Source organism: Salmo trutta, chromosome 36 (genome assembly GCF_901001165.1).
Source record: "Salmo trutta chromosome 36, fSalTru1.1, whole genome shotgun sequence".
NCBI classification, from domain to species: Eukaryota; Metazoa; Chordata; class Actinopteri; order Salmoniformes; family Salmonidae; genus Salmo; species Salmo trutta.
Window position 1 is genome coordinate 40,595,165 of NC_042992.1, and position 135,129 is coordinate 40,730,293.

Genomic DNA, 135,129 nt, shown 5'->3' on the forward strand with positions numbered 1-135,129 from the left:
TAGCGGGATTTCTTATAGGCGTCCGGATTAGTGTCCCGCTCCTTGAAAGTTGCAGCTCTAGCCTTTAGCTCGATGAGGATGTTGCCTGTAGTCCATGGCTTCTGGTTGGGATATGTACGTATGGTCACCGTGGGGAGGATGTCGTCAATGCACTTATTAATGAAGCCGATGACTGAGGTGGTGTACTTCTCAATGCCATTGGATGAATCCCAGAACACATTCCAGTCTGTGCTAGCAAAACAGTCCTGTAGCCTAGCATCTGCGTCATCTGACCACTTCTGTATTGAGCGAGTCACTGGTACTTCCTGCTTTTGTTTTTGCTTGTCAGTAGGAATCGGGAGGATAGAATTATTGTCAGATTTGCCAAATGGAGGGTGGGAGAGAACTTTGTATGCATCTCTGTGTGTTGAGTAAATGTGGTAAAGAGTTTTTTTTTTTCTCCCTCTGGTTGCACATTTAACGTGCTGGTAGAAATGAGGTAAAACGGATGTAAGTTTCCCTGCATTAAAGTCCCCGGCCACTAGGAGCGCTGCCTCTGGATGAGCGTTTTCCTGTTTGCTTATTGCCGCATACAGCTCATTGAGTGCGGTCTTAGTGCCAGCATTGGTTTGTGGTGGTAAATAGACAGCTATGAAGAATATAGGAAAACTCTCTTGGTAAATAGTGTGGTCTACAGGTTATCATGATATAGTCTACCTCAGGCGAGCAAAACCTCAAGACTTCCTTACTATTAGATTTAGTGCACCAGCTGTTGTTTACAAATATACACAGACTGCCACCCCTTGTCTTACCGGAGGCTGCTGTTATGTCTTGCCGATGCAGCATAAAACCCGCCAGCTGTATGTTATTCATATTGTCGTTCAACCACGACTCGGTGAAACGTAGGATATTACAATTTTTAATGTCCCGTTGGTAGGATATACGTGATCGTAGTTCGTCTATTTTGTTATCCAATGACTGTACATTGGCTAATAGGACTGATGGTAAAGGCAGATTACACACTCGCCGTCAGATCCTTACAAGGCACCCCAACCTACGACCCGATATTGCTGTCTCTTTGTCCTGCGAATGACGGGATGAGGGCCTTGTCGGGTGTCTGAAGTAAATCCTTCGCATCCGACTCGTTAAAGAAGAAATCTTCTTCCTGTACGAGGTGAGTAATCGCTGTCCTGATATCTAGAATCTCTTTTCGGTCATAAGAGACGGTGGCAGAAACATTATGTACAAAATAATTTACAAATAACGCAAAAAAGCACATACAATAGCACAATTGGCTAGGAGACCGTAAAACGGCAGCCATCTCCTCCATTGTATTTAGAGTTCTGAAAAGGACGCATTACTTTTTTACATTTACGTCATTTAGCAGATGCTCTTATCCAGAGCGACTTACAAATTGGTGCATTCACCTTATGATATCCAGTGGAACAACCACTTTACAATAGTATATCTATATATTTTTTTGGAGGGGGGGGGGGTTAGAAGGATTACTATATCCTATCCCAGGTATTCCTTAAAGCGGTGGGGTTTCAGTTGTCTACGGAAGGTGGTGATTGACTCCGCTGTCCTGGTGTCTTGAGGGAGCTTGTTCCACCATTGGGGTGCCAGAGCAGCGAACAGTTTTGACTGGGCTGAGCGGGAACTGTGCTTCCGCAGAGGTAGGGGGCCAGCAGGCCAGAGGTGGATGAACGCACTTCCAACATCTGATTCAGTATAAGCAGTCTCCGTTCCTAGAGAGGAGAAGTATTCGTCAGGCAAAGAGGTCATGTTGGCGTCGGTTCTGTGACACCATTGAAAGGGCGACACCTGTGGGAGAAGTGTGGGGGATGAGTTGGGTCAGAAGGGAGTGGGATTATCCAGTGTTGACGAGTGGGAAGGATGTGGCAGTAACAGATGACAGTGTTTGTCCAAGTGCATAGCTCAACAAATTTGTCAGAGGAAGGGCAGAGAGAGGAGAGAGGAGCAACCTGGAGTGCTGGATAGGACAGAGGATGTAAATGATGCGTTGAATGCACCATTTACCATGGCATAGGTGTAAATGGCAATAGGTAAGGCTGGGTTAACTTCACCTGGGGAAGATGAGGTGTGCTATGTTATGTTCGCCCATCTTAGTGATGAGACACTGGATAAGGTATTGGTGTTGTACAACAGTGTTGGAGGAGGGGAAACTACCATGCAGCTGGAAGGAGGGAGTAGTGGTACCAATCTGGAAGCCAGGGAAGGAACCAACAAGGCCAACAAGCTATTGGCCAATAGCTTTAATATCACATGTATGTAAGATTATGGAACGTATGATTACGGAGAGGCAAACTTACTTCCTGGAGAGCAGGGGGCTAGTATCGCCACATCAGAGTGGGTTCAGGAAGGGTAGGGGAACTATGGACCTAGTACTCTGCTTAGAAGCAGAGGTCAGGAAGGTTCAGGTGAACAAGGAGACTGTTGTAGCTGTCTTTTTTGATGTGGCGAAGGTGTATGATATGATGTGGAAGGAGGGGTTGTTAATCAAGCTTGATATTATGAGGGTAGGAGGAAAAACACAACTGAATAGAGGATTTCTTGTTTGGAAGGTCTATCTAGCTGAGAGAGACTTCCACACCCTATCAGGCAGCTACCTGGTGGATAACGGTACACTGCAGGGGAGAGTGATTAGTCCTCCATTGTTCTCAATCATGATATTGGGAGGTCGGTATTTGGGAGGTCCCGTGTGGCTCAGTTGGTAGAGCATGGTGTTTGCAACGCCAGGGTTGTGGGTTCGATTCCCACGGGGGAGCAGTACGGGGAAAAAATGTATGAAATGTATGCATTCACTACTGTAAGTCGCTCTGGATAAGAGCATCTGCTAAATGACTAAAATGTAAATGTATTTGCAGATAATGGGGCCTTATGGAAGAGGGGAAGAAATGTGCCATACATAGTCAGGAAGCTACAGGAAGCAATTGATGAGGTGGGCATTAATGTGGGATTCAGGTTCTCTGTAGAGACAACTGTGTTCTTTACCAGGAGGAAGGTGGGAGATGAGGTTATATGGATGAAACTTGGAGAAGGTGGGGTCCTTCAGGTTCCTTGGGGTATACTTTGACACTAGACTGACCTGGGCAGAACACTTTGAGAGAGTGGTGGAAAAGTGTAAGAAGGTACTAAATGTGATACGCTGTCAAGTACAGAGTAAAATCGGCGAGGGGAGGACGACAGGAAGGGACAGAAGAGAGAAGGCTATTTTTATAAGATTAAGGGTGGGACACAGCTGGTTGAATAAGACCTTCAATGTGATATGAAAGTGTGGTTATTACCAGGAAACAGAGACTGTATTGCTACAGTGTGGGCAGTATCAGAGGGAAAGGGTGAGATCTAGTATGAGGGAGAAGGGGATACAGGACAATAGTTTAAAGAGTATATTGAGTAGAATGTCATTAGATATAGTCTCAAATATTTTATCTTTTTTAAGAGCAATGGGGCTGGCAGGTAGAATTTAGTTTCTCCCTCTCTCTGGCCCACACTCCAGTACAGTAGGTGGCGATAATGCACCTGAAGGTTGGATGCCAACCACCGATAAACCCCACCGAAGAAGATTTGTGCCATTTGCTCCTCTCACTACCAAACAGAAGTCACACAGCACAGCGACAACTTTTAAAAAGTTGAGGAAAAGCGAGACTGGGGACCGTAAGTACACATCTTTGTCAGAATAATATTTGAAACATTTTGTAATCTGTTCAGTTCGCAAACAATTCTTTTGTATTTTTCTCTAGAATGCAGATGCTAGCTAGTTAGCTAGTTAACGTTACAACACAGACAGAAGTGGATAACTGAATATCTTTGGCTAGCTTCAAGGTGGGAAAGCATAGTTTACTGATTTGCCAGCTATGTAACTTTTTGTATGGGTTAACTAGCTAACGTAAACTCACTCACTTTTGTACATTGCCTTGGTCCGTACAATTGACCTTATTTTAGCGCCCAAAAAACGTAATTCTTCCAGATCAACTGTAATGTCAATACCATTGTAAAGCACAATTTCTCACCTTTCCAATAGAATTCATGCTGAGACCTCCACGCTGCCCGTTTTTGCATGATTCAAGAAGTCAATGAGCTCCGTCGGGTCTTTAAAAAAATGGTGGGTGGGGAAGCGAAACTAATGTGTGGTAGTGAGAAGGAGAGGAGATGTGTGGGAAAACTGCTTTTTTTCACTCGATCTGTCCAACTTATCACCTTATCGCCTCTAAAATGTAAATAAAACACTATAAAGAGTTTATATAATGTGTCATTACATACCTATACTAGGCATCCCCCCTTACCCCCGTCACTGTCCATTTCTTGTTTTTAAACGATGAGAGAAATGCTACACCTTGTGGAGAGAGATTGTAAGACAGAAATAGTTGCTTTATGCGTGCTGTGCGTTACGGCATGACACGTCACGATGTAACGGAGGGTCAGTTTTTTTTCAACTTTTCTCCAATACTATAGAGCCATTACCATGTCGATCAACGCTTGAATAGAAACGTAGTTCACACCCCAGATTTTGAAGTCAACACAGTCGCTACAGTCCCATTAGTTTTCTTTGCAGCCTCGTTTGAATGTTGCGGTTGCGCACATTTGTACGGAATGGGGTGGGTTTACGTTATCTAATGAACTATGATAGCTATCATAGTTCATGAAAGAGAGGCATTAATAAGCCACTAAGAAGGGAAGATGAGGACAATGAGTTGGCCAAATCTAGCTAGCTAATGTTAGCTACTGCTGGTGATTAGCTAGTCATTGGTGTGTAGCTAACTAACATTAGATATGTGACTAGCTAGCATGTGACTAGCTAGCAAACATATTTTTTTCTCTTATGTTAGCACCTAACGTTAATGTTAGCTACTCTGGGTAACATTACTAGCAGTCAGATGCAAAGTTACCTAGCTAGTAACCAAGGTGGGAAAGCTTAACCTGTTAGGGATAGGGGGCAGTATTTACACGGCCGGATAAAAAACGTACCCGATTTAATCTGGTTATTACTACTGCCCAGAAACTAGAATATGCATATAATTATTGGCTTTGGATAGAGAACACCCTAAAGTTTCTAAAACTGTTTGAATGGTGTCTGTGAGTATAACAGAACTCATATGGCAGGCAAAAACCTGAGAAGATTCCTTACAGGAAGTGGCCTGTCTGACAATTTCTTGGGCTTCTTGACTCTCTTTATTGAAAACTTAGGATCTCTGCTGTAACGTGACACTTCCTACTGCTCCCATAGGCTCTCAGAAGGCGGGAAAAAGCTGAATGATGTCTTTGCAGCCCCTGGCTGAAAAACATTAGCGCCTTTGGTAAGTGGTCTATCAGAGGACAATGAGACTGAGGCGCGTGCACGAGGCGACCCCATGTTTTTATTTTCTCTCTCTTTGAACGTAAACAGGGTTTCCCGGTCGGAATATTATCGCTTTTTTACGAGAAAAATTGCATAAAAATTGATTTTAAACAGCGGATGACATGCTTCGAAGTACGGTAATGGAATATTTAGAATTTTTTGGTCACGAAACGCGTCGGGTGCATCACCCTTCTTTACCCTTCGGATAGTGTCTTGAACGCACGAACAAAACAGAGGATATTTGAACATAACTATGGATTATTTTGAACTAAACCAACATTTGTTATTGAAGTAGAAGTCCTGGGAGTGCATTCTGACGAAGAACAGCAAAGGTAATCACATTTTCTTATAGTAAATCTGACTTTGGTGAGGGCTAAACTTGGTGGGTGTCTAAATAGCTAGCCCTGTGATGCCGGGCTATCTACTCAGAATATTGCAAAATGTGCTTTTGCCGAAAAGCTATTTTAAAATCGGACATAGCGATTGCATAAAGGAGTTCTGTATCTATAATTCTTAAAATAATTTATGTTTTTTGTGAACGTTTATTGTGAGTAATTTAGTAAATTCACCGGAAGTTTGCGCTGGGTATGCTAGTTCTGAACGTCACATGCTAATGTAAAAAGCTGGTTTTTGATATAAATATGAACTTGATTGAACAAAACATGCATGTTTTGTATAACATAATGTCCTAGGATTGTCATCTGATGAAGATCATCAAAGGTTAGTGCTGCATTTAGCTGTGGTTTGGGTTTATGTGACATTATATGCTAGCTTGAAAAATGGGTGTCTGATTATTTCTGGCTGGGTACTCTGCTGACATAATCTAATGTTTTGCTTTCGTTGTAAAGCCTTTTTGAAATCGGACAGTGTGGTTAGATTAACGAGAGTCTTGTCTTTAAAATGGTGTAAAATAGTCATATGTTTGAGAAATTGAAGTAATAGCATTTCTAAGGTATTTGAATAACGCGCCACGGGATTCCACTGGCTGTGGAGTAGGTGGGACGATTTCATCCCACCTACCCTAGAGAGGATAACTAGCTGGTTCGCTAACTAGCTTGCTGTAGTTATCCAACTATAATAAATCAAATTGTATTTGTTACATGCGCCAAAAACAATAGGTGTAGAGCTTACCATGAAATGCTTACTTACAAGTCCTTAACCAACAATGCCATTTTATGAAAATATTTACTAAATTAACTTTTAACTTCCAAATCAGAGTCAGGCAGGTACAGGACAGCAGGCAGGCACAGGGTCAGGACAGGCAGAAAGATCAGAACTGGGAAGACTAGGAAAAAGCAAAAACTAGAGAACAGGGAACACGCTGGTAGGACTTGACGGGACAAGACGAACTGGCAACAGACAAACAGAAAATACAGGTATAAATACACGAGGTAATGGGAGACACCTGTTGGGGGTTGGAGACAATCACAAGACAGGTGAAATAGATCAGGGTGTGACAGGTCTGCTCGAAACATGTAGGTTTTACAGACTCTTGTCAGTGAGCGGTTGAAATTGTCAGTGAATACACTTGCCAGTTGGTCCACGCATGCCCTGAGTACACGTCCTGGTAATCCGTCTGGCCCTGCGGCCTTGTGAATGTTTTCCTGTTTAAAGGTCTTGCTCACATCGGTCAGAAGTTTATATACACTAAGTTGACTGTGCCTTTAAACAGATTGGAAAATTCCAGAAAATGATGTCATGCTTTAGAAGCTTCTGAAAGGCTAATTGACATAATTTGAGTCAATTGGAGGTGTACCTGTGGATGTATTTCAAGGCCTACCTTCAAACTCAGTGCCTCTTTGCTTGACATCATGGGAAAATCAAAAGAAATCAGCCAAGACCTCAGAAAGAATTGTAGACCTCCACGTCTGGTTTGTCCTTGCAAGCAATTTCCAAATGCCTGAAGATACCACATTCAATGCCACTTTATATAATGTTTACATACCCTACATTAGTATATACTGTACTCTATACCATCTACTGCATCTTGCCTATGCCGTTCGGCCATCACTCATTCATGTATTTTTATGGACATATTCTAATTCATTCCTTTACACTTGTGTGTATAATGTAGTTGTGAAATTGTTAGGTTAGATTACTTGTTAGATATTACTGCATGGTCGGAACTAGAAGCACAAGCATTTCGCTACACTCGCATTAACATCTGCTAACCATGTGTATGTGTCAAATAACATTTGATTCATCTGTACAAACAATAATGCGTAAGTATAAACACCATGGGACCACGCAGCTGTCGTACAGCGCAGGAAGGCGACTCATTCTGTCTCCTAGAGATGAACGTATTTTGGTGCGAAAAGTGCAAATCAATCCCAGAACAACAGCAAAGGACCTTGTGAAGATGCTGGAGGGAACAGTAACAAAAGTATCTATATCCACAGTAAAACAAGTCCTATATCGACATAACCTGAAAGGCTGCTCAGCAAGGAAGAAGCCACTGCTCCAAAACCGCCATTAAAAAAAGCCAGACTACAGTTTGTAACTGCACATGGGGACAAAGATCGTACTTTTTGGAGAAATGTCCTCTGGTCTGATGAAATAAAAATAGAACTGTTTGGCCATAATGCCCATCGTTATGTTTGGAGGAAGAAGGGAGAGGCTTGCAAGCCGAAGAACACCATCCCAACCATGAAGCACGGGGGTGGTAGCATCATGTTGTGGGTGTGCTTTGCTGCACGAGGGACTGGTGCACTTCACAAAATAGATGGCATCATGAGGTAGCAGAATTATGCGGATATATTGAAGCAACATCTCAAGACATCAGTCAGGAAGTTAAAACTTGGTCGCAAATGGGTCTTCCAAATGGACAATGACCCCAAGTATACTTCCAAAGTTGTGGCAAAATGGCTTAAGGACAACAAAGTCAAGGTATTGGAGTGGCCATCACAAAGCTCTGACCTCAATCCTATAGAACATTTGTGGGCAGAACTGAAAAAGCGTGTGCGAGCAAGGAGGCCTACAAACCTGACTCAGTTACACCAGCTCAGCCAGGAGGAATGGGCCAAAATTCACCCAACTTATTGTGGGAAGCTTGTGGAAGGCTACCCGCAACGTTTGACTGAAGTTAAACAATTTAAAGGCAATGCTACCAAATACTAATTGAGTGTATGTAAACTTCTGACCCACTGGGAATGTGATGAAAGAAATAAAAGCTTTAATAAATTATTCTCTCTGCTATTATTCAGACATTTCACGTTCTTAAAAAAAAAGTGGTGATCCTAACTGACCTATGACAGGTAATTTTTACGAGGATTAAATGTCAGGAATTGTGAAAAACTGAGTTTAAATGTATGTAAACTTCCGACTTAAACTGTACTCATCAATGCCATTGGATGAATCACGGAACATATTCCAGTCTGTGCTAGCAAAACTGTCCTGTAGCATATCATCCGAGTCATCTCACCACTTCCGTATTAAGCAGGAATCAGGAGGATCGAATTATCATCAGATTTTCCAAATGGAGGGCCAGGGAGAGCTTAGTACGCATCTCTGTGTGTGGAGTAAAGGTGCTCTAGAGTTTAAAAAAAAAATTTTTTTGCTCTGTTTGCACATGTGACATGCTGGTAGAAATGAGGTAAAACTGATTTAAGTTTGCTTGCAATAAAGTCCCTGGCCACTAGGAGCGCCGCTTCTGGGTGAGCATTTTCTTGTTTGCTTATGGCCTTGTACAGCTCGTTGAGTGTGGTCTTAGTGCCTGCATCGGTTTGTAGTGGTAAATAGATGGCTACGAAAGATATAGATGAAAACTCTCTTGGTAGATAGTGTGGTCTACAGCAAATCATGAGGTACTCTACCTCAGGTGAGCAATACCTCGAGACTACCTTAATATTATACATCGCACACCAGCTGTTATTGGTGGCCCCTCACTTCTCCTCCTGCACACGCTCAGACATGGCGTGGCAGAGGGTGTGCTGAAAGCTGTTGGAGAACATCCCAAAGTGCTGGGTGGAGAGAGTGCTGACTGGGATGGTGCAAGCTGTCAGCAGGTAAGGGAAGGGGAGATAGCTAGAGGTTGGTAGAGCATGGTGTTTGCAACACCAGGGTTGTGGGTTCGATTCCCACGGGGGGCCAGCACAGGAAAAAAAAAGTATGATATGTATGAAATTGTATGAAATGTATGCATTCACTACTGTAAGTCGTTCTGGATAAGAGCGTCTGCTAAATGACTAAAATGTAATGTAAAAAATGTTTCAAATTGTCTATCTTTGTCCCATCTCTTTCTCTCATAAGGTAAGTGTTATTTTTCCTCTAGGCCTGACAGAGGTCCAAGGATCATGGGGAACCTGGTGTTGAAGAACAATAAGGCCTTGTTTGTCACCTATAAACTGCTCCAATACAAGTATGAGGTGAGACGGTGAACTGATGTTGAACTGGGCAGTCAGTCATTCATTCTGTACGATGCATCTATTCAATCTATCATTGTTGGAATTGAGAAGACCTCTGTTATAGCTGAAGTCTTCAACTTAATTCACAGACTCATGTTTTGAGGATTCTTTTGGGTTACCTGGCTCAGGACAGGAAGAGGCCACTACTTATACAGTTGAGTGTACAACGATGTCTTTAGTGTTGTGATGATATGTGTATTTATGACAATGTTGTTTATTTTGTGTGTGTGTGACTGTGCGTGTGTCCAGGTGCTGCGGTCGCTGTGCCTGGCCTGGAGCAGTAGCTCTATGTGAGCCGGGCTCTGCTGCTGTGTGTGGGACTACTGAGTAATGCAGAGTTACAGGTGCTACGCTCAGGTACACCCCCAACACTATGGCACAGTATTGTGTCACACGATCAGAGCTGTTCACACTACTTTCTGACCTGTCTGCCTCCGGGTTGTATTTAATGTACAGTGTACAAATCATGCACAATTTTGACAAGGTGGTAGATACTGAATTTATACTGTTTTTCAAGGTATGTGTTGCTTTTTCACATTTGTTAATTGGTTTTGCAAGAGTTTGTTGGTCGGTTAATTAGTTTTCCAATATGTTGATTCCATTGGTTAAAAAAGTAAGAATAGCATGCGATGTCCAACCAAAAATATAAGCTTGTTTTACTCCATTGTTTGTAAACAATATAATTTGACAAAAAATTATATTTTGGTTGCATAAATAATGATTACCAAATATTACAATGAATGTAAATATGAAATATCAAAACCGAATGGAAACCCCTTTGTTATTGGCAATAATTAACTTAATGGTGAGACATGAATAGTAAAAAAAAGTGTATTTTGTAACGCTGGATGTTTGAAATATGAGTAGGTGATTTGAGTCATGCTTCTTCAGTAGTGGAATACATTAGCACATGAATGTTGTAAATACTGGAGTGATGTATGATTGTTAATAAAACATTTCATAGACCAATTTTTGACACGGTGTCCATATGTATGCAAGTATGTTGAAATTACGTTGTTTTGAAGTCATTGAAACAATAACCTGAAAAAGACCTATTGTCAAACCAAAATCGAACGTAGATGGACATCGGGCATAATCGTCTTTTTAATGTATTTTCAACTACATTTTGCTAGGTGGGATGCCATTGCACAACCATAGGCTTCTACAAGCAAGGTTACTACTGCTGAGGTTAATACATTTTTGAAGATCTGAAGTAATCTATTTAATTTGTCGATTTAGCTAAAATAGGCATATCACCTCTATAAAAAATAAATATTAGGCTAGTTGATTTGCAGCCAGCCACCATTACTGTGTAGATATGCCTATTTCTCAAATCAATATGGACATGGGGGCTTCTTTGTTGGAGGGATCCCTATTCAGAAACAACAGGTAGCCTAGGTCTCTGGTGCCGCGTTCAAAACCACTGGGAACTCGAGAACTCGGGCCTCTTTCTAGAGCTCTGACTTTCTGACCTAAAGATCACTGATGTCATGATCCCAGTTGTCTTAAAAGCACCATAAAACTCATGGTAGGCTATACCCTTCGCCAGCTCATATCTGTGTGAAGCTGGATTCAGTGCTCTCGTCTGCATTAAAAACAAATATCGATCCAGGTGGATGTGACAGCCGAGATAAGGTGCGCACTGTCGACCACGCCCCTTGACTTTGAGAATCTTCAACACGACACGCATCAAGCACACCCATCTCTGAGTGTTTTTCAATTGACTGCCAAAGCCCAAAATAAAAAAGTAAACATTGGCTGTTAATTATGTAATTTATTTACATGGGTGGGGTAGCAATACTTTTCAGATGTCAAACGGGTCGTGGTTCAGAATCGTTTGGGTTTCCTCTTGATTGCTAGAAATAGCATAAATTGTTCGTTCAACAGTACTGACAAACGTATTGATGCGAGTTTTTGTGCGTCTGCCTCACCACACATTGTTTTCACTATATCAACTGCGGCCGGTAATATCAGTCTTTGCAATAGTGTGTGGTTTCATAGCGTAGCGTGCTTAGCCATTCACTGTGACAATGATTCAAGTGCAGGCTTTTCCCATGATCTAAGGGCGCTCATTTAGATTTGGAAGATTAACCATATTAAAATGATTTTGAGATACAAAGACGACACTATATACATTACCGTTCACAAATGCTGATGCTCCAGATACTCAACTAGTCTAAAGAAGGACACTTTTATCTAAGTGACCCCAAACTTTTGAATGGTAGTGTATATATTTTTATATATTGTTTTTATTTTCTTCACGATTTTGGAAATTCTCCCGTGACCCGATTTTCATATCAGGCGACCCCACATGGGTTAGGCCATCAATGCCTTTAGGCTATCCATTTCTGTGGAGAAGTCTTATGGTTGGTTATAAACTGGGATTGAATTGGTCCAGATTATATAAAGCGATCTAGGCTATAACAATGATTAACTCCACGATTATTTCTGCATAGTCTACTAGCCCATCGACGGTCTTGCTCAGCCTCAACATGGATTCTTGGTAGGCCTATAAGCTTATGAAAACATTCACTTTTAAATGTAAAGCATGTGTCATTATCCCACAGAAAATATGGTTGTTTTAAATGCTCCGCAAGTTAGAATATTAGTGGTTGGTTATGCCTACAGCAAAATACTAATAAGATATCATGGGTATAGAAGAGTATGGGTCTATTCATAGACCTAACAGATAAACACTTTTTTTTTCTCAGGAGAGTCACATTGAATCAGGCTATTCATTTCAGTGCAGTTGCGTTCTTACACATTATCTCAAACGGAACCAAAAACATACCAGTCTAATTTCAATCACAGATCATGACAAGGCCTGAAAACTAGCCCACTATCACCTACAGATTTGATACACATGAAGGCCTATATCTAATCTGGATTTTTACAAAGAATCGCCTGACTAGGAATCTTTGACTTCTCCCCACACCATATGTGTTCCCAATTAGGCTACATTTAGTCATATTAATAAGGTTTGACAGTTTTACTATCCATTTGCATAGGCTAATCAATGTGATTAATGATATTTAATAAATGACTAAATGAATGACTATTGTAGTGGAAAAATAAGAGAAGGTGATATACTCGCTACTAATGACTGGCTGGCGTGCGAGGCCCAGCATAACGACTCAATCACGATGTATGACATTGTTTGGATGGCAGACCATCTGTGGGCTATCACAAGGTTCAAACATACCTTATCTGTGGCAATCTCTAGGAAGAGACGTTCCCATGGAGTCCTGGGGTCACTGACGAGAGGTGTGAAAACCGATGAATCAACAAAGTTAATGTTACTGTGTGAATTAAATTGTCATGTTTGGATTGTTTCAAGAGTTCATTAGGAGCTATGAATTTTGATATAAGTTATTGTACTGTAAGTGCTATGGATTTGTTACAGGGAAACTATTGTTTAGTTCATCGGATGATGGATTGTTCAGAGGAAGTGTCTGCTCCTATCATTTACATTTAGTTGATTATATTAGAATCTGGGTATGTTTTCCTGTCTTTTGTTTTAAATAGTAGTTTCTGCTTGAATTTGGTTGAAAAGACAGTGTATTTGTTCATAATTTGAGAACTTGCTACCATGCTCCTGTGTTCCGTGTGGCTCAGTTGGTAAAGCATGGTGCTAGAGTTGTGTGTTCGATTCCCACAGGGGATCAGTACGAAAATGTATGCACTCACTACTGTAGGCTAAGTCGCTCTGTATAAGAGTGTCTGCTGAAATGTAAATGTATCAGACACACACATAGTATTTTGTTTTAGAGATTATTCTGAACTGAAGACACGGTGTAACCAGGTTAAGTATTAACCTATTGGTGATCGTCATTTACTCTGTGTTATTCTGTAATGTATCATTTATTTCCTGTAAATTATTTTATGACTAATAAAACATATTAGTTGAATTGAGTAACCGTATTCCTCGTTTTACGGAGTAATTATTTGATTGATTAAATACGCTTATAATTGCGTAGGTCTATTGGTAATTGTTATTTACACTATACACATAACATTGGGTACCATCTCTGATCTGCTTGCCTCAATAAATGAATGCTATAACATTGGTTGCCAGGATTAGTTATTTGTATCTAATCTCTTAATAATTGGATAACAGTCATTCATCATAGTCTTACTGAGTCGGTGATGCAATGATTCGCTATGTTTTAGATCCTCTAGAGGCGTGTTGGAGAGCACAGGGCCTGTTGCATTTATTCACATGATAGTCAGATTTCTAAATGTAGTTTATTATTATATTCAACATAATTTTTACATAATGGTTGGATAATTACCACCAAACTACATCCTCAGTCGATGGGGACTTCAACCAATCTACACTACTGCTTCACATCTGAACACGTTTTTAGGGTTACGCCTAGGCCTATTCAGTGGCGATTTTAGCATGTAAATGTTGGTGGGGCAAAAAAATATATACATATATGTTTTAGATGCATGCCAGCAAAGCCACAACACTAAACATTAATTGGACTATAACAGTGACAAATGGTGCCCACAAACTGTTAGAGCCTACATAAAGCTGTCCCAACAGCAGAGTCCCAGCAGCAATCCCAACACCTTACCACTGTTACACCTTGTTGTGCTGTGCTCACTTGAACAGGAAGGTGGTGCTGCTGTCCTTCCTGGGAAAATGTTGTCATCAAAATTTGTCATTCTCTGAATTTATGGTGCTTTGAAGACAAATGGGACCTTTGATAAAAACAGGGTCGAATCATGACGTTAGTGATCTTCAGGTTGAAGCTCAAGAAAGAGGCCAGAGTTCCCGACTTGGAATTCCGAGTTGGATGACTGTTCAAAACGTATTTTCCCAGTCGGAGCTCGTTTTTTCCCCCGGATTTTCAGTTATTTTGAATGCGGCCGAAGTTCTGCTGGATTGACAGAACGGCCAATGTTGAATGTTTATCCTTTTAAGCTTGGAAAAGAGACCCTTGAACCCATACTTGGACTACACATCCACCCCACTGAATAGCAGGCTAGTGATTGCTATGCAATGCTTGCAGTTAGCCATTGATTCCTTCCAAACCACTCGTTGTTAAATTTGCGATTTCCAACTTATGGTGTAATGTTTATGTCCAAGGGCTGAGGAGCACCGATACGTTTTATCTATAATTTCTCTTCATAATTTCACTTCATATGACAAGGATTGAAAAGGATTTGCCAGTAGATTGTCGACTTGATTCATGATGATGACCGCTAGCTAAGATTTTGAAAGTTTGATGTTGACATGATCAGTCAAAGCAAAGCTACTGTAGATATAACGTGATTTGACTTTTTATCTGTGGACAATGACCTGGAGCCTTCTTGGATGGGCACTTCCAATGTAACTCTATGGCAGCACCCAAGGATCTTGAATTTTTTTGCTCTCCCTGTAGATTTTGCGGTGACCTAGTGTCCCCTTGAGTGACAGAACATTGAGCCAATCACGGCGCAACTAGAGAACATTACTAACCCCTATGCTCCATATTTTCCTCTGGCTGCCTCACCACCACAGAAAGCACTGAGCAAGGAGCTGCCTTACTCAAGAAATCAAGAGACCATGTTTGTATGCGGCTTTATTAACTCAAAGATTATTATAAAAGAAATGACATTGTTTGCAAACTGATCTGTGACACTTATTAATGCCAAAATGACATGCAAAAAAGGCACAAAAAATATATAAATATAAATATTTGAAATTATATATATTTTTAAGCTAAACTGGTGAAGCTCTAAACCGATTGCCACTTGGGCCTATTCTATGTAAAGATTAGGCTATGTGTATTGAGTGTAATAAAAAAAGATGTGTAGACAAGGAGGGAATGTGTGTGTAGCGAAGCTGCAGTAAAGGCATGTTTCTGTCTCCCGACAAATCGTGTGCATTTATTGTCATTGTGTGAATTGTTTGTCATTGTGTGACTTCTTTAGGCTACCCTTTGTTTGTTAATGTTGATAAATTCCCCTTTATGTACACTAGATGGCCAAAAGTATTTGGCTATTTCAGCCACACCCGTTGCTGATAGGTGTCAAGCACGCAGCCATGCAATCTCAAGTTTTTTAATACTATAGCTCTTGACACATTGATGAAAATAGTCATGCCCTCTAAACCTTCAAGCTGCATACTGGACTCTATTCCAACTAAACTACTGAAAGACCTGCTTCTTGTGCTTGGCCCTCCAATGTAGAACATAACAAGCGGCTCCCTATCCACCGGATGTGTACCAAACTCACTAAAAGTGGCAGTAATAAAGCCTCTCTTGAAAAAGCCAAACAACCCAGGACCATCTATCACCACATTTTTTTGCATTCGGGCAGGTAGGAGAACGCTACCTGCCCGAATGCATAGTGCCAACTGTAAAGTTTGGTTAACGTGGAATAATGGTCTGGGGCTGTTTTTCATAGTTCGGGGTGGCCCCTGAGTTCCAGTGAAGGAAAATCTTAATGCTACAGCATACAATTACATTCTCGACAATTCTGTGCTTCCAACTTTGTGGCAACAGTTTGGGGAAGGCCCTTTCCTGTTTCAGCATGAAAGTGCCAACGTGCACAAAGCGAAGTACATACGGAAATGGTTTGTTGAGATCGGTGTGAAAGAATTTGACTGGCCTGCACAGAGGCCTGACCTCAACCCCATCGAACACCTTTGCGATAAATTGGATCGCCAACGGCGAACCAGGCCTAATCGCTCAACATCACTGCCCGACCTCACTAATGCTCTTGTGACTGAGTGGAAGCAAGTCCCTGCAGAAATGTTCCAACATCTAGAGCAGGGGTGGGCAATTACAGTCCGTGAAGGCCTGATTGGTGTCACTGACTCCAATAATCACCTAATCATGATCTTCAGTTTAGAATGCAATTTGATTAATCAGCTGTGCTTGCTAGGGATGGAGAAAAAGTGTGACACCAATCAGGTTCTCGAGGACTGGAGTTGCCAACCCCTGATCTAGAGTAAAGCCTTCCCAGAAGAGTGGAGGCTTCCCAAAGGGGGGACCAACTCCATATTAATGCCCATGATTTTGGAATGATTTGTTTGACGAAGAAGTATCCACATACTTTTGGCCATGTAGTGTACATCACCACCAGTAAATGTTCACTGTTAATTCCCATCTTTTATAAATCTACAATATTGATGTTACAGTAGTTTCTCTTAATGCAATTCAAAACTGATCCACAAGTTTTGCTTTATTTCATAACATTTATGTTTTTTGTCAATTCATTCATTGTTTTGTCATTTCTTTGTCTTTTGTTTGCATGTGAGCATGTCTTTTTTGTCAGTCCTGTCAATGTTGAGCGTTCACACATGCCTTAGCACGCATAGAAGTAGGCTACTTTGCCTGCTTGCAAATGTGTGCTAAAAGTGGGAATGTTTCACAGTATTTCTGATTATCTTAACTCACCACCACCAATTAAATGTTTTATTTTTTTTAAAGAAAACAATGGAACCACCACTGCAATATAGGCCTATCTAGAACCTAAAATGATTCTTCCGCTGTCCCTATAGAACCCTTTGAAGAACCCTTTTTGGTTCCAGATAGAACCCCTTCGGTGCCTAGGTAGAACCATTTTGGGTTCCATTCCACAGAGGGTTCTTACTGTAACCAAAAATAGTTATACCTAATAACCAAAAAGGGATCTCCTTTGGTGACAGCCAAAGAACCTTGTTGGAACCCCTTTTTCTAAGAGTGTACTCAACAAGTTCAACCTGTTAAGTTTACACCATTTTCATTCTGTACTCAAACATCTGCCTGGTGTTCAAGATAACACGCAATATAGCACCACCAACTTTGAAGGTTTTCATTAACCTCTGCTCAGACTTAAATAGCAGTGTTCCAAGAACCTCCACCAGGGGTGACTGTAGCGCCTTCAAAGGGACAAAAAGGAGACACAAGAGGGCACCCTACACTCATTTTAGATCCCAAGGAGTCTTTATTTTCATACAAACACACTATCACATCACTATCTCCTTTGACATCTTTCATTTATGGCATTTCAACATTGACACAGAGGGGCACATCACACTCATTCATGTCTTTTCTTGGAACTCCACCCCTCCATGCTCCCAGAGATAGCAAAACATTCAGTTTTCATAGAATGAAACATCCTTCCCACTGCCATTTACAATTTTGTTCTTTAATAAGAAAAATTATATTATAGCACATTAAATAGTTATTTTTGTAGACTATAGGCTACTCCTGTATCTACCGTGTACAATACTGTAATCATTGAATAAAGTAGTGTACCCATCAACATTTACAATTTAATTGATCAATTAGATAAATAATACTACCACATACGGTTACATTATTGTAAAATAGGCTACTCCTACATCCACACTGTAATAGGATACCATTATGATTTCATTGGTCTTGTAAGGCATGATTTTAGGCCTTCAATCGAAGTTGTATGTTGTACCTCATTTCCCTCCTTCAGGGAAAATTAGTTAGGCATCCCCCATTCAACTCAGGTGTAGGACTGCTGAGAGTGGAAAAATAAAGTAGAAAAATAAATCCAATAGCTCCAGCACACAATGGCATGTAGGGGTAGTGTATTACAATGTAAAATACGTAGACTATAGATCCTATAGCACCCCGTTTGTATATTTTCATTAGGACTGCTGAGAGTGGAAAAATAAATCCAATAGCTCCAGCACACAATGGCATGTAGGGGTAGTGTATTACAATGTAAAATACGTAGACTATAGATCCTATAGCACCCCGTTTGTATATTTTCATTTACAATAGAATTTATCCATGAAATAAATATTAGAACATCAAATAACTTTATTATTGTACACTAACCTATGCCCCTATTGACACAGTAAATAACATTGCCTACGTGCCTTCGACAATACATTTACCAATTCTGCAAAAAGTGATTATTTTCAAATAAACCAAATGTGCCTCATCAACACAGTAGGCCTAAATTTTCCTAACAATATCACAACTTAAATATACTTACTCCTCAATCGGATCAAGGACATATTGGTAATTATTTTCATCGTCTTTAAGGAAACTATTTGGGCCAGACACTCGAAAATCGCGTCTGCTGCTTGTTGTGTGGTGTACCATTTCTTTGACATAGTTTTTCCTGACCTCTCAAGTATCTGCCCCCTTTTTTAAATTTTTTTGCCTAAAATGACATACCCAAATCTAACTGCCTGAAGCAAGGATATGCATATTCTTGATACCATTTGAAAGGAAACACTTTCAAGTTTGAGGAAATGTGAAATTAATGTAGGAGAATATAACACATTAGATCTGGTAAAAGATAATACTAAGAAACAAACGTGTTTTTTTGTATTTTTTTGTACTATCATCTTTGAAATGCAAGATAAAGGCCATAATGTGTTATTCCAGCCCAGGCACAATTTAGATTTTGGCAACTAGATGGCAGCAGTGTATGTGCAAAGTTTTAGACCATTGTATTTCTCTTCAGAATGTTGTATCAAGACTGCCCAAATGTGCATAATTGGTTTATTAATAACTTTTCAAGTTCATAACTGTGCACTCTCCTCAAACAATAGCATGTTATTCTTTCACTGTAATAGCTACTGTAAATTGGACAGTGCTGTTAGATTAACAATTAATTCAAGCTTTCTGCCAATATCAAATATGTCTATGATCTGGGAAATGTTCTTGTTACTTACAACCTCATGCTAATCGCATTAGCCTACATTAACTCAACCGTCCCACGGGAGGGACACCGATCCCTTAGAGGTTAACCACTAGGCTACCTGCCCACCTGAAAATATTCAGATATAGCGTCATCCCAGATTTGAAACCTGGGGGGCATGGCAGCCATTTTTCAAAATGACCACCAACGGTTGGCCTACCATTATTTTACAGTTCAGGAGAGAGGTACAATTTTAAACAGAGGTCGGTTTATGGACCCTGAGAAGATGTAGATGTGGAGCCCCCCCAGATTTGGCCCTAGGAAATGTCCACAGACATTAATACAATTTACAGTTCAGAAGTCTTATTTTGAGATGAACACACCAATTTTGGCACAGAGGTAAATTTAGGTACCTTGAAGAGATTTAGACAGGGAACCCCCACAGATTTGGACCCTGGGGGCCGTGTCAGTCATTTTACTAAAAGGCTGCAGACTGTACCACTATTTTGCTAACCTTTAACCTACAAAGAGTCATCGCCTTTTAAAAGTCATATATTTCTTGCCTATACTTCTGGCCCTGGATCTCCTGAAAACCAAAATATTTGATAGTAACACACAGGATATTACAATGAGAACAGAGGGAAACACAGCAGCCATTTAGGCTACATTTAAAAAAAAACATTTCTAGGATAAGTGTAACAGAGGTGAGTTAAAGTCCTCTAGTGATGAAGTAGCACTGCCTTTGACTTAAAACCACCCTTGGCCAAAGAGTAAATATTTTGTTTTGTCTAATGGTTAAGACGTGTGGTTCTGGAGTAGGAAACTGGGGTTCACATCCTACCAGTAACGTGAGCATGTAAACAAATGGCTACTAAAGCTACTTTTCAATGCCCATATCAGGAGCAAATTCAAACTAAATACAGTTGTAACTGGGAACATATTGCAGCCATTAGGTTGGAACAGTTAACAATTTCTGTGGACAATTCTCTCAAGCTGTGTTTCAGTCAGAACTGTGCCTGGCACACAATCTTTTACTTTCAACCTCTTTAATGAACAAAGGTGTGACACACTAGTTTTTCTAATTCCAGATGAATATGTTCTGCAAATGGAATAATTTAAAGGCCACGTCACAGTCGATAATCTACTGTTAGTGTTTCCCTGGCTAAATTGGTGAGCTGATTTTGGCCATCAGTTGATTTACAGATTTAGGCCTGTAGAACGATAAACTTTCCTCCATTTATAGTTAGGCTATGTATAATATGCAGAGGTGTGTAGATTATAGAAAATCTGTACTTGAGTTACTTAGATTGTAATTTACTAAATTAAAATTAGCCTTCTTAAGAAACTACTCAAGTAAGAGTAAAAAAGTATCTGGTCAGAAAACTACTTAAGTACTAGTTACACATTTAGTTAGGTCATTTTTTACACCATATGGCAAACTGTGACAGCACAACAAAAGGACAACCACTCAGTGCAATTGATTTGACATTAATTTATTATTAAAGCCTTCCAGCACCATCTTGCAGATGTCTCCCAGCACACGTAGTCTCCAATGAAGATTAACATCAAACAAAGTCCGTAGGCAGTACAGTTTCAATTACGGTCATTCAATGTTGACTGAATATCTATCAATGTGCACAATTTCATAAAAAGGTACATGTACCTTATAACAAAAATGTAGTGGCGTGGATCAGAAAACCAGTCAGTATCTGGTGTGACCACTATTTGCCTCATGCACCGCAACACATCTTTCGCATAGAGTTGATCAGGCTATTGATTGTGGCCTGTGGAATGTTGTCCCACTCCTCTTCAATGGCTGTTGCGAAGTTTCTGGATATTGGCAGGAACTGGAACACGCTGTCATACACGTAGATCCAGAGCATCCCAAAAATGCTCAATGGGTGACATGTCTAGTGAGTATACAGGCCATGGAAGAACTGGGACATTTTCAGCTTTGTGTACAGGTCCTTGCGACATTGGGGCCATGCATTATCATGCTGAAACATGAGGGGATGGCGGCAGATGAATGTCACAACATTGGGCCTCGTCACGGTTTCTCTGTGCATTCAAAATTGTCATCAATAAAATGCAATCGTGTTTGTTGTCCGTAGCTTCTGCCTGCCTGCCCATACCATAACCCCACCGCCACCACGGGGCACTCTGTTCACAATGTTGACATCAGAAAACCGCTCGCTCACACGACACCATACACATGGCTTGCAGTTGTGAGGCCGGTTGGACGGCAGCATCATGTTCTTGTTTTTTTAAATTTACGTATAGCCAGGGGCACACTCCAACACTCAGACATGATTGACAAATTAAGCATTTGTGGGGATGACCAGGGATGCTCTCTTGATAAGTGTGTGAATTGGACCATTTTCCTGTCCTGCTAAGCATTCAAAATGTCGCAAGTACTTTTGGATGTCAGGGAAAATGTATGGAGTAAAAAGTAAATTATTTTCTTTAGGAATGTAGTGGAGTAAAAGTAAAAGATCTGAAAAATCTAAATAGTAAAGTAATGTACAGATACCCCCCAAAAAGTACTTAAGTAGTACAGTAGTGGCCAAAAGTTTTGAGAATGACACAAATATTAATTTTCACAAAGTCTGCTGCCTCAGTTTGTATGATGGCAATTTGCATATACTCCAGAATGTTATGAAGAGTGATCAGATGAATTGCAATTAATTGCAAAGTCCCTATTTACCATGCAAATGAACTGAATCCCCAAAAAACATTCCACTGGTTTCATCCCTGCCACAAAAGGACCAGCTGACATCATGTCAGTGATTCTCTTGTTAACCTCTCTGGGCCAGTGGGATGTTTGCGTCCCACCCTAGTCAACAGCCAGTGGAATCACATGGCGCGAAATACAAATACCTAAAAAATGCTATAACTTCAATTTCTCAAACATATGACTATTTTACACCATTTGAAAGATAAGACTCTCGTTAATCCAACCACGTTGTCCGATTTCAAAAAGGCTTTACAGCGAAAACAAAACATTAGATTATGTCAGGAAAGTACCCTGCCAAAAATAATCACACAGCCATTTTCAAAGCAAGCATATATGTCACAAAAACCAAAACCACAGCTAAATGCAGCACTAACCTTTGACGATCTTCATCCGATGACACTCCTAGGACATTATGTTATACAATACATGCATGTTTTGTTCAATCAAGTTCATATTTATATCAAAAACCAGCTTTTTGCATTAGCATGTGATGTTCAGGACTAGCATACCCACCGAAAACTTCCGGTGAATTTACTAAATTACTCATGATAAACGTTGACAAAATACATAACAATTATTTTAAGAATTATAGATACAGAACTCCTTTAAGCAAACGCTATGTCAGATTTTAAAATAGCTTTTTGGCGAAAGCACATTTTGCAATATTCTGAGTACATAGCTCGGCCATCACAGGCTAGCTAATTTGACACCCACCAAGTTTGGGGCAACCTAAACTCAGAATTACTATTAGAAAAATTGGATTATCTTTGTTGTTCTTCGTCAGAATGCACTCCCAGGACTTCTACTTCAACAACAAATGTTGTTTTGGTTCCAAATAATCCATAGTTATATCCAAATACCTCCATTTTGTTTGTGCGTTCAGGTTACTATCCGAAGGGTTACCGTACTTAGAAGCATGTCAAACGCTGTTTAAAATACATTTTTATGCTATTTTTCTCGTAAAATAGCGATAATATTCCAACCGGACAACGTTGTACTCATTCAAAGACTGAAAGAAAAAAATGGAGAAGTCTCGTGAACGCGCATCTCAGTCTCACTGTCCCCAGGCAGGCCACTTACAAACTCTGCTGCTGTACTTTGCCCAGAGACAGGAGACACGTCATTCCGCTTTCTGAATGCTTTAGAGGGCCAATGGAAGCCTTAGAAAGTGTCACGTAACAGCACAGATGCTGTGATGTCGATAGAGATGCAACAGAAGGACAACAAATTGTCAGACAGGGCACTTCCTGCATGGAATCTTCTCAGGTTTTGGCCTGCCATATGAGTTCTGTTATACTCACAGACACCATTCAAACAGTTTTAGAAACTTTAGAGTGTTTTCTATCCAAATCTACTAATTATATGCATATTCTCGTTTCTGGGCAAGAGTAGTAATCAGTTTAAATCGGGTACGTTTTTTATCCGGCCGTGAAAATACTGCCCTCTAGCCCCAACAGGTTTTAACACAGGTGTGAGTGTTGACGAGGACAAGGCGTTCGAATAACAGACTGGAAGCTTCAAAAGGAGGGTGGTGCTTGGAATCATTGTTCTTCCTCTGTCAATCATGGTTACCTGCAAGGAAACACGTGCCGTCATCATTGCTTTGCACAAAAAGGGCTTCACAGGCAAAGATATTGCTGCCAGTAAGATTGCACCTAAATCAACCATTTATCGGATCATCAAGAACTTCAAGGAGAGCGGTTCAATTGTTGTGAAGAAGGCTTCAGGGCGCCCAAGAAAGTCCAGCAAGCGCCAGGACCGTCTCCTAAAGTTGATTCAGCTGCGGGATCGGGGCACCACCAGTACAGAGCTTGCTCAGGAATGGCAGCAGGCAGGTGTGAATGCATCTGCATGCACAGTGAGGCGAAGACTTTTGGAGGATGGCCTGGTGTCAAGAAGGGCAGCAAAGAAGCCACTTCTCTCCAGGAAAACATCAGGGACAGACTGATATTCTGCAAAAGGTACAGGGATTGGACTGCTGTGGACTGGGGTAAAGTCATTTTCTCTGATGAATGCCCTTTCCGATTGTTTGGGGCATCCGGAAAAAAGCTTGTCCGGAGAAGACAAGGTGAGCGCTACCATCAGTCCTGTGTCATGCCAACAGTAAAGCATCCTGAGACCATTCATGTGTGGGGTTGCTTCTCAGCCAAGGGAGTGGGCTCACTCACAATTTTGCCTAAGAACACAGCCATGAATAAAGAATGGTACCAACACATCCTCCGAGAGCAACTTCTCCCAACCATCCAGGAAAAGTTTGGTGATAAACAATGCCTTTTCCAGCATGATGGAGCACCTTGGCATAAGGCAAAAGTGATAACTAAGTGGCTCGGGGAACAAAACATTGATATTTTGGGTGCATGGCCAGTAATCTCCCCAGACCTTAATCCCATTGAGAACGTGTGGTCAATCCTCAAGAGGCGGGTGGACAACCCACAAAACCCACAAATTCTGACAAACTCCAAGCATTGATTATGCAAGAACGGGCTGCAATCAGTCAGGATGTGGCCCAGAAGTTCATTGACAGCATCCCAGGCCGGTTGCAGAGGTCTTGAAAAAGAAGGGTCAACACTGCAAATATTAACTCTTTGCATCAACTTCATGTAATTGTCAATAAAAGGCTTTGACACTTGTGAAATGCTTGTAATTATACTTCAGTATTCAATAGTAACATCTGACAAAATATCAAAAGACACTGAAGCAGCAAACTTTGTGGAAATTCATATTTGTGTCATTCTCAACATTTTTGGCCACGACTGTACTTGAAAGTATTTTTACTTAAGTACTTTAAACCACTGACAGACGTAAAGGGGAAACAACAGTATCAGCCTTCACAACATTTGGTTCGGAGGTTTTCTTCCGACAACGACGATATAATAATATAAATCTATGTAACTAAACCCCACCTCTTTAAGGAATACCTGGGATAGGACTATGTAATCCTTCTAACCCCCCCCCACCCTCCCCCCCAAAAAAGATATAGATGTACTATTGTAAAGTGGTTGTTCCACTGGATATCATAAGGTGAATGCACCAATTTGTAAGTCGCTCTGGATAAGAGCGTCTGCTAAATGACGTAAATGTAAATGTGTACTTATTCCATAAATTCAAAGGGCATTAGCGGACCAGATTCAAACACATGCTTTCTCTAGCAAATGTGTGCCTGGACTACACCGTTAATTTATTTAGCCTATTGCTTGCTTTCAACATATAATAAAACAATGAATAAATAAAATTATATATTTTCCCTAGCGAAAAATACATCTACCCCTACAAATATTGTCAATTTAGAGAAGAATTCGCACAAAACGCGCTCTAGCCTGCACGTAGCTGGCTGAACTGAAGGAGTGTGCCCCCATACTCACTTAAAAGACCTTCACTTGAAAAATGAGAAAAAGGCTGCAATAGGACTGTTTGTCCATTTTGAGACGCAGTAGCCAGTATACACTTCCTAAAAATTATCAGAATTAATCTAAGATAATTCAAGAAGTATGTCATTAATTTCCAAAACAAACAAAAACGTCACAAAATGTTGTCACAATATATGCACAAACTGTTCCGAACTGCTTCTGCTGGGACACATGGACACCTTAAGTGCATTACTTCACCAGTAGTTAATTATTTAGCCACATTAGCTGACACTGGGTAAGATGCTGGATAAGAGTGTCTGCTAAATAAATAAAAACATGTTCCTGCAACCTACTACACATTGTTAAATGTTAAAACAAACAACACAAACAAGAGCTTATGTTGATGCAACTTGATAATGCAGACGGAACATGAGATGACTGCGTCTGCTGCTGTTATACAAGCAATGTCTTTCCTCCCTACTATGTTATACCACAAACAATGGTGGATCAATGGAGGATAAAGGATACATTTTCCCTCACCCTGAACAGTTGTTACCAGCAGGAGGGAGGAATGCTATTTGTGTTGGCTTTTCCAAGACTGGGCATAGACAGTCTACCTTTCTTCTCTGTTTGGTCATAACAGTGAAGACTTTACAGTGCAGTCGGAAAAAATTTACAACACCCAAAACAAGCACTCTTGGCATTTAGACTAATGTACAGTCACTTCGCCAATTTTTGGCAGCCTTGAAAAAGATCAGCAAAAAGGACTCTATAACATAAAGAATATAAATAGCGAACCTCCCCCCCACGATTCATATAAAATCAAACAAAATGCAATCTGCATTAACATTCTACTTTAAAAAAAGTGAATCTCAGCTGTATTGAGTCTCAACTGTATTGTGGGCTTTCATGTATAAAAAAGTATTCAAAAATAAGAATAAGAATAAAATCCATTTGTCATCCATCACCATGGGGAAAAGCAAGGACTTTCATGAATCAGGCCATGGGTACAAAAAACAACATAAAACCCAAATATACAATTTACCATTATTAGGGCAACAATTAAGAAGTTTAAAACCACTGCAACAGTGGTAAACTTACCTGGTAGAGGACCCAAGTGTATCTTGTCCCCAAGTACAGTGAGGAAGATGTTTCAAGAGGCAAAGAAATGTCTAAGGGCCCCAGTTGGAGAATTACAGAACTTGGTCACATTTTGGGGTCACCAAGCCTCCAAATCTACAATTAGACAACACCTGCATGCCAAAAGGCTACTAGGGTTGCCATAAAAAAGCCTTTATTGAGAGCAACCAACAAATGTAAACGCCTGGAGTTTGCTAAACAGCATTGGATTAGAACTGGGTTTTATGGTCAGATGAAACGAAAATAAAGCTCTTTGGCTTCGAAAAAAGGATGCATATGCAGAAAATAACCTTATACCTAGTGTAAAATATGGGGGTGGATCTTTGATGTTATGGAACTGTTTTGCTTCCGCTGGTCCTGGGGTCCTTGTTAAAGTCAATGGCATAATGAATTCCACCAAGTCGTAAGAGATTTTTGCAAAAAACCTGGTTGCCTCTGCCAGGAGGCTGAAACTTGGCCGCAAGTGGATCTTCCAGCAAGACAATGACCCCAAGCACACGTCACAATCCACAAGGAAATTGTTAATTGCCCACAAAATCAACATTTTGCAATGGCCATCTCAGTCTCCGGACTTGAACCCTATTGAAAACCTGTGGTTTGAATTGAAAAAGACAGTCTATAATTGCAGACCGAAGGATATCAAGGATCTGGAAATATTCTATGTGGAGGAATGGTCTAAGATCCCTCCCAATGTGTTCTTTACTCTCATAAAACCCAATACTGTAGATTAAGTGCTGTTATCCTTGCAAGGGGGTGAACAAAGTATTGAAAACAGAGGTGCCAATCATTTTTGACACCAATCTTTTTAAAATATTTTTTAAATTACTTTTATAACAAAATCTTTTTTATAGTATTAGTTTAAAATAATATGTTTTTTTTTGCACACAATATATTTCAGTATTTGTATTGTTTATTTTATACAGTCTTTATCAAAGGTGCCAATAATTTTGGACTGTATATGTTACTTATGAAAGCATAGTTTAGAGTTTCATCCATTCTGTATAGGACATGTGTAGACAAGCTAAGCAGATTTAATTGGCATAATTTGGGGCTTATATTGACGGACCTCTAAAAAGCCACTTTGTCTCCAGGGACAAAGGAATGAGGAATATACCAATAGATCTCTTTAATCTGAGTCTTTGAGGACAGAAACCTTGTATTTAGTCATAGGGGAGAGTCACATTTTCCTCATGGTTTGTTGCTCTGTTAGTAATGACTCGACAGTGTCTTTTGTCAGACACTTCAAAGGTTTGCTTACAGTAGAGATTGACTGGGAGGCGTCATGCCCATATGGGTTAAGGAGCACGTGGCCCCTCAGATTTTCCTGTTTAAAATAATAATAAAACATTTTTTGTTGTTTCTCTGTAATACTACTAGCCACCTAGCAATTTTATGAAGTTGGCTTTAGCTAGCCCAAATATATTCCCAATCTCACTAGCTACCAAGAAGCTATTTCAGGCTGTCAATCCAGATAGAGTAGCTAGCTTGTCTAACCAGGGACCGCCAGAAAACATGTGATAGCAGCACCACCTCACTTTTAATTTAGCTTAATAAAATATATTGACGCTAACTATTAGAAAGAGGAGCAAAGTGCTGCTTTTTAGACGGATTTGTCTCATGAATTGTCAACTCGCTGTCACGTATACTCCCGCTCCGGCCTCTAGGTCATCAGGCTGATGGCTGATGTCATCAGGCACACCTGTCACCATCGTCTCGCGCACCTGCGCCTCATGACACTCACCTGGACTCCATCACCTCCGTGGTTATCATTCCTATATCTGCCACTCCCCTTGGTTCTTTCCTCAGGTGTTATTGACTCTGTTTTCATGTTGGTGCGTTGTTTGTGTTTCGTGTTCATTGTGTCTTTTTATTTATTAAAACACTCTCTCCCTGAACTTGCTTCCCGCCTCTCAGCGCATTCGTTACATTCGCTCACAATTTCTCTGTCCGGCTCTTTGCATGTTAGATTCAGGGAAATCGTAGGTTGTGTGAGCAGGGCACAAAGCTCAAGGCGTGCATGATAACACATCACTCCTGATGGAGACAAGCAAAAACTCTTACCTAAATGTAGCAGCCTATGACATTAGTGATCTGACATGTTGTATTGCATGGAAACAGCAGCTGCATAGTCTATCTACCCTACTATGCACCCTGTCCTTCTGGCCAGAGTAAAGGAAGCTGTAACGTTGTGTATTTATATCCCATTTGTTTATGAGAGAATGTGAATGGGATAACATTTGGTTTATATTTAAACTTGGGCTGACTAGGGCCTCCCGAGTGGCGCAGTGATCTAAGGCACCACGTCGCAGTAATAGCTGTGCCACTAGAGATCCTGGTTTGAGTCCAGGCTCTGTCCCAGCTCGCTGCGACTGGGAGACCCATGGGGCGGCACACCTTCACCTCTCTCAAGTCCGTACGGGAGTTGCAGCAATGGGACAAGACTGTAACTACCAATTGGATACCATGAAATTTTTTTATAAATAAAATAAAAAAATTACCTAGATTTGTTCAATCCAAAATAATTAACTGGAATTAATCATTAAACACAATAGCTGACATAGACTGTGAGCAAATGTTTTATTAGGCCTACAGTTGCATAGGGTAGGACTACACGATGCAAACCTGCATAAAGCAAGCTCAGCCCTGTTTGAGTTGTCTGAGTTTTATTGTCCAATCATGTTAATTCTCTGTGTCTGTGTATAGGAAACCCCCCTAGTCCTTGTTTAAAATATAATTAATATGAACAAGTACAAGGTTGCTGCGGTTTGACAATGGTTTCATCCTCCCAAAGGCCAGGAGTTTTTCCAGGAGTTTTTTTTCAACCATATGACCTGATTAGAAAAACTCAACAGATGAATCGTGTCATACTGTATAAGGTCCAGAGTTTTACCTGGTTAAGTTACCAGATCAGGAAAAACTACAGGCCCCAGATTTGTTTTCTTCACACCCCTCTGGGACATGTGGTGCCACCTCTGTGTCTAACTATCTTAGCTGGTATGCCTGCTGGCAAGGTTGGTAGACTTTAGAAAAGCAAGCAATTACTAAATGTTCTGAATAATACTCACATTCCTCTTAATCTTTTACCCAGATTTTAGCAGATGCATTTTGTTTCTTTAAAAAAATAACCACCAGTCAGGAGGATACAGACAGCTCAAGAGGTATGCTTAGATATGCATGAAAATCTACATTTTTGACTTAGACTTAACATAATGGTTATGGCTCTATATTGCAGGAAGAATAATGTTCAAAATTCTCCAACTTACGGAGAAGTCCACGATCATCTCCCCTCCAGACCACCCCTCAGCCATCCTCACTTACTTTGCGCTACCTCAGATTTTGGGGGTGCATGACACCCCTGGATGCAATCGGAAAAGGTTTTCACCTCTCTCCAACCTGTTCCCAACCTCTCTATTGTCTCCACGTCATTGCATACAGTACATTCCGATGGCGAAGCAGGACTGAGAATCAATACATGCTGATCTCTATAAGCATTTTAAGATGCCGTCAGTTATCCACCTTATGCACCCTAACTCTGCTTAGTGCTTGTCTGATCCAGTTTCTGTCACCCGCACCAAAACCTCTGCTACTCACCTTGACATTGGATGTCAGAGCCACAGACTCATCTGACCACTATAGCCTTGCATTCAGCAACCACTCGATCCTTAGTCACTTTTGACAGAAGACCCACAGTCTCTAAAACACAAGCCAGTATAGCATAGGCACCCTCATACACACAAACTGAAAACAGAGTTGTTGTGCAAGCAGCTCAGTCCATGCTGGTGTCCTTGAAAAAGTACTCATGCCGGCGTGAACTTCACCTAACAAGTTCTGACTTGTGAGGTTCATGCCACCTGTAAATGTCTACAAGAAAAGCTTGATGTGATGTAGTTAGATTAATTAGTTGAATTAGAATGTAAAGTTCCAGAATCCCTTCCAAGTAACCCTTTAAACTCATTGACTTACATCTGAGTGCTTTTAGTGTGCTTGATGTTGCCAGTCTACTAACCACTGGCCCTGGCAATCATCAAATCAAAATCAAATTTTATTGGTCACATACACGTGATTAGCAGATGTTATTGAGGGTGTAGCGAAATGCTTGTGCTTCTAGCTCCGACAGTGCAGTAATATCTAACAAGTAATATCTAACAAATTACACAACATATACCCAATACACACAAATCTAAGTAGGAATGAATAATGACTATATACACATATGGATGAGCGATATCACAGCGGAACGGACTAAGATACTAAGTAGAATAGTATAGAATACAGTATATACATCTAAGATGAGTAATGCAAGATATGTAAACATTATTAAGTGACTAAGATACTGTTGAATAGTATAGAAAACAGTATATACATATGAGATGAGTAATGCCAGATATGTAAACATTATTAAAGTGACTAGTGTTCCATTCCTTAAAGTGGCCAGTGATTTCTAGTCTATGCCTATAGAATGCAGCATCTAATGTGCTAGTGATGGCTGTTTAACAGTCTGATGGCCTTGAGATTGAAAAACAGCTTCTGTCTCTCTGTCCCAGCTTTGATGCACCTGTACTGACCTCGCCTTCTGGATGATAGCGGGGAGAACAGGCAGTGGCTCGGGTGGTTGATGTCCTTGATGATCTTTTTGGCCTTCCTGTGACATCGGGTGCTGTAGGTGTCCTGGAGGGCAGGTAGTTTGCCCCCGGTAATGCGTTGGATAGACCACACCACCCTCTGGAGAGCCTTGCGGGTGCGGGCGGTGCAGTTGCTGTGCCAGACAGTGATACAGCCCGACAGGATGCTTTCAAATGTGCATCTGTAAAAGTTTGTGAGGGTTTTAGGTGAAATTTCTTTAGCCTCCTGAGGTTGAAGAGGCTCTGTTGCGCCTTCTTCAGCACACTGTCTGTGTGGGTGGGCCATTTCAGTTTGTCAGTGATGTGTACACCAAGGAACTTGAAGCTTTCCACCTTCTCCACTGCGGTCCTGTTGATGTAGATAGGGGGGTGCACCCTCTGCTGTTTCCTGAAGTCCACTATCATCTTCTTTGTCTTGTTGACGTTGAGTGAAAGGTTGTTTTCCAGGCACCACACTCCCAGAGCCCTCATCTCCTCCCTATAGGCTGTCTCATCATCGTTGGTAATCAAGCCTACTACTGTTGTATTGTCTGTAATCTTGATGATTGAGTTGGAGGTGTCTTTGGCCACGCAGTCATGGGTGAACAGGGAGTACAGGAGGGGGCTGAGCATGCGGCCCAGTGTTGAGGATCAGCGGAGTGGAGGTGATGTTTCCTACCTTCACCACCTGGGAGCAGCCCGCCAGGAAGTCCAGGACCCAGTTGCACAGGGCGGGGTTCAGACCCAGGACCTCGAGATTAATGATGAGCCTGGAGGGTACTATGGTGTTGAATGCTGAGCTATAGTCAATAAACAGCATTCTTACATAGTTATTCCTCTTGTCCAGATGGGATAGGGCAGTGTGCAGAGTTACACACACCTGCTCCCCATCAGTACACACACCTGGACCTCATCATCACCTTGATTACTTTCCCTTTATTTAGCCCAAGTCATAAGGCAGTATTGGTTTGTTTTCACATTCAGAACGCGTCACCTATTTTGTTTGTCTGCCTTTTTCTTATCATTAAATTACTCCCCTTCTGCACCTGCTTCCTGCCTCCCAGCGTCATCATTACAGAATACTGCCTCGAAAATATGGAAGCAGCAGAAAATGAAAACATCTCTCAGACAGTCGACGAACGGGGACACCTAATCTGCCAACACCACGATCAGCTGGCACAACTGGGAACGGCTATGGATGAGGTCCTCTGCGTTCTCCACCGCCTCGACATCACCCGAGACGATTCACCTCCAATTAGCGGAGGGCCTCCTACCACGAGTCGTCCCCGAGCCAGCCCCCAGCCTACGCAGCAGTCCGCCCAGGTTAACGATGCCCAACTGTTACTCCCGGACAAGTATGACGGGTCTCCATCCAAATGCGTGGCTTCCTACTTCAGGGCTCCCTCTATTTCGCCCATCAGACAGGAGCTCACTCCACCGAGAGGTCCAAGGTTGCCACGGTTGTTTTCCTACTGACTGGGCCGGCGTTGAAGCCCAGACCGCTGCGGAGTACACCCTCATCTTCCAGTACACCCTCATCTTCCACTCTCGTCCTTCTCCTTTGGTCGTCCTGAGACAAAGCCTGAACCCATGGAGGTAGGGGCCACACACCACTCCACGGCAGAGTATGCTTCATCGGAGACAGCTGGGGTTCCTGTTATGGCCAGGAGGGGCACCTGCTTCTGCGGTGTCTGGTGTGGCCTAAACCGGGGTCCACGGGGAGAGAGGGGCAGCCCCGTGATAATCCGTCTCCCAGGGTTTGGCGTGAATATTCCATCATCATGGCTTTCCGCCAAACCGTTCCTGGTTTCGATTTCACTGGCTAGCTGTCCCTCATGTACTGTTTCTACAACTTTAGTGCAGCAGGGAATTTTATCGACCAGCCCTCGCCTCCTCCCTAAACATCCCCTCGTACCCGCTCTCCTCTCCTTTTCCGGTCCAAGCCCTGGATAATCAACCATTGGTGTTCCGGCACTATCACGCGCATCACAGCACCATGCACCAAGATAGCCTTCCCTTCCTCATCACCTACGCACCCGTACACAAAGTAATTGTCGGCCTCCCGTGGCTCTAACGTCATGACCCCAACATCACCTGGTCAAGGATGAAAATCACTGTCTGGACACCCGGAAGACCTGCTTTCCCTTACCCTGTGGTTCCAAGTCGGTTGAGAGTCCTGTGGTTGCCGTCCAGCCTGACATCCCGGACATTTACCAGGATCTCCAGGAGGTTTTCCCCAAGATCCACGCCACCTGTGTCCCTCCTTATCGTCCCTGGGACTGTGCCATCAACCTGCTTGCAGGCTCTGCGCTGCCGCACAGCCGCGTCTACGCTCTGTCCGTGGCTGAAACCGAGGCCATGGAGGTGTACATCCAGGAGGCTTTCCAACAGGGTTTGATCTCCACATCCACCTCCCCTGCACCGGCAGTCTTCTTCTTTGTGGCCAAGAAGGACAGAGGTCTACGTCCGTGCATCGACTACAGGGGCTTCAATTCCATCACCACCAAGTACCGCTACCCTCACCCGTGTGGTGCCGGCCGTGGTCCCACGGCCTGTTTTTTTTTTACTAAACTGGACCTGCGGAGTGCCTACAATCTGATCCGGAAGGGGGATGAATGGAAAATGGCCTTCAGCACAATGTCTGGGTACTACGAGTACTTGGTGATGTCTTATGGATTAGCCAATGCTCCGTCGGTGTTCCAGGCATTCGTGAATGAGGTGTTCCGGGACATGCTCGGGTGCCAGGTGGTTGTGTATATCGACGACATCCTGGTGTACTCGACCACCTTGGAGGAGCACATCACCCACGTCCGGGTAGACCTGGGACGCCTCCTGGAAAACCACCTGTATGTCAAAGCACAGAAGTGCCAGTTCCATCAGGTCGCTGTCTCCTTGGGATACCGGATCAGCCCGTAAGGAGTCGTGATGGATGAGAGAAAGATTGAGGCAGTCAGGTCATGGCCAGTCCCAACCACTGTAAAGGGACTACAATGTTTTTTGGGGTTTGCCAACTTCTACGGCCACTTCAGTAAAAACTTCAGCTCCATCACCTCTCCTTTCAAGGGCAGTCCCAGTAAGTTGTGTGTAGTCCTGCATCCGATGAGGCCTTCTGTCTACTGAAGGGGCGTTTCACCACTGCACACCACTGGATGAATTTTGCCCTTTCTCTGTCAATACCTTGAAGAGAGGCTTGGTTGAGGAAACCCACAACAGCGGTGTCATCTGCATTTAAAAAAATGTCTGGGCTGCGTCAGAGGCTTGACAATCGTTTGTGTACAGTGTCGGTGAAAGTACGCAACCTTGAGGGGCTCCCGTATTCACCATTCTAGATGTAGAGATGGTGGAGTTAAACTTCACTTGTTGAGTACGGCTAACAAGGAAACTATTAATCCACTTGATCAGTAGAGAGTTGACACCCAAATTCACCAGCTTATTCACCAGTAGGTGGGGTTGGACGGTGTTAAATGCGCTACTGAAGTCAATGATTACAATTTTCACTAGGCTATTTGCCTTTTCTAAATGTTACTAGATAGTGTTCAGCATGACCAGTAACGCATCATCATCACCCCTGGAGACACAGTAGGTAAGTTCAGTAAGCTTCTCCTATTTTGTTTATCTGCCTTTTTCTTATCATTAAATTACTCACCTTCTGCACCTGCTTCCTGTCTCCCAGCATCATCATTACATAGTGCCAGTAGATAATGCAATTGTGCAGAAATCCGTTTTTTTTAAATTTAGGTCAGAAGACCTCTTTTACAAGGGAGACCTGGACCTTCTCTCATTTGAGAAAAAATCTGTCCCCCACCCTCAATCAAGAAACCGATAAGTGGTTGAGGAGATATCAATTCGTTAACAGGCGAACATAAGGGTGTCCTCCCCTCCTTGATAGAGGGCGTCGGAGGTGCTTTGAGAGTTATTTAAGATACTCTTCAAAGAGGTAGGGTTTCAGACATTTTCGAAAGATGGGCAGGGACTCCGTTGTCCTGACTTTAGGGGGAAGCTTGTTCCACCATTGGGGTGCCAGGACAGAGAGGAGCTTTGACTGGGCTGAGCGGGAGCTGCCTTCACATAGGGGTGGGAGGGCCAAGAGACCAGAGGTGGTGGAACGAAGTGCTCAGGTTATGATGTAGGGTTTGACCATAGCCTTTGCACTCTGGGACTGAGACACAGTGAAGTTGTCAAACGTGATGGAGATGTCTGGGAGCAGGCAGTCCTTTCCCAGAAGTAAGACCAGCTCAGTTTTGTCGAGGTTGAGCTTGAGGTGGACCAACAATAAGCTGAGATGGGGGAAAGAAAAGAGTAGTTGAGTGTCATCAGCATAGCAATGATAGGAGAGACCATGTAAGGATATAACAAAGCCAAGTGACTTTGTGTAAAGAGAAAAGAGGAGAGGGCCTAGAACCAAGCCCTGGGGGAAACCAATAGTGAGAGCACTTGATGCAGACACAGATCCTCTCCACACCACCTGGTAGGAGCGACCTGCTAGGTAGGATGCAATCTAGGAGTGTGTAGAGCCTGAGACGCCCAACCCTGAGAGGGTGGAGAGGAGGATATGATGGTTCACAGTGTCGAAGGCTGTTTCTTGAAGAGGAGAGCAACTCTGGCCATCTTGAAGTCAGAGGGGACGCAGCCAGTGGTCATGGATGAGTTGATAAGGGAAGTGAGGAATGGGAGAAGATCTCCAGAGATGTTGCGGAGAAGGGAGGAGGGGTACAAGTGGGCAGGTTGTCGGGCGACCAGACATCATTAGTCACAGGATTTCATCTGGAGAGAGATGGAGAAAGAGGTCAAGGCATATGGCAATTCTGTGTGAGTGGGACCATTGGACTCAGCAGGCTGAGTGAAAGATGAACAGATGTAGTCAACCATTTTATAAAAAGTGGTTGACAAAGTCATCAGGCAGAGAGGGAAGGAAGGAGGTGGAGGACTAAGGAGGGAGGAGAAAGTGGAGAAGAGTTTCCCAGGAAGCTTGACATTTAGAGTGATAGACAGTGGCTGTAGCCGCGGATATAGAGGAAGAGAAGGTAGAGAGGAGGGAGTGGAAGGGTGACAGGTCCTCTGGAAGTTTCGTTTTTATCCTGCTCAGTTGCCCAAAGCCCTGTTCTGTTAGCACGCAGTGAGTCAGTCAGCCACGGAGCGGGAAGGGAAGATCGTAAAACAAAGTAGTGATCAGAAACATGGGGTTGTTGCAGTGAGATTAGTAGGCGGACAGTCTCTTGTGAAGATGAGGTCAAGCGTATTGCCTGCTTTGTGAGTGGGAGGTGACTGGGATAGGGTGAGGTCAAAAGAGAAAAGAAGTGGAAAGAAATTAATTGAAGACATGCGTCGGGAGGTTAAAGCCACCCAGTACAAGCCATCGTCAGGAAATTAACTTGGTGTCAATCTCATTGAGCAACTCACCAAGGGCACCTGGTGAGCGATAGATGACAACAATGTTAAGACTGTGAGAGAACACATAGTCAGATGATGAGAGAGCAGCTGGAGTAGCAGTGTTCTTTGGGGAAATCCATGTCTCCATCAGGGCCAAAAAGTGTAGGGACTGAAGTGTGAACTCAGCCTTATTGACCGCATATCAGCAGTTCAAAACGCTGCCGGACACCAGGAACTCCACATGGGTTGTGCTTGCAGGGTACACTAAATTAGAAGGGTTGCAGCCACTGGAGCTTCTGTAAAACCTACAGGCAGAGGAGCAAACTGGGATGGGAAACACGGACATACTTGCAAAAGCTACAAAAGAGCAAAATGAGATCATCAGAAAATAACTAAGTAAGATACTCAAGTGAGAGTGCTGTGGAGCCTTTCTCTCTTTCCTTCTTCAAATAACTCGGTAGGACAACTCTGTTGAACGTCTTTTTTTTTTCAGTGTCAGTCTTCATTTTGGTAACAACACTACCGCTTGACAATGCTGCCAATGAAAAAACAGTGGATGCAGTACTAGCACTACCTCCCAGCACTGATTGCTGATTGCCTGGCAGAAGTGAAAAAACTCCCTACAATACAACACGCCCACAATTTAGCAAGACTAGCAAGGCCTGAAACTAATCTAATTCCAACACGACAGTCACAAGTACTGAGCAATCAGACAGTTCAAACAGCAATGATTAACTTGGATACTAGGTAAAAGAAAGCACCTAAATTCAATTGCCCTAGCAAGACAACACCAATAGATACTTATTAAATAAAAAAATATACTTGCTGCTCTTGTAAGAGTTGATCCCCTTCCAAATGATGAATGACAAACTAAGACTGGGGCCAAGTAAGGCTCCTTAAACAGTCAGGGAAGACAGGTAAAGCCACTCCCTCTTAAAACACCCAACAGTTACCAAGGCCTATTACACAAATTGGCCTGAAACTAATCTAAGTCCATAACGACAGTCACAAGTACTGAGCAATCAGACAGCTCAAACAGCAATGATTGACTAGGCTACTAGGTAAAAGAAAATACTTGTCATTTTATCTTTGAACTGTCTTGCACAATTAACTTGATTGGGATCCACAACACGTCATTTGCCTGATGATGGGCAAGTGAAGAAGGAGAGTCTCGTTTCATACAAGCGGATTTTCGTCCACGTTCCCTCTCCCTGCCGCCTCCTCGATTACCTTTTAACTTTTTAAAAGGAGGCGAGAGAGGACAAATTGAGAAAAGGCCCTGGATTCAGACAGGCAAAGCTTCTCATGTAAGCTAACATAAAAATACTTACTGTTAGTTATCTAACAGGAGGAAAACAGTTTAGGAAATATAAATATAATTACCTGTCATGAACTGGTAATCTGGGAAATTAAATCATTTGAATTACATTTATCAGCTACATGAAGTGTACATGAAGTGTCCTTCCTATAACCTAATTATATAACGTTCCTTCTTGATTAGAGAATTAATTGTTAATTGTTGGGAACAAGGTGATGTGCCACGACCATTGAAAATAAGAGGCGTTAAGACCTTTTGAATTGAAACCAAGGTGGACAGTGATAAGTCATATGCGGAAGCGGACTTTGTCAGGTGCTCTCGGAAATGTTTATAATTGTCGGTCCAAACTAAGGTTCACCTTCAAGCCTCTCTTATAAACACAGACCCATAGTGGCAATGGAGGCTCAACACTGCCACTGTTATGGCAGTTGTTGGTTATGGGTAGAAGAGGGTGGGTATATCTTTCTTGTGAGGGGGACAAATTAATCAAACTCTGATTGGTTTTACGGTAGTGCGTAGTCACTCCCGATCCAACTACACCCACCTCTCTTGATCAGGGGGTCACACTAAAAGGAATGAATCCCCTGGGTCCATAAAAAAAAAATTGGGATCAGAATGATCCGGATTCTGTAATCTTCTTTTTGGCAATGTGGATTTTCAATGCTTTGAACAGGGCCTAGTTTCCCAGAGCCTTCGTAGTGTTAAGATCACCATTAGAACCATTTTATGATGTATCTTTAGTAGCCAAGGTGTTTCCCAGAGCCTTCGTTAGTAAGATGGCTCTAAAAAACCTTTGCACATCTACGAGTGAATTAGATCACTTGTAGAGCAGCCAAAGTGTATCATTATGTTTTACCCTTCTATTTTACCATTATGCATCACTTTATTCACAGATGATCTCCGCTAAACATAGAATCAAGATATTTAGGCTGTCTAACTTCTGAACGAAGGTGACTACAAATACAAAGTTGCCAAAGTATTTGTAAATGTTACAAATGAGCGAAGTATAAAATTATGCTTTAAATGAAAACCGAGTTGACTTAAGAGATAAACATGGGCCTATATGGGCTATTTCAATCATATAGAAATCAATTGAAATCCAGTTTTATTTGTCACATGTTTTGTAAACAACAGGTCTAGACTAACATTGAAATGCTTACTTATGGGCCCTTCCCAACAATGCAAAGAGAGAAAAATAAAATAGGGAATAAATACACAATGAGTAACGCTAACTTGTCTATATACACAGGCTACCAGTACTGAGTCAATGTGCAGGGGTACGAGGTAATTGAGGTACATATGTACACGTACAGTGCCTTCCGAAAGTATTCATTCCCCTTGACTTATTCCACATTTTGTAATGCCTCAATTCAAAATGGAATACATTTATTTTTTTCTCTCTCACCCATCTACACACACCATACCCCATAATGACAAAGTGAAAACATGTTTTTAGAAATGTATTGAGAAGTAAATACAGAAATATCTCATTTACATAAGCATTCACACAGCTGAGTCAAAACCCAACTACCCAGTTGCAATGCTTGCGGTTAGCCACTGTCACTGATTCCTTCCAAACAACTCATTGTGAATTTGCGATTTCAAGCAAAAAAAGAAACGTCCTCTCTCTGTCAACTGCGTTATTTTCAGAAAACTTAACGTGTGTAAATATTTGTATGAACATAACAAGATTCAACAACTGAGACATAAACTGAACAAGTTCCACAGACATGTGACTAACAGAAATGGAATAATGTGTCCCTGAACAAAGGGGGGGTCAAAATCAAAAGTAACAGCCAGTATCTGGTGTAGCCACCAGCTGCATTAAGTACAGCAGTGCATCTCCTCCTCATGGACTGCACCAGATTTGCCAGTTCTTGCTGTGAGATGTTACCCCACTCTTCCACAAAGGAACCTGCAAGTTCCTGGACATTTCTGGGGGTAATGGCCCTCACCCTCACCCTCCGATCCAACAGGTCCCAGATGTGCTCAATGGGATTGAAATCTGGGCTCTTCGCTGGCCATGGCAGAACACTGACATTCCTGTCTTGCAGGAAATCACGCACAGAACAAGTAGAATGGCTGGTGGCATTGTCATGCTGGAGGGTCATGTCAGGATGAGCTTGCAGGAAGGGTACCACACGAGGGAGGAGGATGTCTTCCCTGTAACGCACAGCATTGAGATTGCCTGCAATGACAACAAGCTCAGTCCGATGATGCTGTGACACACCACCCCAGACCATGGCAGACCCTCCACCTCCAAATCGATCCCGCTCCAGAGTACAGGCCTTGGTGTAACGCTCATTCCTTCGACGATAAACACGAATCCAACCATCAACCCTGTTGAGAAAAAAATGCGACTCGTCAGTGAAGAGCACTTTTTACGAGTCCTGTCTGGTCCTGCGACGGTGGATTTGTGCCCATAGGCGACGTTGTTGCCAGTGATGTCTGGTGAGGACCTGCCTTACAACAGGCCCACAAGCCCTCAGTCTCTCTCAGCCTATTGCGGACAGTCTGAGCACTGATGGAGGGATTGTGCGTTCCTGGTGTAACTCGGGCAGTTGTTGTTGCCATCCTGTACCTGTCCAGTAGGTGTAATGTTCGGATGTACCGATCCTGTGCAGGTGTTGTTACACGTGGTCTGCCACTGCGAGGATGATCAGCTGTCCGTCCTGTCTCCCGGTAGCATGTCTTAGGCGTCTCACAGTACTGACATTGCAATTCCTTTCCCTGGCCACATCTGCAGGCCTCATGCCTCCTTGCAGCATGCAAGGAGACACCATTTTAACCTCTCTAGGGTAGGGGGCAGTATTTGCACGGCCAGATAAAAAACATACCCGATTTAATCTGCCCAGAAACTAGAATATGCATATAATTGTTGATTTTGATTTGGATAGAAAACACCCTAAAGTTTCTAAAACTGTTTGAATGGTGTCTGTGAGTATAACAGAACTCATATGGCAGGCAAAAACCTGAGAAGATTCCAAACAGGAAGCGCCCTCTCTGACCATTTCTTGGCCTTCTACACTCTCTTTATTGAAAACTGAGGATCTCTGCTGTAACGTGACACTTCCTACGGCTCCCATAGGCTCTCAGAAGGCGGCAGAACGTTGAATGATGACTTTGCAGACCATGGCTGAAAAACAGTAGCGCATTTGGTAAGTGGTCGATCTGAGAACAATGAGACGGGGACACGCATGCATGTGAAGAGTCCATTTTAGATTTTTAGTCTTTGAACGAAAACAGGGTTTCCCGGTTGGAATATTATCACTTTTTTACGAGGAAAATCGCATAAAATTTGATTTTATACAGCGTTTGACATGCTTCGAAGTACGGTAATGGAATATTTAGAATTTTTTTGTCACGATATGCGCCGGCGCGTCACCCTTCGTTACCCTTCGGATAGTGTCTTGAACGCACAAACAAAAAAGAGGATATTTGAACATAACTATGGATTATTTGGAACCAAAACAACATCTGTTGTTGAAGTAGAAGTCCTGGGTGTGCATTCTGACGAAGAACAGCAAAGGTAATCCAATTTTTCTTATAGTAAATCTGAGTTTGGTGAGGGCCAAACTTGGTGGTTGTCAAAATAGCTAGCCCTGTGATGGCGAGCTATCTACTCAGAATATTGCAAAATGTGCTTTTGCCGAAAAGCTATTTTAAAATCGGACATAGCGATTGCATAAAGGAGTTCTGTATCTATAATTCTTAAAGTAATTGTTATGTTTTTTGTGAACGTTTATCGTGAGTAATTTAGTAAATTCACCGGAAGTTTGCGGTGGGTATGCTAGTTCTGAACGTCACATGCTAATGTAAAAAGCTGGTTTTTGATATAAATATGAACTTGATTGAACAAAACATGCATGTATTGTATAACATAATGTCCTAGGAGTGTCATCTGATGAAGATCATCAAAGGTTAGTGCTGCATTTAGCTGTGGTTTGGGTTTATGTGACATTATATGCTAGCTTGAAAAATGGGTGTCTGATTATTTCTGGCTGGGTACTCTGCTGACATAATCTAATGTTTTGCTTTCGTTGTAAAGCCTTTTTGAAATCGGACAGTGTGGTTAGATTAACGAGCGTCTTGTCTTTAAAATGGTGTAAAATAGTCATATGTTTGAGAAATTGAAGTAATAGCATTTCTAAGGTATTTGAATATCATGCCACGGGATTCCACTGGCTGTTGAGTAGGTGGGACGATTTCGTCCCACATACCCTAGAGAGGTTAAAGATAAACTTCTCCTTGATGTAACCACGTTGTCCGATTTCAAAAAGGCGAAAGCAAAACATTAGATTATGTTAGGAGAGTACATAGACAAAAATGTTCACACAGCCATTTTCCAAGCAAGGACATGTATCAATAAAACCCAAAACACAGCTAAATGAAGCACAAACCTTTGACGATCTTCATCAGATGACACTCCTAGGACATTATGTTACACAATACATGTATGTTTTGTTCGATAAAGTTCATATTTATATCCAAAAACAGCATTTTATATTGGCGCATGATGTTCAGAAAATGTATTCCCACCAAAACCTCCGGTGAATGTGCACATCAATTTACAAAAATACTCATCATAAACATTGACAAAATATATAACAATTATTGTAAGAATTATAGATAGACTACTCCTGGATGCAACCGCTGTGTCAGATTTTAAAATAGCTTTATGGAGAAAGCACATTTTTCAATATTCTGAGTACATCGCTCGCCATCACAGAGAGCTATACAGACACCCGCCAAGTTCGGGGCAACCTAAACTCAGAATTAGTATTACAATTATTCTCTCACCTTTGCTGATCTTCGTCAGAATGCACTCCCAGGACTGCTACTTCCACAAGAAATTTTGTTTTTGTTCGAAATACTCCATATTTATGTCCAAATACCTCAATTTTGTTCGTGCGTTCAAAGCACTATCCAAAGGCATAACACGCGAGTGCGGTACCAGAGACGAAAAGTCAAAATGTTCCATTACTGTTCTTAGAAGCATGTCAAACGCTGTTTAAAATCAATCTTTATGGTATTTTTAACGTAACATTGCGATAATATTCCAACCGAACAATAGCGTATTCATTCAAGGAGAAAAAGAAGGAGGGGCGCGCTCGCGGGATCGAGCATTTTTTGGTTTATATAGTAAGTGTTCATTCCAATCCCTTTGTTGCCAGGCAGTCCACTCAGTAACTGAGCTCCTATTATCTGCCCAGTGACAGGAGAATGCTCAAACCACTTTCTGAAGGCTTTTGACAGCCAATGGAAGCCTTAGGAAGTGCAACATAACCCCACAGATACTGTAGTTTCGAAAGGGACTAGAAAGAAGAACTACAATTTTCAGATCCTCCACTTCCTGGTTGACTTTTTCTCAGGTTTATGCCTGCCATATGAGTTCTGTTATACTCACAGACACCATTCAAACAGTTTTAGAAACTTCAGAGTGTTTTCTATCCAAATCTACTAATTATATGCATATTCTAGTTTCTGGGCCAGAGTAGTAACCTGTTTAAATTGGGTACGTTTTTCATCCGGACGTGAAAATACTGCCCCCTAGCACAGACAGGTTAATTGCCTACCGTCTGTAAGCTGTTAGTGTCTTAAAACCTCTCTAGGCTCCTGACCAACATCCAGTGAAAGTGCAGGGCGCCAAATTCAAACTACAGAATTGTAAATATTTAACATTTGTAACGGCCATCGTCAAAATGAGACCAATGTGCAGCGGTTACAAAACCAGCAACAGTTCTGTCAGGTTACAAAACTAAACAGAAAACATTCACCCACAAAACCCGAAGGAAAAACAGGCTGCCTAAGTATGACTCCCAATCAGCAACAACCATGTACAGCTGTTCCTGATTGGGAGTCATACCTGGCCGAAACAAAGCAATCCCAAACATAGAAAAACCAACATAGAATGCCCACCCAAATCACACCCTGACCAAACCTAAATAGAGACAAAAATTATCTCTCAGGTCAGGGCGTGACAACATTCTTGAAAATACACATGCAATATGTCAAAATAAAGCTTAACTTCTTGTTAATCCAGCCGCGGTGTCAGATTTCAAAAAGGCTTTATGGCGAAAGCAAACCAAGCAATTATCTGAGGACTGCACCCCCCCATACAAATGCATAATCATTTTCAACCAGGCAGGTGGCGACACAAAAGTCAGAAATAACGATATAATTCATGCCTTACCTTTGAAGATCTTCTTCTGTTGGTACTTCAATATGTCCCAGAAACATCACAAATGGTCCTTTTGTTCGATAAACTCCTTTTTTATATCCCCAAAATGTCTACAAATTATCTATTAAATTACCTATAAACTTTATCCAAACATTTCAAACAACTTTCCTAATCCATCCTTAGGTATCCTAAAATGTAAATAATCGATCAAATTTAAGACGGAATATACTGTGTTCAATAGCGGATAACATCAAAGTGGAGCGAGCTACAGGTCGAGCACCCCAAACAAAAGAGTCCACTTGGCTTGACACTCATTCTGAATAGCCATACTTCTTCATTTCTCAAAGGAAAAACATCAACCAATTTCTAAAGACTGTTGACATCTAGTGGAAGCCATAGGAACTGCAACCAGGTGCCTCATAAATCTAGTTTACCATAGAAAACTAATTGAAAACACAGTGAACAAAAAAAAAAAAATCCTGGATGGTTTGTCCTCGGGGTTTCGCCTGCCAAATAAGTTCTGTTATACCCACAGACATAAACGTTAGAGTGTTTTCTATCCAAATCTACCAATTATATGCATATCCTAGCTTCTGGGCCTGAGTAGCAGGCAGTTTACTTTGGGCATTCTTTTCATCCGGAAGTCAAAATACCGCACCTATCCCAAAGATGTTAACAACTGTTCCACAGGTGCCTGTTAATTAATTGTTTATGGTTCATTGAACAAGCATGGGAAATAGTGTTAAAACCCTTTACAATGAAGATCTGTGAAGTTATTTTGATTTTTCCGAATTATCTTTGAAAGACAGGGTCCTGAAAAAGGGACGTTTCTTTTTTTTGTTTAGTTTAAAATCACCTATGGCAGTGATTACAGCTGTGAGTCTTTCTGGGTAAGTCTTGAAGAGCTTTGCACACCTGGATTGTACAATATAAAAATTATTCAAACTCTGTGAAGTTGTTCACCATTGCTAGACAGCCATTTTCAAGTCTTACCATAAATCAAGATGATTTAAGTCAAAACTGTAACTAGGCCACTCAGGAACATTCAATGTAGTCTTGGTAAGCAATTCCAGTGTATATTTGGCCTTGGGTTTTAGGTTATTGTCCTGCTGAAAGGTGGAAAGGTAAAAAACTCCCTAGTAATTGCCGATGACATTATACAGCCACCACCATGCTTGAAAATATGAAGAGTGGTACTCAGTGGTGTTGGACTTGCCCCAAACATGATGCTTTATTATTTAGACATACAGATAATTTCTTTAATACATTTTTTGCAATTATACTTGGAATTAGGAAGGATATCTTTGTAGTGACTGGGTGTATTGATACACCATCCAAAGTGTAATTAATAACTTCACCATGCTCAAAGGTATATTCAGTGTCTGCTTTTTTATCAAATTTTTGCCCATCTACCAATGGGTGCCCTTTGCGAGACATTGAAAACCTCCCTGGCCTTTGGGGTTGAATCTGTGTTGGAAATTCACTGCTCAACTGAGGGACCTTGTATGTGTGGGGTACAGAGATGAGGTAGTCATTTAAAAATATTATGATAAAAACTATTATTGCAAGATATTAGGTTACTTGTTAAGCAAATTTTTACTCCAGAACTTAAACGAAACGGTTGAATACTTATTGACTCAAGATATTTCAGCTTTAAATGTTTTATTAATTTGTAAAAAATTCTAAAAACAGGATTCCACTTTCACATTATGGGGTATTGTGTGTAGGCCAGTGACACAAAATCTCAATTGAATACATTTTCAATTCATGCTGTAACACAACAAAATGTGGAAAAAGTCAAGGGGTGTGAACACTTTCACACAGTAGCAGCAATGTATGTGATGAGTCAAAAGAGTTAGTGCAAAAAGGGCCAATGCAGATAGTCCGGGTAGCTATTTGGTTAACTATTTATCGGTCTTATGTCTTGGGCGTAGAAGCTGTTCATTGTCCTGTTGGTTCCAGACTTGGTGCATTGGTACCGCTTGCCATGCGGTAGCAGAGAGAACAGTCTATGTGGCTGGAATATTTGACAATTTTTAGGGCCTTCCTCTGACACTGCCTGGTATAGAGGTCCTGGATGGCAGGGAGCTCAGACCAAGTGATGTACAAGGCCGTACACACTATCCTCTGTAGTGTGATGATGCAGCCAAGATGCTCTCAATGGTGCACCTGTAGAACTTTTTGAGGATCTGAGTGCCCATGCCAAATCTTTTCAGCCTCCTGGGGGGGATGTGGCATTGCCGTGTCTTCTTCAATACTGTTGGTGTGTGTGGTCTATGTTAATTCCTTAGTGATGTGGACACCGAGGAACTTGAAGCTCTCAACCCGATCCACTACAGCCCTGTCGATGTGGATGGGGTGTGCTCAGCCCTCCGTTTCCTGTAGTCCACGATCAGCTCCTTTGTCTTGCTGAAGTTGAGGGAGAGGTTGTTGTCCTGGCACCACACTGCCGGGTCTCTGACCTCTTCCCTATAGGCTGTCTCATCGTTGTCGGTGTTCAGTCCTACCACCGTGATGTCATCAGCAAACGACCACAAAGTCGTGGATGTTTTATTTATTACACTCATATAGCAGTCAATACGAACTGAAAACCATGAGTTAATGGATAAGAGCAACAAAATAAAAAAAATAAGAGGTTTATTTATCCATAATATCCTCCAGTATTAAAGTGACTCATTAATCAATAACAGAAATATGGGATTGGTGACCTCATGTACCATTCAGTTCTAGACTTTGGTATAGTCAGTTGGTTTTGGCTGTGGGTGTTCCTGGCTGTCATTGTGATTCATTCAGGGGGTAGCCAGTCTCTGAATTTATGTTTTAGGAGGCTGACAGAGAAGTCATGCAGAGTTGTGTCTGTCTTTCTTGAAGCCGGGGTAGGGACAGGGTCTGAAGTGCCTCAGTATAACTGGAGTATCCTCCTAGAATGGTGGCATCCTCTCTTCTGAATAGACTGGAATAGACTGGACCTGGGTCAGTGAGCTGTTCCAAGCGGTAGCAGCATACTCCAGGGTAGGGAATATGTAGCCGGTGTAAATACTCACCAGTTCTTCCTGTGGCCCATGGAACCTTTTAAGGCGGCAAAGGAGAAAAAGTTTTCTGTTGCTCTTGGTTGCAACCTGCTCTTCACATTGTAAGTCCTTCTGTACCATTACCCCTAAAATCTTCACACTAATTGATTGATCAAATTTCATAGACCATTTAAAAAAAAATACATACGTAAGGGTGCTCCAGCAGGTGACGCATCCACATACAATTTAAGAAAATCTTCGAGGATAACACAAAAAAGCTTAAAAGCTTATTTCCATGGTGGTCCTTTTGGGCCACACACTTTGAGATCCTGGCCCTCGATCTGGAGAGGGCATGAGACAGGTTGATTTATTGTGACGGTCACAGACATGGACCATGCACTTGGCAGGGTTCAGTGACATTCTGCTTGCATGAACGTGTCGAAGTCATGTCGAAGTCGTTCAGGGCCTGCTGTGGTGTACTGATGTTTCTTGTTGTACACGTGTGGACCAGATTTAGATCGTCAACATATTTCCCCCTATTGTCGACATCCTGGGCTGCACTGTCTATGACCGCAAGGAAGATTAGAGGAACCAGAAGAGTTCATTTAGCCACCACTCCCGTCTGCTCCTGCCAGTCTGAGAAGCCGTCTTGGTAGCGTACCTATTGTTTGCGGCCGGTCACAAAAGTGCAGAGCCATGCTGTGAGGGCAGGTGTGACACCCAGTTGTATTAGGTGTTCAATGGCAATGGTGTAGTCAATTTTGTCAAAGGCCTTGTAGAAGTCAGTGGTGATTAGGATGGTTATGGTGGAGAGGATGTCTGATTGCTTGTATAAACAGTCCAGGAGGCTAACAAGTGTGGGGGTATATGATCTTTCTGGTCTGCTTCCAAACTGTCTGCGGTCTATGTTGCGTGTAATGTCTTCCTTCATCCAGGTGGCAGTGAAGCTCTCAGCAACTTTTGATAGTTGTGGTGTCAGGGATATTGGCCGTAGCTGGTCGATTTACGGAGGGTGGGTCTTGGGGATGGGCACGATGGTGGCTTCTTTCCACTGGGAGGGGAATTCACCTTGCTGGAATTAAGTATTGAGGATGTCACATGGGTTGACTCAACTTGCAGGCAAATTCTCGTAGGATCCGCTGTGGCACACCGCGGGCTTTGATCACATGCAGCTTGTCAAACACCTCCCAGGGTTCGAGGCTGGGAGGATTGTTGTGTCCAGTGATTGGCTGACCTGAGAAAACCGGTTGTTAATTTCAGTTGCTATTCCTATAATAACTTTATTGTTCTGATCATAGCTAGGAATATAGATTTCAGAGGGGCCTTTTTCATTCCAGACATGGTTTGCACCTGTTTGGGCCACAGTTTTGGTTTTTCTTTTTTAAGATGAGCAATCTGGTTAGAATAAAATTCTGTTTTGTGCTCTGTTTTGCATGACGGATGGCTTTCTGAACTTTGTTCCTGTAGAATCTTTCCAAGCCCATATTCCTTTTGACAACGAGTGATCAGGTTCTTGATATCAGCTGTCATCCAAAGTTTGTCAGTAGGGTACATTTTCACAGCTAGGACAGAGAAAGTGATAGTTACACACAGAGGTCAATGTGCTATAGAAGGCAGCAGTCTTGGATGTTGCATCAGGGATGTTGTGTACTGCTTGGTTGTGATCCACTTTCCAAAACTGTTCAGGTTCGATTGTCTGATTGGGCAATGCTCTCGCTTCTGTTTTTTTTTGGCTCTTGTTTATGAGACCATAGGACTGCCTGGTGATCACTGAGGACAATGGGTGGTAGGATGGTTGGTTTATGGTACAATTGTGTCATGTTTGTAATGATTAGGTCCAGTATTGCCTCACCTCTGGTACCATCTTGCACAACTTGGGTTAGCCCATTTCCTTGATAGACAGTGTTTGTGTAAAATCTATTAAAAGTCTCCTAGTGTGACAATAGCATAGTTAGGATACTTAATAGGTCTGATGATGTTATAAGATGGTCTCTTAACGCATTTTGGTAAGGAGACTGAGGGGGGATGTAAACAGTACATATGGCAATAGAGAGGGGGCGAGGCCGGTGGCAAGGTCTCACCCAAAACCACAGGCACTCCAAATATTCTGGGACAGGGATATATGACAGCTTGCGGGATGAGATGCTATCTCTAATGTACTTAGACATGCCTCCTCCACTGCGATTGGTTCGACACTTAGAATAGTGCGAGTAGCCATCTACTCCGAGCGCTTCCTCTGGATGATGCGGGGAAAACCAGGATTCAGAAATTGTAGCGATGTCAGCTTTGTTAAGGGACAAGGTTGCTTCTAGCCCCCCCCACACAGCTTTTTTTGCCCTCCGAACAGCCTCAATTTGTCAGGGCATGGACTCTACAAGATGTCGAAAGCGTTCCACAGGGATGCTGGCCCATGCTTCCAATGCTTCCCACAGTTGTGACAAGTTGGCTGGATGTCCTTTGGGTGGTGGACCATTCCTGATACACACAGGAAACTGTTGAGCATGAAAAACCCAGCAGTGTTGCAGTTCTTGACACAAACTGGGATCTTGCTGGTTTACAATGGTCTGGATGTCAATTAAGTTTTGCGCGTTTGTCTGATGCGGGAGTGCATTATTTAAAGTTTGGGAACACTCGGAGCGTCTATTTCCAACAATAGTTTGAATGTACCGGGAGTTACAACTTGCTCTCTTCCCTCTCCGGCATCCTCTCTGGCGAAGTATACTGTGAGCTTTGAAGAAATCCTTGATGTCGAAAGTATCTTTTGAAAACTTCTTAAGAATGTCAGTGAGTAGCTCTGGGATGCTGAGCAGTTTGATGAAGAAGTTTGTTTAATCATCCAGTTTAGCATTTTCCTTATAGGATTTCAAGATATTTACTATGTAGACTTGATAAACTACCATAAAATTAAAGTTTAAGTAAAATGTGTACATAGAAAACAATTAAACAATTAAAGATTAAATTAGCAGGAGTAAACAACCAAGGCTGCCATATGGCACCATGGAATCCACGGAACCTGGGTGAACAGGGAGTGCAGGAGGGGACTAAGCACGCACCCCTGAGGGGCTCCCATGTTGAGGGTCAGCGTGGTGGATATGATATGCCTATGCTCACCACTTGAGGACGGCCCGCCAGGAAGTCCAGGATCCAGTTGCAGAGGGAGGTGTTCAGTTGAGCTTGGAGGGCACTATGGTGTTGAACGCTGAGCTATAGTTGATGAACAGCATTCTCACATACACTGTAGGTGTTCCTCCTGTCCAGGTGGGAGTGAGCAGTATGGAGTGCAATAGAGATTGCGTCAGCTGTGTATCTGATGGGGCGGTATGCGAATTGGAATGTGTCCAGGGTGTCTGGGATGATGATGTTGATGTGAGCCATGACCAGCCTTTCAAAGCATTTCATGGCTATAGATGTGAGTGCTATGGGGCGATAGTCATTTAGACAGGCTACCTTCACGTTCTTGGGAAACGGGACTATGCTGGTCTGCTTGAAATATGTAGATATTACAGACGGTATCAGGGAGAGGTTACAAATGTCAGTGAAGGCACTTGCCAGTTGGTCAGTGCATGTGCAAAGTACGGGTCCTGGTAATCTGTCTGGCCCCGCGGCCTTGTGATTGTTAACCTGCTTAAAGGTCTTACTAACATCGGCTATGGAGAGCAAGCTAACACAGTCATCCGGAACAGTTGGTGCTCTCATGGATGATTCAGTGTTGCTTGCCTTGAAGCGAGCATAGAAGGCATTTAGCTCGTCTGGTAAGCTTGTGTCACTGGGCAGTTCGCAGCCTGGTTTTCCTTTGTAATCCATTATAGTTTGCAAGCCCTGGTTCATTTGACGAGCATCAGAACCGGCGTAGTAGGGTTCGATCTTAGACCTGTATTGAAGGTTTGCCTGTTTGATGGCTCATCGGAGGTTGTAGCAGGATATCTTATAAGTGTCCGGGTTAGCGTCCCGCTCCTTGAAACCGGCAGCTCCAGCTGTTGCTTGTAATCCATGGCTTCTGGTTGGGATATGTACGCATGGTCACTGTGGGGGCTACGTTGATGCACTTGGTAATGAAGCCGGTGACTGATGTGGTAAACTCCTCATTGTTATCGGATGAATCCCAGAACATATTCCAGTGCTAGTGAAACAGTCCTGTAACTTAGCAACCGCTTCATCGGACCACTTTCGTAATTGTTTCTTCCTGTTTGAGAAAGCAGAAATCAGGAGGATAGAGTTATGGTCAGATTTGCCAAAGGGATGGCGAGGGAGAGCCTTGCATGTGCTTCTGTTTGTGAAGTAAAGGTGATATAAATGTTGTTGCTTCTAGTTGCACAGGGTGACATGCTGTAAAAAAATTGGGTGAAATGGATTTTAGTTTCTCTGCATTAAAATCACCGGCCACAACAAGCATGACTCAGGGTGCACATTTTCTTGCTTGCCTATGGCCCTATACAGCTCATTGAGTGCGGCCTTAGCGCCAGCATCTATGAAAATTATAGATGAAAACTCCCTTGGTAAATAGTATGGTCTGCAGCTTATCATGAGTTATTCTAACTCAAGTGAGCAAAAACTTGAGACCTCCTTAACATTAGAAATCGTACACCAGCTGTTGTTAACAAAGACACACCCCTCCCCCCTCATCTTAACCAAGGCTGCCAACCGGTCTTGACGATGCATGGAAAAGCCAGCAAGATGTATATTATCCATATCCTTGTTCAGCCACGACTCCGTGAAACTTGGAATATTACAGTTCTTCAGGTCCTGTTGATAAGATAGTTTTGAACAGAGTTCGTACAGTTTGTTCTCTAGTGGCTGTATGTTCGCAAACAGAACGGAGGGTAGAGGCGGTTTATTTGCACACCATTGAGGTTTAGTCAGGATGCCTGCTCTTTTGCCTCTGCGCCGTCACTTCCTTTTTTGAGTCCCGGGGATTAGGGCCTAGTCCGTGCCGACTAGTTGAAGTAGAAATTGTCATCCAAGTCGTGGTTAGTGATCTCTGTTCTGATCTCGAGAAGCTGGTTTTGGCCATAGGAAATGATAGTGGAGACATTATGTAAAAAAAAAGAATTAATCAGCATAAAAAAACTAAATAAAACATCTGCTATCCCCTGCAATGCCTACTTTGATCAATTGAGTTTGATTTTACCACGAAGCTACTGTCTGTTTGCCTGTTTAATGATGTGTGACTACATGTGCGCAATGATGTGTCCAATATGTGATTTAGTGCATTATTACTGGGTAAGCATAATAAGCCACCTCAATTGCCTATTTTCAGCCATAGGTGGGTTTCTAAACATTGTCATCTTAGTTACATTGATATGTCTTAGTTGTAGTGACATTCTAAATCCACCCTTCCAGTGGGATCAAGATAATCCAATCGGCATCAAAAAATGACATTTAATTATTATTAAAGGTCAGATTGGATTACCAAATCTGAATCCCTATCCAGAGGATCAGAATCAGTTCGCCACTAAGTGTGTTGTTGACGAAACCTGTTCTACTAGCCTGAGTTATTATACTCGACACTGCCATAAATGTTTCAAATCGTTAATTCTAATTATTTGTGTGATTGGTGTAGCCTTACCTTGGCCATTTTTTGGTAGCCGTGTGGTTCTCTCTTGGACAAGTTGTGGGTTACCTGTCAAGAGGAGACACACGGACGCCCGGCTGGCTTAGCTAGCCTAGCTAGCCTGGAGCCTCAAATGGAGGATGCTATCAAACATTTTCAACGCTGCAGGAGCTGTGTTAATTTTGCTTGATTCCGGGACAATATGGACCGCCCGGACTTTCAATATAACAACTGTTTGCTTGCAGAGGACTACAGGGGCGAAGTGGCAAACAAGTAGCGAACCTGGACAAGCTACTGGGGAATCCACGGGCGGCTACTTTCTCTTTCATTTCTACCCCAGTAGCGGGACGCCGCTCTGGTCTGGTGGAAGTGTCACCGCTGTGTCGGCTCTCCACAGCCGACTGGCTGATACTCTGCAGGGATCCCTCCCGAATGGGTCTCCCCCTTCCCTAGCTCCTGGATGACTTGGTAGATGTTCCTGTTCTCGATCCTACCAACCAGCCATGGAGATATGTCACTTGACGTGGAAGTCAAAAACAGCGTCCTCTGGCAACGGCGCCTCCTTGGAGATGTTAAGCTTGGACTGGACACAGACCAGAAACATTCCATTGATCAGGGACTGGGAGACTATTCAGGATCGAGGCAAAGATGAACGGAGCAAAGTATTCAGTTAGTGCTAAATACGGCTGCTAGAATCCTGACTAGAACCAAAAAATGTGATCATATTCCTCCAGTGCTAGCCTCCCTACACTGGCTTCCTGTTAAGGCAAGGGCTGATTTCAAGGTTTTACTGCTAACCTACAAAGCATTACATGGGCTTGCTCCTACCTATCTTTCCGATTTGGTCCTGCCGTACATACCTACACGTACGCTACGGTCACAAGACGCAGGCCTCCTAATTGTCCCTAGAATTTCTAAGCAAACGGCTGGAGGTAGGGCTTTCTCCTATAGAGCTCCATTTTTATGGAATGGTCTGCCTACTGTCATGACGTTGGCCTGTGGGTAAGGTTTATGACCCCCCCATAAATACCTTTCTCCCTTCCCCTCTCTCTCTGACCCTACTGAAGGACTTGAATAGCCTGTGTTAAATATAGAGAGTCTGGGAACATCAAACAAATGGGGAAAAGGAACCATCTTTTGATAATAAAACCAGTTGGAAATATGCTTGATAACGTAATGAGTATGTATGTCAGTTCATTGTTATCTGAGACATTATGATTGATGACAGGACGACATAAACTGTACCTGAGAAAGTATACACCCTCTAGTTATCAGAGTCACATGGAATTGTTATGCAATTGAAATGTTTGATATTGAAATTGTTTGTTAGGAGATTAAATGTAATTTTAGCTTCCAAATGAGAGAATTGGGTTTTCATAAGGAAAGTGCCCTGCCCGATCAGTGGCCAACCCTGTGAAGAGACATGGGGTTATAAACGATGGGGCGCCTCCTTCCCCCCTCTCCACTATATAAGCCTTTGACGAGGGGATGGCCAGTATGTTCCAGTACGGGAGGTCTGCAGCCTCTGCGTCAGAAGGACACACATGTTAACTAAACCATATCAAGGACAGAACTAAGCCAACCTCGGCGTGAGCTTTGATGGCGAATGGTATGAACTTTGAGCTTATTCACTACAGAAGTGATACTTCCTAGCTGTTGAGTTAGCCGCTGCTAACGTGGGCTAGGAAAGGATGGACGACGGATCTAACAACCAGTCTAACAACCAGACGAAGATACCACCACGTACCCAATTTACCACCATTGACATTCTTCCACTACAGGAAGATCTGTTGGCCAACCCGGCCAGCATCTACGACCAATCTACCGAAGCACAGCTCAGAGTAAATATTTATTGCATTTTCCTTTTCCAAATGGGCGGTAATTTAGAATGCATAAGATAATGTATTTACGATAGCATAGCTGCTGTTTCTTTGTTCCTAAGTCTTCCCGCCCTTTCATTCAGGCCCAACCCCCCTTTCCTTTGTGTAACCAGCTTTCATACAGGTTCCGTTCACCAGGGGTGAATTCTGTATGACATTGTATTCTGTGTATTTGTAATTCTGTGTGATTAGTTAGGTATTTAGTAAATAAATAATTAAACCCAATTTTGTATTGCTGATTCAACTTGCTAGCCAGGGTTCGTGAAGATAACCAAGAATTTACAACTTTCATTATGAGACTGAAAATAAGATAAGGGTTAATATTGACTGCTATCGATGTAAAATATTACTAAGTATTTTAAGAGTTTATTCGGAAGATAACAGCTCTATAAACGTTCTTCTGTGGTGCCCCGACTTTCTAGTTAATTACATTTACATGATTAGCTTAATCAGGTAATATTAATTACAGAGAAATAATTTTATAAGTTAGCATGTCATATCAATTAATCCGGCATAGCCAAAGACACGACACTACCCATGTGAGAGACGCAGACTCAGTCTCAACCTTTAAGTCTTTACTGAAGACATCTCTTCAGTAGGTCCTATGATTAAGTATAGTCTGGCCCAGGAGTGTGAAGGTGAACGGAAAGGCTGGAGCAACGAACCGCCCTTGCTGTCTCTGCCTTGCCGGTTCCCCTCTTTCCACTGGGATTCTCTGCCTCTAACCCTATTACAGGGGCTGAGTCACTGACTTACTGGTGTTCTTCCATGCCGTCCATGGGAGGGGTGCGTCACTTGAGTGGGTTGAGTCACTGACGTGGTCTTCTTGTCTGGGTTGGCGCCCCCCCCTTGGGTTGTGCCGTGGCGGAGATCTTTGTGGGCTATACTCGGCCTTGTCTTCGGACGGTATGTTGGTGGTTGTAGACATCCCTCTAGTGGTGTGGGGGCTGTACTTTGGCAAAGTGGGTGGGGTTATATCCTGCCTGTTTGGCCCTGTCCGGGGGTATCATCGGATGGGGCCACAGTGTCTTCTGATCCCTCCTGTCTCAGCCTCCAGTATTTATGCTGCAGTAGTTTATGTGTCGGGGGGCTAGGGTCAGTCTGTTCATCTGGAGTATTCTCTTGTCTTATCCGGTGTCCTGTGTGAATTTAAATATGCTCTCTCTAATTCTCTCTTTCTCTCTTTCTTTCTTTCTCTCGGAGGACCTGAGCCCTAGGACCATGCCTCAGGACTACCTGGCATGATGACTCCTTGCTGTCCCCAGTCCACCTGGCCATGCTGCTGCTCCAGTTTCAACTGTTCTGCCTGCGGCTGCGGAACCCTGACCTGTTCACCGGACGTGCTTGTTGCACCCTCGACAACTACTATGATTATTATTATTTGACCATGCTGGTCATTTATGAACATTTTAACATCTTGACCATGTTCTGTTATAATATCCACCCGGCACAGCCAGAAGAGGACTGGCCACCCCTCATAGCCTGGTTTCTCTCTAGGTTTCTTCCTAGGTTTTTGGCCTTTCTAGGGAGTTTTTCCTAGGGAGTTTTTCCTAGCCACCGTGCTTCTTTCACATGCATTGCTTGCTGTTTGGGGTTTTAGGCTGGGTTTCTGTACAGCACTTTGAGATTTCAGCTGATGTACGAAGGGCTATATAAATAAATTTGATTTGATTTTGATTTGATATAGAGAGATCCTTGATGAAAACCTGCTCCAGAGTGCTCAGGACCTCAGACTGGGGCGAAGTTTCACCTTCCAACAGGACAACTAGCCTGAGCACACAGCCAAGACAGGAGTGGCTTCCGGAAAAGTCTCTGAGTGGCCCAGTCAGAGCCCGGACTTGAACCAGATCGAACATCTCTGGAGAGACCTGGAAATAGCTGTGCAGCAACGCTCCCCATCCAACATGACAGAGCTTGAGACGATCTACTGAGAAGAATGGGAGATACTCCCCATATACAGGTGTGCCAAGCTTGTAGTCATACCCAAGAAGACTTGAGGCTGTAATCACTGCCAAAGGTGCTGCAACAAATTACTGAGTAAAGGGTCTGAATATTTATGTAAATGTGATATTTCAGTTTTTATTTGTAATAAATTAAGAAACATTTCTAAAAACCTGTTTTTGCTTTGTCAACATGAGGTATTGTGAGTAGATTGATGAGAAAAACCCCAGAATTAATCAATTTTAGAATAAGGCTGTAACTTAATAAAATGTGGAAAAAGTCAAGGGGTCTGAATACTTTCCAAATGCACTATAATACAAGTAGTATCAGGAATTCCACAGGACAGCTGTCTAGGCCTTTTACTTTTTTAATCTTTACTAATGACATGCCACTAACTTTAAGTAAAACCAGTGTGTCTATGTATGTGGATGACTCAACACTATATACATCAGCTACTACAGCGACTGAAATTAGTTTCAGAGTGGGTGGCAAGGAATAAGTTAGTCCTACATATTTCAAAAACTTAAATAATTATATTTGGGACAAATCATTCACTAAACCCTAAACCTCAACTAAATATTTTAATGAATAATGTGGAAATTGAGCAAGTTGAGGTGACTAAACTGCTTGGAGTAACCCTGGATTGTAAAACTGTCATGGTCAAAACATGTTGATACAACAGTAGCTAAGATTGGGAGAAGTCTGTCCATAATAAAGCTCTGCTCTGCCTTCTTAACATCACTATCAACAAGGCATATCCTACAGGCCCTAGTTTTGTCACACTTGGACTGCTGTTCAGTTGTGTGGTCTGGTGCCACAAAGAGGGACTTAGGAAAATTACAATTGGCTCAGAACAGGGCAGCACGGCTTGCCCTTAAATGTACATGGAGAGCTAACATGAATAATATGCATGTCAATCTCTCATGGCTCAAAGTGGAGGAGAGATTGACTTCATCACTACTTGTTTTTGTAAGAAGTATTGACATGCTGAATGCACCGAGGTGTCTGTTTAAACTACTAGCACACAGCGCAGACACTCCATGCATACCCTACAAGACATGCCACCAGAGGTGTCTTCACATTCCCTAAGTCCAGAACAGACTATGGGAGAGGCACAGTACTACATAGAGCCATGACTACATGGAACTCTATTCCACATCAGGTAACTGATGCAAGCAGTAGAATCAGATTTAAAAAACAGATAAAAATACACCTTATGGAAGAGCGGGGACTGTGAAGACACACACACACACAGGTACAGACACAGGCATATACACACACATGCTAGCACACGCACTCTACACACACGTACATTGAATTATTGTTGTATGGTGGTATTATACATTTTGTATTGTAGATATGTAGTGGTGTAATGTTATATGATGTACTGTTTTATCTTTTGTTTTATGTGTGATATAAGTGCCATAATGTGTTTGGACTCCAGGAAGAGTAGCTCCTGCCTTAGCAGCAGCTAATGGGAATCCCTAATAAATACAAATAGTAAATCAAACTTCATAAAAGTGCTAGGTGGATAGTAGTGTTACAGAGAAACAACAACAAAACAAACCAAAAAATGTAATACGTTTTTCTTATTATATATATATATATATATTTTTTTTAAACAGGACAAATCTGAAGGGGCACGTACCCGTCTGACCCCTATGGGGATGACGCCTCTGGTGTCCTGAGCCAATGAATAATAACAGGGTGGTAAGGTTGGGCAGAACTGCACCCTGGTATTGAAGAAGTGGCCCAACTAGCCTGTCTGGCTAAAGAGTGGGAGGGACTTTCACCTGTAGTGAAAAGGTGTAGTCTAACCTGAGCAAGGACAGAGAGGAGCAAACATACTAAGGGCCAGCAGTGACAATCCAGATAGTCAGTGACAGAGGACAGAGAGGGAGAGAGGCAGACAACAACATTGATCAAAGCTCAAGATTTGAAAAGCATCCAGCTGCAAGATGCCAGCTCTGTGGCGCTCCACTTTCGTCCTGGTGATGATACTGCTTGCCATTAGTAGGCCCAGCCTGGCATCTCAGGCAGGGAAAAAAGAATCTCAGGCCACAGGAAATGGAACAGAACATACTATCACCACCCTGCCCATCGTTATCTGGAAGTGGGAGGAAATTCACTTCCCATATCTGGTGGCACTCTGGATCCTGGTCAGCTGGCTCTGCAAACTCGGTGAGTTCCATACATGTACATCAGTGGAAGTTGGTAACTTGAAAAATTGAGGATGGGAGACTCACGGTATATGCTCAGAACACAAGGAGATGACAAATGAGGGTATGAGGCATGAGTTGGGGTGTTCAGAGGCTTGACGTCAGTGCAGGACAGGGGTTGAGGTGTTCAGAGGCTTCAGTGCAGGACAGGCTCATCATGGATGGATGGTGTTGGAAAAGAGCTCCACTCTTCCGTGGGGGGAGGGAAGGATTTGACAGGGAAGACAAAAAACAATAACACAATACACTACACAGTTACACAAAATATCTGAGAATGAGTTAGTCCAAGCAAGTAAAATCATTGATGTGTAATAATGTGATTGTGTTTGTGATTGACTCTACATACAGTAATGAGAGAAAATTGATAGGGGTACTCACAGTTCTTGGAGAGGAAACATTCAATGTGCCAGTAGATGAGCAGGCACATGAGAAGTGACATCAGTTCATGTTAGGAGAGAGTTGACAATGGTAGTGGAGAGGAGTGGTCATCACCTCTTAATCAGGGAACAGGAGGGGACTTAGCTGTAAACACAAATAGCAGATACATTCCATTACAGCTGCGCCATCGTAGTTTTGGGCAACGAGTTTCTCCATGAAGTTAAACTCAGACATATCAGAATTCACAAAGTCAGACACAGACTGCACATCTCGCCCACTTGACACATCAAAGTAGCCAAAGAAACATTCCTGAATAAAGCCCTGATCATCCACATACCTGACAATAACTGACAACTGCAAGCAGACTAGTTGCACCATAGGTCCCAGCCTATGAAAGGACCCGTTTTTCCTAATCAGGTGACATGGTTTAAAGAAAACTCCTGAAAAAAACTCCTGGCCCTGGGGGGATGAAAATCCTGCCAAACTGCAATAACCTTAAACTTGTTTATATGAATTATATTTAGACTAGATTAAGAGGGGGATTTCCTCTACCCAGACGCAGAGATAACAACTAACTGATAGCGAATAAAACTCACAGGGCTGAGCTTGCTTCATGCATGTTTGCATCATGCAGGCCTATGCAACTGTAGACCCGTCATCGCTATTATGTTGATTGATTAATTCCAGTTAATTATTTTGGATTGAAAACGTATAGGCAGCCTAGCCAAGTTGGAATATAAACCAAATTTGATGACATTCACATTTTCTCCTCACACAAATGGACTATAAATACAGAACTTTACCAATGTGTTTACCCTGAGCAGATGGACAGGGTGCATAGGCTGTATGCAGCTGCTATTATAAGTAGCCTACAGTTGATCAGACTGAAAAATCGTCTCGTTTTCATCCCATACAGTATGTCAGATCTCTAATGCAGGGGATCTTAAACATTTTCAGCCTGGGACCCAAATGAGAAATTCTGTGTTTTCCTGGGACCCAAGCTTAGGAAAATATGCAACTATACATAAATATCGGTACATTTCATTCCCCTTATGCCTAAAACAAATGCAATATAGACAAAAACAAATAACAATTAAATAGTCATATAAATAACTATTCATGTTTATTTTCCCCCATCAAAAACACTCTTACATATCTGTAGCTAGGTTGTAACTGTTGCTGTTAAAATACAATACATCATTTTCATTCTGAACTGGAATAAACCGATTGATCACATCACACAGATGTATAACAGAAAACACACAGGCTTTTTGATAGTGCAACCCTAACTAACAGTACAGATGAGAAATGATCAGGCCTACTGTACATCTTACTGTAGAAATTATTTTTGAAAGAAAGTCTAGGTTGGAACTGCTGCTGTTGAAATACAATACATATTTTTTATTCTGAACTGGAATTAACTGATTGGTCACATCACACAGATGTAGACCATAAAACACACACACAGTGAGAGCATGTCTATTCTGGGTTCCATTTTTGACAGTGCAACACAGGTCATGCTCAGCCTTGAAACTGTTTCTGTACTTGTTTTGTAAGTATGTCAGAGTTGAGAACCCCGACTCGCATAGGTATGTGGTGCCAAACTGGACCAGAACATCTACTGCTTTCTCAGTCAGACAGGAGACCGCTTCCTGCTGTAGATGAGTAACCCAGAACTGTGCGAGTATGTTTGCCTCAAAAAGCATCTTGTTTCAATCAGTTTATTCCAGTTAAGAATACAATGTTTTATTGCATTTTAACAGCAACAGTTCCAACCTAGACTAGTTTTCAACAATAATTTCTACAGTAAGATGTACAGTAGGCCTGATAATTTGTCATCTTCATCTGTACTGTTACTAGGGTTGCACTATCAGTAGCTAGCTGGCTTTGACGAATGTTAGCTATGTACAAGGCCAAGGGATTGTTTGAAAGAGAAACACATCTAATGTTACTACTATGAGAGTTAGTTAGTAACGTTACTCCCTTGTTTCTGCTGATCATCACCTGTTATGAAATGACAACAATGTCTTGCTAGCTGACTTACTTTTCCACTGTCGAAGCACTGTTTCCTGAAGCATCCTGCCATGTTCTGAAATAACTCCCTGGGTTTAACATCATGCTGTGGATGTTTGGTCAGGACGTGTCATTTTATTCATTTGTTCGTTATGAGAGACTCATTACTAAGCACTTCCCCGCACAAAACACATTGTGGGCGCTCCTCGTTATACGTTTGTAATGAAAGAGAGTGAAACTCATCGCTGTATATGCGTTTCATGACAATTAAACTCAGTCAGAACTTGTGGCTAGCATGAGTCCATTTCATGACAGCAGTGAGTGATGGCGAGTAGGAATAACAAGTTTGTGGCTTGAACAACAGCGCTGCATCGTGTGTGTCGCAAAGTAATCTTCAAGAAGCACACTGCTCCCTCTCGCACTGAACAGTTTGCGCAGATGCACTTGGCTAAATCAATTCCAGTAATTAATGAAATAATTACACATTTACTCTGACACGTCGTGACCCACAATTAACAGGTCCGCGACCCACACTTTAAGAAAGGTTGCTCTAATGTTTAGGTGTAGCCTAGGCTGCTGCAACATTTATGTAATGTTTTAGGTGTAGCCTAGGCTGCTGCAACATTTATGTAGTGTTTTCTTGTGTCTGTCCGGAGTGATTGTGTTATCACCTTTGCTAAATAAATACAAAATAAAAGTGGAAAGCCCACTTGAGCGGCACAAAAAAGGGCTGCGTCAACCTCTCTCTTTAATCTCACTTTTAATGGATGATGTGATGGAAGCTATAAAATCATTCTCACTTGATTTCGGCATCCCAGAAAAGACAGTCGAAAGTTCCATATGTTCAGCAAGTAAAGCATCGTAACGTGCAATTACCTCTGCAAGCTCCATGTAGTTTCCATCCTTGTAGTTGCCCTTGCATGCCCCAAAATGAAATGGTGTAGACAAGGTGCTTGTTTCTTCTTACTTTCTCATTGTGTTGGTCAGTTTGAATACGCAGACCTTCGTCCATTACATGATCGATGCCGCTTTTTCCGAGAATCTTGAATCTGATGTGGGCATTTATATGCTCTCTTCTTTTGTTATGCTGTTTACCTGAATGATCGATGTTCTTCAGGTCACTGTACCCCCTTTCACCCAAGGCTTTCCAAAAAGCAGGCAAGGCCAGCAATACAGGCAGCTTGATGGAAGGCTCCCTCTTAGCCAGCCATACTTTTGATACCAATTGGTATTGAATTCCCTCACCTTTTCATCCTTCTTAATCAAACTGATCTCAGGCAGAGGTCGACCCTCGGTTTCCATGTACACCTGAGAATGAAAGGGGTTCTTCAACAAAAAGTCCACAGCATTTTCGGTAACATTTGCCATTCTGCCAACCTGGCGGCAAAAACTGCATGCTCGCACTGGTAGCTAGCTACTGCTACTTGATACTGAAGTTAGCAAGGCAAATGGATTAACAATTCACTATCTGGACACAATAAAGTAAAAAAAAAAAAAAGAAAACATTTAATTATATACCTCCTCTGTCTCCTGTAATTTGAAGAAACTAATTTGAATTGAATAATATAAAAAAGAATGCTCAACTATCACTTTTCACTCTCAATCTCTAACCAATAATGTCAACAACTCACCAAGCCTCTCAACACATAGAACCCCCCATAATTGTTATGGGTGTAAGATGGCACAGTGATGCCATCTGTTGGTAAATGTTAATTACTGCAACTCCAGTGTTTTACCGGTGTGCTTGAAATACCCGGATGTATTGCAATATACTGAACAAGACTGGTTACTCGCATCCATGCCTCTGTCTCGTCATTTAACATTCAAACAATAATGCTCTGCGGCACAACCCCAATACAACACACTAGGTTCATTCTCTGATCCTAATCTAATGATTGGATGGACAACATGTCAGTTCATACTGCAAAAGCTTTGATTGGTTGGAAGTCGTCCTCCGGAAGTGGTCATAATTACCATGTAGGTCTATGGAAGGGGGTGAGGCCTACGAGCCTCCTAGGTTTTGTATTGAAGTTAATGTAGCCAGAGGAAAATGGAAGCCAGCTGTCAACCGGCTACACCATGATGCTACCCCAGAGAGTGCTGTTGAAGTTACTATAGACCTTAATTGAAAAACAGTGTGTTTAAATCAATTATTTGGTGAAATATTAATATATTTAGTATAGTTTTATCTATAAAGGATAACTTTTGTTTCACTATTTTTATTTTTATGAAATTTCATTGAGGAGGACAGTCCTCTCCTTCCTCCTCTGAGGAGCCTCCACTGATGTACATCCCCTTCCCCAGGCTACTCATCTTTATAGTACTTCATTGTTCCATAGATTGCCACCTTCTATTCACGCTCTGAGAGTTTGTTTGCTTACGCTTTACTTTACCCTGAGTCATAAGAACCAACATTAAACTGTCATAATCAATACATAACAGATGTTATAAACCAAGCTGGTGTCAGCTTAAGACAATGACTTTACACTGTCATGACACAGCAAATTAACTGTGTGTTAGTGTAAAATTGTTCTTTGCAGATTTGGACATCAGGTGACCGTTTAATTTATGCAGGACTTATTTATGTGTTTCAACAGAAAAGCTGAGAACTTTGATTGAGTCTGGCAAGCAATAATGTAATTTGTGCTAATGTATATGCGTATGTACAGATATGAGTTATGGAGTGTCATCTTTTGAACGTTAATTGTTAAAGGTAATGGAGCATCTACCGTGTTGTGTTATGTTTAGGTCTTGTTTGTTGTGGTGACATGGTGGTCAATAGCAATGTGAGTGTACACAATAGACACAATTGAGATGTGACATTGATTAACCTTTTTGTGTGTTTGCGTAATATAGTGCATACACTGTGCATAGATAGTTACAGTGCCTTCACAAAGTATTCACACCCCTTGAATTTTTACACATTTTGTTATTACAAAGTGGGATTAAAATGGATTTAATTGTATTTTTTTCCAATGATCTACACAAAATACAACAAAAAGTGGAAGAAAAGTCTAACATTTGTAAAAAAATAAATATATACAGTATATATAAAAAATACACTAATATACTGTATCCTGATAAGTATTCAACTCCCTGAGTCAATACATGTTGGAATCACCTTTGGCAGCGATTAAAGCTGTGAGTCTTTCTGGGTAAGTCTCTAAGAGCTTTGCAAACCTGTATTGTACAATATTTGCACATTATTCTTAAAAAAAATCTTCAAACTCAGTCAATATGGTTCTTGATCATTGCTAGACAGCCATTTTCAAGTCTTGCCATAGATTTTCAAGCCGATTTATGTCAAAACTAGAGGTGTGCCGAGTACTCGTATTTTTTGTAATTATCCGTGATGGGAAACATTATTTTCAGCAGCCAGCACGCGTCTCTCTTTCACTCAAATAGTGTGAAGCGCTGTGTGCTCTAAACAATGATTGGCTAGTTCTTCTGTCTGTAAAGAAATGGGCAGGGTATTGTTGTAGCCTGCTGCAACGATTGGTTTAGAACAAGTCACTCTCCCTCTGCACTCATTTCCCCAGAGAGAAATTCACTCACTCATCTCAGGGCACAAGTCTCCCCTTTTCCAAACATTGTGTATTAATCAGAATCCGTATCTAGTCATTGTTGTTCAATCTACTTATTTCTTGTCGACTTTGCTGAGGCCATATGGTTGTTTTTGTCTGTCTACTTGGTATTGTTTAGTAGGCCTACTAAACTGTCATTCTAATTATTCCATTGCTGACAACGTCTGTGTTATGTCGCAATCCAAGCCCTTGCTTGCTTGCTATTATTTATTTGCATACTGTTACGGCTTGGTAGTCGTGGAGGAGGAATGAGGCGCAGGAAGCAGCGAACACAGGGTAGTGGTGTTTTTAATATACACTCACACAAAAAACAAATGTTCCCACACACACAGGGGAGAAAGTACATACGGCGTCAAAACAACGTCGACACGAACATAAGCCGTCTGTCAAAGAAACAATCATTAATCCCGCACGAACAGGAGCGGGCCAGCTAAACTAAATAGCCCCTCTAATGGCTAATTGACCACAGGTGTCACAAAATAAAAAAAGGGAAAAGCAAAAGGGAATCGGTGGCAGCTAATAGGCCGGTGACGACGACCGCCGAGCGCCACCCGAGCAGGAGGGGGCGCCACCGTCGGTGGGAATCGTGACACATACGCACAGGCATGTTCACCGAGCGACATATCATTAGAAAATAAAATGGCAAATGTATATGGTTCATTTTTATTCCACATTTTTAAAGGGGTAGATTGTTTATTTTTATAATACAAAAGTTTTGCTCCTCTCAAATGTGAAACAATATATGGGGCAAACAAATTAGCCTACCTTCATCTAAATCTGCGTCTGGAATAAATGCAGGAAGTAGTAGCTAGCCATGCATTAGGCTATTTATGTACATTTTTATCTGTCGCGGTCTTTTAACAATGTGTGTGAATAAGTGAAAGAACAACGATGCGCTCTGAGATGCACTCTTGAGTGATAGCGCAGTAATGCACACTTGAGGTATAGGCTTTACCGGAATTTAAAGCTTTTGGGTTTTCCAATCACATAGTAAATCTGATGACTATCAAGTGTGATAAAATGGATATGATTATGAATACGAGTATGACGAATCAGTACACCCTTAGTCAAAACTGTAACTACGACATTCAGTAACATTCAATGTTGTCTTGGTAAGCAACTCCAGTGTATATTTGGCCTTGTGTTTTAGGTTATTGTCCTACTGAAAGGTGAATGTGTCTCCCAGTGGCTGTTGGAAAGCAGACTGAGCCATGTTTTCCTCTAGGAATATGCCTGTGCTTAGCTCTATTCTGTTTCTTTTCATCATAAAAACTCCCTAGTCATTGCCAATGACAAGCATACCCATAACATGATGCAGCCATCACCATGCTTGAAAATAAATATGAAGCGTGGTACTCAGTGATTGTTGTGTTGGATTTGCACCAAACATAACACTTCGTATTCAGGACATAAAGTACATTTCTTGCCACATTTTTTGCAGTTTTACTTAATACCTTATTGCAAACAGGATACATGTTTTGGAATGTATTTATTCTGTACAGGCTTCCTTCTTTTCACTCTGTCTATTAGGTTAGTATTGTGGAGTAACAATGTTGTTGCTCCATCCTCAGTTTTCTCCTATCACAGCCATTAAAATCTGTAACTGTTTTAAAGTCACCATTGGCCTCATGGTGAAATCTCTGAGTGGTTTCCTTCCTCTCCGGCAACTTAGCTAGGAAGGACTCCTGTATCTTTGTAGTGACTAGGTGTATTGATACACCACTCAAAGTGTAATTAATAACTTCACCATGCTCAAAGGGATATTCAATGTCTGCTTCTTCTTTGAGAGGCATTGGGAAACCTCCCTGGTCTTTCTGGTTAAATCTGTGTTTGAAATTCACAGCTCGACTGAGGGACCTTAAAATTGTTGTATGTTTGGGGTACAGAGAAGAGATAGTCATTCAAAAATTATGTTAAACACTATTATTGCACACAGAGTGTGACTTGTTTTGACGTATGTGACTTGTTAAGCAAATTTTTACTCCTGAACTTATTTAGGCTTGCCATAACAAAGGGGTTGAATACTTATTTACTCAAGACGTTTTAGCTTTTAATTTGTGATTAATTTGTAAACATTTCGATAAAAACATAATTCCACTTTGGCATTATGGGGTATTGTGTGTAGGCCAGTAGCCAAAAAAATCTCAATTTAATAAATTTTAAATTCAGGCTGTAACACACAAAATGTGGAAAAGGTAAAGAGGTGTGAATAGTTTCTGAAGACGCTGTACATAAACATACAGTACATGTGGGGAGGGTGTTTGCCATGCATATGATGGAGGAAATGCACAGCATTGATGAGTATTGCATGCAGATATAGACTACCATATAGATTTACATATGGGCTCTCCTTGCAGATTACCTCAAATTATGCTGGTCATTATTGTCACGGGTGTCGTAGGGTTTAGACCAAAACGCAGCGGGAAAATGTATACTCATCTTCTTTTATTAAAAGGATAAAGAAGGAAAACCAAAACAAACACGTATACAAACAAACACACGACGACAAAGAACAGGCCGGTAAGGCACAAAGCTATACACAGCAACAATCTCCCACAAAATCCCATGACAAACACATTCCTAAATATAGGACCTTCAATCAGAGGCAATGATAGACAGCTGCCTCCAATTGAAGGCCCCAATCCCCATTACCAAAACATAGAAATACAAACACCTAGACAGAACATAGAAATAAACTAACATAGAACGATAACCCAAAAACCCCGGAATACATAAATCAAATACCCCTCTACATAAACAACCACCCCGAACCATATAAACCAAATACCCCCTCTACATGAACACATACACAAACACACCCAGAACCACATAAAACAAATACCCCCTGCCACGTCCTGACCAAACTATAAGAACAAATAACCCCTTTACTGGTCAGGACGTGACAATTATTCCCTTCATTTTATCCTATGCTGACGTCTATGAAAAAGCCCCTCAAAACGTAACCACAGTATTTACACTGGTGACTCTGAGGAACACTTATCAAACAGCTTCAAGAATATAACACAAGCTAGTACTTATTTGATGCCATTAACATTAGCATTGTTTTACAGAACTAATAGAAAAATGTAACTACATATGCACAGTTGAGTATAACACCATGAAGGTTATGAAATCAGTACCTTGCATGTCCGCGGTTATAAAGGAATACACAGAATGCATTATGCTCCATACATAAATATGGTGTGTTACAGTAGAAATGACATAACACGATATACAGAAACATTATTATAATAACATAATAAGGCACTTACTTTGATAGAAATGCACACAGTAATTATTAGTAAGGAAAACAACAATGAAGGCAATGCAGGCATCAGCCGGAAATGCGCCGGGGCTAAAAGTTCTGTCAGGTTCTGTTTTGACTGGAAATGCGCAAATGTCTGCATAGTTGACCTGAGGAAACAATGGTAGACTGCTTGGGCTTCATCGAAGAGAGAAGTTTGTCCGACTCATCTAGCTAATCCTTGCCTGACATTAGCATAGAATTACTCCGCCACAGTGAAATGGGCTACTTCTATGTGAATTAATGAGGAGGTGGAACACACCTCACTGTTACAAAATCATGTAAAATTGACAAGTTGAAACATTTTCTATAGATAATTAGCAGGCAGCGTGCCTTGGTTTGAGGGCAGCTATGGTTAAATATTCTTTATTTGTCAAAAAGCAGTCAAACATCGATCATCAAGTGACCAGAATCAGACCCTCAATATTTATTTGAAAGGAGCTTCAAGATCACTGTGCACTTTCACCACCCTGTGAAGTACATCATAAGTTATTTCATCTGTAGCCTAATAAACTGCATGGTTTCCCGAGTCTAAGTGGGAGGACCACACATCATATCATCGAGTGACTCCAAGTTTACTTCGACATGATGGTTTTTATATCAATATATTTGCACATAAATGCATTTCCACCGCCATTTCTAGCATAATTAATTTTTCCAGCACATAAAGATCCCACCATGTTGAAGGAACCAATTATCTGTCAGCATTTATAAAGCTCTTGAAAATGTTCTTAAGTTTCTTCTCATGTTTCTTCTTGAAAATAAAGTTATTGTATATCTTAATGTTGTTAAGATAGCTTATTCTCATGGACGTGAGAAAATAAACTAATGAAAGAAATTGAACATGTTTAATTGAAAAAAATCAGTATTGATTGTTTGAAATCCCCCCCCAAAAAAGAAATTGACCAGTATCATCAATAAGAAATATGCTAGTTAGTAGGCTAACTCGGTTGCATAGCAACAATCATCTTAAGATAGTTAAGAAGTTTGTAAGAAAACATTGAGAAGGTTTAAGACAATCATAAATTCTTAAGAAATGTTTGAGGAATTGCACCTAAACTTTCTTATGAACTTTTTTTTTTTTTTAAAGAAGCTTCTTAGGTTTTTGCGTTAGAAGTGTTTTGTGAATCTGGGCCCAGGGCCTGGTTTTGTGCCCTTCCGCTTTTGCGCCCTTCCGCGTCACTTTATACTCAGAAGATTTCCGCTAAACATAAAATCAAGATATTTATCTGTCTTTCTGTGACCACAGATAACTTCAGAACAAATGTGACTACACTTACAAAGTTACCAATTTCTTTGCATTGTTACTAACAAACGAAAAATAAAAATATGATTAAATGAAAACCGAGATGACTGTATTAGAAATATAAATACAGTGTAGGCTACATACTGTAGATCTATTATTTCAATGACATTACAATCCATTTCATGTTTTCAGTTGAGTTTAATTTAACTATTTGTATGTTACTGTCTGTAATTTTTGCTTCAATATATTTCAGTATGTTTAACATGTGCACAATATGATTTTGTGCATTATTATAGGGTAAGCATTATGTCACGTCCTGACCATAGAAAGCTTTTATTTTTCTATGGTAGAGTAGGTCAGGGCGTGACAGAGGGTTTTGTCTAGTTTATTAATGTCTATGTTGGTTCTAGTTTATTTTTTCTATGTTGGGGGTTTGGTCTAGTTTATGTATTTCTATGTGGGTTTTTTTTTAATGAAATGTATGCATTCACTACTGTAAGTTGCTCTGGATAAGAGCTTCTGCTAAATGACTAAAATGTAAATGTACATTTCTATGTTTTTTTGGGGGGATGATCTCCAATTAGAGGCAGCTGGTCATCGTTGTCTCTAATTGGGGATCATATTTAAGTGGTTGTTTTTCCACTTGGGTTTGTGGGCGATTATTTTGAGTAAGTGTATGTTGCACCTCTTCGTCATGGTTTGTTTTGTTTATGAGTTTATTTGTATGTCTTGCATAGTTTCACAGTTTAAATAAAACGTGGAACGAAACACGCCTTGGTCCCATTCTTCAGACAGCCGTGACACATTATAATAAGCCGTCTCAATATTTGTAGCCATAGGTGATAATATGTCTCTATGATCTGATCCCTTGTCAGTATTGTGGATGAATTATAATGTTAGGTAAGATATGAAAAGTAGAATGCTGATCAGTGAAAAGTAGAATGCTGAGCAGTGCTGCCTTTCTTTCAATCCACGACGCACTTAGCGAATGTTTTCTCTGCATGAAGTTTTGGGAAATGCGTGTTACATCTTCGGCCATTGTAGGAAAGATGCTTCATTAAAACATTCGTAAGCCTAAGTACAATCGCTATGGGGAAACCTGGCTCAGGTCTGTTTGACTTGGCTCCACCTGAATCTACCAAAATATTAACTTTTTGTCTTTCATTCACTCTGCATATCTCTGAATTTGTCTCTTTTGTCTTTGTCTTGCTCTGTTCACCAACAGTATTCCAGCTGAACCCCTGCCTGACCAGAGTGATCCCGGAGAGCGGCCTCCTCATTTGCATCGGTTGGGTCCTGGGCGGCATCATCTATGGGGCAGACAAGGTGCAGACCTTCAGGCTGCAGCCCTTCACCTTCTTCTTCTACCTGCTGCCACAGATCGTCCTGGACGCGGGCTACTCCATGCCCAACAAGCTGTTCTTCGGCAACTTGGGCGCCATCCTGGTTTATGCTGTTATTGGCACCTGCTGGAACGCTGCCACTTTGGGACTCGCGCTTTGGGGGTGCTGGTTGGGCGGGGCCATGGGTAAGGCAGGCAACTTATACGTCCCAAATAGCACCCAATTTCCTATGCTAGTGCACTATTTTTGACCAGATGACCCTGGTCAATAGCAGTGCACTATATAGGGAATAGGGTGCCATTTGGGACAGGCCCAACCAAAGCCCGAACTGACCACCATAGAACAGATCAATATAAAGGACAGGTTCTTCTATAGTTTTCCAATGACTGAAACTGGCATTTGTGAGGTCCTCAGAGTTAATGTGTAAGGTAGATCAAAGATCTGAGATCATAACACCTTTTACCCTGGGCCTCTGTAGGTAATATCGACACTGGTCTCCTGCAGTTGTTGTTGTTTGGGAGTCTGATTGCTGCTGTGGACCCCGTGGCTGTGATTGCCGTGTTTGATGAGGTCCATGTCAACGAGGTCCTGTACATCCTGGTATTTGGGGAGTCCCTTCTCAACGACGGCGTCACAGTGGTCAGTCTCACAAACTTGATCATCCTCATTCATCATTATTAGGTTGCGTCCCAAATTGCACACCTTTCATTATATCAGCCATACTCAATAGGCGGTGTCAATACGGACCGTGAGCCTCAAGCTGCACTGTCGTTATTTGGCAGGGCATCAGCAGTTTTACTTTTTTATTGTCAGTCATTGCTTACCTTAGTGAGCTATTTATTACAGTTAATCAACTAGCCCATGTCAGCAAACATTTTTAGCTAGGTTTTTCAGCCTATTGATTTTGTTGTAATGTTCGAGTTGCTCAGATATCACATGAACACACATAAGAAAACATGGAAAAATCTATTTAATTTTAGGATATTAGCTTTAAAACTGCACAAATGTTTTTTTTACTACGCCCATTATGACAATCCGATAATGACAATATCCATCTGGACCTTTCCCATCCTAGGAAATTTGCGAGGTTTTACCTTTCTGAAATAGTATTTCAATACCCCTGTCCTATATAGTGCACTACTTTTGATCAGTGCCTATATGCCATTTTGATTAGCCTCCTTTCAGATTTTCGTATCATTCAATTTTCTTCCTCTGAAAACGCTTTCACGTCCGTGTCGTTGTTGCTGAGGATCATTAGCCATAGTTGATCATACTTCATGTAAGAAAATTGACATGTAGGCTAATAAAATCATTATGGAGAGCAGACCAAGCTGTAACAGTTTGAACCTGACGCATGGCACAATAGTTGGGCCTGTCATCCCACTGGGCACACCACGTCATTTCAACGTGGACATTTAGGTAATATTTGCTTGAGATGTTGATCAATGAGATTTCAACTGTTATTCACCCACTCAAAAAGGCAGACAGAGTTTGTTGAATTCCCAACGCTTCTTTGAACCATCTAAAAGCACAAGCACATAATAATAGAAAAACAATGTCTGATTTTTGGTTCAGTTGTCGTCTAAATGTGTTTCAAACATTTAAATGCACAGAAAAGTTGAAGTGTCTTTATTTTTACCACAACTTAATGTGTTATCACTGTGCTTCATCTAGAAACACAATCGAATGACCTGAATTGCAGTTGAGATTACATTAAACGTAGTAATCAATGCTGTTTGAGATTCTGCGCAGATTATTATAGCAATTGTGAAGAGCTCTAAAAAAAAGACCTGCATCCTTTTCATGCTACAGTGTCTTAAAGTATTCATACCCCTTGACTTATTCAACATTTTTTTGTGTTACTGTCACGGTTGTCGTCGGTTAAGGAGGACCAAAATGCAGCAGGTATGTGTATGCTCATCTTGATTTTTTAATAAATACAAAATGAACACCAAAATAACAAAGAATGAACGATCAACAAAAACAGTCTGGTAAGGCACAAGGCTAAACACAGAACAATCACCCACAAATAACAAACACAAACACACCCTACTATATGGGACTCTCAATCAAAGGCAGATAGACAACACCTGCCTTCAACTGAGAGTCCCAACCCCAATTAACCAAACATAGACATACACTCACTAGACTCCACATAGAAATACCTAAACATAAACCAAAACCCGGAATTACTAAATCAAACACCCTTTTAACAAAACACACCACCCTGAACCACATAAAACAAATACCCTCTGCCACGTCCTGACCAAACTACAAAACAATTAACCTTATACTGGCCAGGACGTGACAGTTACAGTCTGAATTCAAAATTGATTAAATATACACTACTGTTCAAAAGTTTGGGGTCACTCAGAAATGGCCTTGTTTTTGAAAGAAAAGCAAATTATTTTATCCATTAAAATAACATAACATTGATCAGAAATACAGTGTAGACATTGTTAATGTTGTAAATGACTATTGTAGCTGGAAACAGCAGTTTTTAATGGAATATTTACATAGGCGTACAGAGGCCCAATTTCAGCAACTCTCACTCCTGTGTTCCAATGGCACGTTGTGTATAGCTAATCCAAGTTTATCATTTTAAAAGGCTAATTGATCATTAGAAAATCGTTTTGCAATTATGTTAGCACAGCTGAAAACTGTTGTCCAGATTAAAGAAGCAATAAAACTGGCCTTCTTTAGATTATCTGGAGCATCAGCATTTGTGGGTTTGATTACAGGCTCAAAATGGCCAGAAACAAAGACCTTTCTTCTGAAACTCGTCAGTCTATTCTTGTTCGGAGAAATGAAGGCTATTCCGTGCGAGAAATTGCCAAGAATCTGAAGATCTCGTACAACGCTGTGTACTACTCCCTTCACAGAACAGCGCAAACTGGCTCAAACTAGAATAGAAAGAGGAGTGGGAGGACCCGGTGCAAAACTGAGCAAGAGGACAAGTACATTAGCGTGTCTAGTTTGAGAAACAGACGCCTCACAAGTCTTCAACTGGCAGCTTCATTAAATAGTACCCGCAAAACACCAGTCTCAACTTCAACAGTAAAGAGGCGACTCCGGGATGCTGACCTTTAAGGAGAGCTCCTCTGTCCTGTGTCTGTGTTATTTTGCCCATCTTAATCTTTTATTTTTATTGGCCAGTCTGAGATAAGGCTTTTTCTTTGCATCTCTGCCTAGAAGGACAACCATCTCTATAGCACTCCACCAATCAGGCCTTTTTGGTGGAGTGCCCAGATGGAAGCCACTTCTCAGTAAAAGGCACATGACAGCCCACTTGGAATTTGCCAAAAGGCAGCTAAAGGACTCTCAGACCATGAGATTCTCTGGTCTGACAAAACCAAGATTGAACTCTTTGGCCTGAATGCCAAGCGTCACGTCTGGAGGAAACCTGGCACCATGGTGAAGCATGGTGGAGGCAGCATCATACTATGGGGATTACTTTCAGCGTCAGGGACATGGAGACTAGTCAGGATCGAGGGAAAGATGAAGGAGAAAAGTACAGAGAGATCCATGATGAAAACCTGCTCAGGACCTCAGACTGGGGTGAAGGTTCACCTTCTTACAGGACAGCGACCCTAAGCACACAGCCAAGACAATGCAGGAGAGACTTTGGGACAAGTCACTGAATGTTGTTGAGTGGCCTAGCCAGAGCCAGGACTTGACCCAGATCGAACATCTCTGGAGAGACCTGAAAATATCTGTGCAGTGACGCTCCCCATCCAATTTGACAGAGCTTGAGAGGATCTGCAGAGAAGAATGGGAGAAACTCTCCAAATACAGGTGTGCCAAGCTTTTAGTCATACCCAAGAAGACTCGAGGCTGTAATCGCTGCCAAAGCTGCTTTAACCTGTTTGGGATAGGGGGCAGTATTTTCACGGCCGGATAAAAAAACATACCTGATTTTAATCTGGTTACTACTCCTGCCCAGAAACTAGAATATGCATATAATTAGTAGATTTGGATAGAAAACACTCTAAAGTTTCTAAAACTGTTTGAATGGTGTCTGTGAGTATAACAGAACTCATATGGCAGGCAAAAACCTGAGAAGATTCCATACAGGAAGTGCCCGGTCTGACAATTTATTGTCCTTCTGTAGCCTCTGTATCGAAAATACAGCATCTGTGCTGTAACGTGACATTTTCTAAGGCTTCCATTGGCTCTCAGAAGGCGCCAGAAAGTGGAATGAGCTAAGTACTCTGGGCTAAGTACAGCAGCTCTGTTTGTTACTGGCCTGCCTGGGGACAGTGACACTGGAGATGTGCGTCCACGAGACTACTCCATTTTGTTCTTTCAGTCTTTGAATGAATACAACGTCGCCCGGTTGGAATATTATCGCTATTTTATGAGAAAAATTGCATAAAAATTGATTTTAAACAGCGTTTGACATGCTTCGAAGTACGGTAATGGAATATTTTGAATTTTTTTGTCACGAAATGCGCCCGCGCATTACCCTTCAGATAGTGACATCAACGCACGAACAAAACGGAGCTATTTCAATATAACTATGGATTATTTGGAACCAAAACAACATTTGTTGTTGAAGTAGAAGTCCTGGGAGTGCATTCTGACGAAGAACAGCAAAGGTAATCCAATTTTTCTTATAGTAATTCTGAGTTTAGTGAGCACCAAACTTGGTGGGTGTCAAATTAGCTAGCCTGTGATGGCTGAGCTATCTACTCAGAATATTGCAAAATGTGCTTTTGCCGAAAAGCTATTTTAAAATCTGACACCGCGATTGCATAAAGGAGCTCTGTATCTATAATTCTTAAAATAATTGTTATTTTTTTTGTAAACGTTTATCGTGAGTAATTTACTAAATTCACCGGAAGTTTGCGGTGGGTATGCTAGTTCTGAACATCACATGCTAATGTAAAAAGCTGTTTTTTGATATAAATATAAACTTGATTGAACAAAACATGCATGTATTGTATAACATAATGTCCTAGGAGTGTCATCTGATGAAGATCATCAAAGGTTAGTGCTGCATTTAGCTGTGGTTTTGGTTTTTGTGACATATATGCTTGCTTTGAAAATGGCTGTGTGATTATTTTTGGAAGGGTACTCTCCTGACATAATCTAATATTTTGCTTTCGCTGTAAAGCCTTTTTGAAATCGGACAATGTGGTTAGATTAATGAGAGTCTTGTCTTTAAAATGGTGTAAAATAGTTGATTGTTTGAGAAAATTGAATTGTGGTATTTTAGTTGGTTTTGTATTTCGCGCCGTGCGATGCCATTGGCTGTTGGCTAGGGGTTCCGCAGGCGGAACGGCATTCCGCTAGCGGAACGTCTGTCCTTAACAGGTTAACAAAGTACTGAGTAAAGGGTCTGACAACTTATGTAAATATTATATTTCAGTTTTGTAGTAAATGTGCAAACATTTCTAAAAACCTGTTTTTCCTACGTCGTTATGGGGTATTGTGTGTAGATTGATGAGGATTTTTTAAATCAATTTAAAATAAGGCTGTAAAGTAACAGAAATGTGGAAAAAGTCAAGTGGTCTGAATGCTTACCAAATGCATTGTATAATTATCCAAGCAGAACATTCATCTCCTTCAAATCTTGATATTTGCTTGCGTTGACAAACAAAAACAACTTAATATCCATTTTGTCTTCAATTTAATAAATTATATGTGGGATTCATGTATCCATCTCAACCAAAAATCAAAAGTCAAATCAAACTTTAAATATACTTAACTTAGATTTTTAGGGGGATTGAGATGAAGACGTTTATAAAACATATTAAAACATACACTACATGACCAAAAGTTTGTGGACACCTGCTCATCGAACATCTCATTCCAAAATCATGGGCGTTAATATGGAGTTGTTCCCTCCTTTGCTGCTATAAACAGCCTCCAGTGTACTGGGAAGTCTTTCCACTAGATTTTGGAACATTGCTGGGGGACTTGCTTCTATTCAGCCACAAGAGCATTCGTGAGGTCAGGCGTTAATGTTGGGCGATTGATTAATGATTAACTTGTAGCCTAAACTTGAAATCAATCAAAGCTTGAAACCCTTATATATGTATTGTTTATTTTTAGTTGGGTCCTGGGTTGAAACACACTATATATACAAAAGTATGTGGACACCCCTACAAATTCTGGATTCTGCTGTTTCAGCAATACCCGTTGCTGACAGGTGTATAACATCGAGCACACAGCCATGCAATCTCCAGTAGACAAACATTGGCAGTAGAAAAGCCTTACTGAAGAGCTCAGTGACTTTCAACGTGGTACCGTCATAGGACGCCACCTTTCCAAATAGTCAGTTAATCCAATTTCTGCCCTACTAGAGCTGCCCCTGTCAACTGGAAGTGATGTTATTGTGATGTGGAAACTTAAATTATATTTAAAAAATGTACATATGAACACACTAGTAATAGATCATTTATTGTATTGCTGAGAAAAGGGGACACAGTCTTCCAGGAAATCATCCACTGCTCTACACACATGAACTGAAATTAGGCTAACTATTAGAAGTTTAGCAAACATAGCTGTAGATAGATCAACTTTCCAGTAGGAGGTGCTGCCTGGCATATACTTTTTTCTGATAGTGGATATAATGTTGTTTCAGGTACAAATTCAGGTACAAATTTTATACAAGGTTTATCTATGTTGTCACGCCCTGACCATAGAGAGCCCTTGTTTCTCTATGGTGTAGTAGGTCAGGGCGGTACTAGGGGGTATTCTAGTTTAAAATGTCTATGTTGTGTTCTAGTTTTATTTTCTATGTTGGTGTTTTGTATGGTTCCCAATTCGAGGCAGCTGGTAATTGTTGTCTCTAATTGGGGATCATATTTAAGTAGCTATTTTTCCCACCTGTGTTTTGTGGGATATTGTTTTGTTTGTGCATGTGCACCACGTAGTCACGTTTTGTTGGTTGTTTATTGATTTATTGTTTTTAATAAATATTTGGAACTCAACATCCGCTGCGCTTTGGTCCCGTTCTTACGACAAACGTGACAGAATAACCCACCAAACCAGGACCAAGCAGCGTGTTCACCAGGTAAAGGAGTTTGGACATGGGAAGAAGTGATGGGTGGATGCGAAACCCTTCCTTGGCGGCAGACGGAAGGTAATAATGGAGGACAGCGACGATGCCAGGGTTCGCTGCCACAGAAAGCCCAAGGACCACCCCTTGTGCCCCCCACCCCCCCACAAAAAAACTTGGGGTTGCCGGTCGAGCCAAGGAGAGTGCCAGAGCCCGAATGGCAAACTCTGGAGGAGCGTGTCAGGGAGGCAATGGAGAAGTTGGGAGAGAGATGAGAGATGTTGTGCAAGTGTGTTCTGCTCAACATTCGACCAGAAGATCCGGTTAGCAGTCTGGTGAAACCTGTGTCGGCTCCACGCACCTGGCCTCCAGTGCGCCTCCCCAGTCCAGTACGTCCTGTGCCTGCTCCTCACACTCACCCTGAAGAGTGTGTCACCAGTCCGGTGCAACCTGTGCCGGCCCCACGCATCAGGCCTCCAGTGCGCCTCCTCAGTCCGGGTACGTCCTGTGCCTGCTCCTCTCACTCGCCCTGAAGTGCGTGTCCCCAGTCCGGTACGTCCTGTGCCTGCTCCTCGCACTCGCCCTGAAGTGCGTGTCACCAGTCCTGTGCCACCTGTACCGGCTCCACGCACTAGGCCTCCAGTGTGCATTCACAGTCTAGAGCTTCCGGTGACTTTTTTCACGGTCCGGAACCTCCTGCGACGGTCCACGGTCCGGAACCTCTTGCGACGGTCCACGGTCCGGAACCTCCTGCGACGGTCCACGGTCCGGAACCTCCTGCGACGGTCCACGGTCCGGAACCTCCAGCGATGGTCATAGGTCCGGAGCTTCCAGTCAAGGCGTCCTGTCCAGCTCCAAAATCGGAGCCTTCTTCTGCGCCAGTGCCCAGTCCAGGCACGGCGTCCAGTCCAGCTCCAGGGCGGGAGCCTTCCTCTGCGCCGGTGCCCAGTCCAGGCACGGCGTCCAGTCCTGCTTCATGGCAGGAGCCTCCCTCTGCGCCGGTGCCCAGTCCAGGCACGGCGTCCAGTCCCGCTCCAGGGCCGGAGCTTTCCTTTGCGCCGGTGCCCAGTCCAGGCACGGCGTCCAACCCGGCTCCATGGCCGGAGCCCTCCTTTGTGCCGATGTCCAGGCACGGCGTTCAGCCCGGTGCGATGGCCGGATCCGGGGTCTGGGCGGGGGCTACAACCTACACCGGAGCCGCCACCGACACTAATCACCCCCCCTACCCTCCCCATTTGGTTTCAGGTTTTGCGGCCGGAGTCCGCACCTTTGGGGGGATACTGTCATGCCCTGACCATAGAGAGCCCTTGTTTCTCTATGGTGTAGTTGGTCAGGGCATGACTAGGGGGTATTCTAGTTTATAATTTCTATGTTGTGTTCTAGTTTTATTTTCTATGTTGGTGTTTTGTATGGTTCCCAATTAGAGGCAGCTGGTAATTGTTGTCTCTAATTGGGGATCATATTCAACTAGCTATTTTTCCCACCTGTGTTTGTGGGATATTGTTTTGTTTGTGCATGTGCACCACGTAGTCACGTTTTGTTGGTTGTTTATTGATATATTTTGTTTTGTTAAGTTTCACTTTGGAATAAAGATGTGGAACTCTACACACGCTGCACATTGGTCCCGTTCTTACGACAAATGTGACATATGTTGAAAATGGGTTACCATGATGACATAATCCTGGGGTAGAAATGTCACCCTCAAAACAACAGTTGCTGACTTTTTACAAATCCAATGTATTTTCCACGTAGATTCCACATCACAATTTGTTGACAAATTACATTGAACATTAATTCAACATTTTTGTGCCCAGTGGGATTGTATTGAAGTAAAAGTTTTACCCTCAATTCAATCTTTGCAACACTGGTTGAAATTAGATCAACCAGTACTGTTTTCATAACTTTTGCAAATCTAAATGTGTTTTATGCTCATATTCCATGTCACAATACGTTGATAAATTATATTGAAACAATGTTGATTCAACCTTTTTTTTTGTGTGTAAGGCGCTCTAACCGTATTTGTCCCATGATGCAAAAAATAATATAGATATATTTAACTCGAAGTGTTTTTAAATATACGCATGGGTTTTGAAACAGAGATAAATATGCAGATGTATCGTTCATTTATCTCCATTCTGAACACCTTCTCCATAAACTACATACTAATGTTGTGCCAAACAAATTCTGCATTTAAAGGGATTGCCTTAGATAAATGAACCGAAAAACTCCTTGATCAAATTGGTAGGCCACCCAGTGGGTGTGTTTTCTGGCATTTAATTAAATCTATTCAGTGCGCACAAGGTGCCACACACACAAACCTCGTTACACACGTGCATAGGGTAAGTCTGAATACGCCCCTTGGTAAGGAATAGGGTGCCATTTTGGACACACTTAATGTGTATATTAGTTTTTTGCAAAACACATTTACTTAACTTTTTGTAATGTGCTAAATAAGAAGTATGTGGACATCCGAGTGTAATGACATTCATCATTGGAAACCTAAACCCGACAAATGAAGTACAAAGGCAATACACAAGACAAGTCATGTTGACTGAACTGCACCGGTCAGTCACACTCTTTACTTCAGAGAATGCTGTCTGTTTGTTGGCCTACATAACATCAATCATATACAAATAGTCCAAGAATACCATTTTAATCTAATGGATTATTTTACACAATTGATTCAATTAATTGTAACACACTAAATAATGTAACGTTCAATTTATTTGGTTGCTTAAGCTCCTCAACTCCTCAGTGACCAGTCATCTTTATTTCCATGTTCCCTCAGGTGCTGTTCAATGTGTTTAATGCATTTGTGTCGCTTGGAGGGCCACAAATCGACATTGTAGAGATCATCAAAGGCATAAGTACGTAAGAGCGCCACACCTTGGCTACGTCCAAAATTGCACCCTATTCCTTATATATTGCAATTATTTTACATTTGACATTTTAGTCATTTAGCAGACACTCTTATCCAGAGCAATTTACGAGTGCATACATTTTTTCCAACTTCCTTATATAGTGCACTTACCTGCGCTATGTAGGGAATAAGGTGCCAGTGTTTCATTCTCAGACCAACAAATAGAGCCCTGTCAGATAGTCAATAGGTACAGCTTATTGTGCCGACTTTAAGCAAACTGTAAGGGTAATGCAACAAGCAATAGAGTATGTAATCTGTCTAACCCAGGGGTAGGCAACCCTGGTCCTGGAGAGCGTTTTTTTATTTAACCGACCTGGAAGACCAGGTATGTTCAATTTAGGCAATCACTGAACTGATAAATTAGCTCAGTTGGTCAGGTAGGGTATCTAGTTGGGAAAAAGTCCTGCATTACCTGCGGCTCTCCAGGAACAGGGTTGCATGCCCCTGGTCTAACCAACATTTTATATATTCATTAAATAATGACTTACTTGTTTGCCTCTATGTCCTTCTGACTCTCTTCTTCTTCCTCCTCCTTCTCTCTCTTTTATCACCTTCCCCTCTTCCTCCTCTGCTCTGTGTAGTCTCATTCTTCGTGGTGGCGGTTGGAGGCTCCCTGGTTGGTGTCGCCTTTGCTCTGCTGATCTCGCTCCTGACCAGATGCACCAAGAACATCCAGATTATCGAGCCAGGCTTCATCTTCGTCCTGGGCTACCTCTCTTACCTCACAGCCGAGATGCTCTCCCTATCCGCTATCCTGTCGTAAGTCTTTCTGACTGTTATGTTGATTTATTATGCTATTTACTGTATACCCTTTCTGTTAGGTTTTCAGTGGAACACCCCTTAACATGATATTTCCACTTACCTTGGCTTAGTTTTTAGATATGTATTTCAGTTACTTAGTACACTCTTAGAAAAAAATGAGCTATTGTAGGGAAGTCGGCTGACTAAAGACCAGGCCAATTCCAAATGCCTGGTAGTTGGCAGACCATACCCAATACACATCTACAACGGTAGAGATGAAAAGACGTGACACTACCCAGTCAATCTTTTCCTCCATTGCCAATGCACTCTGGATTAAGGCGTCTGCATGCTTCCCAGACGAAACAGTTTGGAAGAGTTTGTGCATATATTATGATGACATTTTGTGATGTTATTGTTTGTTTTGGACTTTTTGGCTATTCGGCCACACCAATTTTTGGCCGAAGTCGGTAGCCAGAGTCTATGCACCTTCGTTGGTGATTGGTCAACAGTGATTGGTCAACTTCAATAAAGTCTTTGTTGTCATTCAACGAGAGATGACTCGTTTTCATGCACATTTTTTCATTGAGAAATACTGCACCAAACATCTTAGGTGTAAAATTGCGCGACTAAGGTCTCCTTGGCAAAAAGGTCACAATTAATGACAGATTTCTTGAGTTATCTTAGATTAATTCAGACTATTTTGGGGGTGGTTATGGCATCTCAAAATGGACAAACAGTGCTATTGTCGCTTTTTTCTCGTTTTTCAAGCGAAGGTCTTTTAAGGGAGTATGCGAGCTCATGGTTCGTGTGAAGCTGACTGAAGTATGCTGATGCCTTGACAAGATAACACTCCAGAGGGCCATTACATGGCAAAACATCCACTTCACACGTTTTATCCAAGACAGGGTGACACAGTAATAGCAGGGGCCCGCCAAATGGTTTGCCCTGCTCTAAAAGGACAGAATCCAGACCATTCAAATGGAATCAGGAAAACATTATTGTTAACACCAAAAACCTTGCTTTTTGGGAGAAATCATTACATAAGGATCCAGGCTGGGAGGCAAGAAGTGTACTGATGCATGTTATGATCATTGTGTGCTGTAGAAATGCTAAATTATATTGTGTATTCTAAACTTTGTGAATAACTTCTATTTCAAAGAGAGCATGTCATGTTTTGTATCATTATGTAGGTAAAATTATGCCCTGAACAATGACCCACCTTTCCCGGTTGTAAAAAGGATTTATCCATCAATAATGGAACAATATTAAATTCCCTAATGAAAAGAATTCTGCTCCCTGGGGCTGGGTGCACCACGGAATGTTTCAGCCAATCAGGCAAGGAGCCTCAGCACCTAGCCTCGCCCTCACTGTCCATTCGACCTGAACAATAAAAGCGTGGCTCGAATAATAGCCACAGCTGACCAAAATCCTTCTGCTGCCAGGACATCAGCATAGTTGGTAACTGGAAAGAGCCCCTTGCTTATTGATCCCCTCGATCTCAATGAGTGGAGGCCAAACACCAATATTGGATTTTTAATGTCACAATGGCTCTCACAATAAAGATTGCAGATTACGCACCTGTTTTTAGGTTAATGTAATATACTTTTGACTCAAATCCAATTGCCTTTTACTTCCCTTGAGGCGCCTTTGTAATGTAAAATATGAGGATGACTCACCAGTATGTGGAATAGTAAGAAATGAAAGTTCCGGCCTTATAAACAAACTATTTCATGCAGAAAGCACACTAATCAATATTAATAAACACAACTTCAAACACTTCTTAATGCTATTCATTAAACTCTAACATCCAGTAATGTCTCCATTATCAAAATAATATATTATGCCCACATCTAGAGATGAACAACAATGCAAGAAGTTGTAACAGCCCATAGAATTTACAGAGGGGAGGAAAGTCATGCGTGGCGGCCTGACTTTGAAAAAAAAAATGTAAGAAGCAGCTCGTTAAAATGTTCTTGTTAACAAAAACATCACTGTACTCTGAGAAATGAACCACACATTAGCATCCTCACACGGGCATCACCATAATGTAGCGGAGTGGCCTAACATTATTATAATGTCTAATTAATTGGGTAATTAATTATGGAATATAAAATATGTATTGAATAAAAATAGGATTTGAATGGATTGCCAAGATTGTACAAAGCTGTCATCAAGGCAAAGGGTGGCTACTTTGAAGAATCTCAAATATAAAATATATTTTGATTTGTTTAACACTTTTTGAGTTACTGGGTCAAAGACATAAAAGGTTTTCAAATTAGCAAAAAAATAAAACAGCAATTACAATTCCCTAAAATAGTTTTTTTATGTTAATTGGTGTGTCACCTATGCCCTTATTTTAGTTATATTCAACAATAAAGCCAATAATTAACTTTTATTGTGATTCATTTCAATGTACCCTAGTAAAATGTCATTCAGTATCACACTAATCACAATACCATGCTTAGACTGGCAGAAATATAACTACCCAGAAAGAAATGACATTTTATTTGGAATACCACATATTTGATGTGTCACGGGTACAACTCCATTTTTTTTACAAAAACTTCCTGCCTTACTGAAAGAAAATCTAAAATATATGAAAATATCTTTCACTTCATCCTTTGAGATTTGTTTTTGTCTCTTGAGTCAACAAAACAAAGTCCTTGTATTTTAATATAAATACTGGTGTTATACTGTATGACAATATTTCGTTACCCTGAATGACACATATCACTACAGCCCACAAATATTGATTAAATGGGATTCCTTCAGAAATAACAATAATGATCCTGTGGACTATTATTAGTAGCAGCAATAGTATTTTTCAAGGACTCAGATGGTTTCTCCAACTCTGGAGGTGCAGGTTCATGTTGTACTTGTACAAGTTGTTCAGGGGGCTGCTCAAAAGAGTTTCCTTCAGTGGATACTGTAGTTAAGTTCATCACCACATTCATTTGTTTGATTTTTTTGACGGCGCCTCCTCTGATTTAATCTCCATTTTTCCCTCTCTTTTTTCAGCATCAGATTGTGTCATTGTATGGATCGGTGGATGATCAGGATTGACATGCTTCTTTCTTCTCTGATAGCTAAATTTTTTTTAATAGTTTTGGCACTGGCACAGAATAGGATTCACATCCATTAAATGTTATTAGTAGTCTATTAATAGTAGGCTATACAATGATAACACTTAATCAATGTTTAAAAGTTAAATCAACTCCCTCTCCCTTTCTCCCTCAAACATGTTTTGTTACTATTTCATTGCTAATGCTAATAATAATCACTTTACTATAATTTGAGCCTGCGGCAACACTTTACATTGCATTAAGTTGCATTACTACACGATTATTACATGATAGTTAATGTAATTATACATTATTACACCTTAACTTGTTATGGATAGGGGGCAGTATTTTCACCGCCGGACAAAAAACGTACCCGATTTAATCTGGTTATTACTACTGCCCAGAAACTAGAATATGCATATAATTATTGGCTTTGGATAGAAAATACCCTAAAGTTTCTAAAACTGTTTGAATGGTGTCTGTGAGTATAACAGAACTGATATGGCAAGCAAAAACCTGAGAAGATTCCTTACAGGAAGTGCCCTCTCTGACCATTTCTTGGGCTTCTACACTCTCTTTATTGAAAACTGACGATCTCTGCTGTAACGTGACACTTCCTACGGCTCCCATAGGCTCTCAGAAGGCGGCAAAACGCTGAATGATGCCTTTGGAGCCCCTGGCTGAAAAACAGTAGCGCATTTGGATAGTGGTCGATCAGAGAACAATGAGACTGGAGGCGCGTGGACGAGGCGACACCATGTTTTTATTTTTTCGTCTTTGAACAAAAACAGGGTTTCCCGGTCGGAATATTATCGCTTTTTTACTAGAAAAATCGCATAAAAATTGGTTTTAAACAGCGGTTGACATGCTTCGAAGTACGGTAATGGAATATTTAGAATTTTTTTGTCACGAAACGCGTCGGGCGCGTCACCCTTCGTCACCCTTCGGATAGTGTCTTGAAAGCACGAACAAAACAGAGGATATTTGAACATAACTATGGATTATTTTGAACCAAACCAACATTTGTTATTGAAGTAGAAGTCCTGGGAGTGTATTCTGACGAAGAACAGCAAAGGTAATCAAATTTTTCTAATAGTAAATCGGAGTTTGGTGAGGGCCAAACTTGGTGGGTGTCAAAATAGCTAGCCGTGATGGCTGGGCTATCTACTCAGAATATTGCAAAATGTGCTTCCAGCTATTTTAAAATCGGACATAGCGATTGCATAAAGGAGTTCTGTATCTATAATTCTTAAAATAATTGTTATGTTTTTTGTGAACGTTTATCGTGAGTAATTTAGTAAATTCACCGGAAGTTTGCAGTGGGTATGCTAGTTCTGAACGTCACATGCTAATGTAAAAAGCTGCATGTATGTATTGTATAACATAATGTCCTAGGAGTGTCATCTGATGAAGATCATCAAAGGTTAGTGCTGTATTTAGCTGTGGTTTGGGTTTATGTGACATTATATGCTAGCTTGAAAAATGGGTGTCTGATTATTTCTGGCTGGGTACTCTGCTGACATAATCTAATGTTTTGCTTTCGTTGTAAAGCCTTTTTGAAATCGGACAGTGTGGTTAGATTAACGAGAGTCTTGTCTTTTAAAATGGTGTAAAATAGTCATATATTTGAGAAATTGAAGTAATAGCATTTCTAAGGTATTTGAATAACGCGCTACGGGATTCCACTGGCTGTTGAGTAGGTGGGACGATTTCGTCCCACATACCCTAGAGAGGATAAACAAGCCTTTAATCTTGAAATATTTTGTTGTTTGGTACATGGCCTCGCATGCGAATCCTTAAAGAGCTGAGTTGGGCTAAAGCTTAAGAGGGGGTGAACGAACGATGCAGAATGGGTGTAGGCAAAGAAGAGCTCTCCAGTAGGTGTACCAATACGTTCAAGGGACCTCTGCGTTCATTCACCTCTGGTCTGCTCGCCTCGGATAGGATAAAGTAATCCTTCTAACCCCCCCCCAAAAAAGATATAGATGTACTATTGTAAAGTGGTTGTTCCACTGGATATCATAAGGTGAATGCACCAATTTGTAAGTCGCTCTGGATAAGAGCGTCTGCTAAATTACGTAAATGTAAATGATTTTCTCAAAAGTGAGGTACAAGTTTATCAACCTTCAAATAACTACTTTCAAAGCAGTTCTTCAACTGTAGTGTATGATAAAAAAATTCTAGCTCGAGTCTACTTTTATCCAATGTAAAAACCATTTCAAATGTTGCTACATAAGACCAAATTGAGCTGGTCGGTCACATATATGAATGTTATCTGATGTTAGCAATTTATTGATTTCATGAACCTTATTTCTAAGGCTACATATATTAATATGGGCTAGTTCAGCCCTTCCTGAGTAGCTTAATGTGACATAATGTGGTAAAGAGCAAACAAAGCAAAAAAAAATATAGAAATGTCCTTGTTTTTGAAAGAAAAGTACATTTGTCCATTAAAATACCATCAAATTGATCAGAAATACAGTGTAGACATTGTTAACGTTGTAAATGACTATTGTAGCTAGAAACGTCATATTTTTTTTATAGGATATCTACATAGCTGTTCAGAGGCCCATTGTCAGCAACCATCACTCCTGTGTTCCAATGGCACGTTGTGTTAGCTAATCCAAGTTTATAATTTTAAAAGGCTAATTGATCATTAGAAAACCGTTTTGCAATTATGTTAGCACAGCTGAAAACTGTTGTTCTGATTAAAGAAGGAATACAACTGGCCGTCTTTAGACTAGTTGAGTATCTGGAGCATCAGCATTTGTGGGTTCGATTACAGGCTCAAAATGGCCAGAAACAAAGCCCTTTCTTCTGAAGCTCGTCAGTCTATACTTGTTCTGAGAAATGAAGGCTATTCCATGAAAGAAATTGACAAGTAACTGAAGATCTCGTACAACTCTGTACTGGTACAACACTGTGTACTACTCCATTCACAGAACAGTGCAAATTGGCTCTAACCAGAATAGAAAGAGGAGTGGGAGGCCCCGGTGCACAACTGAGCAAGAGCACAAGTACATTGGAGTGTCTAGTTTGAGAAACAGATGCCTCACAAGTCCTCAACTGGCAGCTTCATTAAATAATACCTGCAAAACACCAGTTTCAACGTCAACAGTGAAGAGGCGACTCCAGGATGCTGGCCTTCTAGGTAAAGTTGCAAAGAAAAAGCCATATCTCAGACTGACCAATAAAAAGAAAAGATTAAGATGTGAAAAAGAACACAGACACTGGACAGAGGAACTCTGCAATCCACAACAATGTTGCTCTGTCTTGATTGTCCCTCGAGACAATCTGATTCTTCTGTCGTTGTTGTCATGGATTCACATACAGAGCTGATGTCCTCTCTCAATGACTTACAGATTGCTGTCATCTTGCCATTCTCATGTTTAAACTCATCGAGCTGACCCTGGGAGAACTGCAAACTGTTCTTCACATCCTGGACCTCTATGGTCAGGTTGTCTATTATTTTATTTGTTGACTACACCAATATTTGGACATAAAACTTAAAGATATTATCTTGTTGTTGTAACAATTGCTTTTAGAACTCTTTTTGTTAGTTTAAAATATCCTTTACCTGTGATAGAGAGATGTCGCGACTTGACCTCGTGTCGTATCATAATTCTGAACAGTTGTAACCTTGCATCTGCAAAAACCCGAACCTTACTTATGATTCAGTACCACACAAATTGGTTTAATTATTTATTTACTAGCTATCTAAATAGTAACACAGGTTAACTCCAGACGAAAAGTCAAAAAAGTTATACTACAGTTTGTAGAATCATGTCAAACGATGTATAGAATCAATCTTTAGGTTGTTTTTAACATAAATCTTCAATAAAATTCCAACCGGACGATTCCCTTCTCTTTAGAAACGAAGATGGAGTAGGCTCGCTCCCAAGGCTGAGAGTGTGACTGAACTCGTGCCTTATTCTGGGACACCTATTTCCAGAAGCTCTTGTTGGCTTCCTACTCACAGTAAAAGCCTGAAACAACGTTCTAAAGACTGTTGACATCTAGTGGAAGCCTTAGGAAGTGCAACATTAACACTGCAAATTGAATAGGGATTCACTTAAAAAAACTACAAGCCTCAGATTTCCCACTTCCTGGTTGGATTTTTCTCAGGTTTTTGCCTGCCATATGAGTTCTGTTATACTCACTGATATCATTCAAACAGTTTTAGAAACTTCAGAGTGTTTTCCATCCAAATCCACTAATAATATGCATATCCTACCTTCTAAGTCTGAGAACCAGGCAGTTTAATTTGGGCACGTTTTTCATCCGGATGTGAAAATACTGCCCCCTATCCCTAAGAAGTTTTTAACAGAGATAAATCCATCATGCCACACCTCATTGGCGAGGTCTCTTAGCTCATGGGGTGACATCGTATCGTCATACGCTTTGCGTATGATCACAAATGATCTGAGGGACCTCTGCATGTTGTCTAGGAATAAGGTTTTTCAATTATCCTCTTCCTATGCACTGGGTGTATACGCCCTTGGAAAGAGGGCCCATTTAATCCTGTCATAGTAAGTTCTAGGGTCCTCGTGGTATCCTGGTTTTACCTGAATGGCTTTCAAGAAAGATTCTGTGAAGTCATATTTAAAACTTCTTCAGGATTGGTGGGTCCCCTGCGGGACTGTTGAGCTAACGTAGGCTAATGCGATTAGCATGAGGTTGTAAGTAACAAGAACATTTCCCAGGACATAGACATATCTGATATTGGCAGAAAGCTTAAATTCTTGTTAATCTAACTGCACTGTCTAATTTACAGTAGCTATTACAGTGAAAGAATACCATGCTATTGTTAGAGGAGAGTGCACAGTTTTGAACATGAAAAGTTATTAATAAACAAATAAGGCTCATTTGGGCAGTCTTGATACAACATTTTGAACAGAAAAGCAATGATTCATTGGATCAGACTAAAACTTTGCACATACACTGCTGCCATTATGGCCTTTCTCTTGCATTTCAAAGATGATGGTACAAGGAATAGTTGTTTTTTCGTTTTATTATCTTTTACCAGATCTAATGTGTTGTATTCTCCTACATTCCTTACACATTTCCACAAACTTCAGTGTTTCCTTTCAAATGGTACCAAGAAAATGCATATCCTTTAGGGCCTGAGCTAGAGGCAGTTAGTTTTGGGTATGTCATTTTAGGTGAAAATTGAAAAACGGGGGCCGATCCTTACCCGTAATATATTCATGTTAAGTTCCACACCCGTCCTATGGTTTATTACCTAGAGAGTAATCCTGATCTGTATCTGACCCCAAATCTAATCATGTGTCCCGGTAAACCCTTCATCCGAGATCATGCAGATTGTCTGTGCGGCCTAGAGCCGTTTTCTGAGGATGAACGATGTCAAGCTGCGGTGTCCGCTAAGGATGACGTAACAGCCACGCAGGTTGAGATAGCTGGCAATTCGTGGCTCGTCAGTACCCCGGCCAGCCCCCCTCCCAAATCCAACTAGAAGGAAATATAGTACACCTAGGTGATGTTGCGTTGTACTACTTAGACTCAGATAGACATGATAAAGTGCGAGGGAGAGGAGGGAGAGAGGTGTTTACCTTTTACCTTTTTTGCAATGCACTTTCTGAACTGTTAAAGGCAGCAATACGCAACAAAATGTTTAGTCTACTGGAAAACCACATGAAGAAGAAGAAAAAGGAGAGCGAGTTGCCACTCATAGGCTGGACAATAGAATGAGTCAAAATTCACCCAAGGCTGAAAATGGCAAAAGAACGTTGGCTAAGCTGGAACACTTGCGCGAGCCCATAGCAAATGAATGGAATGGAATGTTCGCAGAGGCTGTTTTGACTGGAGTGATGCTTAGAATTCCATTTCGCCTAAATGGCATCAAAAATGTAGCCCTTTTTATTTTACCACTACAATCTGTTCTTAGGACAAAACTGAAAAATAACAACTTGTGTAAAAAGTTAACATCCGCACCTTGATGGTGCCAAGTGTGCTTATGTTTGCATAACGAGGAAGTAGGAAAGAAATGGCAACTTCTGACTATTTCTGGTCTAGCGTTTGATGACATCGAGATACACTGCCCAGCCTTACATAATTCAAGAGAGGAGATTCTCATTATTAAAATGGTGTCCAAATTGAAAAAATCTAAATATACACATTCAAGATATTTGGCGAAATATACCAACATGCTTCTCCATAGGAAAACAATGGGGGGAGCTCAGCGTTCCAAGGGCAAAAGGTATTTCGGGTCTACGGTTTGATGACAACGAGATACTCTGCCCAGCCTTACATTATTAGAAAGAGGAGATTCTCATGATTAAAATGGTGTCCAATTTAAAAAATCTAAATATACACATTGAGAGATATTTGGGGAAATAGACAGACATACCTATATTTCCCAATAGTGAACAATGGGACGACCTCAGAGTAATTTTTTGTTGTTTACATTTGAACTATAAACAATGTGAGCAGGTCTCCATTGCCAACAATAGCAAAGCAGGAATTGTGACAGTACAATAAACTTGGATTAGAACGTTCGGAAGGCGAGTTGGTGCCACAGTGTTCAATAGAACTAATAGGAGCTGGCAGGGTGAAAAATGCCCTAAAATAAGGCCTGTTTTTTTTGTGATTACTTCAAAACTACGACAGGCAGCTGGGATATATGGTAATATTATGAAACTGGGCTCCACCGCGGATGCAATGAACTAGTTTTTATTAGAAAAAAGCATTGTTAAAAATGTAATGTGTCCAGCCGACCACTCAGCAGGCAGGGGAGGGGCTGTGCTTATGCCGTGAACGAGTAACACAGGGAGCAGGGAGGGAGGAGGGCGGGAGAGACGATGAACAGCAACCAACCAAGCCGACTCACGCTATATTTGAATAATAGCTGCCGTAGGTAGGTTTTTTATCATCCAATAGGAGCATGTAGTACCTGTCTTGACTGCATCAAATTGGGAGATGCTAGTTAAGCTAGCTAGATAGGAAGGCTAATTGAAGCTGCATGTGCTTTCTTGTCCTACAGTTACAAATAACAACAACTCCATTCAGAATATTACATAGCAGCCTACATGTTGGCTCTTGGTCGTTGTAGCCTATCCTTCTCCTTTAACTTTTAATTCTGTCATTTTAATTCAATATTCTATTGATTAGATATCTCCTAACTTTTGCCACACACTGAGGCTCCATGACTAGCCTATTGCCACTTTGATGACTTGTGATTGGCCAACAAAAAGCTACACGCGCCACTCTCGTGAAAAGACAGGTGGGAATAGTCAATTATTATGAACCAGTCCACTTGTTTCTAATATGAGTTGGATTATATTAATATTGATATGAAATATATGTATATGTATGGAAATAAGTTATTGATCTATTATATATGGATTCATGATGTATGATTTTTGTCAACAATTTGCCCTCATTTACCTGGGTACAGAGGCCAGGCAAAAACCCCTCCCTCCCCATTTCCCTTGCAACTTTGAAGCTTCCCGCAGATGAACCAGTCCACTATGCTGTTCCAACCTGCTGATGCAAGACAGAATGAGAAGCTGAGCAGTCCACGACAGCGGGTCGTTAGGGGGGGACCTCGAGGGTCCTCAAAAGGATAATAAAAAATATTACTATTATTATTATTTTTTAATTATTCCCAGCTCACGAGGCCCCTTGATGATATGAGGCCTGAGGCAATTGTAACTCCACCAGTAACAGCACCGTAACAGCAGGGGCCCGCCAAATGGTTTGCCCTGCTTTTAATGGACAGAATCCAGACCGTTCATATGGAATCAGGAGAACATCCTTGCTTTTTTACATAAGGATCTAGGCTGGGAGGCAAGAAGGAAACTGATACTCTGAACAATGACTCACCTTTCCTGGTGGGCAAAGGATGTATCCATCCAATAATGAAACAATATTCAATTCCCTAAGGAATTCCCTAAGGGATTCTTCACCCTGGGGCTGGGTGCACCTCCTGCTACCACGTAACATGCTACCAAAGAACATTTCAGCCAATCAAGCAAGGAGCCTCAGCACTTAGACCCGACCTCACTTACCTCACTGTCCATTCAAACTAAACTATCAAAGCGTGGTGTGAATAATAGCCATGGCCGACTGAAATCCTTCTGCTGCTCAGACGTCAGCGTAGTTGGTAACTGGAAAGTGGCCCTTGCTTATTGATCTCCCCCCAATCTCAATGAGTGGGGGCCAAACACCAATATTGGAATTTGAACGATTGTCCTCTGCTCTCGCTTCCATCTCAGTTGGACGAAGACACCAACCTGGAACTGTTTGAACAGGGACCTTTCGCACTGAAAGGATGTTTGTGAATCCGAGAGATTGAGCTATTACTGAATTACACGTTAGCACATTCAATGCAGCCCTTTCTCACTCCTATTGGTGTAACTTTCTTTCACTTAAATTCCCTGCTTTGTCTCGTTTAGAATCATCGTGATTATAGTTTTTCTATCCTTGTGAGTTAAAAGAAACCATCCTCCTATCCCTACCTGCTAAGAAAGTTTCCTCAGGACTTAAATGATAGGTGGTGCCCCGTTTACTGTAGAATATGGATACATTCATATTTTATATTCCATAATTATTTACCCAATTAATTAGACATTATCGTAAGAACCTAAAAAGGTTATTCGGTTGTCCCTATAGGATAACCCTTTGATGAACACTTTTTGGTCCCAGGTAGAACCCTTTTTGTTCCAGGTAGAACCATTTTGGGTTCCATGTAGGACCTTTCCACAGAGGGTTCTACATGGAACCCAAAAGGGTTCTACATGGAACCAAAAAGGGTTCTCCTATGGGGACAGCCGAAGAACTCCTTTGGAACCCTTTTTTTTCTGAGAGTGTATGTATGAGCCATTTATGACCCTTGAGGTCAACTATGTCATAGCTCTCTATTTACCATCATATACAGTACCTACTGCATTTTAGTATATGTTCTAAGTGACATGACCCTTTTCTTGCTGTGCCATAGGTGTACATTCTGTGGGGTCTGCTGTCAGAAGTATATCAATGCCAACATGGACGAGAAGTCGGTCAGCACGGTACGATACACAATGAAGGTGTTCGCAAATGGCTCAGAGACCATCATCTTTGTCTTCCTCGGCATCTCGGCCATAGATCCGTCTATATGGGTGTGGAACACAGCCTTTATCCTCCTCACACTCCTCTTCATCTTTGTGTTCAGGTTCATAGGTGAGTTTGGGTCAATCTTTAGTATGATTTTGTGAGAGGGGGAATCAATGGAGATTCTATTCCGCTCAATCTCTATAGGATGAACAATATTGTAGTTTGGAAGTTTAGGCAATTGCCAACTTGCAATCCCTGTGTGTGTAGTTCAATATTATACACAAGGATTCTCATTGAAGGCTTCACATTACCAGCACTGACACGATGTGTGTGTATGCAGAGATTGGAAAAAGATGCATCTAAAAATAGCTTGTTTCAAATACGAAATACCCGACAGGCCAATGTATCAAAATAAAATAAAAGGATACTTTTGTATAGTATTGTATCTAGACTAAATACAGGAATTTTAATATATATATATATATATATATATATATATATATATATACACTGCTCAAAAAAATAAAGGGAACACTTAAACAACACAATGTAACTCCAAGTCAATCACACTTCTGTGAAATCAAACTGTCCACTTAGGAAGCAACACTGATTGGCAATAAATTTCACATGCTGTTGTGCAAATGGAATAGACAACAGGTGGAAATTATAGGCAATTAGCAAGACACCCCCAATAAAGGAGTGGTTCTGCAGGTGGTAACCACAGACCACTTCTCAGTTCCTATGCTTCCTGGCTGATGTTTTGGTCACTTTTGAATGCTGGCGGTGCTTTCACTCTAGTGGTAGCATGAGATGGAGTCTACAACCCACACAAGTGGCTCAGGTAGTGCAGCTCATCCAGGATGGCACATCAATGCGAGCTGTGGCAAGAAGGTTTGCTGTGTCTGTCAGCGTAGTGTCCAGAGCATGGAGGCGCTACCAGGAGACAGGCCAGTACATCAGGAGACGTGGAGGAGGCCGTAGGAGGGCAACAACCCAGCAGCAGGACCGCTACCTCTGCCTTTGTGCAAGGAGGAGCAGGAGAAGCACTGCCAGAGCCCTGCAAAATGACCTCCAGCAGGCCACAAATGTGCATGTGTCTGCTCAAACGGTCAGAAACAGACTCCATGGGGGTGGTATGAGGGCCCGACATCCACAGGTGGGGGTTGTGCTTACAGCCCAACACCGTGCAGGACGTTTGGCATTTGCCAGAGAACACCAAGATTGGCAAATTCGCCACTGGCGCCCTGTGCTCTTCACAAATGAAAGCAGGTTCACACTGAGCACGTGACAGACATGACAGAGTCTGGAGACGCCGTGGAGAACGTTCTGCTGCCTGCAACATCCTCCAGCATGACCGGTTTGGCGGTGGGTCAGTCATGGTGTGGGGTGGCATTTCTTTGGGGGGCCGCACAGCCCTCCATGTGCTCGCCAGAGGTAGCCTGACTGCCATTAGGTACCGAGATGAGATCCTCAGACCCCTTGTGAGACCATATGCTGGTGCGGTTGGCCCTGGGTTTCTCCTAATGCAAGACAATGCTAGACCTCATGTGGCTGGAGTGTGTCAGCAGTTCCTGCAAGAGGAAGGCATTGATGCTATGGACTGGCCCGCCCGTTCCCCAGACCTGAATCCAATTGAGCACATCTGGGACATCTTGTCTCGCTCCATCCACCAATGCCACATTGCACCACAGACTGTCCAGGAGTTGGCGGATGCTTTAGTCCAGGTCTGGGAGGAGATCCCTCAGGAGACCATCCGCCACCTCATCAGGAGCATGCCCAGGCGTTGTAGGGAGGTCATACAGGCATGTGGAGGCCACACACACTACTGAGCCTCATTTTGACTTGTTTTAAGGACATTACATCAAAGTTGGATCAGCTTGTAGTGTGGTTTTCCACTTTAATTTTGAGTGTGAATCCAAATCCAGACCTCCATGGGTTGATAAATTGGATTTCCATTGATTATTTTTGTGTGATTTTGTTTTCAGCACATTCAACTATGTAAAGAAAAAAGTATTTAATAAGATTATTTATTTCATTCAGATCTAGGATGTGTTGTTTAAGTGTTCCCTTTATTTTTTTGAGCAGTATATATTTTCTCCCCAATTTCAATCTTGTCTCATCACCGCAACTCCCCAACTGACTCGGGAGAGGCGAAGTCATATATTCTCCGAAACATGACCCTCCTAACCGCACTCCTTATCACCCGCCAGCTTAACCTGGAAGTCATCTGCAACAATGTGTCAGAGGAAACACAGGTTCAACTGGCGACCGGGGTCAGCCTGCAGGCACACGACCTGCCACAAGGAATCACTAGATCGTGATGAGCCAAGTAAAGCCTCCCCAGCCAAACCCTCTCATAACCCGGGCCGGCGCTGGGCCATTTGTGTGCCATCCTATGGGACAACCGGCCATGGCCGGTTGCAGCACAGCCTGGGAATGAATCCGGGTCTTTAGTAACGCCTCTAGCACTGCAATGCAGTGCCTTAGACCACTGCGTCATTCGGGAGGCCACAAATACAGTCATTAAGGTATTTTTGTATTTTCAAAATACAAAATAAAACTACAACAATTTTCTCAGTAACGATAATCGTTTTACTGGCTATGACTTTGATGTGTAGTTTTTTTACAACTTTATTTGATGAAGACTGTTAGTTTCGATGGATAAGAGAGTCTGCTAAATGACCAAAAATATACATAAAAACATTTACAATAGCAAAGCACACTGGATATTATTATTGGTCTCATTTTGGGGCTGGAGCTATTTACAATAATAACGAGCATGCTTTGCGAGTGTTCATTTGAACATTTACAGTACATGTACATTTTGGTAATTTAGCTGACGCTCTCATCACACCAGTGCCATTAGACTTCTAATACCAATGCACGGTAAAGGGGACCACAAAATTGTGAAGGGGACCACAAAATTGTGAATTGCAATAAAAAATGGTATGGAAAAGTATTTCGAATTTTGAAAATGAAAATTACAGCTCTCGAAAGTATCTTGTTACAAAGTTATTCAAAATTAATAGAATACCTATTTGAAATACTGTCGCTAGTGAAAGTCTACACACCCCACATGAAATTACTATACTATACTATTATTCACTGTAGTGTTTTCACATTATTCTACAGTATAATAAAAAACTCTATAGTAAGTACTACACTTGAGCAAGGGATACTACATTGTGGAGTATAGTATTCTACAGTATACTACATGATTCTATAGTAAGCACTATACAATCGAGGGATAATACGGTGTGTAATATAGTATTCTACAGTATACTACACCACTCTATAGTAAGTACTGCACTTGATAATGGGATACTACAGTGTGGAGTATAGTATTCTACAGTATACTATATGATTCTATAGTAAGCACTACACAATCGAGGGATACTACAGTGTAGAGTATAGTCGTCTAAAGTATATTACAGTTAGTACAGAATTCTATAGTAAGTACTATAATATTCTGTAGTAAACTGTAGTATTCTCCTTTAACTTTGCTCCTTTCATATTTATTTTGATCCTGACAAACTCCCAAGTCCCTGCCAGTGTCAATCATGTCCATAACATGATGCTGCCATCACAATATTTGAAGATGATCAACAACATTACATTCACTCCACATTACTTGCCTGTGTAAAAAAGTCCACCCCAAATCATCCATTCTGTTTGCAACAAGGTTGTTAAGTAATGCCGCAAGATAACACAGCAAAGAACATTTATAGGAACTTTTTATTAAAAACAGAATTAAAAACTGCGGGTTTGGGTCTAATACAACACATGGAGAAAGGTGGAATACCTAGTCAGTTGTACAACTGAATGCATTCAACTGAAATGTGTCTGCTGCATTTAACCCAACCCCTCTGAATCAGAGAGGTGCGAGGGGCTGCCTTAATCGACATCCACATCCCCATGACAAAGTTTTACCTTGTCAGCTTGGGGATTTTGTTTCGGAATTCCCATAACTTGAAGAACCAAATCACAAATGTATGGTGGAGACAGACCGGCAGAACAGAAAAAAAGTGTGTGCCTTCACCCTGCATAAAAGAGCTCTCCCACTCACTCATCATTTTCAAAAGGTGCAGTGAAATACTTAATTGAAAACATCCAAAAACCAGGATTATGTAAATAACCTTGAGTTCTATATTTCAAATACTCGTTCCGTATTTCACAATGCGATATAGTGAACTCCTGTATCGCAACATGCTCTCCAAAAGCCAAGAGGTCCCAGCACAGATGACCCTCAGATCTCCCAGAGGAAACACGTCCAGTTCTCTGTAGGAGAGGGCCGTAGCAGGCCGCCTCTGAAGGCCAACATCCAACTATTAGAATAAATCCAACTATTAGAATAAATCCTAATAGCCCCCTCTATCCCAGCAGGATAGTGTAGGAGAAGAGAAAGGTATCCACCTTCTGTTGAAGGCAGGTACCAATGAGAGCATAACAGCATAGTATGAGGGTTTCGTCCACTCCAGCAAAGGTACAGACCCCACTCTGGAACAAAAGGAGATGCTCTTCTGGGAAAGGCAGCAGACAGGAAGTCAGAAAGAATCCCAAGAGCCGACCATGAATAAACTATTCGACTTGAGCCACAGAGAGAGGTTAAGCAGACTACATGTAGGTAACCCAACGAAAACAGACCCCGGGGCAAACAGTGTGTTAGCAGGCGACCAAAGGAAAACGGTCCACATGCCGGTCGTGCGCAGGGCATGTAGCCAACTGGCGACCGGGGCAGACACACGGGTCAAAGGGTTCCATATGCAAGGCTGCCGTACGAGACCCTGCAAAAGCCAACCATACCAGGACTGGTCATAAGGAGGTAGAGAACCGCCTGACTGGAATGTCCCTTGTTATCGAGATGAGCTCGTAGGGCGAGGTGGAAGCCTAAATCCCCCATTATGTGACACGGAGAGGGTATGAAATGGAAGTAGAAAATCTATGGTGTCCCATGGGTGAAAATCTATGGGTAGAGATTCTGCGGGGGCTGTGAAAAATAGATGGGTAGATGAAAAATGGATCTCGAAGGTAATGTTTGAGCCTTTTCGAGAGTGAGCCCATAGTGCATGGTGGCAGGGAGATTAACCATGTCAACCCACGGGGCTATTGTGAGTGAGAGAGCAATTGCGTCACACCTTCCATACGGAGCCTCTGCACCATATAGCCAGATCAAGCATAAATCGGCTTTTAGGAGGGCTGCAAAACCCGGATTCCTCCATGTTGTGCTTGTCCAAGCTCGAGGTGCCTTAACCAGCACTTTGTCAGTAAGGGACTTATAGTATCCCACAAGCACTTAAATTCCCGTAGGCAAGCTGGAACTGCAGGTAGCAGTTGTTTTATTAGGGCTGAGCTAGTGGAAACCTTTCTCCCATTGTACCGATCCCTTTCTTGGTTTCTGTTCCCCAGCGGAGCCGGCCACTCGATCTCCAGCCTGGTCGTGGCTCGGCTACAGACATCAAAGAACCCAAATTCCAGTGGAGCAATGGCGTCTTCTCTGTCTTTGGGGCTGTCCCGCCTAAGAGACTGAGAGGGTGGGACCTGGTCGACCTCAATGTCAGTTGTCGCCTAAAACAGACTGGCAAAGTTAATCTCGCCATTATCCTCATCGTCCCTTAATTTGCCTTTCCCCAAGACTGATAGAGGGCAGAATCAAGGCTATCCATGATCTCGTTCCAGCTATGCTTGGTCGGGATTTGAACCGGGCTACCGAGAGAGAGGCCCGTTTGAGCCTCTTCTTCAGATATGCCTCGGTTAGCGACTTCCAGCAATCGTAGAAGTCAAAGTCCTTGAGCGCCATCTTGGCATGTTTCTGTCCCAAGCACATGATGCACAGAACATGGGGATTTGAGTGCTGAGCAAGCTCGTTTTGGGTAGGGATGGTGGTAGCCATTGTGGAGAAAGAAGCCATGACAGCTAGCAGTGATTAGCACAAAGAGGTTTTTACATGAGCAATACTACTGTGTTGCAGGTAGAATAACATGGTTAGCTTGCCTTGCAGCATGCTAGCCAAGTTAGCATGAGCCATGCAGCCTCGGATAACTGAGCCCCAATAGCTAATGATCAGGCTAGCTAGAAAAAGTAGAAAAGTGAATTTCTACAAGAAATACGGTAACTACTCAGCCTCACGACTGGGTCCGAAGTCACACTTTTGTCAGCAATAAGCCTTGCGGGTCGCCTGTGAACTTTTAAGAGGAAAAACAAACCAGTCGTGCTAAAGGAGAGCAAGAGTTATGGAAGAGAAACAAAAATTGTCAGTGAGGAGGAGAGTGTCCTTTTTATGCAGGTTTAGGGCTTGATAAGCTTGCTAATAACATTGCTAATAATAAAGTTAGCTAGCTTGCATAAAGGCATGCTCCCAAACTTTGGCAACCAATAAGTATTTCTTAAACCTTCCGCTTTGAGCTGGATTTGTCAATGTGTAGTTCACACATGCATAATCTATGAGCAGAATTACTCTTACCTCAATTAGCCTTGAAATTCCTAGTTTGAAAGCTACAGTTTTTCTGGAAGCTTTGCTGCGCCATTTTCCTTCGATTTTCCCGTGGGGGGGAGTTCAAGTTCAACCAATGAGCTTTAGCCCTTCACCAGTGACTCTTGCTAGCTGTTACTGAGTGACAGAGCGAGTGAAAGAGAAATTATGTGGTGCAGATATCTGGACATATGTGACGTAGTATGCGATTTTTGGGGATAACTTTTGGCTCGTGAGTGCTACTTTCAGAACTACTGGCTGAAAAGTAAACAAAAGTACCAGAGAATTTCTTTAACATTGACAATATGGTCAGAGTAGCTACATTATCCCTATTGATAAGGTTGTCATTGTCAAAAAACGGATGTTATCTTTTGGTTGAAAAGGTCCAACATCACAACTCTGTAAATCTGGTAACAACATTTTCTATTGAGTTTACCACTTGTAATTCCAATTTGGAGGGTCATTCATTTCCCACTGGGAACTAGGAGCTTCCGATAACTTTGATAGCATGTGAACGTGGCATAACTCTGAGGTGTGAAGACATAAGCAATCAAGACGTCTTCATTTTTTATTTTTTATTTAATTAATTAGGAAAAATACGTATCATTTTATTTCACTTTGAAAATGTGAAGTAGGTTGTATAGATCTGTATGGAAAAACTCTTAATTTAATCCCTTTTTAGATGTCATTTTATGGCAGCAAAATGTGAAGAATCTGCAAAGGGGGTCTAGACTTTCACTAGGCACTGTACATGTAACAGAAATACTGCCTATCTCTGTGTGTATTTATATCACAGGGGTCTTTTTACTGACCTGGATTCTGAACCAGTACCGACTGGTTCCCTTGGACTTTATTGATCAACTAGTGATGGGCTACGGTGGCCTACGAGGGGCCGTAGCCTATGGCCTTGTGCTCCTGCTGGACGAGAATAAGTACAAGGAGAAGAAACTGATGATCAGCACCACCCTCATAGTGGTGTACTTCACTGTCATGTTGCAGGTAAAATAGCTAATTTAAATGTCAAACTTCAGTCCATACATATTTCACCATTTGTAGTTTTCTTTCATACACTATATGTCTTGACTTTAACAAATAAATGTGTTAATTTGCTACCGGTTTACTATATTTTCTCCTTATTTGTTGCAGGGGATAACCATGAAACCACTGGTCACCTGGCTGAAAGTGAAGAGAGCAGCAGTGACAGAACGCACACTAGCTGAAAAAATACAGAATAGGGTAACTATCTGATAAGTCTTTGTTGTTCATCAATTCCAAAGAATCAGACAACAAACCTTATATCTCTCTAATAAATCCCCAAAGAAATGTGTCTACTTTTTGTAAACTGTACTACACACTTTTTCAATCACAGGTCTGTCAAATAAATGACATAAACAGAGTTCCAAAGTTCCAAGGTTTATTAAGAGGAGAACACAAATAAATTAGTAGCAGGGCAATATTAATGTGGACTTTAAATAAAACACGCTCGTGATGAAACAGTGTGAGAGCGCACTCGTGGTATAATACTCTTATAGGATAACAAACTGGTGGTAATTGGCATGAGAATGCATACTGTGCTTTTGAATCAAATAGCTCCCTCCAAAGAACAGCTAGCCCAGGAGGTCTCTAGGAAAGAGTGGTGACACAACAAACACCAAACATATATATATAAACAAAGAAAATGTAATTAGTCCAACCTTCTAATGCAACCCCAAGTATTTTACCTGGATACCAGCTCATTTGCGTCAGGGTCCTGACACAAAGTCTGCTTCAGGCTGTCTGTTGGTCCATCCCCACTCAAAGAGAGTATTGACTGCCATTTGGATATCAGAAAAAACTACTTTGTCTGGCTTTGTCATGACGCCTGCCTGGTTGACTCTGCTTCCGAGGAAGGTAACCTCTATCTGCATGAAAATGCACTCAGCCCAGCTCTTTTGATTCAGCCCAGAACTTCCTTAACATTTTCCAACGCGGTTTCGAAACCTTGTCCCACGCACCAGTAGGTCATTGAAATACACCAAACAGTGTTCCGGGCACACCTTTGAGAACCTACTCCATAAACAATGTCTTTGGTTTGTCTTCGGGTGCCAGAGGTACCTGCCAGTATCCACTCCGTAAATCCAGGGAGGAGAACCAAGCTGAGCCATCGACATAACCAAGGCATCTGTCTCTCCGAGACAGTGGATAGGTGTCTTTTACCGTCTTGTTGCTAAGTTGCCGATAGTCAGCAGAGAACCTATAGGTTCCATCCTTTTTGGGGACCATGACTATGAGGAGGCTTATCAAGGTTTGTTGGTGTCAGTAGATGCTATTTGTTCTATGAGCTCATCCGCTGTGACTTCACAGGCATAGGACATCCATCTGGCGCATTGGCAGATGGGGTGTGTGTTGCCTGTGTCAATGGTGTGCTGCACCAAGTGGGTTCAATCTACAACATTAGGGGTGACAGCAAAGCTGTGCCGGAATGTGTAAAGTAGGTCCCAGACTTGTTGTCGCTCCCACATGGCTTTGACAGTGGCGACTGCTGCTGATTCTGCGTCTGTGGTGACACTTGCCGTCTGTAGAACTGTTGTAGGCGGGGACTGTAGTTGCTCATGGGGCTCCATGGTGGTGGCAATCATTGGATAGGGGAAACATGCACTCTGCAAAGGGGGCTTCCCACTGAAGGCTAGGGCTTGTCGGTTGGCATGGTTGGTTTGCTCGTACTGGGGAAGGCAGACTCACTGAAAAGGGGGATGGGTTTATAATGTTGGAACATAATGGTATTTGTCTGGAAGTCAAGCTTTGCCTCAGCCTCAGTCACCCACCTGTATCAAGACTTCACAGCGTCCCAGTATAGGAGCTCTTTCTCCAGTTACCGTGATCAAGGTTAAGCCCCAGTTGGTTAAGGGTCACTGTGGAACCTGTGTCCAGTAATGCACATGTCAAAAATAACTTGACAGCAGTTAGTGGCAAGGGGGATAGGTGTACAGAGGCGGAGGGTTCTGGAAGATGAAGGGTGTTTATCAAGGGCTGAATGTCAGTAGCTAAACCCTTCTTTTATAAAGCATCAACCAGTTCATCTAAAAGTGTTGAAATTGGTCAATTGAAATATAATCTTTACAAAATAAATATTTTTTCAGACCTTTGACCACATGCTTGTCGCCATAGAGGACATTTCTGGACAAATAGGAGATAACTACATGAGAGCCAAGTATGTGGACACTAACATCATATTATCAACTTCAATAAGTTATTATTATCATATAAGTATTATTTAAATAAATGTATTACATACCATACCTTCAAAGACTAAAGTTAGCACTAAATTGTTTTTTTACTCTCTTCTCATATCCTTCTAAGGTGGAATAAGTTTGAGGAGAAGTGGTTGTACTGGTTCTTGATGACGTCCTCTGCCAGGAAGTCTTGTGACCCCATATTCAACATTTTCCACAAGCTCAACATCAAGGATGCCACAAGCTATGTGAAAGAGGTAAGAACGACTCACAAGGTCAGGGAAAGCCATGACAATTTAATACTGTAGTTACAATGCTACACAACAGATTAACCTCCAGGATCACTGATTTACTGTAACATTTCAACAAATAGAAAAATTGGATGGCAGACCATGAAAGATGTGTATAGCAGATGTTGCAGCGGGTGCAGTGAAATCGTTGTGTTATTAGAACTGTTAGGAGCTAATAACACAAGCAATTCACTGCATGCGCTGCTACATCTGCTGTACTGTGTACGTGACCAATAAACTTTGATTTGATGAAGAATTTGTATCCCATTATCATAGGGAGAACGCAGAGGCTCATTGGCGTTCGTACGTAATGAAAGCAAGGCCGATGTGGATTTCAATAAGAAGTTTGGTGCCGATTTCTCAGAGATGATGCCTTACATCATGACAGAAAATATGGGACCAGATCATGTTCCAGTCTCCTCCATCTTGTAAGCAACATTGCCTAACTTAGTCTGCATCCCAATAGCACAATATTCCATAGTGCTGAGGTCAAAAGTAATGCACTATAGGGAATAGGGTGCTATTTGGGATGCAACCTTATGCATGTCTAAAACACATGCATCATGAACTTGGGATGGTGAAAATGTAAACTTAAACCCTGTAGGGGGATTCCACTCCAGCAAAAAATATTTTTGTTATCTCAGAGTGTTCTGGCAATTATAACATAGAAAGTATATTGGATGGAAAGACGTTTCACATGGCCAACAGCTCTAAAGAGAGGCTAGCAAGCATTGCTACCTTTAGGCACAAACACGGGTTTAGTTTAAAGCAACCTTGGACAACCCTGGGGCAAAGTACAGGCACTGAAACTGATAGTGTGCGCAGCTTACTCACCCGTTTTGCAGATGTAATGGCTAAGTAAACCAGAGAACTAATTTCCATGCTTTCCAATGGCGCAAACTATCTGCTTGGTTACTGGTTGTAGGTGATGTACGCCCACCTGCGGCTAAATAACTGCTATACGTGATACCAGAAAGACTGGCAGGGCTGGGAACAGGACCATAGGAATGGAGATTCAGGCGTGTATAACGCAATCCCTCCTTAGAACAACCTTTCATAGCGGAGGGTGCTTGGTGTCATTGTCCATTTGGAAGACCCATTTGCGACCAAGCTTTAACTTCCTGACTGATGACTTGAGATGTTGCTTCAATATATCCACATCATTTTCCTTGCTCATGATTCCATCTATTTTTTGAAGTGCACCAGTCCCTCCTGCTGCAAAGCACCCCCACAACATGATGCTGCCACCCCAGTGCGCAAGACTCCCCCTTTTACCTCCAAACATAACAATGGTCATTATGGCCAAACAGTCCTATTTTTGTTTCATCAGACCAGAGAACATTTCTCCAAAAAGTACGATCTTTCTCCCCATGTGCAGTTGCAAACCGTAGTCTGGCTTTTATATGTCGGTTTTGGAGCAGCGTCTTCTTCCTTGCGCGGCATTTCAGGTTATGTCGATGTAGGACTCGTTTTACTGTGGATATAGACACTTTTGTACCTATTTCCTCTAGCATCTTCACAAGGTCCTTTGCTGTTGTTCTGGGATTGATTTGCACTTTTGGCACCAAAGTACGTTAATCTCTAGGAGACAGAACGCATCTCCTTCCTGAGTGGTTTGACGGCTGCGTGGTCCCATGGTGTTTATGCTTGCGTATTATTGTTTGTACAGATGAACGTGGTACCTTCAGGCGTTTGGAAATTGCTCCCAAGGATGAACCCGACTTGTGGAGGTCGACAACTTTTTTTCTGAGATGTTGGAGATGAGATGTTGGAGATGTTGAGATTCATCCACAGGTACACCTCCAGTTGACTCAAATGATGTCAATTAGCCAATCAGAAGCTTCTAAAGCCATGACATAATTTTCTGGAATTTTCCAAGGTGTTTAAAGGCACAGTCAAGTATGTAAACCTCTGACCCACTGGAATTGTGATACAGTGAATTATAAGTGAAATAATCTGTCTGTAAACAATTGTTGGAAAAAATACTTTTGTCATGCATAAAGTAGATGTCCTAAGTGACTTGCCAAAACTGTAGTTTTTTAACAAGAAATGTGTGGAGTGGTTGAAAAACGAGTTTTAATGACTCCAACCTAAGTGTATGTAAACTTCCGAATTCAACTGTAGGAATTCCTCTTGTCCAGATGGGATATGGCAGTGTGCATTGCGGTGGCGATTGCATCGTCTGTGGATCTATTTGGTGCGGTAAGCAAATTGAAGTGGGTCTAGGGTGTCAGGTAAGGTAGAAGTGATATGATCCTTAACTAGTCTCTCAAATCACTTCATGATGACAGAAGTAAGTATTACGGGACAATAGTTATTTAGTTCAGTTACCTTTGCTTTCTTGGGTACAGGATCTATGGTGGACATCTTAAAGCATGTGGTGACAGTAGACTGGGATGGGGAGAGTTTGAATATGTTCGTAAACACTCCAGCCAGCTGGTCTGCGCATGCTCTGAGGACGCGGCTAGGGATGCCGTCTGGGCTGGCAGCCTTGCGAGGGTTAACACGTTTAAATGTCTTACTCCCGTCAGCCACGGAGAAGGAGAGCCCAGAGTCCTTGGTAGCGGCCACGTCGGTGGCACTGTGTTATTCTCAAAGTGGGTGAAGAAGGTGTTTAGCTTGTCTGGATGCAAGATGACAGTGTCCGCGACGTGGCTGGTTTTCCCTTTGTAGTCCGTGATTGTCTGTAGAGCCTGCCACATACGTCTCGTGCCTGAGCAGTTGAATTGCAACTCCACTTTGTCTCTATACTGACGTTTTGCCTGTTTGATTGCCTTACGGAGGGAATAACTACACTGCTTGTATTCATCCATATTCCCAGTCACCTTGCCATGGTTAAATGTGATGGTACGTACTTTCAGTTTTGCGCAAATGCTTCCATCTATCTACGGTTTATGGTTTGGGTAGGTTTTAATAGCCACTCACACATCCTGATAAACTCAGTCACCGTATCAGTATACGCGTCGATGTTATTCTCGGAGGCTACCTGGAACATATCCCAGTTCGCGTGATCAAAACAATCTTGAAGCCTGGATTCCGATTGGTCAGACCAGCATTGAATAGTCCTTAACATGGGTACTTCCTGTTTGAGTTTCTACCTATAGGAAGGGAGGAGCAAAATTGAGGTTTGATCAGATTTGCCAAAAGGAGGGCGGGGTAGGGACTTGTAGGCATCCCGGAAGTTGGACTAGCAGTGGTCGAGTGTTTTAGCAGCGCGAGTTCTACAGTCAATGTGTTGATAGAATTTCGGCATTCTTTTCCTCAAATTTGCTTTGTTAAAATCCCCAGCTACGATAAATGAAGCCTCAGGATATGTGGTTTCCAGTTTGCATAAAGTCCAGTGAAGCTCTTTGAGGGCTGTCGAAGTATCGGCTTGATGAGGGAAATATACACGGCTGTGACTATAACTGAAGAGAATTCTCTTGGGAGGTAATATGGTCCGCATTTGATTGTGAGGTATTCTATGTCGGGTGAGCAAAAGGACTTGAGTTCCTGTATGTTATCACAATCATACCATGAGTCGTTAATCATGAAACATACACCCCCACCCTTCTCCTTCCTGGAGAGATATGTATTCCTGTCTGCGCGATGAACTGAGAACCCAACTGGCTGGACAGACACAGACAGTATATCCCGAGAGAGCCATGTTTTCGTGAAACAGAGTATGTTACAATCCCTGATGTCTCTTTGGAAAGAGATCCTTGCCCTGAGCTCATCAACTTTATTATCCAGAGATTGAACATTAGTGAGTAATATACTCAGAAGCAGTGGGTGGTGTGCGCGCATCCTAAGTCGGACTAGAAGACCACTCTGAGTACCTCTCCATTGTTTTGATTCGGTCTCTGGAATCAGTTCAATTGCCCTGGGGGGTACGAATAAAGGATCCGTTTCGGGAAAGTCGTATTCCTGGTCGTAATGCTGGTAGTGCTTGTGAGTAACCGCCGCTCTGATATCCAATAGTTCTTCCCGGCTGCATATAATAACACAGAAAATGTCTGGGCTAATAATATAAGAAATAACACATAAAAAACGAAATACTGAAACGTTTCCTAAGAGCTAGGAAGTTCCTCCCAGAACTATGTGATGAGAAAGATACCTGATTAACCCAGGTTTTATTGAGCTTGAGATGCTCACTATCTGGCAGGTGCATCTCTTGTAATAAAGTTCCATATAAGGGCATATCGTTAATATAGCAGGGTTTCCCCCGAGGGCGCTCATGTGCAGTTGGTACCCATCTCCGCTGCTATGGCAGTTGGCTTAATAAAATAATAGCAAAAAATGTAGGTGGAAAAGTACACATTTCCTGACTCAAAACCGATAGTACTTTTGACAAGAATAACTAATTCAGCCGTACACTTTCAATAAAACAATGAATTTGTCCACAGTTCGTGGATTTGTGAATCATTCACTGACAACAGAGCAGAGTGAGGCTTGCATCCAGCAATGTCATGTGATCCGTTTTTGCAGCTGTCTCAGTTCTGCACTCCAGTGAGAGAGAGGGGGAGAGGGCAAACTCCACTGAACTAGTTTCAATGTATGGAATTACTTGGGAGTTTCTGGATTTTGGGTAAACTTTTTTAAATTAAGACACCGTGGAGCCAGCATGAGATCTGGCTCAGAAAATGTACCTCAATGCAGGGATGAGAAATGCGTTGTCCTCCGAATTGTCCCATTATCCCACAGTGGCATATCCCATCCCTGCATTGAGGTACGTTTTCCGACCCATATCTTGTGCCGGCACCACAGTGTTTTAAATGTAACCATGATTGCATTCCGACCCCAGTGCAGGTCAGGGTGAACAAGTGTAACGGTAGGGTCTGTATTTTCTGGCAAAACCTGAATGGTAGCTCAGCGGGTAGGGTCTGGGATTTGGGATCAGACATCACATAGGCACATCGAATCCTTGCTATAGTTGAAAAAAATATATTTGAGACCACACTATTGTCCCATTGTTGTTAAAAAATATTTTTATCTAGTGTATTCTATGATAATCTTTTGTCTTCAGCATCCTAAATAATACCACGGATGCACAGTTTTTGTAATATTGAACCTAGAGGCAAAAAGGGTAAGTGCGAATCACACATTCTAACTAAATGAAGTTTACCTAATCACTAATCTGCATTGTGTTAAAAACTCTGAGTAGTAAGCAGTTTTAAGGCACAATTTGGTGAAATCCTCAAAGGACTCAGAAAGCCTTGGTTTCCCATTACTATACACAGGTATGGACAATGAGTGTACACCCTCCCTTGTCATCCGTGGTAGAACCAAGTTCGCTAGTCAAGAGTTCCGTCTCGCTTATTTTATCCCCAAAACTCACCAGCCATTAGGTGCCTGCCACTGGTTACAATAGAAACAAAAGTATATGGTAGCAAAAGCACGGTTAATACAGATGCCCAATCCCAAATCGACCCCTAAATGCACTTGTGGAGAACTGAGAGGATTTGAATGGTATAAGCAACTTGGTGAATCATACACCCAGCCTTTCAGAGGGCAAGGTGGTGTGATTACAATTTTGCTTACACAGTTGGAAAAATCGACTCAGATCTCCACAAGTGCATCGGGCATAGGGTTTAGGGCTCGATTTGGGATTGTGTGAGATCATTCTCATTGCTCTTTAATGTAACACTTACAATATGTAGGTCAGGGCCCGGTTTCCCAGTATCGATGGAATTTAGGCTTAGGAGTGTTTTAACTTTCCTACAACGGCCGAAGATGTAACATACATTTCCCAAAACACCACACAGACAAAACATTCCCTAAGTATGTCATGAGGCATGTGTCCATATTGATAGGATCGAAAGAAAAGCATCGCTGCTCTTGGATCAGATTTATCCATTAAAATCTTACCTTAACATTAGAAATATTCCACAATACTGATGACGGATCAGCTCCTAGAAAGATATAATCACTCAATGACTGCAAATATTGAGGTGGCTTATTCTAATGCTTACCCTATAATAATGTACTAAATCAAGATTTGCCACATCATTACACACATGTTGTTACACATAATGGAATAAATTGAGGCAAATATTACCGACAGTAGCCTATTTTAGTTAAATACAACTCAATTGAATGAACAATTTATTTAAATATTGAATTACAGTATATAGACCTATGTAACCTATACTATAGGCTATTTACAGTGATGGAAAAAAGTATTTGATCCCCTGCTGATTTTGTACGTTTGCCCACTGACGAAGAAATGATCAGTCTATAATTTTAATGGTAGGTTTATTTGAACAGTGAGAGACAGAATAACAACAAAAAAATCCAGAAAAACGCATGTCAAAAATGTTATAAAATGATTTGCATTTTAATGAGGGAAATAAGGATTTGACCCCTCTGCAAAGCATGACTTAGTACTTGGTGGCAAAACCCTTGTTGGCAATCACAGAGGTCAGACGATTCTTGTAGTTGGCCACCAGGTTTGCACACATCTCAGGAGGGATTTTGTCCCACTCCTCTTTGCAGATCTTATCCAGGTCATTAAGGTTTCGAGGCTGACGTTTGGCAACTTGAACCTTCAGCTCCCTTGTGGTGGCTAATTTCCGCATTACCAAATGAGGATTTACAAACACACCAGTCCGAGTTAAAACTACATCTTTAATACTTAAGATACTTTTGCAAAAGTTCTTGACCCCCAATAATGCATTCTCTCGAATGAATCATTTAATGAGGTGATTACAGAATTGCTACAGGGATCTTTTATAGCAACGATACCCCCTTCAACGTACATTGACAAACCACAGATACTTAGTAACAGTTCACAAAGGTTAAGTTTTGTATGACAGATATCAATAAAACACATCAGACAGTAACTGCTATGTCAACAGGGTTCATTATACAGACCAGTATCTGGTCTCCTTAGAACCGTCCCTCCCTGGTACGGTATTGAACAGAACTATTTCATCCAATGATATATATCAATTGTCAACTCTAGATACTCCCATCTCAAGCAAACCCCCTCTTGACCCCACTCCTGGACAGGCTCACTGGGGTGAGTGAGCCTCTAGGCCATATATTATCACAGGATAAGTGTGAGATCTAAGAGAGGACATACAAGGGTCCATTTACTGCCATAATCCTCCCCACAATAAAGAAAAGGAGGGAGTGACTTGCTCACAGACATTGTGGAGACAAGTCATTGGTTCCCCATTAATCAGCGCATCCCTTCACATGGTTTAAGAAATAGGTAAAGACACATTCCCATGACGAAAAGTCTGACCTCTCCCCTCTCTGGGCCCCAAGTGTCTGAGCCCCAGCTAAGGTAGACGTGCAACTGAAAAGACACCAGAGTCCAATGGACACTTTCTAATGACAAGTACCTCAAATAAGCATATTATACTAATAAAACATCTTAATTTCCTATGTTACCCAACTAATTCTGATTCGTCCACGACACCCTCCACATATTTTCTATGGGATTAAGGTCTGGAGACTGGCTAGGCCACTCCAGGACCTTAATCTGCTTCTTCTTGATCCACTCCTTTGTTGCCTTGGCTGTGTGTTTTGGGTCATTGTCATGCTGGAATACCCATCCACGACCCATTTTCAATGCCCTGGTTGAGGGAAGGAGGTTCTCACCCAAGATTTGACGGTACATGGCTCCGTCCATCGTCCCTTTGATACGGTGAAGTTGTCCTGTCCCCTTAGCAGAAAAACACCCCCAAAGCATAATGTTTCCACCTCCATGTTTGACGGTGGGGATGGTGTTATTGGGGTCATAGGCAGCATTCCTCCTCCTCCAAACACGGCGAGTTGAGTTGATGCCAAAGAGCTCCATTTTGGTCTCATCTGACCACAACACTTTCACCCAGTTGTCCTCTGAATCATTCAGATGTTCATTGGCAAACTTCAGACGGACATGTATATGTGCTTTCTTGAGCAGGGGGACCTTGCGGGCGCTGCATGATTTCAGTCCTTCACGGCGTAGTGTGTTACCAATTGTTTTCTTGGTGACTATGGTCCCAGCTGCCTTGAGATCATTGACAAGATCCTGGGCTGATTCCTTACCATTCTCATGATCATTGCAACTCCACGAGGTGAGATCTTTTATGGAGCCCCAGGCCGAGGGAGATTGACAGTTCTTTGTGTTTCTTCCATTTGCGAATAATCGCACCAACTGTTGTCACCTTCTCACCAAGCTGCTTGGCGATGGTCTTGTAGCCCATTCCAGCCTTGTGTAGGTCTACAATCTTGTCCCTGACATCCTTGGAGAGCTCTTTGGTCTTGGCCAAGTGGAGTGTTTGGAATCTGATTGATTGATTGCTTCTGTGGACAGGTGTCTTTTTTACAGGTAAAAAACTGAGATTAGGAGCACTCCCTTTAATAAAAAATAAAATAAATAAAATTGCACGCTTGCTATTTACCAATAACTTCACAACAAAGTTGACTACAAATGCAAAGTTTCCAATGTCTTTGCAATTGTTACGAACAAGCAAAGGATGAAAAGATGCTTCAAATAAAAAATGAAATGACTGCATTAAAAGATACAGTGAGGGAAAAAAGTATTTGATCCCCTGCTGATTTTGTACGTTTGCCCACTGACAAAGAAATTATCAGTCTATCATTTTAATGGTAGGTTTATTTGAACAGTGAGAGACAGAATAACAACCAAAAAATCCAGAAAAACACATGTCAAAAATGTTATGAATTGATTTGCATTTTAATGAGGGAAATAAGTATTTGACCCCCTCTCAATCAGAAAGATTTCTGGCTCCCAGGTGTTTTTTATACAGGTAACGAGCTGAGATTAGGAGCACACTCTTAACCCCTTCACCACCCTCTTCGGAGGACAAATATATTTTCTTTTTTTTTTTTACAGCATTTTTGCTACATATACATGCATTGTACATATACATTTTACATACACATTTTACATACATGGTAATTTTACATACATGGTACTTTTATATATAACAGTCACATAACAATAATACATTACCAAACATAAGCTCTTTAATCCCACTCTCAGCCCATCCCACCGTTCACCATAGACCACCCTTGTTTGGTTTCCGCATCCACAGATTGTGAGCTAGAGATGAAAACCTTTCCTATGAGTATTATTATATTATTTATTGACTGACTATGGTTTTCCAAATCACCCAACACTGCTATTTGTAAGGTTATATTGAAGTGCTTGTTGTGATTTTTTTAACCATTCCTGAACCTGTGACCAGAATAAAGCTACATAGGGGCAATACCAAAATAAATTATCTATTGATTCTGTCTCTTCGCAGCAAAATCTACAGAGCTGAGATTGTTGTATGCCCCATATATATAGCATTCTGTTGGTTGCAAGAATTGTATATCATAAATGAAATTGAAAAACTCTAAGTGTTGAATAAAGTGTCGTTTTTTGTACCAGTTCATAAACCATATGCCATGGAATTGGTACATCGAACATCTCTTCCCATTTATTTTGCAACCTGTATGGTGCAGCTGTCAACATTTTTGTCCTCAAATGAAACAGAAATATTTTTCTATTTATGCCAGCTCCTTTCAGCGAATTTGTATCTTTAATATATGGCAGGCAAACAAGTTCCCTACCTTTTCCCTTTTCCACTTTCCTCCTCCATTTGTGTGGTAGTGATGCAATCAGTCTGTTGTAAATTTGGATTGAGCAGATATTCACATATATTTTTGATGTCTTTTTTACAGGTAACAAGCTGAGATTAGGAGTACTCCCTTTAAGAGTGTGCTCCTAATCTCAGCTCGTTACCTGTATAAAAGACACCTGGGAGCCAGAAATCTTTCTGATTGAGAGGGGGTCAAATACTTATTTCCCTCATTAAAATGCAAATCAATTCATAACATTTTTGACATGCGGTTTTCTGGATATTTTTGTCTCTCACTGTTCAAATAAACCAGCCATTAAAATTATAGACTGATCCTTTCTTTATCAGTTGGCAAACGTACAAAATCAGCAGGGGATCAAATACTACTTGTCTACTTCACCATCGCCCATTTTATTGGTAAACTACAAAGTAGTGTAAACACTGTATTTTGTAACGATCCAATATGTAATATGGTAGACTGTCGGAATAAGGTTTTAATCCAGAGAGCCTAGAAAAGTGATCAAGATCTTCAATGAAACTGTGCAGGGATATTGAAAAACTAGTGTCATTGGCATACATTGACACTTTTGTTTTTATTCCCTGGATTTCTAACCAGTTGATGTTCTTGTTGGATCTAATTTTAATAGCCAGCATTTCAATGGCCATAATAAATAGATATGGAGACAACAGACAGCATTGTTTTACTCCTCTTAAACGCTCAATACTTTCTGAGAAGTAACCATTGTTTACTATTTTACATCTGGGTTGCTGTACATAACTTTAACCCATTGTATAAGAGATTCACCAAAATGAAAGTAATCCAGGCATTTATATGTAGATTCTAGTCGTACTTTATCAAACGCCTTTTCAAAATCTGCTATGAAGTCCAGGCCTGGTATCTTCAGTGTTTCATAATGTTCAATTGTTTCAAGTAATTGTCATATATTATCTCCAATAAAGTGCAACTTTATTAAACAATGCTTTTTGGAAACAGCTTGGAGATTTAACCATGCTCCTACGAGGGTTCTAATGATGAACTTAGACTTAAGATGCTTTTGGTAAACCGGGCCCTCGTACTTTTTCAAGTCTGCCCTCCAGTGGCCAGCAAATTACCAACAGTGAATATGTATGTTTCTTCCCTTCCAGACGGGACAGTGTGCCCTCTGTTTGCCTGGACATGCATGAGCAGGACCTGAAGATGAGGGAGTCAGAGGACTTTGACGCACACCATCTACTGCAGCAGCACTTGTACAAAGGCAGGAAACAGGTATTGCTTAGTCAAAGACAATTAGATCCTCAAAAATCTCAGGTGCGCTAAAAAACACACTCTTTTTTACCCTCTTCTCTTGCTCTCATTCCATCACCTAACAGCACAGACACAGGTACAGTCGGAAGCACCTTGAAGACAACGAGGACGAGCATGAGGTGCAGGAGATCTTCCAGAGAACCATGAGGAGCCGTCTAGAGTCCTTCAAGTCAGCCAAAATGGGTGTCGCTCCACCCAAGAAGATAAGCAAGCATTTAAAGAAAGACCAGCCACAAAAGGTCAGGGAAGACCACTTTTTCCTCCTTCCCCCTTGTCTTCATAACCATCCTCTTGGAGGCAATGTGATAATATGTATGTTGTGTATTTGACTTTGTCATTTTTAGATGCCAAATGGAAAATCCATGGATAACAGTAAAAGCAATGCTTATGGGGATGAAGGTACTTCTTTGCTCTTTTCTGTTCACTTCTCTTTTGCATTATATGAGAAGGTTGAGGTCAAGGGTCGTTCTTAAACTACGGTGGTGTTTTTGTAGATTTTTTGGGGGTACCTATTCTAATAAACTAATACGGCAGCTTAATGCTTTTAATAATTTGTACCATTATGATATAATTTTGCCACCAGTAGGAGTAGTAACACCAATGACATGTTTTAGGTATTTGAGGGTTTTCATAAATGGATGGCACATATTCTCAAGTAATAATTTACTAAAATGAAATGATTTACCATTTTGCATACAATGTAATTTCCCTTATTTTAAATTGAGTAACACCAATGACACTTTGTATTTATGTAAAATTATTGCTTCCGTCCCTCTCTTGCCCCAACCTGGCCTCGAGCCAAGCAAGGGAAACAACTACTTTGTCTCGAGTGACGCCACCAATTGAAACGCCACTAGCTAACTAGCTAGACATTTCAAAATGGTTAAATATATCAATGGAATCCTACATTTTATAACATATTAAATGGGTGTGATTAGCTAATACTTTTCTTTAATATAAGCCCCTCCCCTGATAACAGTTTGCCACTGGAGGGAATGCTCAAGGTCCTTGTATACAGTATCTTTGGAGTGATTTTCAAGCCAGTAACACCAATGACATAAAAAATTTGTGACACATAGGAAGAGGACAAGGCTGCTTACATTTGCTTTCTGCCATTTTGGTTTAGATACCTGTGAATAAGTAAACAACATCATTTAATTGTTTTCTGTATCACTGTTTCTATCTGCCTCCAGATTTAGAGTTTTCTGAAGGAGACAGTGCCTCTGGTTGCGAGGCTGCTGGCGGTTCATTCCCCATGACAGCCTATAGAGGAGGTAAGAGAGTCTTCTTCACATCAACTCAAAATGAATTAAATCAACCAAGTTAAACATGTCTAAATCAGACACTAAAACACTTCAGTCACTAAACAACAATGAGCTCACCTCTTAAGAGACCTTTCAAATCGATGAAATCATTTACAATTATTTTAAATCTCTCTCCTGGTCAAGCTGGAATCGTCAACCCAGCTTTCATGGCGGAGATGGACACCATGGACCCCATGCCACCAATGCAGCAGATTCCTTCATGGCTGGCTGAAGCCGGGGTGGACAGCAGCACCGTGGTCCCTTCTCAGAGGGCTCAGCTGAAACTGCCCTGGACACCGAGCAACCTCCGCCGCCTGGCTCCGCTGCGCCTCAGTACCCATTCCAATGACTCCTTCCTGCTGGCTGACTCCCCTGCCACACAGGAGGGCATCTCTGAGCTCCCACCACCACCTCCCCCACAAGACGGACAGGGTCGGGGTACCCACAAGTAGCCCTTCCACAAACTGACCTCTTTTGACCCCTAACCCTGGGTCCAGGTTCTGACCCCAGTTGCCAAAGATCAAACTGCAGACATCAGACTTGTTTTTTGTTCTGTTCAGTTGTTTAATCATAGTCCTGTATACCCAAACAAAACAATCCAGGTCGTCACCCTTGTGCTCTCCAAATAAGGCTTTGGGAATTGCACAATTTACTGAATTCTTCCGTATGTGTTTAATTGTAGGTTAGGTTTTATAAAGGGGACTGCACTGTATGCAACTCCATCTTAAAACATGGAGATCATCATGAGACCAATACCAAATACGAATAATTGGACATGTGACCTTGTCGTCCAAATCCATGGACTCAGTTTACCTGACAAAACCAATCCCTTAAACAACTCACTTAGATCCAATGTTGACCGATAGTAACAGACAGTTTAACCACACTCACTGTATTTAAGTCCATTGAATGATACCAAACAAGCAAGTTTATGCATAGATTCAGACTGTCCTTTTTGTGACCACACCACCTCAGCCCTTAATGTGAGAAAATAATCTAAATTTATATTGCAGATTTAGAAATGTTAGGCCTATTGCAATTATATTGATTGAAATGATGTCTTAATCGCTTTGTGTGTGTTTTTTTCAGTTTGTTTGAGAGACTTGTAGCCACTATTTATTCACTAATAAAGTGTATTGGCCACCTGTATCTTGTATCAGTTTGTTCGCCTTTTGTATTACACTAATCTAAGCAGAATAATGTTCAGGTGAGACATATTCACAGATGGTGAGGGGCTGCAACAATCATTCACTTACAATGGTGTCATTCATAATAGCCAGGTGTTCCACAATGACTAGCTTTGTGTCTCTGTTATGGTAAATATATTTTTTTCGTAAGGGTGTAGATTTATTTTTGAATAATATCAACAGTGGGGCATTTCCATGTGAAAAGCCCCATGAACACTAATGTGAAGTTCAAAGGCTCAAATTAGGTGTTAAATAAATCTAAGAGTCTATATTTTGGAAAGATTAAGACATACATCGCATTCGGAGAGTATTCAGACCCCTTCACTTTTTCCACATTTTGTTTCGTTACAGCCTTAATCTAAAATGGATTAAATAGTGTTTAACCCTCATCAATCTACACACAGTATCCTATAATGACAAAGCAAAAACAGATTTTTAGAAATGTTAGAACATTTATCAAAAATAAAAACAAATCACATTTACGTAAGTATTCAGACCCTTTAGTCAGTACTTTGTTGAAGCTACAATATGATGCTACAAGCTTGGCACACCTGTATTTGGGGAGTTTCTCCCATTTTCCTCTGCATATCCTCTCAAGCTCTGTCAGGTTGGGGAGCGTCGCCACACAGCTATTTTCAGGTCTCTCCAGATGTTCGATCGAATTCAAGTCCGGACTCTGGCTGGGCCACTCAAGGACATTCAGAGACTTGTCCCGAAAGCAATCCTGCGTTGTCTTGGCTATGTGCTTGACATCGTTGACCTGTTGGAAGGTGAACCTTTGCCCCAGTCTGAGGTCCTGAGTGCTCTGGAACAGGTTTTCATCAAGAATTTATCCCTCGATCCTGACTAGTCTCCCAGTCCCTGACGCTGAAAAACATCCCCACAGCATGATGCTGCCACCTACATGCTTTACCGTCGTGATGGTATTGGCCAGATGATGAGCTGAGCCTGGTTTCTTCCAGACGTGACGGTTGGCATTCAGGCAAAATAGTTCAATCTGGGTTTCATCAGACCAAAAAATATTTTTCTCATGGTCAGCGTCCTTTAGGTGCCTTTTGGCAAACTCCAAGCGGGCTGTCATGTGCCTTTTACTGAGGAGTGGCTTCCGTCTGGCCACTCTACCATAAAGGCCTGATTGGTGGAGTGCTGCAGAGATGGTTGTCCTTCTGGAAGGTTCTCCCATCTCAACAGAGCAACTCTGGAGCTCTGTCAGAGCTCCCTGACCAAGGCCCTTCTCCTCCGATTACTCATTTTGGCCGGGCGCCCAGCTCTAGGACGGTCTTGGTGGCTCCAAACTTCTTCCATTTAAGAATTATGGAGGGGAGACCTTCAATGCTGCAGCAATGTTTTGGTACATATCCCCAGATCTGACCCTGTCTCAGAGCTCTACAGACAATTCCTTCGACCTCATTGTTTGGTTTTTGCACTGACATGCACTGTCAACTGTGGGACCTTATATAGACAGGTGTGTGCCTTTCTAAACCATGTCCAATCAGTTGAATTTACCACAGGTGGACTTCAATGAAGTTGTAGAAAGATCTCAAGGATGATCAATGGAAACAGAATATACCTGAGCTAAATGTTTTGTCCCATAGCAAAGGATCTGAATACTTACACCTACTCATTCCAGGATTTTTCTATATTTTTACTATTTTCTACATTGTAGAATAATAGTGAAGACATCAAAACTATGAAATAACACATATGGAATCATGTAGTAAACCAGAAAGTGTCCAACAAATCAAAATATATTTAATATTTGAGATTCTTCAAAGTAGCCACCCTTTGCCATGATGACAGCTTTGCACACTCTTGGCACTCTTGGTTACTTCACTGACATTTTCAACATGTCCCAGATTGAGTCTATAATACTAACATGTTTCAAGCAGACCACCATAGTCCCTGTGCCCAAGAACACAAAGGCAACCTGCCTAAATGACTATAGACCCGTAGCACTCACGTCTGTAGCTATGAAGTGCTTTGAAAGGTTGGTAATGGCTCACATCAACACCATTATCCCAGAAACCCTACACCCACTGAATTTGCATACTGCCCACAGATCCACAGATGATGCAATCTCTATTGCACTCCACACTGCCCTTTCCCACCTGGACAAAAGAAACACTTACGTGAGAATGCTATTCATTGACTACAGCTCAGCGTTCAACACCATAGCACCCTCAAAGCTCATCATTAAGCTAAGGATCCTGGGACTAAACACCTCCTTCTGCAACTGGATCCTGGACTTCCTGACGGGCCGCCCCCGGTGGTGAGGGTAGATAGCAACACATCTGCCACGTTGATCCTCAACACTGGAGCTCCCCAGGGGTGCGTGCTCAGTCCCCACCTGTACTCCCTGTTCACCCACGACTGCATGGCCAGGCACAACTCCACCCCCATCATTAAGTTTGCAGATGACACAACAGTAGTAGGCCTGATCACCGACAACGACGAGACAGCCTATAGGGAGGAAGTCAGAGACCTGGCCGGTTGGTGCCAGAATAACAACCTATCCCTCAACGTAACCAAGACTAGGGAGATTATTCTGGACTACAGGAAAAGGAGGACCGAGCACACCCCCATTTTCATCGACGGGCTGTAGTGGAGCAGGTTGAGAGCTTCAAGTTCCTTGGTGTCCACATCAACAACAAACTAGAATGGTCCAAACACACCAAGACAGTCGTGAAGAGGGCACGACAAAGCCTATTCCCCCTCAGGAAACTAAAAAGAATTGTCATGGGTCCTGAGATCCTCAAAAGGTTCTACAGCTGCAACATCGAGAGCATCCTGACAGGTTGCATCACTGCCTGGTACGGCAACTGCTCGGCCTCTGACCGCAAGGCACTACAGAGGGTAGTGCGTACTGCCCAGTACATCACTGGGGCTAAGCTGCCTGCCATCCAGGACCTCTACACCAGGCGGTGTCAGAGGAAGGCCCTACATATTGTCAAAGACCCCAGCCACCCCAGTCATAGACTGTTCTCTCTACATACTGCATGGCAAGCGGTACCGGAGTGCCAAGTCTAGGACAAAAATGCTTCTCAACAGTTTTTACCCCCAAGCCATAAGACTCCTGATCAGGTAATCAAATGGCTTCCCGGACTATTTGCATTGTGTGCCCCCCCAACCCCTCTTTTTACGCTGCTGCTACTCTCTGCTTATCAGATATGCATAGTCACTTTAACTATACATTCCTGTACATACTACCTCAATTGGGCGACCAACCAGTTCTCCCGCATAGTTAGTAACCGGGCTATCTGCATTGTGTCCCACCCACCACCCGCCAACCCCTCTTTTACACTACTGCTACTCTCTGTTCACTTTAACCATATCTACATATACATACTACCTCAATCAGCCTGACTAACCGGTGTCTGTATGTAGCCTCGCTACTTTTATAGCCTCGCTACTGTATATAGCCTGTCTTTTTACTGTTGTTTTATTTCTTTACCCACCTATTGTTCACCTAATACCTTTTTTGCACTATTGGTTAGAGTCTGTAAGGTCTACACCTGTTGTATTCAGCGCACGTGACAAATAAACTTTGATTTGATTTGAATTCCCAGATAGCCTATTCAGGTATGATGAATCCTTATCATTGATTAATTCAATTTGCTTTTGCAAATTCATTCACGTCCAACTCCCACAGTACTGGTACAGTGCTGATGGTTCATTAACGTCTATAAATAGATTAAAATCGTCTTTGCAGCTCCCAACATATTCCAAAACCAAACTTTGGAAAATTAGGAAAAACATTTTCCTTTCAAATGTTCTAATAATGTTCAAGCTATCAGAGAGTGTAGTCCCTACTCGCCCACTAATTAGTGAACCTCGACCCATAAATGGATTGATCTCGGACCTCAACAGCGATACCAACCCTAATTATGCCATTAGCGGAAAAACAGCAGACAACAACGCTTTCAAAAAGTCAACAATCGGGCACAGGCCTCGTAAAGGTTCTCTCCAGTCTAGCCCTGATGTCTTGCCATCCAAGATTGGCATCGGTCCAATACCGCAGTGCACAATTGAAGCACGAGCAGGTAACGGTAGACATAAAGAGACAGGTGGAGAGAACCGGGAAACCAATGATAAATGCAGGAAAGGGGAAAATTCTGCTAGCTATGGAACTGCGTTTGAAAACGGAACAATTAAATGTAATTGCAAAAATGTATGACGATGAACAACCACAAACTCTTCAACAAAATCGCCTTCTACAGGAACTAAATTGCCTTCTACAGGAACAACTCGATCTAGCCAAAACTAAATACGATGATGTCCATGCCAAACTAGATAAGTCTGACGAGTTATCTACAAACAGGAGCACTCAACTTGATAACATGCATGCAGTTTTGTTGAACGTTACTCAAAGTAACACAGCTCTACTCAAAACGTTGCTGACCAAAGACGATCAGTTAATGAACACGATGACTAAGTTGGATGACAAATCAGCAGAACTTATTGAAATCGCTGACCAAATGAATGATGAGAGAACTCAGTTGATGAAGATGGAAATATTGATTTCTAAGCAAGCGGAGGACATCTCATCACTGAATCTATCGCTCCGTACTCAAGACCTCTATCTGCAAACCATGACAGATAAGTTTGAGACCGAAAGGTGCAAGTGCGACACTCACGTGTCCAAAATCAGTACTCTAAGTGCTCAAGTGGACTCTGCAATGCAGCAGAATACCACCCTTAGGTACCATCTGGAGGAAGTCCAGAATTGTCACGCTCTACAGCATGACTACCAATCCAAGCAGCCCTGTACTCACAGGAGTAAAGACGATAGGTTTCAGACTTTGCGTCCTTCATGTGTCCCTCAGTCTTCTCCTCTTGGCCATTCAGCACTGATTAATATGGCTCCTCTTGGCCAACAACAACAAGGCTTGGCTTCTCCTCTTGGCCTTTCAGCCCCAATCTCCCCACAGGATGAAGCCAACCCTATCCGCCCGCTTGGCGCAGAATACCTTGACAAACTCATCAATAATTTCCCCACCTTTGACCCTGTTCCAGGTCAGCCAAACGATACTGAGACGTTCCTAACTGACATAGAGGACGCGTTGGATGGCTACCCGAACGCCACGGGTTCTGACAGGGTTTACCTGTTGAAGCGAACGTTGAATAGACACGTGACGAGGTCCATTTGTCTACAACAGCAACACGTGCTAAATGACTACGCTAAACTTGCCACAGCTTTGAAATTAGAATTCAGTGGTTCTGCGACTCGCAAACACGATAGCTTACTGGCTAACACGTCAAACAAGCTTGGAAGCTTACCATCATAGGCTTCGTTCAGCTTACTTTGGCCTACTCACTGAAACAGGAATGGAAGAGCTGTTACCATTCAAACAAATGTTTCTGTCGAACATGTATCCCACCTTCATTACTTACTTGGGCCCTGCCGCCCACATTGGCTTGCCTATCTTACAACCCAGAGAGCTTGCAAGCACAGCTTTTGAGCCATCAAAAGTTCACAATGCTAAGAACCCTGATCACTCGGTTTTGAAGTTTGACCAGGAGCACTCACTCCAGTTAGAGGGTGCATTATCAGGTATTGGAGCGTTGAGAGATGATGCACAACAACGGTTTCTACCACGAAACCATGATTCCAATAACCTCCGTGGTCAAAATAACTGTAAAGTACGTCACCATCAAAATGACTATTGCTACAATCGACCTGTTCGCTACGTTCCTGCACCCAACCCACAAAAAGTGTCAGAGCACAAGGGTAACAAAGGCTTGAAGGACGATCAAAACGTAGACCAATGTTCTCCAGAAGTTCCCCTACGGGAAGAACTAAAGCGAGAACAATTTGAGAAAAGGGTAAAATCACAAAGACTAGACGGGGAATTACCGACACCAGGTCCGCAGGAATTAACACCCATAGCAAGGACGTTAAAGTTCAAATTTCTCCCGCTCTCATTCGAAACCCTATCCAGGGCCCGCTTGATCAAGAAACAAGCCCACAGGCTTTGTCTATAGACTCTGATACAAAGATTGCGAAGAAAAAGGTCAAACGCTTCGTTAACGCCAAGACCACTCAAAATCTGAAAAGTCGATCAGCTTCCACCTTGAACAGAAATGACCTCGTTGCAAAACGACCACTCCACTTTGTGTGGAATATGTAATCTATACGCGAATCTAAACGGCCAAACCTTGAAAGTCCTGGAGGCCTGCTTAACTTGTCATGCACTAATTGATTCGGGCGCGACAATATCCCTCTTCTCTCAAACATTGTTCGATGATCTCAAAAGGGCTTTGAAGCCAACTAAACGTTGGTTAACTTCTTTGGGATAGGGAGCGGTATTTCGACGTCCGGATGAAAAGCGTGCCCAAAGTAAACTGCCTGCTACTCAGACCCAGAAGCTAGGATATTCATATAATTGATATAAAACACGAAAGTTTCTAAAACTGTTAAAATAATGTCTGTGAGTATAACAGAACTGAAATGGCAGGCGAATCCCCGAGGACAAACCATCCCTCCCCCACAAAAAAATGTATCCTATGGCTGGCACTTTTATAATAGGGCAAAATTGTGCCCGATTGCAGTTCCTAGGGCTTCCACTAGATGTCAACAGTCTTTAGAAACAGTTTCAGGCTGGTTTTTGGAAAAATGAGCCAGAAATTGTAGTTTTTCTAGGTGGCTCCCATTTTGGCTGTAGTGTTTCCAAGCGAGTGAATGAGAGCGCGTTCTTTGGTATTTTTCTCCGGTAAAGACAATAACGATTCTCCGTCTTAAAATGTTTTGTTTATTTGCGTATTAGGGTACCTATTGTTTGATTATAAACGTTGATTGACTTGTTTGGATAAGTTTATTGGTAACGTTTGGGAATAATTTTGTATGCATTTTGAAGGAGGGAAACCATGTGGATTATTGACTGAAGCGCGCCAGCTAAACTGAGTTTTTATGGATATAAAGAAGGACTTTATCGAACAAAAGGACAATTTGTAATGTAACTGGGACCTTTTTGGAGTGCCAACAGAAGAAGATCTTCAAAGGTAAGGCATATATTATCTCACTATTTCTGACTTTTGTGTCGCAACTCCCTGGTTGAAAATTACTTGTTATGCATTTGTGTGCTGGGCGCTGTCCTCAGATAATCGCATGGTTTGCTTTCGCCGTAAAGCCTTTTTGAAATCTGATATAGCGGCTGGATTAACAACAAGTTAAGCTTTATTTTGATGTATTGCACTTGTGATTTCATGAAAGTGTAATATTTATAGTAATTTAATTTGAATTTGGCACTCTGCAATTTCACCGGAAATTGTCGAAATGGGACGGTAGCGTCCCACTAATCCGCAAGAAGTTAAAAGTGGAACGATGCAACACTACACTTCGAGGGGTCACTCAGACTACCTCACCTCTCACATTGAGAGTCATGCTGAAACTACACTTCCAGGACGTATCGCTCGTTCACCCTGTGTATATTACCAGCCTCGAAACTGTACCCCTGCTACTTGGAGCAGACTTGATGGATCGGTTACTCCCATTGATGGTTTGGAAAACCAACCAGGTATGGTCACAGGCCACAGTGCCTTCTCCACTGTCCACTCTCCACTCTCCACACTGTCTTCCCCTAACGCTAGCTGCAACGTAGTCATTCACAAGGGGTTTCTGTCGAAAGCACCCCTTGGGACAAAGACGTTTAGAAACCTCATGGTGCAGAATCCGATCCAAGGAGATATTATGATATCGCGACACATTCCATCAGCCAACCTGATTTGACCATTATTTTCATGATTTCAAGCCAGCTGTCTCTGTGAATAAGCAACTTCCCTCCTCCTTGCAGTCGTGCAATACGGTAGTTGAGATGAACTTCTCTTGCCCTTCGGACACTTCCGCAAGCACTGCGGTCATCTAGCAAGAAAAAAAAAATCGATGCGCAGAGTATACTCTGCTTCCGATGATACACCTTCCGCTTTGTGGGGGACTGTCACCCCTTACAATGACACTAATGGCGTCAGTCCAGCAACTGACCTGATGACTCCCACTGGTGAAACACTTTGCGATATCAAATCAAAATCAAATCAAATCAAATGCATTTATATAGCCCTTCTTACATCAGCTGATATCTCAAAGTGCTGTACAGAAACCCAGCCTAAAAGCCCAAACAGCAAGCAATGCAGGTGTAGAAGCACGGTGGCTAGGAAAAACTCCCTAGAAAGGCCAAAACCTAGGAAGAAACCTAGAGAGCAACCAGGCTATGAGGGGTGGCCAGTCCTCTTCTGGCTGTGCCGGGTGGAGATTATAACAGCACATGGCCAAGATGTTCAAATGTTCATAAATGACCAGCATGGTCAAATAATAATAATAATCATAGTAGTTGTCGAGGGTGAAACAAGTCAGTAACACAAGAGTAAGTGTCAGTTGGCTTTTTCATAGCCGATCTTTGAGAGTATCTCTACCGCTCCTGCTGTCTCTAGAGAGTTGAAAACAGCAGGTCTGGGACAGGTAGCACATCCGGTGAACAGGTCAGGGTTCCATAGCTGCAGGTAGAACAGTTGGAACTGGAGCAGCAGCATGGCCAGGTGAACTGGGGACAGCAAGGAGTCATCAAGCCAGGTAGTCCTGAGGCATGGTCCTAGGGCTCAGGTATTCCGAGAGAGAGAGAGAGAGAAAGAAAGAAAGAAAGAAAGAAAGAAAGAAAGAAAGAAAGAAAGAAAGAAAGAAAGAAAGAAAGAAAGAAAGAAAGAAAGAAAGAAAGAAAGAAAGAAAGAAAGAAAGAAAGAGAAAGAAAGAAAGAAAGAAAGAAAGAAAGAAAGAAAGAAAGAAAGAAGAAAGAAAGAAAGAAAGAGAGAAAGAAAGAAAGAGAGAAAGAAAGAGAGAAAGAAAGAGAGAATTAGAGAGAGCATATTTAAATTCACACAGGACACCGGAAAAGACACGAGGAATACCCCAGATGTGACAGACTGACCCTAGCCCCCCGACACATAAACTACTGCAGCATAAATACTGGAGGCTGAGACAGGAGGGGTCAGGAGACACTGTGGCCCCATCCGATGAAACCCCTGGACAGGGCCAAACAGGTAGGATATAACCCCACCCACTTTGCCAAAGCACAGCCCCCACACCACTGGAGGGATGTCTCCAACCACCAACATACCATCCCGGGACAGGGCTGAGTATAGCCCACAAAGATCTCCGCCACGGCACAACCCAAGGGGGGGCACCAACCCAGACAGGAAGACCACATCAGTGACTCAACCCACTCAAGTGACGCACCCCTCCCAGGGACGGCATGGAAGAACACCAGTAAGCCAGTGGTAGAGGCAGAGAATCCCAGTAGAAAGAGGGGAAACCGGCCAGGCAGAGACAGCAAGGGCGGTTCGTTGCTCCAGACTTTCCATTCACCTTCACACCCCTGGGCCAGACTACACTTAATCATAGGACCTACTGAAGAGATGTGTCTTCAGTAAAGACTTAAAGGTTGAGACTGAGTCTGCGTCTCTCACATGGGTAGGCAGACTATTCCAAAAAAATTGAGCTCTATAGGAGAAAGCCCTGCCTCCAGCTGTTTGCTTAGAAATTCTAGTAACAATTAGGAGGCCCGCGTCTTGTGACCGTAGCGTACATGTAGGTATGTACGGCAGGACCAAATCGGAAAGATAGGTAGGAGCAAGCCCATGTAATGCTTTGTAGGTTAGCAGTAAAACCTTGAAATCAGCCCTTGCCTTAACAGGAAGCCAGTGTAGGGAGGCTAGCACTGGAGTAATATGATCACGTTTTTTGGTTCTAGTGAGGATTCTAGCAGCCGTATTTAGCACTAACTGAAGTTTATTTAGTGCTTTATCCGGGTAGCCGGAAAGTAGAGCATTGCAGTAGTCCAACCTAGAAGTAACAAAGGCATGGATACATTTTTCTGCGTCATTTTTGGACAGAAAGTTTCTGATTTTTGCAATGTTACATAGATGGAAAAAAGCTGTCCTTGAAACAGTCTTGATATGTTCTTTAAAAGAGAGATCAGGGTCCAAAGTAACGCCGAGGTCCTTCACAGTTTTATTTGAGACAACTGTACAACCATCCAGATTAATTGTCAGATTCAACAGAAGATCTCTTTGTTTCTTGGGACCTAGAACAAGCATCTCTGTTTTGTCCGAGTTTAAAAGTAGAAAGTTTGCAGCCATCCACTTCCTTATGTCTGAGACACAGGCTTCTAGCGAGGGCAATTTTGGGGCTTCACCATGTTTCATTGAAATGTACAGCTGTGTGTCATCCGCATAGCAGTGAAATTTAACATTATGTTTTTGAATGACATCCCCAAGAGGTAAAATATATAGTGAAAACAATAGTGGTCCTAAAACGGAACCTTGAGGAACACCGAAATTTACAGTTGATTTGTCAGAGGACAAACCATTCACAGAGACAAACTGATATCTTTCTGACAGATAAGATCTAAACCAGGCCAGAACTTGTCCATGTAGACCAATTTAGGTTTCCAATCTCTCCAAAAGAATGTGGTGATCGATGGTATCAAAAGCAGCACTAAGATCTAGGGGTACGAGGACAGATGCAGAGCCTCGGTCTGATGTCATTAAAAGGTCATTTACCACCTTCACAAGTGCAGTCTCAGTGTTATGATGGGGTCTAAAACCAGGCTGAAGCGTTTCGTATACATTGTTTGTCTTCAGGAAGGCAGTGACAGCTTTTTCAAAAATTTTTGAGAGGAATGGAAGATTCGATATAGGCCGAAGGTTTTTTATAATTTCTGGGTCAAGATTTGGCTTTTTCAATGCTGTTGTACCTGTTTCCTCCAGCATCTTCACAAGGTCCTTTGCTGTTTTTCTGGGATTGATTTGCACTTTTGGCACCAAAATACGTTCATCTCTAGGAGACAGAACGCGTCTCCTTCCTGAGCGGTATGATGGCTGTGTGGTCCCATGGTGTTTATACTTGCGTGCTATTGCTTGAACGTGGTACCTTCAGGCATTTGGAAATTGCTCCCAAGGATGAACCAGACTTGTGGAGGTCTGCAATTTTTTTTCTGAGGTCTTGGCTGATTTCTTTTGATTTTCCCATGATGTCAAGCAAAGAGGCACTGAGTTTCAAGGTAGGCCTTGAAATACATCCACAGGTACACCTCCAATTGACTTCTAAAGCTTCTAACATCATTTTCTGGAATTTTCCAAATTGTTTAAAGGCACAGTCAATTTAGTGTCTGTAAACTTCTGACCCACTGGAATTGTGATACAGGGAATTATAAGTGAAATAATCTGTTTGTAAACAATTGTTGGAAAAATTACTTGTGTCCTGCACAAAGTAGATGTCCTAACCGACTTGCTAAAACTATAGTTTGTTAACAAGAAATTTGTGGAGTGGTTGAAAAACGAGATTTAATGACTCCAACCTAAGTGCATGTAAACTTCTGACATCAACTGTATACAGCTACAGACTGTGAATTTGTAGTCTTTAGTTTTGCAGATTTCTTAACCATTCATGACGTCTGGTTCAACACCGTCCTCATGCTTTCTAGTCTGTAGTGTAGTAGCCATTTCAATGTGGGGACTCAGTCCCTGCGTTTTCTTGACAAAATGTACATTTTGTCAGAAGTGGGTTTTATGCACTCTGGAAAAGGGGGGCGTTCCATGATGCCGATGTAATGTCTGTGCCCACGTGGGCGTGGCCACTAACTTGGTTAAGTCTTCATATGAGAAACAATTCTCTCATTTAGAAGGCTAACATCACATTACATCTTCTCAAAAATAGTTTCATATTTAATCATATATGTTCCACAACATTTAGATATACGTCTAGTAACGGGGAACTATACACATTCAGAGATACAGTTATGTTGTTCTACCGTCTTTAGTTATATCACAAATTATTAATAATTTCGACAGGATTGTTCTTTAAATTCCCACGGACTATTCCAAATGTTTGGAATACAGAAATACTGTTTAATTATTCAACCTTTTTTCTGGGGGAATGGCCCTAGCCCTCACCCTCCGATCCAACAGGTCCCAGAGGTGCTCAATCTGATTGAGATTCAGGCTCTTCACTGGCCATGGCAGAACACTGACATTCCTGTCTTGCAGGAAATCATGCACAGAACGAGCAGTATGGCTGGTGGCATTGTCATGCTGGAGGGTCATGTCAGGATGAGCTTGCAGGAAGGGTACCACATGAGGGAGGAGGATATCTTCCCAGTAACGCACAGCGTTGAGATTGCCTGCAATGACAACAAGCTCAGTCTGATGATGCTGTGACACATCGCCCCAGACCATGACGGACCCTCCACCTCCAAATCGATCCCACTCCAGAGTAAGGCTTCAGTGTAACGCTCATTCCTTCGACGATAAACGCGAATACGACCATCACCCCTGGTAAGACAAAACCGTGACTCGTCAGTGAAGTGCACTTTTTGCCAGTCCTGTCTGGTCCAGCGACGGTGGGTTTGTGACCATAGGCGACGTTGTTGCCAGTGATGTCTGCAGTCCTCATGCCTCCTTGCAGCATGACTAAGGCACGTTCACACAGATGAGCAGGTACGCTGGGCGTTTTTCTTTTGGTGTTTTTCAGAGTTAGTAGAAAGGCCTCTTTAGTGTCCTAAGTTTTCATAACTGTCACCTTAATTGCCTACCGTCTGTAAGCTGTTAGTGTCTTAACGACCGTTCAACAGGTGCATGTTCATTACTTGTTTATTACTTGTTTATGATTCATTGAACAAGCATGGGAAACAGTATTTAATCTCTCTAGGGCAGGTGGCACCAAATCGTCCCACCTACGTAACAGCCAGTTGAATCCTGTGGCGCGATATTCAAATACCTTAGAAATGCTATTACTTCAATTTCTCAAACATATGACTATTTTACAGCATTTTAAAGACAAGACTCTCGTTAATCTAACCACACTGTCCGATTTCAAAAAGGCTTTACAACGAAAGCAAAACATTAGATTATGTCAGCAGAGTACCCAGCCAGAAATAATCAGACACCCATTTTTCAAGCTAGCATATAATGTCACAAAAACCCAGAAGACAGCTAAATGCAGCACTAACCTTTGATGATCTTCATCAGATGACACACCTAGGACATTATGTTATGCAATACATGCATGTTTTGTTCAATCAAGTTCATATTTATATCAAAAACCAGCTTTTTACATTAGCATGTGACGTTCAGAACTAGCATACCCCCCGCAAACTTCCGGCGAATTTACTAACAATTTACTAAATTACTCACGATAAACGTTCACAAAAAGCATAACAATTATTTTAAGAATTATAGATACAGAACTCCTCTATGCACTCGATATGTCCGATTTTAAAATAGAATATTGCAAAATGTGCTTTCACCAAAAAGCTAAGTAGATAGCCCGGCATCACAGGGCTAGCTATTTAGACACCCAGCAAGTTTAGCCTTCACCAAACTCCGATTTACTATTAGAAAAGTTTGATTACCTTTCCTGTTCTTCGTCAGAATGCACTCCCAGGACTTCTATTTCAATAACAAATGTTGGTTTGGTCCCAAATAATCCATAGTTCTGTTCCAACAGCGGCGTTTTGTTCGTGCGTTCAAGACACTATCCGAATGGTAAATAAGGGTAACGCGCACGGCGCATTTCGTGACAAAAGATTTCTAAATATTTCATTACCGTACTTCGAAGCATGTCAACCGCTGTTTAAAATCCATTTTTATGCCATTTTTTTCGTAAAAATCGATAATATTCCGACCGGGAATCTGCAATTAGGTAAACAGACGAAAGAAAATACAGCATGGGGTCGACTCGGGCACGCGCCTAAGCCCTTTGTCCTCTGATCGGCCACTTGGCAAAGGCGATAATGTGTTTCAGCCTGGGGCTGCCTCGATATCGTTCAGCTTTTTCCCGGGCTCTGAGAGCCTATGGGAGCCGTAGGAAGTGTCACGTTACAGCTAAGATCCTAAATGTTCAATAAACAGAGCCAAGAACAACAACACCTTGTCAGACAGGCCACTTCCTGCATGAAATCTTCTCAGGTTTTTTGCCTGCCATATGAGTTCTGTTATACTCACAGACACCATTCAAACAGTTTTAGAAACTTTAGGGTGTTTTCTATCCAAAGCCAATAATTATATGCATATTCTAGTTACTGGGCAGGAGTAGTAACCAGATTAAATCGGGTACGTTATTTATCCGGCCGTGTAAATACTGCCCCCTAGCCCTAACAGGTTAAACCCTTGACAATGAAGATCTGTGAAGTTATTTGGATTTTTACTAATGATCTTTGAAAGACAGGGTCCTGAAAAAGTTGACTTAATGAAGCTGCCCTTTGAGGACTTGTAAGGCGTCTGTTTCTCACACACACAACATAACTATTATTAATGCGTTAAGCTATACATAATTATATTTGGAATAAACGAAGTTTGATGATATGACAATTCCCACTCTCTCTTCGCCTGACTCTATACCTTCGGGATCATTTTCTGCTGCGTTCCACAAAAATTAAGTTTTCCCCTTCTGGCCATAGGTTACAAGAGGTATTCTCAAGCCATGTTATTTTCACTTCGCTCTCCATCTCCTTCCTCCTCCATGGCCTCCCGATATAGGAGAGTACGGTGGCCCTAATCAACTTTACCTGCTCTTGTGGTAACTCAGCACTGTTTATACATTTCAACATCAATGCCCTCAGAAGATGCTATCCCAACAATGCTACCATTAACACTGCCCATGATGCATACTTAAAAATATTCCTCATTTGCGCTATAGTCCAGTTCCATGCTGTTACTATAGTATCCTTCAGTTACTGTCCCTACAGCGACTGCTGTGAGAATAGTTATTGCATTGATTGTCTCCTGCTCCTGATCTCCTATTGCTTTTGTTGTTCCCCGATAGATTTAGGACCGAATCTTTCAGATACTCCCTACCTCCGAAACGTTTACATATGTACAATTGAGAGCATCCTGTCGGTCTGTATCACCTCCTGGTACGGCAACTGCACCGCACGCAACCGCAGGGCTCTCCAGAGGGTGGTGTGGTCTGCCCAACGCATCACCGGCGGCACACTGCCTGCCCTCCCAGACACCTACAGCACCAGTGTAAACTTTGGGTCTCAGCGGTTGATAAGCAGCCCCCTTCTGACACTTTCCTGTCACCGTCACTCAGTCCCAATCTTCTGGGAGATATGTCAAGTGTTTGCTGGCTGTTAGAAATGGGGGAGATATTAGTGGCGTTGGAAGAGTATCCAACCTCACAAAACTCTGAGTCACATGTTTCTTAAATTGCACTCTGCAGGTACTTCCCTTCCTTAATTTATGAGCCACATAGATCTCCGCTCCAGTCATTTCCCAATTCCCCGTAACGCTAACGCCTTGGTTTTTGGGACTCCACAGAATACACTGATGTCGGTCCTCCAGCCTTTGCAATTAACATCCTTATGCAGACATTCTGTCTCAAACACATGCCCCATATGTACCTTGCCTCCGGACACAAATACATTTGCACATAAATCATTCTAACCCATAACACATTGGTCACTACTGCTAATCCACTTCTATAATTATAAACATACTAAAACATTCTAAATCAATTAGTCAATTTCCAACAATCCCTCCTCTGGAACAATGATCACTCATGTTCCACGACACCTAGAAAACATGTTAATTTGAACAGGGAAGAGAGAGAATACATGTTTAATAATTTCACACCACCCTTGATACGAGTGAGACTGGGACAAGAACCGTCCACCCGTTCTATTCTATGCCAATGGGATGCTAGTCTCCATGCGAGTCTCCTTCATCCTCATCCTCGGATGTCAAAGCAAGACACAGACTATGAACCTTGTACGTAATTAATTGTACTGTATCATCCAGCAATCTATATGTATTGCTGCGCTTTAACATTAGGATCACTGGCAACCCGTCATTCAGGGCAGGGTTTTGAGGCCCACATTTCTTTTGCTAAAAATGTGGGGCTCAAAACCCTGCCTTGAATGACAGGTCACCACTGATCCTAATGTTAAAGCTTCCCTGTTCAAATCAATATGTTTTCTAGGTGTTGTGGAATATGAGAGTGATCATTGTCCAGAGGAAGGATTGTTGGAAATACACTACCATTCAAAAGTTTGGGGTCACTTAGAAATGTCCTTGTTATTGAAAGAAAAGAAAAAAATTGTCCATTAAAATAACATCAAATTGATCAGAAATACAGCGTAGACATTGTTAATGTTGTAAATGACTATTGTAGCTGGAAATGGCAGATTTTTTATGGAATATCTACATAGGCGTACAGAGGCCCATTATCAGCACGTTCCAATGGCACGTTGTGTTAGTTAATCCAAGTTAAGCATTTTAAAAGACATTGATCATTATAAAACCCTTTTGCAATTATGTTAGCACAGCTGAAAACGGTTGTTCTGATTAAATAAGCAATAAAACTGTCCTTCTTTAGACTAGTTGAGTATCTGGAACATCAGCATTTGTTGGCTCGATTACAGGCTTAAAATGGACAGAAACAAAGTACTTTATGTCACGTCCCGGCCAGTATAAGGGTTAATTGTCATTGTAGTTTGGTCAGGACGTGGCAGAGGGTATTTGTTTTATGTGGTTCGGGGTGGTGTGTTAGTTAGGAGGGCGTTTGATTTATTTTTTCCGGGTTTTGAGTTATGGTCTATGTTGATGTATTTCTATGTGTAGTCTGGTTAATGTGTTTCTATGTTAGGTTGATTGGGTTTGGGACTCTCAATTGGAGGCAGGTGTTTCCTCGTTGCCTCTGATTGAGAGTCCTATATATGGGTAATTGTTTGGTGTAGGTTTTGTGGGAGATTGTTTCTTGTCTAGTGTGTATGAGCATGAGAAGACTGTTCAGTGATAGCGAGTTTGTTTTGTTGTTTTTGTGTTCATTTTGATTTAATAAATGTTCAAAATGAACAAACACAGTCCTGCTGCATTTTGGTCCGCCTTCACCGACGATAACCGTGACACTTTAATCTGAAACTCGTCAGTCTATTCTTGTTCTGAGAAATTAAGGCTATTCCATGCAAGAAATTGCCAATCTCGTACAACGCTGTGTACTACTCCCTTCACAGAACAGCGCAAACTGGCTCTAACCTGAATAGAAAGAGGAGGGGGAGGCCCCGGTGCACAACTGAGCAAGAGGGCAAGTACATTAGAGTGTCTAGTTTGAGAAACAGACGCCTCACAAGTACTCAACTGGCAGCTTCATTAAATAGTACCTGCAAAACACCAGTCTCAAAGTCAACAGTGAAGAGGCGACTCCGGGATGCTGGCCTTCTAGGCAGAGTTGCAAAGTAAAATGAGTAATTTGGAACAAATCAGTGGCTAACTGCAAGCAGTGCAATGCAACCAATATCCTGCCAATATTCTATTGAGTGGCTGTGTGTTTTTTTTCCTGAGTTCCCACCATTAATCCTGAGATTGCCAGACTTTGATGACAAAACAGCTGAGCCACCTTCATGTTTAAGTGGTCACATCACAAGCCAAGGTGAGCCCAAAAATGTATTGTATGCTGCTGCATAAATTATATAATATGAAAGGGAGATATGCATACTGCAGCTAAGAAAGTAATACTAAGTATGTTATGTAGTAAGCTGTTAGTAGCCCATGTGCCTCACCTTAATAATTTGGTCTATTTTCACCTCTTAATTTTGCCTAACGTTACTGTTCTGACTCGGCGGTACTGCACATGTAGCCTATAACCTGTTTTTGAGAAATGTCATCATCTATTATTGTAAGAGATTTCATTGTCTGCTTATATGCCCCCTTTATTTATCCTACGGTTCTGACTTACTGTAAGAGCAGTCCACGTTCTGCATTCTGTCGCTGTACATTTCAAAAGTGCTGAACACATAGTTATATTGACTACGTCCATCGTCGCTCGCTCATTAGTCTTAATCGAAATTACTGAATGCCTCTTATCCAATCATCGTTCCCTTATGCCATAATTTGTACATGTCAATTGTCAGCCATATTTTTTAAAAAGGCAGTAAACGAGGCAGAATTAATTGTTTCGCTGCCAGATAAGGCTCCGCTGATAGCCAGGTGTAGCGGTGGTGAGGATTCACTCCATTGTGCTGGAAAGAAAAACCTGTCCCAACAGCAGAGCTATGTAGGACCTAACAGTTTGTGGGCACCACTTGTCGCCGTTATAGTGTAATTAATGTATCGTTTAGTGTTCTGTAGTGTCTTTTCTGGCATGCATCTAAACATTTTTGGGGGAGTTTGCCCCACCAAGATTTACATTCTAAAATCGCCACTGATTAGGATTCTGATGACATTGTAAAACGACTGCTCTCAAAATACACCATCATGGTAAGCCCAAGCTATCATCTAGTGGGTTCTGTAATAACCTCCCTCTTGGAGGACATGATAAAATAAGGTTTAAAGGGAGGAAAACCCTCCCTAGACTCAATAAATTTGAGCAGTGCACCCTCCCCTCACTTTGTGCTCTCCTCACAGCTTAGGGCTGTGCCCTCTCTCTTTCACTCCTTTCCGAATCATAATAAAACACTTGATAAATTATCCAACACAATTTTAGAATGACAGTCCTTAGTGCTTCGCTTTGAGTTGATCACTCGAATT

The 135,129-nt window shown here is 41.9% G+C and overlaps 1 protein-coding gene across 1 annotated transcript; it reads left to right on the plus strand.

Annotated features, from left to right (window-relative positions):
• Positions 1-58,209: 58,209 nt before the first annotated feature.
• On the plus strand, positions 58,210-116,578 carry LOC115176105 (sodium/hydrogen exchanger 3). Its single transcript, XM_029735917.1, has 16 exons — positions 58,210-58,602; positions 70,391-70,693; positions 70,987-71,147; positions 80,303-80,381; positions 81,016-81,193; positions 93,194-93,414; positions 100,554-100,756; positions 100,904-100,993; positions 102,877-102,947; positions 103,097-103,226; positions 103,536-103,687; positions 113,966-114,086; positions 114,191-114,364; positions 114,470-114,524; positions 115,319-115,399; positions 115,574-116,578. Exons 1-16 carry the CDS (start codon positions 58,380-58,382, stop codon positions 115,879-115,881), a joined length of 2,550 nt encoding a protein of 849 aa, XP_029591777.1. The 5' UTR covers positions 58,210-58,379; the 3' UTR covers positions 115,882-116,578.
• Positions 116,579-135,129: the final 18,551 nt, after the last annotated feature.

Bases quoted from the DNA above. Each gene is read 5' to 3' on its own strand.
- LOC115176105 (XM_029735917.1), top strand. From the start codon at position 58,380: ATGCCAGCTCTGTGGCGCTCCACTTTCGTCCTGGTGATGATACTGCTT. The intron at 100,994-102,876 runs GTAACTATCTGA...ATATTTTTTCAG, and splicing joins CTGAAAAAATACAGAATAGG to ACCTTTGACCACATGCTTGT. The intron at 114,087-114,190 runs GTATTGCTTAGT...ATCACCTAACAG, and splicing joins TGTACAAAGGCAGGAAACAG to CACAGACACAGGTACAGTCG.